At 39.5% G+C, this 144,179-nt stretch overlaps 4 protein-coding genes and 11 non-coding genes across 15 annotated transcripts; 4 read left to right on the top strand and 11 right to left on the bottom strand.

Moving 5' to 3' along the window:
• Positions 1 to 31,485: 31,485 nt before the first annotated feature.
• On the top strand, positions 31,486 to 32,885 carry LOC135703360 (pyrroline-5-carboxylate reductase 1, mitochondrial-like). Its single transcript, XM_065224554.1, has 4 exons — positions 31,486 to 31,742; positions 31,834 to 32,081; positions 32,135 to 32,552; positions 32,607 to 32,885. Exons 1-4 carry the CDS (start codon positions 31,652 to 31,654, stop codon positions 32,678 to 32,680), a joined length of 831 nt encoding a protein of 276 aa, XP_065080626.1. The 5' UTR covers positions 31,486 to 31,651; the 3' UTR covers positions 32,681 to 32,885.
• A 25,567-nt stretch (positions 32,886 to 58,452) lies between these two features.
• Positions 58,453 to 58,524, top strand: TRNAE-UUC (transfer RNA glutamic acid (anticodon UUC)). The gene has a single exon. It is a non-coding gene; the product is annotated as a tRNA-Glu (tRNA).
• A 5,846-nt stretch (positions 58,525 to 64,370) lies between these two features.
• On the bottom strand, positions 64,371 to 64,443 carry TRNAM-CAU (transfer RNA methionine (anticodon CAU)). Its single transcript has one exon. It is a non-coding gene; the product is annotated as a tRNA-Met (tRNA).
• An 89-nt stretch (positions 64,444 to 64,532) lies between these two features.
• Positions 64,533 to 64,604, bottom strand: TRNAM-CAU (transfer RNA methionine (anticodon CAU)). The gene has a single exon. It is a non-coding gene; the product is annotated as a tRNA-Met (tRNA).
• Positions 64,605 to 70,681: 6,077 nt separating this feature from the next.
• Positions 70,682 to 70,754, bottom strand: TRNAM-CAU (transfer RNA methionine (anticodon CAU)). Its single transcript has one exon. It is a non-coding gene; the product is annotated as a tRNA-Met (tRNA).
• Positions 70,755 to 70,839: 85 nt separating this feature from the next.
• On the bottom strand, positions 70,840 to 70,911 carry TRNAM-CAU (transfer RNA methionine (anticodon CAU)). Its single transcript has one exon. It is a non-coding gene; the product is annotated as a tRNA-Met (tRNA).
• Positions 70,912 to 72,039: 1,128 nt separating this feature from the next.
• On the bottom strand, positions 72,040 to 72,112 carry TRNAM-CAU (transfer RNA methionine (anticodon CAU)). The gene has a single exon. It is a non-coding gene; the product is annotated as a tRNA-Met (tRNA).
• A 638-nt stretch (positions 72,113 to 72,750) lies between these two features.
• TRNAM-CAU (transfer RNA methionine (anticodon CAU)) lies at positions 72,751 to 72,823 on the bottom strand. Its single transcript has one exon. It is a non-coding gene; the product is annotated as a tRNA-Met (tRNA).
• A 182-nt stretch (positions 72,824 to 73,005) lies between these two features.
• TRNAM-CAU (transfer RNA methionine (anticodon CAU)) lies at positions 73,006 to 73,078 on the bottom strand. The gene has a single exon. It is a non-coding gene; the product is annotated as a tRNA-Met (tRNA).
• Positions 73,079 to 76,909: 3,831 nt separating this feature from the next.
• LOC135703400 (uncharacterized) lies at positions 76,910 to 78,637 on the top strand. Its single transcript, XM_065224597.1, has 3 exons — positions 76,910 to 77,388; positions 77,536 to 77,929; positions 77,993 to 78,637. Exons 1-3 carry the CDS (start codon positions 76,910 to 76,912, stop codon positions 78,635 to 78,637), a joined length of 1,518 nt encoding a protein of 505 aa, XP_065080669.1.
• Positions 78,638 to 78,773: 136 nt separating this feature from the next.
• LOC135703463 (uncharacterized) lies at positions 78,774 to 79,940 on the bottom strand (the record flags this gene model as incomplete). Its single annotated transcript, XM_065224716.1, has 1 exon — positions 78,774 to 79,940. A coding segment is annotated over one exon (1,167 nt), but the record flags the coding sequence as incomplete, so codon positions are not given.
• Positions 79,941 to 79,949: 9 nt separating this feature from the next.
• LOC135703361 (uncharacterized) lies at positions 79,950 to 81,088 on the bottom strand. The gene is made up of 3 exons (XM_065224555.1): positions 80,906 to 81,088; positions 80,395 to 80,848; positions 79,950 to 80,321 (listed from the first exon to the last, which is right to left on the bottom strand). The coding sequence occupies exons 1-3, from the start codon at positions 81,003 to 81,005 to the stop codon at positions 79,955 to 79,957; spliced, it is 921 nt and encodes a 306-aa protein (XP_065080627.1). The 5' UTR covers positions 81,006 to 81,088; the 3' UTR covers positions 79,950 to 79,954.
• Positions 81,089 to 97,635: 16,547 nt separating this feature from the next.
• TRNAM-CAU (transfer RNA methionine (anticodon CAU)) lies at positions 97,636 to 97,707 on the bottom strand. The gene has a single exon. It is a non-coding gene; the product is annotated as a tRNA-Met (tRNA).
• Positions 97,708 to 128,553: 30,846 nt separating this feature from the next.
• Positions 128,554 to 128,694, top strand: TRNAL-CAA (transfer RNA leucine (anticodon CAA)). The gene is made up of 2 exons: positions 128,554 to 128,591; positions 128,650 to 128,694. It is a non-coding gene; the product is annotated as a tRNA-Leu (tRNA).
• Positions 128,695 to 128,995: 301 nt separating this feature from the next.
• TRNAK-UUU (transfer RNA lysine (anticodon UUU)) lies at positions 128,996 to 129,068 on the bottom strand. The gene has a single exon. It is a non-coding gene; the product is annotated as a tRNA-Lys (tRNA).
• Between the last annotated feature and the right edge of the window lie 15,111 nt (positions 129,069 to 144,179).

Genomic DNA, 144,179 nt, shown 5'->3' on the forward strand with positions numbered 1-144,179 from the left:
AAGCAAAAACGGTTGCTCTTAGATCACCGAGCCTCTCATATGACATTATAGCGTTACTCAAGTTTTTATAACTATTCACTTTTACAAAATACACGATAAACAAGCGATCTTACCATGCATTTTTAATATGAAAGGATCTGGGACCGCGTTTTTCTCCTCAGTAAGCAAGCCACTGCAACCGACGATCTTTGAAATCCTAAAACTAAAAGCTACGAAAGAGTACTTGGGCCTTTATTAAGATCCACTTTCACGCGACGTTCAATGTTTCGATTTTCTCTTTACGCATAGTTCAGACAATCATAACAAGCTATGAGCGACGTGACGATTGTTTAAGACCTGGTTAAACAAGCTATTCAAACGAAATTACGTTCTTGAATTCTACTTGGAAACAACAGAAATACGCGATAATTCATATTTTCAGCGGTTGATGTTTAATTTTAAATATACTAACGGTACTGCCTACGACTACGACGGCGATTACGACAGCGACTATGACGGTGCCTACGACAACGACAACAGAGAATTTGTAACTTGCCATTTGTCACCTTTGCCCGGCACCTCCACTGGTTCTTCATGTCCGCTATCTGTCACTGTTTGCAAAATATCTAATAGCAATTACCTTTGTTGTAATACTTCCTGTATTTCCATGGCCATCTGGGAGGAGGGTCGCATCTAGTGCTTTCCCCAGGAACCGTTCACGGCCACCAGCTACCACCCGTCCTGACTTGGGAATATCCAGCGAGACATCCTTCAGCTTACTCACAATCTCCGACACTCAATGCAAATCGCAGGCACACTTACGCTAGTTACAAAAAAAAAGACCCGTGCAAAGAAACGGATCCAATAAACGTCACTATTACGAAAGCACAAGCTCGTCGTCGTCGAACGGCAAAAAAAGGAATCGGTGGGCAATTTTGTGATACGGCTTTCCAAAATCAAACGGGAATGCACGAATTTAACCACACCCAACTGCGAAACACGTTCAGAAGCACTTATGGTACACTTTCGTTCAAAAATAGTTGCAAGTGAACCAACATCATCACCGCGTAAATAAACTAAAATTTAAATTATCACTCGCGATGCCACAAGTTTCTGGACCGGGAGAAAAAATCAAACAATGTAGATAGCGTTAAATCTTCTGTTGCTTGCAAACATGATGAATCATGTTTTCTTTCTCGATTCTAAAACTTCTCGGAAAGCGAGAAAACCACCACTCACACACGTATAACCGTCCGGGAGGCAGAGTGCCAGCGCTAATCCGGCAAATGCAGCCGAAAACTATGAAAACGAATGCACGCACAAAACAGAGAACAAACTTAATACACAACCGTATCCAAAGGCGTTCGAAACTCGACTCTCAACTAAAAATTCAAATATGAAGCGTTGAAAATTTCGCCTGTGTTTTGAAAGGCCTTTTGATTCGCCTGCTCACTCGCAGAAAGAGATGATTCGCAAACAATACAAATCACAACACAGCAGGAGACAGCAATCTCTGCGAATGTGGACAAGGTTACCAGGACGCTGATCACATCCTTTGGACTTGTGCGGAGTATCGTGGCCAACCTAATTGTCCAGTTCGGGATATTTTGGCTAGACGCGATCTGGAGTTTATGAAACTCATTTATGTTTACTTTAAGAATATTAACCTTCAATTGTAAGTTTGATTAACCTTGTGTTTAGTTTGTATTTTGTATGTGGGGTTTTTTTTTTCAATGTTTGTTTTCAAGATGAATAGAAATAATTTCATGTTTTAGGATTAATTAAATATTTGTATCGTTAACCACATTTCAAACCTCCTTCTCCCTTTTCGCATCGAAAAAAATGAAAATCTCCACTAACCTCGAGACAACCGCGAGTACTCGGTACAGTTCCTTTAACTTCAAATACAAGACAGTAATAATGTGTAACGAAAATGATAACTCGGCTCTGTAAAGTTAATTCGATTGAGCCTATACAAATAAAGTAATTATTGAAAAAAAAACACAGCTATTTTTTTTTTAAATCTACAATATTTCTGAAACTGATTCGGGCATATTTTCTTTCAAGCTTCAAGCAACTATCAGTAAGTTCAGGTTTGTTCAAGAGATTGATCTCTGGAAAACAAAAGAAATCAAACGACTGGGGGTATTTTTAAATAAGTTTTATGTATATTTGATGATTTGTTTCGTCTTTATTTTTTTTGACGTAGGACTACGTCTTTGATTTCTATATGGGGGTACACTTTGTGAAAACCAAAAATGGCACATGTAACAAATTAAGAAAGATTTTGAACGTTAATAACTCAGCTGCCCCTGGTCCAATTTCAATAATTTTATCACCAATCGATCAGAAATATGGCTACGCATCGATAACAATGTTTCCGAACGTTGATTTTCAACAAGAAACTATTGAAAAACTGGTAAATGTCCAGCATTGTCCAAAAGCGTCGAGTAAACTAACAAATCCACCAATTACCTACATGCATATGCTGCTTCCCCAGCACAGTCGTCAGAGAGTAGTAAGTAAACGAAATAAGTCGAAGTGGCATTCGCCTCCGATCCTCGGGCGCGTTCGAATAGGGAGGGTGGAATTGTGTAATATTTTGCACACTCATCGCCATATTCAGAACCAAACGCAAATTCTTCAAGATAACCACCATCCGTTGTCTGGCTCGCCATGGCGGTGTCTGACGTATCTCTGGTCTGATTTACGAGGTGTGCTGAAGGTGTTCCTGAAAAATGAGATCCGTGATGCTGTCACCTACACTATACACGCCAAGCGTAAGCGGCCATGTATGTCATCTACGTTTTGAAGTGACAGAGACGCACTCTGTTTGGTTTCGGAGGTTAAATCATCACCAACTTTGGCAACAAAACGGCTCTTTTGAGGGCCACCAAGCTTATAATAGTAAAGAGTAGGAATAGAATTCATCTGCCTATTTGTCCATATTCAGAACCAACGACCACTCAAAATGCTCATGTAATCAAACTGGAAGCAGGGATACAAATTGTTTTGATCAACCTTGATCAACTTTGAATCATCACGGCCGGATATTTTCGATGGAAGAAGCAACAATCTAGCATCTTAATCGACGAAGACGGCAGGAAACATTTGTGAAGCCGAGTTATTTACGAAAGAGAGTGTCGATGAAGAGAATCGATCAATGTAGAAAGGACCTATTGAAAAGTGACGCGAGATTTGTTTTCCATACTGAGGCAGCTCCCAGAGATGTTATGGCTTAGAACATGCCGGTGGCGCTGACTGAGATTGAACCCAGGCCTGCTGGGGTGAGAGGTAATCACGCCAACCACCGGTGCCGATATCTATCACGGCGAATGAGAACGACCCAAATTTGAGTTTAGTTATCTCAGAAATAAGAAATAAATTGCAGGAACTCAGCGATGAGTAAATTTGCCACGTGTTTTCCCAGGTTTTTCCTGAATTTTTCAGGGAAAAATTCCCAAATTTGAGAAAATTAAAGATTGGATTCACATTGGTACTACTCCGAGACTGAATAAAATTTTCGTCAATTTCCTCATTTTCTGGCTGATTTTTTAGGTTTTCCACAGGAAACCATGAGACACATTTACTCATCGCTGAGTTCCTGCACTTTTGGCGATTATGAGTGAACTAAATTCAAATATGGGTCGTTCTCATTAGCCGTGTACGCAAAAGGAAAAGAGCCAGTGTCGCTACTTGATAGCAAACTACTCATAATGGGAGGAGTCTTTGTAGCTGTTATACCACTTGGTTGCACATCATTCTGCTTTAACCTGAAAAGATATAAAGTAGCGCTGCTGTCTGGTATCAGCTCATTTTCACTTCGGACGGCGTGGTGAACAGCAATAGCAGCAGTAGGAAGGTGGTTAGTCTACTTTTCTATAACCCATCAAGCAACAATTGACTAGTCGTGGCAAAGGAGGTGCCAATCGTCATCGCAAATTCTTCGAGATAACCACCATCCGTCGTCTGGCTCGCCGTGGCGGTGTCTGACGTATCTCCGGTCTGATCTACGAGGTGTGCTGAAGGTGTTCCTGGAAAATGAGGTCCGTGATGCTGTCACCTACACTAAACACGCCAAGCGTAAGTAGCCATGGATGTCCTCTTCAATGAAACGGCCCTTTTCAGGGCCATCAAGCTTACATCAGTAAAGAGTTGGAATAGAATTTATCTGTGCTTGTTTGTCTATATTCAGAACCAAAAGCCCCCAACGACCACACAAACTTGGAAGCAGGGGTTCAAGTGATTTTGATTGATTCTCGTTATCAACTTTCTCTTTGAAAAAGATTACTGCAAATTTGGTACGCCTACAATTTAAAAACGGAAAGAGTTGAGATAATAGATAATTGATCAATTAAAAGAACTTAAATGCTCTTTACATTTATTCCGTCCACTAGCGGTCCTACGTCAAGCTTCCGTTCGTGCCCCTAGGCACAGACCCTTCTACTTTTTTCGTATTCGTGGAATCTCTAGAAACAGCAGTGCCTCTAGTGATCAAAATTGGAATGTTTTGACAGTGATTTATTTTGAAAGTACACGTGTTTCAGTGGTGAAAGTTTCTTCTCGATACGTGCAGTATTAAGTATTAAGTAGTAAGGAAAATAGTCCCAAAAGATAATATTCAAATAATTACGATGATACTAGGTCAATAACATAATTTGGTATGTAGAATTGTAAATCTACATTAACAAGTTGCAAATAACATTTTTTCTAGAAAAATTACAAAACTAGATTATAAATAATATTAGAACTAGTATTAGACGAAAGCCACCACTTAGCCAAATCAGTTACCCTTCCCGCGCTTAACCGAGCTCCATCACTTACAAATACTGGCACCACCATTGCTCATCTGTATGTATCAAACAACGCGAAATAAACTTCCACTGGTTACTTTGGGTATTAGTAAGTGATGTAAGCTCTCAAATTACATTGTCGATTCTATTGGACATTTATTAATCTTTAAATATCAGATAGATTCGTTATGGAAAATTTAGGGACATTTTTTCCTTTTAACACTCACGGTAACACGGTAACACAGTCAGTATTAGGCATAAAAAAATTGATGAATTTTCAAGTGACCTATTGTTAGTTGTTAGTCTAGTGCACCAGTTGTTAGTCGAGTACACCATGAAATCATCCATCAATTCTTCAAACAACCCCAAATTTAAAGGTATTGTTAAAAACCCAATTACGGGATAGTGACCACATACTATCAAGAGTAACTCAAGCATTTATCAGTCATTTTTTTTAAACGGTTTTGGAAAGCAAAAAGTCAGAGCTATTGAACTTTATGTATCCATTTATGGTGATTTTACTGAAATTCGAAGAGATTTCTTTTTTCAATTTTATTTGTGATTTAGATTTTTTAATTCAATTTTATTTGTGTTCGCATTTTTATAAATTCATACGCCATTAAGGTGAATAAAACATTTTCCTCTCCCCTCGCCATGATACCACTTGTTTTGTATGCAATCCTGAGGCTGAGTACAAAATTTAAGCTTAATCGGTAAACATTTACCAATTTGGAGTTATTTTTACCGAGTTGAAGCTTTGTGCAATGTTGGGGAATTTAATGATCAACAACTTTGTCCAAGACCGGAATACGATCCGAGTTGATCCTGAAAAGTTAATAGCATTTTATTGAAGCAATGTCTGACTGATTTATATTTGTATTCTTACATATTGCTTCAATCAAATGCTAATAACTTTTCAGTACCATCTCGGATCGTCTTCTTGTGTTAGACAAAGTTGATGAGAATATAATTTCCTATTAGGTTATTGAGTTAAGTGATGTTTGGGACGTTTGCAACGCCACCTACGTTAAAATAGGTTAATGTTGACCGATTTGACTCAAATGTTGAACAAAACCTCAAGATTGCAATTAAAACAAGTGGTATTATGGTGAGGGGGAGGGTCATGCTTTAGTCACCCTAATGGCGTCTAAAGTTAGAAAATTGTGATTTGTTTGCATAAAAATCATATATAATTAGAAAAATCTCAACGACTTCCACCATAAAAGTGTGTACATTTAGAAAGCTTTTTTTTTCAAAATTGATTAAATTCCAAAAATCGGTTGAAAAGTAATTGAGCTACTCATGCTAGCATGCGGTTACATACCCAAAATTTGTTTTTAAAACAGTAACATTTAATTTAGAGGGTGTAAGGAAAATTTCAAATGTGATTTCTTGGTTTACTCGAGTTGATTATCATCCGAAAATAGGTAGTTGAAAAGTGTTGTTGTCGTGTAACAGCGTTTAATTAGTATTGCTACAACTTCTAAGGTCAGAATTGATTTAAAAACCTTCGGCTCCGTAAAGTGTTTCGTAACAGTAGAGTCTTACCAAATGCAGAAATTGAAGAAGAAAAAAACTTGAAAGATCAGAAATTTGCTTTTCTGCAAAAATTGATTTTTTTGAGGATTCAGTTTTCTTCCCGCATTATTAAAAGATCGCAAACAGGAATTAAAACAGTAATTGAATCCAAAGCTAGTTTTGTGGAATAGAAATTCCAGCAACGGGGAGTTAGGAAATCTGCGAGGAGGAATGCTCCAGGAGTTCGTGAAAGTCCACATTTCCGGTAATTAGGTCGAGGATGAACAGTCGTTGCAATTTGATACGCCTTGCTGAGAGAGATTCCAAATCATGGATAACTAGGAAGAATGACCAGATCATTCCATGGGAGCTGACGTGAAGCAAAGCTCATGACACTTTTCTGAATCCATTCAATCGTAATATGCTATATGTAAAATGGAGACCACTGGGGAAGCATATTCTAAGAAACTACGAACTAGCGAGCAGAATAGTGTCTTGAGCAATGTTTGTTTTTATCATTTACCATCACTCGCCAGGAGTAGCGCTTTAACCTAGTGTAGATGAGTTGTGTTCGTTTTGAATATCTTCACTGTGAAGCACGAGTGAAACAAACAAATGAGTTCATTATACAGCAACGAATACGCGTTTGCTGATATTCACCACTGCTTGATTATCCAACCCAAAATTGTCAAAATCAGAAGTGATCCTCAAAAGCAAAACAATCAAATTCATTATGGGCAAAATGATTATTTTGAATATGAAAAAAAAATCATGATGCATTTGATCCTCAAAACCATCCAAACTAGGATGAAAATGAATAATGATATTGAAAACAACACAGACGATAATAAACATCCAGCCACGAACGAACAAAAACAAATGTTGACTTCGATACTCAGAGGTTGCCTTGATCAAAACCATGTGCATTGTCAAAATTAAAATTCATTCAGGTAGTTGGTTTATCTGTTAGGTTGTCTTCATTTTCAGCTAAGGTGTGTGTAGAAGGAGTGATTTTTATCAGCTTTGACTATGGATGCTTATGTGTTTGCAAAATGTTAACCTGGAATCGATCGTAACACCTAGATTGCAGACTAAGTTAACACGTTCGCAAACCTAAAACACAATCAGGTAGAGGAGAATTTCCCCTAGCTGTTCATTTTGTTGGTTTGCGTTGGTGGACTTCGGTTCGCGACAAAATAGCTTTACAAGGTTTGTTTACAAAACGGAGTTGAGGCCTTTTCAATTGTTGGTCTTGATATCTGAGATATGATACAAACAGACCTACGGAGTTGCATTTGCTGTAAAGATGATTCTTTGAAATGATTCGCGTTCAAATATGAACATTCAAACAACAAAGCATTTCTTGAATCCTCAGGGATGGAAAGATGCGTGGACAAACCGTACCAAACGTTCCGAGTTATATAAATGTAAGTCAATATATAATATGTCATGTAATAAATGGTATATAAAATGATAATAATAGAAAGGTCTCCCCATATGAATCCAATGTATTCCGTAATCCTGTCCAGTTAGTTGTAAGCTACTTCTTTGAAAAGTTGACGAATCATCACTTGGATTTCACCATATCATACACAGAACATCATTTACCGGTGCGAACACTTCCCACATATTATTCGGCCATTCCGCTCCAACAGGAAGAAATGCCTAACTTCCAATGGAATAAAAAAAAAACAACTGAAACTGATTCACAGATCCAACGAGTGGTATACCGGTCATAAATGCACTTGGAAATAACTTTCTTTCGGCCACAAAAACAAAAACTATTCTTCAAAAAACTTATCGATTTTCAAAACTGGCAAATCATCTTCATATAAAACCGCACTGAAAACATAATATAGGGGAAATGGATGTAATGTTGGCCTAAATGCCTCTGATTTTTTCCCATACATAAATTCAGCAATCGACTCAATTTTCAATAGCGACTTAAAATATCCATTAGTACCGTCCCAATGACGCGTTCATCTAGATAAATTTGATAAATAGCAGATTTTTAGCGATGGGCCCAATCTTAGACCCAAAGGCGAACATTACCCGAGCAGGAACGAATATCTCGATACCTTAAATTGGTATGGATGAGCCTGACATAAGAGGTAAAATACCAACCCGAGCAGGAAAAAATGACTTATTAATACCAAATTCAGGTATGAAAATAGCATAACTGGCAACCTAAATATGATATTAGGGAGGCTGACATAAAAGGTTAAATACCAAAAATAATACCTCAAAAATATTCTATGAACAACGAACTAATAAATAATCTAGTTATTACAATAACAAACGTCTAACCGACGCTTTTTTAGATGCAAGAATGCCATAGTTTGTTATTTTGAAGGTCTTCTAATACCAATTTAATAACTCTTTTAGGTGTTATTGTCTAAAAACTGAAAGATCACATTTTGTTATTTTGGTATTCATTTGATATTTTACAAAATATTTCGATAACTGAATAATATCAAAACAAGGTTTTATACAACAAGCATACCAGCATCTGGTATCATACCACATTAAGATATTCATTTGTTATCGATTAGCCATCGGTTCCTGCTCGGGAAAAAATGTTCCCACAATACCATTCCAATACCAAATTATGATAATGCAATACCTAAGCAATACTACACAGGTATTCTTTTGGTATCCACATATCAGTTTTTGGTATTTATGTAATTTTTTAGGAATTATTCTTTGATATTTTACCTTATGTCTTATGTATTCATTATTTATTTCCTCCTGCTCGGGTATAGAGCCATTTTCCCTACGAGAAATTTGACAGTAGATTTTTTCGCGTCAGTTTTGAAGCAGAGCAGTATGTTTGAAGAGAAACTAGGAAAAGGCTCTAATGTTGGCCTATGGATCTAAGATTAGGCCCATCGCTAAAAATCTGCTATTTATCAATTTTATCTAGATAAACGCGTCATTGGGACGGTACTCACAGATATTTTTGGTCGGTTTTTAAAATTTTTGTCGATTACTGAATTTATATATGGGCCCAAATTAGGGGCATTTAGGCCGACATTATATCCATTTCCCCTTTGTAGTTTTTTTTTCTGTTTCCCATACATTTTCCCACACAAACTGTGGAAGCCTGTTTCTGATTAATCTCATTATCACATCGAAATTTCTAATGTACATTACAGTTATCACTAAACATACAACAATGAAACTGCCCAAGTAACATTGTAGGTTTTATCTCGGTTTTATAGCATTCTACAAGTCTAAATCATGGTCTACAGAACCCTCATAAAACCGAAATTGTTACTTGGCTGGTACTCCATTTTCCCTGCAGTGCAGTAAACAGGGAGTAGCGCCAGAAAACTTGAAATGATAGGGCATATCAGTCATCACGACGTTCCATGTTTGGACTCTTCAAGGAATCACCTTAAAGTTCTCCCGCAAATCGCAACCAAATTCGTTCAAATATGGCACAACTGTTAATACAGATCGAAAGGACAGTAGAGGCAGGGGGTTGTGCTCGCTGATGATTGTTTCTACCAGATAAGATTACTAGACTTTAGTGCCTGCAGCTGTTCATTCCTATTCACATACTTATAATTAAAGAATTTTAAACAATTATCTTCTTATTATTATTATTATTTGGCTTTATTATGTTCGTACTGGGACTTTAGACCGGACCGGGAGTCGAACTTAGCCGCCTCCAGCATGGTCTTGCTTTCTAGCTGCACTTTTACCGACTTAACTAAGGGATTCCCCCAATACCTTTACCATAAATATTTAATTGAAATTCTTTTAGTCTGAATAGACAAAAAATGAACCGATTCATCCGACATCATATATGCTATATATTCCGACAGTTCCTGCGTCAAGATTTTCCCACTGTGTTAGTCCCCCCCTGCTTGTGCCACCCCATGGAACCGAGAACCGGCGCACTTCTCAGAATTCCATTCCCAATTGAAATCGTTTAGCGGCGCAACATTGTATCAGAAAGTAGCATTCGCAGATTCCCGTGTCCCTTGGGAAACAATTGGCAACTTCCAGTAGTTTTGGAGACGGGGGTGGGGAAGCACATTCTATCGTAATAAACTATTTGCCGTTGCTGCTGTCGTCGGTCGGTTATTAACAGCCATTTGTTATCTAACAATTGCCAACTTATTTGCGCTAGCACCACACGCGCCACTTGATGAGATAAACTCTCCAAGTTTGTTTACCGAGCAATAGTAAAAGTCCAACAACGGCGGAAGGGTCACTGGGGTTTATTGCCACCTGGTAACCGATAATTGCCGCTTTTGCGGGAGGCTCGTTGCCAGCCTCACTTTGTCACGTAACCGTTCGCTTGAGGCACTTGAAATGTATACACTATTGAGAATACATTGTAACCGTCACGTGCCCCGTCCCCTTTCATGTGTGATAAACTGTGACTGGTGTCATTTTTTTTTGCGAACAGCTTGTTCCATCAAAAGCTACGTTTGTTCCGCAATACGGTACATTATCCCGAGCAGGTGCGATTGAAAGGTTAATCTTTTGAATTGGAAGTCATGCAAGTCTTCAAGACTGTCTTCCTAAAACGAAAAGGCTTTTAATGACCACAAACAGTCATCATCGGATCAGTTCCCACAGTTGGCCCGCAGAGTACTCTCACATAATGAAAAGCCTCACCAAATATTCCCTGAAAGCTTTATGAGCGATAACACTAATGCGTAAATTTTAAGCCGAAATGCATGTCGAACATTTCAACACCCCCCTTTTTTCGGCTGCTGCATCTCGGACACACGCTCGCGCTCCCGACAACAACGGAAAAGCTTTTATCCGCAATCTATTTAATACGCCGCCGAACGGTGCGGTGCCGTTGGCGATCGGCGCTAAAAAGCCTTACCGACTTATGTTACGAAGACGGGCGGGACGGGACACCTTGGGCTACATTATAATTGGCGATTGGCATGCAGCCGCTATCGAAGGGGCCGCCTGCTCCGGCAAGGGATTTGTGTCACCCGAAAAAACCCAGCCCGGACATTAATTGAACCGAAATTATGGCGATTGCACTGTCAAACAATGGAACTGATAGCATTCGTAATGGGTTTAAGAATTTTCGGGGGATAATGGTTGAGTTGAGTTGAACATGAAGTTCCATATAGAAAATTTGCAACATTTTCTGGGATTGCATTCGGTCAAAAAAAAAGAAGTCAAATGTATCTCTGATTACCAAATAATTACCACTACAATTTCCTCGTGCAAAGTATTAAATTACAATGCCTTCTGGTTTTGAATGTTTTATCATCTCTCATTTAGGAGGGGTCTTTGTCGGATATTTTTCGCATCACGAAATCTTTCGCTATCATCATCATCGTTCGCTCGTTCTCCGACTGAGAGTTGAACCTTAGGGTAGAAGCGATGCGGTGTCGATGTACCCGGCTAATCCCTTTACATATTTAGCGCATTCATTCAAGTAAATTTATCGCCATCTTCAGCGACCAGTCGAGCGGCTTGAGTCAAGCGAGCTGTTATAAAAAATGATGATGTTTATAAATCAAAGTGCTTCAAATGACGATCTCTCCTTCTAGGAAAACTTGCGATTAGCTCAAGCTTTAGAATTTCTGGTCTTCGGATTAACCGAGAAATTTTGTATTAAGGCATAATGTGTAACGTTACATCACCTTAAAACTACCGGAAATGAGCTCTGAGACCAAGCCATTAAACTGGGTTTTAATTATACATACTAAATTCTGATGTGATATTGGTGTTAATCATGATTTAAAATGTTAAAGCGTAAGGTGGGGCAAGATGGGTCAGCTATCACATTTATTAATTTATTTGTTTGACAACATCAACAGGTTCTATGCAAACCCAATGATGGTTTGCTTTTAGAAATATTAAATTGATCCTGTGGATGTTTACAATAACACTATCAATAATTCAAGTAGATTACCCATCAGACTGATGCTAAATTTGAAATTTTCGCTCCACAGTGCTCAAATGGTTCCAAATTGGGCCCTGATTAGCCTCCCAAAAGTTGAACTTATTTAGTGAGAAACTGACTTGGCACAAACCTTTTGAAGTTTATATGGGAATTACTATGGAGAAACCATAATTTCGGTTCATATCTATCTCAAAATTCACCAGTTCACTCTACTTTACAAAATGATAACTGAACTTGTTGAAAATTTTCTCAGCTACAACTTTGTCCATGACCACTTTTCGATCAAATGTAAGGAACAAAAATTATTAATGATTCAAGTCACTGATGTCTTATGATTATGCTCCATCAACTGTTCAGCAGACAACATTGGTGTTTATGGCGCGTAGAATAGAGGACAAAAATCATGGCTACTATGTCACACAGCAGAATACAGTGTTGCCCACAATACAGTTGCTTAATCTTGCCATAAGATTATCAATCTCTTAAACAATTAATAACTATTTTATTTGACGTTTGGCTCAACAGCTATATTCTGCTAAGTTGTAGCTGAGAAAATTTTCCATAAGTACAGATTTTGAATTTTTTAACAGTGCAATATGGAAAAGGTAAGAAGACAATGAACAAAAAGTTTGGATTCCCCATAGTAATTTCCATATAAACTTTAAATGGTTTGTGCCAAGTCAGTTTCTTATCAAATGAGTTTAAACTTTCGGAGGCTAATCAGGACCCGATTTGAAACCGTTTGAACACTGTGGAGCGAAAATTTCAAATTTTGCATCAGTCTATTACCCATGTTTCCCCACCTTACCCTATATATAAATTACATTTCGGGGCTTACCGGAGATGTTTTTAAAAAGATTAAAAATCAACTGAACTGGTTGAAGACCAAACTAATAATGAATTTATTCCTGAAAGCAAATTACAGAGGCCTAACTCGGAGAAAAATGTTACCTAGCTAAAAGTAGCTCGTGCTGAAATTGGATCGCGCCGTCCGGTCACAGGTGCTGATACGGCGCGTTGTTGGTTGAAACTTGGTTGCTGTGGAATTTTACTCGTTGAACTTTGATGTGCAGAACTGCTGACGTGGATCTGATGATTGTGTCGGTTGGTCCAATGCTGTTAGTTGTCTGGATAATTCTTGTTGTTGTTGTTGTTGGAGGAGTTTGACTTGTTGTGTGAGGTTTGATGTGGGTCGGGATGTCGGTTCGATAACTACTCCCCCTCTAAGTGAGGAACGTCCCGTTCCGAAATCCGAGGGTTTGGGATCTGTCTTTACGGGTTGAAACCTCCTGCAAACGTAAATGATGATTGTTATGATGCAGAGGATTTGTATGAAGGAATATCCTCCAAAAATGCTCCAGAACTTGATGTTGATGTGGTTTTGCTTTAAGTACACGTGGTCCAATCTGTGTCTGTTTGTGATCGTCTCGTTATTAATCTTTTCCAGCTCGTAAATTTTGTGCCAGTTCCAATTTATTTTAAGGTTATGGAAAGCTCTTTGGATAACATGTGTTTCACTTATCAGTTCGTTGTTTTTGAAGATTTGGTTATTAAATTTGACTGTGCAATTAGCGAATGAGATAAGGAAATTGCCGTTCAAGGTTCTATTATCCGGTCCGCAGCTTGACTCTAACTTTTGATTTCTAGCGTTCGAAATCAGGATAGAGTTTTCTGTGATGAGTTTTTGAGTTGTGTTGTTTTGCTCAACGTAATTACATGTTGCTTGTCTTCCGTGGATCAATGGAACTAGACATTCATCGCTTAGTTCGCTCAGGAATGACGATTTCTGTAAGAAGTCTTCGGGTTTAATGGTGGTGTAGAGAATGTTGTTTCTTTTCACTAGGTGTGTTGGGTGCTGGCCCAGACAACCAGAATGCACGTATATTCAAAGTTGTTTTCGTGATATACAAACATATATACAAACAAACAAGTCGTATAGAATGCAAAGGCTTATACGTACAAAAGTGGAGGCCATATACGTGCATATTTTCGTTTAATTTTAAACGAGTTGATTTAACATCATATGCAATTTGATCTGTAATAACAAATCCATTTTGAAAAGTCTTACGATGTAATCCGATTAAATTTGTGATACAGTACGACGGAAAAATGAGTCATCGTATATAAGTCGGAAATTTGCATTCTTTACGATTTAACTTAAACATAATGCGAGGTACGGCATTATAATATGCGATTTTGACTTAAACTGTAGCAATTTACGATACTGTCTGTACATTGTTATACGACTTCTGGTTGTCTGGGGGTGTACGATACGGTTGTTGATCGCTAGAGGATAAATCCTCATGATGCTCGATGTTGAGTTTTCTAGTTGTGGAACGTTAAGCATGTAAAGGAGAATATCGTTTTTCAATGCCAACTTCGGGATGACAAATTGCAGAGCTTCGTCTGGGAAATTCACTTCTACTCCTTGATCTTGTAAAAGTGTTTTTATAGTATTCAATTCTCGTAGGGATAATATTTTGTTACTGACAAGTGAGCTTTTGGAAAGGGTGACAGCGTCTTGTATGCTGTCGAGGAGATGGTTGATATTGTCGATGTTCAGTATTGTTGTTATTGTCTCGATCTCGTTCAGGATGATTTTGTTTACGTAGGAATTCTCAACGATGTCATTGATAGTATTAGTAAGATGTGCGATTCTCTCATTTAACAGCATATTAGTTTTGAACTGCTCGTTGTTCTGGTCTATGAGTTCGTTCATGGTGAAATTAATTATCCTCAGATCCTGTGCGTCAGGTGTTCCGGCGATGAATTTAATAGCTGTGCCGATGGCGTCGTATCGTCTGCTTCGGTGTCTCCTGGGTCTTAGTCCATAGAATGTGGTGTAAAGTTGTTGAATTTTTACTTTTATCATACTTGTTAGTGGGTTAGTCTTTGCTATTTTTTGGTGTGAAATGCTAGTTAATGCTTCTATTGTGGTTTCGATTGATGTTATATTTATTGGATGGATGATTTTAATTGTGCCTACTTGTATTTTACATTCCCTTTCTTTAGTCAATAGTAGTGGATTTTCCTGCAAGTTTTCGATTACAAGGTGTTGTGCTACCGTCGAAGTTATCAGTAGAAGGTGGATAGGCAACATTATCACGAATCGGTTGGTATTCCACCAACGATGCTTGAAGCGGATGATGTCCGTCCACGTACAACATAGGTTCCTCCGGGGTTTAATCGCAATCCTTTAACTCTTGTCGTCGTTTCCTCCTGATCGTTGCACAGCACTGGTTTTAACAACACTCGCGGTACACTAACTCGATTTTCGGTTACGCGGCGAAGACGGGATCGTTCACTTTCCCCCGGGCTTAGACTGCGCCAATTACAGTTCAGGGCTTACCGGAGATGTTTTTAAAAAGATTAAAAATCAACTGAACTGGTTGAAGACCAAACTAATAATGAATTTATTCCTGAAAGCAAATTACAGAGGCCTAACTAGGAGAAAAATGTTACCTAGCTAAAAGTAGCTCGTGCTGAAATTGGATCGCGCCGTCCGGTCACAGGTGCTGATACGGCGCGTTGTTGGTTGAAACTTGGTTGCTGTGGAATTTTACTCGTTGAACTTTGATGTGCAGAACTGCTGACGTGGATCTGATGATTGTGTCGGTTGGTCCAATGCTTTTAGTTGTCTGGATAATTCTTGTTGTTGTTGGAGGAGTTCGACTTGTTGTGTGAGGTTTGAAGGGGGTTGGGATGTCGGTTCGATAACTTATATATATTACATATATCGTTACGTTTCGTAAAGCGATACCACTGCAAATATTGAGTTTTTTTAGTTTCAAAGAGTATAGCACGGTGTATGTGTTATAATTATTTTAAAAACAATAAACCGTCATTCACGAAACATTTACCATTCTAAATAGGATCCGTTCCGGCCGAATAGCAAAAATGAAAATGAATTTTACACTCGACTTTCTTCAATGTGCTCCAATTATTCTCATTTGTGCTAAAATTCACCATGCAATTCTTTTCTCAAAATGGCGTATTCGACATTTTTCAATAAATCGTAGCAAATTTCTAATCAAAATGACGTCTGAGGAAAAGTTGTCTAGTCTAGTCTACACATACACAGCCAGTACTTGAAAGAATCCTGGAAAATGATACATCTATCATTTTTCTTGTCATTATTAATGCCTGCTGCACATCAAGGATGTGAAACAAACAATAAAGCGGCCAGGCCTACTGTGTAGCGTTTAGTTAATTTTTGTGGACGTGAATGTTTACCATGTCTACTTAATAAGTATAGACAGTGGTTAACATTTAATCCACAGGTAATCAAAGAGCGGGGACATACCGTACCAACCGCTCCGTATGCAGGATTTGAAAATAGGCTATATAAATCGTTGGGAGTGACAGAGCTAAGAAAGTTAATGTACACTCCTTGGTTGTCCGATCTCCTGGGATGGAACACAGGTATTTACAAGCGTGGACGGCACCGCCCACCCACTGCCATCCCTCAATCGATCCAGCCGACCTCAGTCGAAGGACAACAGAGAGCGGTGTGCGGACGTAACCTATACGGAGGGAATGCTGTATTCGCCTAGGTTATAGCGCCCTTGCTCGCTACCATTTTCTTCTAGCGGTTGGGACCTGAGCACTAACTCTTGTCCTAGCCCTATATGGCATATGGTTATAGCGCCATTACTCGCTTTCTGAAAAGAGAAGAAGAGAAGGGAAGGAGAGGAAAAGGACTTGGGAAAAGGAAATGCGGAATTCCTTTCCTCATTAGTATTTGTATCGTCAACTTTTATGAAAACTATATAAATCATGTTTCCTTGGTCAGAGGTATTATTACGACATTTGAATAAGATTGTCTTATCATTTGTTATTCAAAATTTAATGTTGTAATGATCAACATAGTTTTGGATTATCCAATAAAAATCGGTAACACTGTCCTGCAACCGATGATTTTTCTAATCCGAAAACTAAAAGTTACGAAAAAGCACTTAGGCCTTCAATGTTTCGCGGTTTGCTATTTACGCATTGTTCAGGCTATCATAACAAGCTATGACCGTCGTGACGATTGCTTAAGCCCTGGTTAAACAAGTAAACAAGTTATTAAAATGAAATCACGTTCCCGAAAGCAGTCAACAATGTATCTTAAACCGGATCAAGCGTGCGCCCTATTTTTCTAAACATTCCGACGCGTTCCGCCCAATATCTATCAATTACGTTTTTCTACAATAGTAGCCTGGGATAAATCCTAATTCGACCGACACGTGTTTGTTGAAAAATTATATTCTGCCTAATATCAGTAGTCAGTAGCCATTAGGAAACCTGTTACTATATTACCACATATGTATCCTTCTTTCATGAATTTGTTTTACGAACATGATCTAACACAACCTTTTTCCATGACAAAACTATATTCTGATAAAATTGGATCATTGCCTAGACCAACTATTGAAACTAAAGAACAAAACAATTGGCCACGTGTCTGGAATAATATTAACTTAAAGAACCTGAACTCAAATGAAAAATCTATTCTTTATTTACTTTATAATAGGAAAATTGATCACAGAGCTCATTTGTATCGCATAGGTATTGCTGACAACCCTAATTGCTTATCATGCGGATTCCTCGAAGATCGTGAGCATATATTTTGTAAACGTTTTTCGGTCAATCAGTCATGGAACTATTTTATTAGACATTTACTAAACAGATTTGATCCTCGTTTAATGCGCTTCTTAACCTTTTCCAGTTTGATAGCTCCAACCTTAGAAGAGTTTAGCAGGGATGACAAAATTATGATTCTAAGAAAATTTGTTCAGTTTAGTCAATATATTTTGGAAACAGAACGACATCCTTGCCTAGCTTCAAATTCTTCTTAGAAATAAATGCCTGTATTTAGTTTAGAATAGCTTAGCTTGTAAGACATGTTTATATGTTAGGATTAGAATAAAGATTTTATAAAAAAAAAAAATTTCATTCGTTCATTTATTGTATGTACTGTATGTATCTACAATCACACTCCTGTCTGGCAGTGGTCTGGCAGTGGTATTATGCATAAAATCTACCTGTAACCATTTTTTTATGACTGCAAAATGTTTGAACTCTGGAGTTCGAAGGTGATAGCTCTACCGTATACCCATTAGCCCATTTCAAGATCGCATGCATCCGAAGATTTTGCTTACAATAAACCCCGCTCCGGTACAGTATCGATGCTGATAATGTACTGAAACTTTCTATAAAACAGTAGCGCAAAATTTGATTGACGCGTATTTAAAGATTTAAAAAAAATATTTACGATAGAATTACCACAAAAATTAAGGAACGAGCTCACCAAATTAGTATCCAGAAAAGAACGGCACGGCTTAACAGGGTTTAACCAATGGGAATCTTTTTTTTTCCATGCTGATTTCACGGTCTAAATCACTAACACTGGCACAACACGGTTACTGAATACGTAAAAACTGAACTGGACTATACATTTGGAAATAATTCAAACGAAAATTCTTCCGGATGGCATAGCGCCACCAGCCAAAACGCTGACAGAAGATTATCGCAAAAAATCCCGACAATAGAAAACAAACACGTTCAATCACGGCCAAGGCACACTTCGATCCAAATGACGTCTGAGGAAAAGTTGTAGAGAAAAACTAATCCATTCTAGAAAAAAATAAACATAGAACATTTTTATTTGTTAGCAGCAAAGTTTTGATTTTATCACAGTCAAATTTTTTTTTTCGCGTGGTTTATTTGAAACTCACTGGTTTTTCAATGAAAAATGCACACTTCAAATGCCAAATTTGTTTTGAAAACATGTAATAACAGCGAACACAGAACTGCCGACATCAAATTCACGATATTAACCAGCTGAGAAATAAACTCAAATACGCTGCCTCCACATCACGCATACAACGGGAAACGAGCGATCCCGAAACGAATATCAATTTACCCCAAACGTACGTTCCCGGAGGCCATAATCGCTGTGCTCGGTGTCATTAATGATAACTCACATTCCTGACCCACGGTTGATTGCAGCAGCCCGAGCACGAGCGGGAGCAATAATTCGAAAATTACCAGTGTCACCGTGCGAACTGGTTCTTTCTCTGACATCGATCTTGACACCATACACCGCGCGTACCTGTACCGGTACCGTATCATTGGTTGATCAGTAGCCCAAGTGCATGCCAAAGAGAGCCGGTGATCGATTTATCTTCATGGTACGACGCACATGACACGAGCGACCCCCGTCCTTCTGCAAAGCAACAGGTGCGAACGGTCCATTTGGATAGTGCGGCGGACCACGTATCGAGGAGTAACGGGAACCGAGTCACAGAAGCCCGTGTTCGAAGGTAGTCTCCCGTTCGTTATCTGCCGGTTGTCACACTTTCCGGACAGTAATTTATGTTTCGAATGTCCATCAGAATCAGGGAGCGGTAGCAGCTCGGAGAAAAGTGCTGGCTGCTGAATGTTAAAGCAGACGATTAAATCCCTTCGACATTTCATCAAAACGTTCCGTTTTCGGGTTTGAGCTGAGCTGCTGCCCGAAATGCTCTGGGGGTGATTATTTAAATAATCGAATCGTTTGATATTTTTGTTTTCGTTTCGACGCAACCAGCCGATCATGGGAACTCGGGACCAAGTGACTACAAAGAGGCTCATTAGTAGAAACGAAAATATCAGAATTATCATAAGACACGGACCGATCCGATGCGACGTCCAACGATGGGACCGATCTTAAGCGGAAAAGAGTAGCCCGTAATGGCACTTGGTATCTTGTTTAAGCCCCTGCAGATGGAGTAGCTCTGCGTTCGACTGTCTGTCTGTATGTCTGCCCGTCTACTTCAGTTGAATCCATTATGTGTTTAGGTTGCTAGACGATGAGACGATGATGATGATGGTGATGTGAATGGGTCATAATTTAGCGTAGCTAATTTGTTTATACATGTTCGATTGGTGATAGTGACGGCAGCCGCCTTCAACTTCAGACTATTTCCCCGGCTAATGAAAGTGTTGAACAGAAGGTAAACGCTGTCATTGGATACTTAGTCGGTTGTTGATATGCATAGCGTCGGTGACTTCACCAGGTGCAACTTAAGAGCTTTGGTGATATTTCTATGATTCCCATTGGATGATGGGACGATGATGTGATATGTTTGTGGATAAGGTATAGACAAATTAGCTCATTTAAAATTAAAACCTTTTCAATAGTAGAATTCGGTAAGTTATGGACTTGTATAGTTCCATTTATTCGGTGGGTTCACAGTGCACAGTGGTCCAGAATGGGAATTTAGCCGTAATAGTAGTTCTAGAGTATTTGCTGTAATATTTAGACGTTTGGTGTCTTTGGTGAAGTTTTGACGTAGGTCTACTTCTGTGTTTGCTATATAGGGGTACATATAGGGTGAGTACGAAAAATGAGCATGTAACGGTGGTCAGGTTTTGAATGATTATAACTTGGCTAATTCACGATACATTTTCAATATGTTTGCTTCAATCGATCGGAATTTTCTCTACGTATCGGTAAAACTATTGATCATTCTTGGATCACGCAGCGCAACGGCCTTAACCCACCCACAGGAGAGATTTTATTTCAACCTCGCATCCACCGTCTGCCGAGACTGTTGGTACTGGTGCCCCAGTCTAGTTGGCTGATTTTTACATAGGACCACGCGGGGAAGGATTCGTCTGAGCTTAACAACTCTGCAATCCCACCAAAGCTGCAACAAAAGAGGGAAAGGAGAAGTCTCGTTTCAACCTCGCTAGACAACAGTTCCCCGTCGATCGCATCCATCATGTGCTCAGGAAGGTCAACTACGCCGAGCCTGTTGGAACCGGTCCCCCAGTTTACTTGACTGCTGAAATATCTGAGATGGCAGGAAACGCCGGTTTTGATAACAAGAAGACAAACATTATCTCACGTCAAGTGCTGTTGCCTTTCCGTAACGACGATGAACTAACTAATCAATTCTGGCGTTCCCAACTTTTGCAACAATATTTTTAACAAAGAATATTTTTTTCAAAATTTTTTTTTTTTACTTTTGCCTGTAGATGCTTTTTCCGAGGATGTTTTTTGAAATAAGTTTTACTGGATTATTTTTTACGATTTAATTTTTAATTTTCTAGAATTTTTTTACGATACGATAAACGATGAATTTTTGGCTCAACCTTCTCCGATTTGCATGTAACGTTGCATAATTATGCATTATGGGAAATCATTCACATTTTTGGAAAAAATCGGCCATTTTGGATATCGAATTTTTTTTTTTCCAAAATGGCGTCTGCCAAAAATGGACCACTACTGGCGTCTCCAGCAAAGAGTCCAGCAATGTTAGTACCAGTGGAAGACTGAATACTTGCAGGAGCTGCAGAAGGAAAACCGACACATCACACCGAACACTAAAATCCAGCCCGGAAGATTGGTCATCGTCGTCAATGAGTTTCTCGCTCCCGTGAAGTGGCCACTAGCAAGAATCGTCAACACCATCCCCGGACCAGATGGGCTCATCCGAGTCGTCGATCTGCAAACCATGGGAATCATCCGTCGTCCGATTGGGAGGATTTTTACGCTGCCTTTCGAAGAAGCAACTGAAGAAGCTTAGAAAATTTTGATTGCGTGTTATTATTATGTGATTATTATGACAGGAGCTTAGAAAGAGTGAAATTCAGAAATTTTAGGTGGCGGCGATGGCAGTTCTCAAACTGATTGTTGTCCATAAAGGCAGGCAGTTCTGGCAGTTCTAGTACTGCACTGCAAATATTGTATGCCATTTTTTTAGATAAATTTTTTGTAAACTTAGGTTCAAATATACAATGTAAGGGAATAAAAATGACTTAGTAAAGTTCCAACCGCCAAGAAATAAAGATCATTTTTCAAATTAAATAACTAGTGGCGACTAGTGTCCTTGTGTCATCCCGAAATACCCCGCCGGAAAACCACGATCCTGCCCTAACATATTTTGGCCAGTAGTCAAAATTCAATAAATTGTAGCACTAAAACTTCACTTCTGATTGAAATATCGTCTGAGACAAAATTGTTTGAAAAAGTAAAGAAATTCTGAAAAAAATACACCTGTTTTTTTAAATTAATTTAATTAATTAATTAATTTTAAGAGGCAACTAACCATCACTCGATTTGCTTCTGCTTCTTCTTCATGTATTCCTAAAGCATCACTTTCTAAACGTATTTGTAAAATTCGTTGGTAGCGTGCGTCGCCGTACCAAACTGGTATGGTGAGCGAAATCTACCATCTCTTTTATTCTTTTACTTTTCATTACAACAGCAAATGCAAATGACGTCACACATGCACGTGTATAAGAATTTCATAGACAAAGCATTCACACTACCAGACTACGCTGTATGACATTTTGTTTACACCCCTGAACGGGAAAGCCAATAACAGACGATATGCAATGCTGCCATCTCCCTGTTTGTGTTTATTTAATTTTTTTTTTACCTTTGTAATTGGAACGTTCAAGTTCCAAAAAATGTCCTTTAAGTTTTATTTATTCAGTTTTTGATATTTATTCACCATTAAAAACAACCACTTATCTAAGTTATTGGCTCACTACTTGACTAGCCTATTGGTCCCAAGCAAATCGATTAACGTACCCCATTCTAGTCTAAATTCTAGTGCTACACAATGTTTGTTTTGAAAGTTTGACAGATAAAATGAGGGGTTAGTGGATTTTCCTATGTGCCGAGTGGTGAATCGATTAGCTTGGGACCGAAGATAGTACCAGAGCTGAGGCAACCTACTAGTCTTAGAGTTACCTCTATGGTATTTACATGCTTGAAAAAACTTATATTCACTGCTAGAGGTAATACATCTGGCAACGCATGTTCAATGATTCTTACAAAAAAGTGGAGTAGAAGTGATCTTCTTGGTGTTTTATTTTGTTCACTAGAGATTTGACCCCCAGTTTTTATTGATTTAGTGTATCCGATTACGTAAAATTGTGGAATATTAGGAAGAACACAAGTAAGTAAATGCAGTGATGGTGTTTTACCCAGAAAATATATGATGTAAATGAAATGAAATACTTGGTTTACATTTTCGGATTGCTTGTGTGTGAATATACGTGATTGAATATATATATGATTGAAGAATATTTCGAAAACAATAAGAATCTTAATTGATTGACTGTGTCTTGAACCTTAATAAAATTTTAAGAATTTTTACTCAAAATAACTAAAATACCATTTACAAAAAAGACTTTATTTATCTCTACAGCTTTGTTTCAGACGTCATTTTGATCAGAAGTGACGTTTGCGTGCTAAAATTTATTGAAAAATTACACACTTAGAATTTTTTACAGAAATCTGTAAAATTTTACCGAAATCTCAACAGCTGAACGTTCGGTAAACAGTTTTGCAGATTTCCTGTAATTTTTCACAAATATCTGTGAATTTTTCACAGATATCTGTAAATAATTACAGGAAAACTGTAAAATGGTTTACCGAACATTCAGCTGTTGAGATTTCGGTAAAATTTTACAGAAATCTGTAAAATAATCTTAGTGTGTATAAAGACGCCATTTTGGAAAAAAAATACAGCATCCGAAATAGCCAAATTTTTGTAAAACTGGGAATAATTGCCCATACCACACAATAATGCAAAGTTTTATGCAATTCGAAAAGGTCGAGTTTTTCCGATTCGTCATTTGGCGTGGCACTTTGCTGAATTGCATGATAATTCTATGGAGAGTTCAAGCGAATAAATAAAAAAGAAGCTTTAGTGAATTGTTAGAAGAAAAACACAACTCTTTTTTTCCTTGATTTGTTTTCCGTCGATCTTGTTTTCCATGCTGAACACCAATGCTACCGACGCCAGGGAGGCAGCTCCCACACTTGGAACCTACCTATCGACCCATCAACTCATGAACCGGGGACCAACGGCTGTACTTCCCTTCCGAAGGAAGGCGTGATCAGAGATGTTATGCCTCAGAACATCCCGGCGGCGCCGACCTGGATTGAACCCAGGCCTGCTGGGTTGATAGGCAATCACGCTTAAAGGGCGAACACGAAATTATTGCGACACATTCAACAGGGCATAACTTTTTTACCATTGGGTAAAAATTAACCAAATTTTGCACACTTTCTCATTGATGTGTATTGTGTACATGCTGTCAAACTCGAAGTCGTGTTTTTCGATTCAACGAAAATGGAGGTGAACCAACGCGAGTTGAGAGAACAAATTCTTTCCAAACACCTGGAATTTCCTGACCTGTCGCACCGGCAGTTGGGAAAAATGTTGAACATTCACCATTCAACCGTCTCTAGAGTGTTGAAGCGGTTCCAGGAGCGGTTGACGTTGGACCACGGCAAAGGAGCTGGAAGAAAACCGGGACCGGAGAACAAAAAGACGGAGGGAAAGGTGAAGCGGATGATTAAAGCAAATCCCAACGTCTCAAGCCGTGATTTGGCTAAAAAGATCGGCATGTCGCAGAGCTACGTCCAGAATGTAAAGAAGAGAGCTGGACTACATACATACAAGGTACAGAACTTCCCAAAACCGCGATGAGCGGCAACAATCGACGGCTAAAACTCGAGCACGGTAGCTCTACGAGAAGATGCTGACAAAATATGACTGCTGTGTGATGGACGACGAAACGTATATAAAAGCCGATTTTAAGCAAATTCCGGGGTTAGAGTTTTTCACCGGCAAGAGCAAGTTCGATGTGGACGACAAATTTAAGAAGAAGAAAATGTCGAAGTTCGCCTCCAAATATCTCATTTGGCAGGCCATCTGCTCTTGCGGACTGAGGAGTGAGCCTTTCGTGACAAAGGGCACAGTAAATGGCGAGATCTACAAATCTGAGTGCTTCGAGAAGCGCCTTTTGCCGTTCTTGCAGCAGCACGACGAAGCTCCGCTATTTTGGCCAGATTTGGCATCATGCCACTATTTTAAAAGTGTCCTGGAGTGGTATGAGGCCAATTCTGTCCATTTTGTTCCAAAGGACATGAATCCGCCAAACTGTCCGGAGCTGCGCCCGGTGGAGCAGTACTGGGAAATAATGAAGCGGGAACTTCGGAAGAGCAAGAAGACAGTCAAAGACGAGAAGGACATGTTAAGAAAATGGAAAAAAAAAACAAAACTGAGAAACTGGTACCGGATGTTCTGCAGAGAATTTCTGGAATTCTATGAATAAATTTCACGGGATTCCGAGAGAGAAACTCAAATTTATTTTAGAAGACTTCTGAAAAGAACTCTGTGAAGGGAAATGAGTCTAAGGGAAATGCCTTAGAACAATTCAATAAATTCCTGTTCAGAGTTTTGAGCGTGAAATATCGCACTTGAGACATGCACAAATTTTGAAAACTTCGAAAGCAGAACCAAATTTAAGATCCGAGAAAAATGCTGTCTTAGTGATTTATCCTAGTGGTCTCTTCGGATCAATCCCATTCGATTTTATGCTTAATTGAAATATATCGTACAACCAGTTCAGATTCGAACCTCTTCGGATACGGTTGTGTTATAAGTTTGTTTCTGTTTTGTGCGTGCGTTCGCTAATTTTGCCAGATTAGCGCTGGCACTCTGCCTCCCGGACGGTTATAGGGTAGAGCGCTACTTCGTCGTAAAAGCCCATTTCCGTTCTATCGATCAGAAAAGATCAATAATATCAATGATTTCACCGTGCACAAATCAATAATAGGTTTGTTCCGATGCGTTAGTTCATTAGCTACACTATAAGTCCTGTTAGAGCGCATTGTATGAAAATTTACGCTCATTGTTCTCAAAATAAAAGAAGCGCTCCTAGCGAATCCCCTTTTTCTATGTTTATCCGTAGGACGAAGAAAATCTAATGGCGTTTCAATGCGTTAGGACGGAATTGAATCTCGTAGAACGAATTTAGAATCAAGAAGCAGTGTTAGATTTTAGACAATATCTCAACAATTTGTGACTCTTTATCAAATCCAACGGTACGTATGGAAAGGTGAATAAATTTGCAAGTCATTTTTGATAGAAATATTCCATTTTTTGTTTAAACTCGTTCAGAAAAGAGAGGTAAAGCGCGGGTTGTGCTTAGTAGGACGGAAATTAGATCAAAAACCCTACGTGTGTGATTGGTGGTTTTCTCGCTTTCCGAGAAGTTTTGGAATCGAAAAAGAAAACGTGATGCATCATGTTTGCAGGCATCAGAAGAGATGTCGCTATCTTTTTTTTTATAATTACTTTATGTGTACGGGCTCAATCGAATAAACTTTACAGAGCCGAGTTATCCTTTGCGTTATACATTATTACTGTCTTAAATTTAAAGTTAAAGGAACTGGACCGAGTACTCGCGGTTGTCTCGAGGTTAGTGGAGATTTATAATTTTTTGGATGGGAAAAGGGAAGAAATGTGGTTTACGATACAACTATTTAATTAATCCTAAAGCATGAAATTATTTCTATTCATCTTGAAAACAAACATTGAAAAAAAACCCACACGTACAAAATACAAACTAAACACAAGGTTGATCAAACTTACAATCTAAGGTTAATATTCTTAAAGTAAACATATATGAGTTTCATAAACTCCAGATCGCGTCTAGCCAAAATATCCCAAACTGGAACATTAGGTTGTCTACCTCGAGCCCGAAGGGAATCATAAAAATGTGATCTGACTCCACGATACTCCGCACAAGACCAAAGGATGTGATCAGCGTCCTGGTAACCTTGTCCACATTCACAGAGATTGCTAGATGTCGCTATCTGCGTTGTTTGTTTTTTTTCTTCGCTTGTGCTCCCGGTATAGAAATTTGTGGCGTCGCAAGTGATAGTTTTTGATTTCAGCTTGTTTACGCGTTGTATGATTTCGTGAGCGGTCGCTTCGTGTTCGCGTCATGGAGCAATCGACTACATTCAACCAGAGGATTGATCCCCGTAGGGCGGGTCTATGACCGGAGCTACTACACCAAGCGTGACATAGCTGCTTGCAAGGGATTCAGTTGGACTGATTTGGTGAGATTGTTCCTTTTCCTACTTTTGTCTATTTAAACTTAATTTCTATGAATGCGTATCGTTTGGAATCATTTGATTCGGATGAAACTCTTAACTTTTATTTGTTTACATTGTGTTTCAATCGGTATTCTTAAGAACTTCACAAAATAAGGTCCCAATATTTAAAATGAGCAGCTCGACTAGCCTGGTGGCTGCCGCTTTTGCTTACTGAGTAGAAGACCGTGGGGAATCCACATTGTAAAGATTCCCTATTTTCAGCTTTTCTACAGGCTGGAGTTGTTGTTTGAACCATTTAGTTTATCAATTTAATTTTTCTGTATAACAATTATTCACAAGCATTCTTCCAGGTTAATTCAATTTGATGATGATAAATGTTCCTAATATTCACATTACAGTTATGACCCGATCCTGTCAACCTCTTCGCGCATCGGACTGTTATTTTTCAATAATTCCACATAATTGTAATTTCATACCTTCCTCTTTCAAGATGAATGTTTAAGATACACATACTTTGCTAGCTGACAAAATAAGGTCATTGCTGTATAATTATTCTCTTTTTGCAGCCTTCATTCAGACTGGATCTATTGATTTAAATTATTTGAGTTTTCTCTAGCTCTTTGATGACGGAACACCGATATAGATCTCTTACAGCTTTCACCCTGGTTTTGTCTGTTGATTTGATTTGTTTGAATTGGTTTTCAGCTCTTTGGTGTTGGCAGTCGGGGGCGATCAATTTTGCTCATGCTTTAAGTTTATTTTCAGCATTTCGATGATGGAACGTCTTCAGATTTATATTATAATGGGGCTTATTACGGATGTCACATCACGGTGAAAAGTTGTCACTTGTCGTCACGGTGAAGTGATTCCCATTTGATTCGTACGGTAATCACGGCTCTTATTCTGAGTATCACTTGCTTATCACCGTGTAGTGACACCCGTAATAAGGCCCAATGATACACCATTTGGTTTTGGCTTCGGGCAAATCCAAGTATAATGCATGATAACACTGATTCATTTAAAACCATGGTCGCATCACTTATCAAGGTGAATCCTGATCCAACGACCCCAACTTACTAACAAAATCTCCTTTCCTGTGCCTTTTGTTGGGGTGCAGAGGTAAACACGGCCCACAAACAACAAAGGTCACTCTAATATTCCTTCCCTACTACCACCTGATTGCAAGGACGTGGCCGGCGCCGTTATTGATCTACAAAATATAGAATCACTGAAACTTGTACAATGAGAATGGACGGTCACTCCCAGCCCCATTCAGTTGATTCATTGTACAATTTCACTGATTCTGATCAATCACGGAGTAGCAACCATTGATATGTGCAGTCAATCTAAGCTAAGCTAGCTATTGGTTATCTTATATGTATAGTGTTTATAGTACTACATATCTTTCATTATTGACTTTACATCATTTAATATTGTTATAAATTACATTTTATTATACTTAATTCTAAATATTAGCTATTATGAGCGGCTCCAGGGAAGCATAGTGCCAGCTTGAAAAGAAATCTGAATCGTTCATTATTTGGCCTATTCTGCGCGGCGTGTGAGGTGAGGTGACACACTGTCACCTGTGAAGTGACAATTGTCACCTCGGGTGAGGTGACTCTCCGTACAAATCAAATGGAGTCACCTCACCCGAGGTGACAATTGTCACTTCACCATCACTTCACTGTCACATCACCTCACACGCCGCGCAGAATAGGCCTATATTTGTTTTGTAAAAATCTTGTGTTTATTGTATCTTGTTACATGGCATTATAACGCATTTTCAATATTATATTACATTTAAATAAGTATTATTCCGGTAACACACATTTCAGGTCATCCAGGTCTTAAATAAGATGGGATCCGTTCCTTTTATCAACAGTTGTGATATTGCATCATATGCTGAAACTGGAAATTTCAGGGTCACATCTTCCTTATTGGGAGCTGAGGAGATATAGAGCTGCATCTTATTATATGTAAAATAATGATTATTTTCATTGCAGAATACCAGTTTTTTATCCATATAAATGTATTTTCATTATTACGTATTTTAATATTCTGATATATTTCATTTCTCCATTACATATGTTTACTATATATAAATAAATACTGGGTTGGGAGGGAGCATCAGGGTATCATTTGACCTGGAACTGGACGATTGGAGTGGTATGACAACCGGAGTCTAGGAGGGAATAAACACTATCATTTTCTTTATCCTACCGATTCGATTGTTATGGTGCGAATTCTACTCCAACAGTTTCATGGAGATTGACGTGCCCTTCTTAACAAACCATCCTGTAGGAAGCTTAATAAGTATTGCGAATTGCGTTATTCGATTTGTTGGATCGTATCGTTGGAAGGAGATTCTTAAATTCCCGTGGATTTCACGTAAGTACCTCTGCTTACGGGTCCACCCCACCGTTTTTGGCCCTTCATACAGCGATATTGTGAATTCAGATCGGTAGCTCAAATTGATCTTGCTATTAAGTGGAGCTGCATACAAGACAAGATCTTCGAAGGGATGGTGGCTAACTTACATACATACATACAATTGAAATATATCGTACAACCGGGAAAACTTCAAAAATTCCGGGAAAAAAACGGGGAATTGATAATCGGAATTTGCTGGTCACCATGAAAATAATATTTCTATTTTTCCCCCTTTGGGCTTACGTTTTTTCATCGGAAAATTTTTTTGTTCAAAAAAAGTTTTTCTCGGGAAATTTAATTTATTGATTTTTTCAACTTTTTCGATTATACCAAACCCGACCTTTTCAGGGCGACAATGATATTTTTACCTATTGAGTTAATTTTGATAAGTTATACTTATGATAAGTTAACCTAAATGTAAGGATAGTTTCACATGAACTGAAAAATAAAATAAATTAGAAATACAGTCAGCCCAGTATTATGGATCGCCCACAATTATGGGCCACTTCCACACAGAACTGACTAGGCTACTAGACTAGGCCCATAATACTGGAATGACTGTATATAAATTCTACACACCGATAGATATCAACGCTTATTTCATCTTGCAAGAAATAATGTTTTACTCAAAATAGAGCATTTTTAGCGTAGAATTGTTTTGCGAAAAAAATAAGGGTACCGGTAGAGTTGTTTGCAAATTTTCTCCCTCACACACACACACACACACTCACACACACACACACACACACACACACACACACACACACACACACACACACACACACACACACACACACACACACACACACACACACACACACACACACACGTCTCTTACTTATGATATGTGCTTACCTCGCAGTATCCTCTAACTTTCACATAAAACAATAAATATTGACTGTAAGCAGGGTTGCTTCCACTCACTTGCTATAAAAAAAATGATTTCCTGAATTTTGAAATCATTAGATGTTACAATGATATTTTGTACTTGTTAGATACAAGAAGAGGTTGAAAGGCAAGTGTTTGACTCATAAAATCAGTCAATTTCGCTACCAGAGTGTTACAATCAGCGATTTTATGATTCGTGAGCGTTCACTCAGAATGAGCGCTCGCGAGTCGTAAAATCGCTGATTGTGACTATCTGAAAGCAAATTTGACAAGTTTCATGTGTCAAACACTTGCCTTTCAACCTCTTCTTGTATCTAACAAGTACAAAATATGATTATAACATCTATTGATTTCAAAATTCAGAAAATCATGTTTTTATAGCAAGTGAGTGAAAGTAAGCCTGACTGTAAGGTCGTTAACTGTAATTAATAAGACTAATGTATTTGATGATAATTTATCATTTTGAACATTACAATTTACCAACATTTCTCAAACTTTGGCACAACACCTCTTTAACACCACAGACCACAGTTAAGTTCCAGTAGGGACATGAAAGCCAAGAAGAAGAAAAATGAAAATCTTAGTGTTTAATCAAACAGCAGCATTGACAATCAATGCACTAAATCTTCTTCTGCTTCTTTTTCTTCGCATTTCAAGCTTATTGCATATCGCATTGCGTGCTCTCAACTTAGTGGTCTAGATGCATTTGCACAGTTATTAATTGAGAGATTTCGATGCCTGTAACATTTTTGCATAATTGTGTGGCAAAGTCCAATCATACTTCTATGCCCAGGGAAGACGAGAAATTTTCCAACCCGAAAAATTCCTAGACCGGACCGGGAATTGAACCCAGCCACTTCCAGCATGGTCTTGCTTTGTAGCTGCGCCTTTACCGACTGAGCTAAGGGAGGCCCCATTTAGTAAATCTCCAACGTTCAAATCAAATTTCATTCGCTCCCGGATAGTAGTTAGAGAGGATAGACCCTCTCTAGAAGTAGTATTCTCAATTGTTCCTCCCATCCGATACACTCCATCAGCCGAACGAACACTCATGCGCTGTGAACATCCCGTATGAATTACACCAATGTAGCAACAAGTTGCATCAACCTCGTGACTGTCACGCGTGCCAGTTTTCTCGTGCAGCTTCGCATCCGTCACAGTCGAATTGAATCCAAGTGAACACAGATCAGTGTTTATTCTGGCATCAGCTGTGATTTTGACGGAAACATTTTTTGCAAAACATAAATCCAGATGCGAACCGTTTGCGGAAATCTGCTGAAAATGGGCTTCCTTGGCGGTGGGAAAACGGCACAGGCCATGGCCAAAGGATTCATATCGGCAGGTTGGTTGATAGTGATGAAATACTTTCATTTTATCTCAATTGATCGGTTCTTAAACGTGGTCAATGCATTCAATCGGTGTTATATTTATAGGATTAGTGAAGGGAGAAAACATCGCAGCCAGTTTCAGTGCGAACGACGAGACAAACTTGCAAGCATTCAAAGAACTTGGAGCCGGGACGTATCTCGATAGTGTACCGGTGGTGAAGCGATCCGAAGTGGTGTTCATTACACTGAAACCATGGGTGATACCAACGGTTCTGCAGCAAGTCAACACGTGCAGTAAGGACAAACTGTTCATTTCCGTTGCGATGGGCGTCAAGCTAAAGGAATTGGAAAAGGTGAGCTCTACAAGATTAGGGTTGTAAGAATCAAAGCACGCATTTAATTTCAGTCATTGCTGCCAACGGCTCGTATCATCCGGGTGATGCCAAACACGGCGACGTTGGTTCGATGTGGCGCATCGGTCTTCGTGCGAGGTAAAGCAGCAACCGAGGATGATTGTACGTTGACACAAGTTCTGCTAGAATCGGTTGGGACCTGCGACGAAGTAACGGAATCATTAATCGACCCCATCACCGCTCTGTCGGGAAGTGGTCCGGGGTATGTTTTCACCATGATTGAAGCGATGGCCGACGGGGCCGTCAAGATGGGACTGTCCCGGGATTTGGCGTACAAGTTGGCTGCCCAAACGGTTATGGGAGCCGGAAAGATGGTTCTGGAAACGGGAGCACATCCTGCACAGCTGAAAGACGATGTCGCAAGCCCCGGAGGGTCAACCATTACTGGGCTTTCGTTTTTGGAAAAGAATGGTAAATTATATATTGATGGTTTGTAGCAATAGAGCTAAAGTTTGTTCATTTTAGCATTTCGCTACATCGTCAGTGGTGCTATCGAAGCGGCTACCGAAAGGTGTCGCGAGGTTTCGGGAAAAGAATAAACCAATTGAAATGACGATTCTGAGTGCGGAAATATAATGTCAAATTAGATCACGTAACAAGAACATCATATTTTATGTATGTAAGGTAATCCAATTGCTTCCAATATAACGTGAAATCCAAAACAATAATCTTGCACAGTTGCATAGTTGTACTTTTAATTGCAATGTTCTTATATGTATGTGTCTTAAAACTACCTGGGTAAATGAATTTTTATTTGCGTGGCTCATTGATAAAATAAAGATATAGTTTATGGTTTATGATTTGACTGTTGTAAAAATTACTTAACCAGAAAATCCTGATTTGTCCACCCACCTTTTTCGGAAGAAAATATTAAAAATTATTTCATATTATGGTCATCGCAATATGCCGGAGTGTTCAGTTAGTGTTGTGGACCCTAATATGAAGTAAATTGAAGTTTATAGTGAGTGAAAACAACACATAAATAAGCACATTGGTAACATGTAAGCAAGTGACAACTACTTAAAGCTGTTTAACAAAAAAAAACCTTTATTGGTTTGAAAATCTATAAGCGTGACTTTAGACAAATTCAAGATAAGTCCATGATGTGCTGAAATAAAATACCTTGAGATGTTCCTAGAGATTCAGTACACCCCTTAAGTATTATCCATAAAATTAAGAGGACTTATGCTCCGATTTCAAATGTGTGAATAAACCTAGGAATATTGAGTGTATTTATTTTAAAATTCATCATTTTCTTTGGAATATCCTTAGTAAGAAAATTGTTGAATTTCTTGAGTCATGATAAGATTTCCTGAGACTTCCAGGTATTTTTGGGATAAATAAAATTCCGTGAGAATTCCCGTTTTTTTTTAGGGTTTCAAGGTAGCAGACACTTGGAGGTTTAGCCATAAACTTTCTATTGAATCTTTCGCTCTAAAGGTTCATATCGTACATATTTAAGTGTTTATGAGATCTAAAACATCAAATATTTATTTGGTATGCCATCAGAACGACTAATTTTCTACCCTTAGGTCACTTTTTTACAACTAAGTCACTATTTGGTCACTTATTTCTTCAACATGGTCACTAAAATCACTACTTTTGACAGCATTGATCGCTACCAGCCCTGCCCTGCAAGTACAAAATATCATCTTTTATCTTTTGATTTCATAATCCCATAAACCAACTTATGCTTACAGTTTTTACCACACAACAACATTTTTTTCATGCAGATTTACGACGATCACAGTGTATTTCATAGCATAATGTTATTATTTTGTGAATTCCAAGTACACTGTACAAGTGCAGTACACTCAACATAAATACAGAGTAGAAATGCATCGAGTAGTTAAATTCAGGAATTGGATGTTTGCATGCAATTTTAGCTGGTAGCTACCAACAGACTGACAAAACGTTCAAACTAGAATTTGCCCACCACAAGTGTAATATAAATGCTCATTTTATCAAATAATTGAAAGGAAAGCACCTTAAATAAAATGATCATAAATGCTCCTGAAAATCCCAGGAGATTATGTGAACACTGTTAGACAATTATAACCCCAATAACTTTTCGTAGTCCTGTCACATCCTATAGCTAAGCCGCTTAATACACATTAGTGTTTCCTCATTTGCATAAACTTTTTTTGCCACTTCAATAAGAGACTGTACTGCTGTCGCAATATAAAATCCCCCCAACAATCAAAACTCATCAAAAAGCATTACCAATTTGCTAAATGATGGAAAAATGGTGCTATAGCCCAAAAAACCAACCTAATAAACAGTGCCGAAGCCACTGCTCCTGTGGTGGTAATTTTTCAAATTAACTAATTGCGTAATTAAATCCAAAATACGTACGTCGGGTATCATAATTCCTAATTAGATCGATTCTTTTATCGGAGGTCGACAGCCGTATCCAAATTTTTCGAAGAAAAATAATCTAAAACTTGTCAGCTTAAAGTAATAATTTATTCACCCGAACACATTTTTACCATACAAAAGCCTAACCTGAATACATGTTACAAGCAAATTTTTCACATTTACCCAAATTTGCATCTTCAATATATATGATAATTAAGTAGGTGCCCTTTCGAATGTGCCATTGGAAAATCCAAGCCAAACGTGCGACACTGCCTCCCGAAGTCGTTTTTATGTCCGTACATACTTCGCCTCAGGCAGTGAGAGTTGCATAAAGCTGCAGCATGAATCAAAACTGGCAAAGGATCGCCTCATCTGCACCATAACCAGATCCCAACTACTAAGCCAGGACCGAACGGAGCAACAGCATCAGCTCCCAAAAGTGAATGTTGATCACTTTTAAATTGATCCTAATGAGATTGGGTCCATCCGTATCCGTGTGGTTAAAATGTTGCATCTTGTTGAAAACCTGTGCATATCAGAAAAAAAAATGATGCGACGATGGCGATAGTGATTGAAATTTCGAACTTTTGACGCCTCGAGGCAAAACAACCGGTATATACGAGTCCGTGCGGCCATGAGAGCCAAAATCGACAACGGCAACATTGTTGCAAATCTGTTTCCAATGATGTTTAATTAAAAGATAATTTTCAAATAATGACATCGTGTGTTTGTGTATCGTGATGGCGGGTCTGTCATACTTACTGCACGAATATTGCCAGCACGCATCCTGCCCAGAAAGGATTATCGGCAATCCCATGGCTGCTGTCGGTGCGAATGGGAATTAAACCTTGGACTGCAATCGGAATCGACAGTGCAATTGCCATTTTCGCGCCTTCTGGAAGTGTGTAACTGATGGTGCGGACGCTTTTAACCTTTGAATAGCAGTTAGTTTAAGGTACTGGTAAGTCAGGTGAGTAGGTATTAGTTCCAGTTCGAACGACAACTGCATAGAATTTTAAAAAAATGGGTTGAAAGTCAACCCCTCATAAAGCTCAACACCAGTTTACTTGAAGATTGAAGCAATTTGGTTTCTTCTGATTTTAATTCCTCTTTCCGAATTTTGAGACCCAACAGGAAATTTGTCCAAACAAAGCTAGCCGCCATCTTGAATCACAAAATGGCGGTAGACCTTGATTTTCAGCTTCTATAATGTCGTGCCCGATCCTTAGAATTTGGGGCCATCATCTAGGATTGAAAATCTCCAACTTAATTATAGGTCTGCCATCTTGGATTTCAGAATGTCACTGATTCCAAATACTACCATAACTGTTTCCACGAAGATATTCAAATTTATATTTTTGACGTAGGACTACGTCTTTGAATTCTATATGGGGGTACAATTTGTGAAAACCGAAAATGGAACATGTAACAAATTAAGAAAGATTTTGAACGTTAAAAACTTAGCTGCCCCTGGTCCAATTTCAATAATTTTATCATCGATCGATCAGAAATATGGCTACGCATCGATAACAATGCTTCCGAATGTTGATTTTCAACTGGTAAATGTCCAGCATTGTCCAAAAGCGACGAATTAACAAACAAATCCACCAATTACCTACATGCATATGCTGCTTCCCCAGCACAGTCGTCAGAGAGTAGTAAGTAAATGAAACAAGTCGAAGTGGCATTCGCCTCCGATCCTCGGGCGTGTGCGAATAGGGAGGATTGAGTTGCGTAATATTTTGCACACTCATCGCCATATTCAGAACCAAACGCAAATTCTTCAAGATAACCACCATCCGTCGTCTGGCTCGCCGTGGCGGTGTCTGACGTATCTCCGGTCTGATTTACGAGGTGTGCTGAAGGTGTTCCTGAAAAATGAGATCCGTGATACTGTCACCTACACTAAACACACCAAGCGTAAGCAGCCATGGATGTCGCAGCCATGGAGACGCACTCTGTTTGGTTTCGGAGGTTAAATCATCACCAACTTTGGCAACAAAACGCCTCTTTTCAGGGCTACCAAGCTTATTACAGTAAAGAGTAGGAATAGAATTCATCTGCCTGTTTGTCTATATTTAGAACCAACGACCACATAAAATGCTCATGTAATCAAACTGGAAGCAGGGGTACAAATTATTTTGATCAACCTTGATCAACTTTGAATCGCCACGGCCCGATATTTTTGATGGAAGAAGCAACAATCTAGCATCTAATTCGACGAAGACGGCAGGAAACATTTGTGAAGCCGAGTTATTTACGAAAGAGAGTGTCGATGAAGAGAATCGATCAATGTAGATAGGACCTATTAAAAAGTGACGCGAGATTTGTTTTCCGTACTGAGCTCCAATGCTACCGACACCAGGGAGGCAGCTCCCACACCTGCACCCTACCAATCGACCCATCAACTCAACCGGGGACCAACGGCTTTACTTCCCGAAGGAAGGTGGGATCAGAGATGTTATGCCTTAGAACATGCCGGTGGCGCCGACTGAGATTGGACCCAGGCCTGCTGGGGTGAGAGGTAATCACGCTAACCACCAGCGCCGATATCTTTCAAGGTGAGATCACGGCGAATGAGATCGACCCAAATTTGAGTTTAGTTATCTCAGAAATAAGAAATAAAGTGCAGGAACTCAGCGACAGTGATGGAAAAGTTCATCAAAGTTCCCTATGACTCGCGAACTTTTCCAACACTGCTCAGCGATGAGTAAATTTGCCTCATGTTTTCCCAGGTTTTTCCAGGATTTTCCAGGGAAAAATTCCCGAATTTGAGAAAAGTAAAGATTGGATTCACTCAGTCTATTGGTACTACTCCGAGACTGAATAAAATTTTCGTCAATTTACTCATTTTCTGTCAGATTTTTTATGTTTTCCACAGGAAACCATGAGACAAATTTACTCATCGCTGAGTTCCTGCACTTTTGGCGATTATGAGTGAACTAAACTCAAATTTGGGTCGTTCTCATTCGCCGTGTATGCAAAAGGAAAAGAGCCAGTGTCGCTACTTGATAGCAAACTACTCATAATGGGAGGAGTCTTTGTAGCTTTTAAACCACTTGGTTGCACATCATTCTGCTTTAACCTGAAAAGATATAAAAGAGCGCTGCTGTATGGCATTAGCTGCTCATTCGTTGCTAGACCGTCTAGCAGTATAGTTCGTTCGTTCGTTCGCTTCGCTATCGAGTTTTTTCTAGTTCGTTTTATTGCTACGTTCGCGTCGTGGAAGTGCCGTCATCGACAGGCGCATTGGCAAGTCTAATTGCACTTGCCAATAAACAAAGCATTGTACGCAAGCGTACTACTGCTCCTGCATCGGAGGGCCCTAGCAAGAAGGCCCAAACGGATCCCAGCGCTGCTTCGGATGACGCAACAAATCGGCTGCTACAGAGCAACCAATTCTCGGTGCTCGGAGTAGAAAATGGCGGTGGAGACGTCGCTGAATTTGCGAAAAAGGAGTGGATTCCCCCGATGAAGGACGTCGCCCAACTTAGGGATGAGCTGGCCAAACACAAATTGTTCCCGCGATTCAAAATCTGTAGCGTTGGAACAAAGATCATGTGCTCCAGCCTACAGCAGTACAAGTCGGTCGGTGACCTGCTGAAGAACAGCACAGTGGAGTTTTACACTCACGATTTGCCTTCGATGAAACCATTGAAGGTTGTTTTACGAGGTCTGCCATCGTACGAAGCGGCTACCGTAAAAGATGAGCTGGTGAGGCTCGGATTGAAACCAGAGGCAGTCCACCCAATGAATCGACGACCTATGCTCAATACCAACTATCGTGACCAACTGACACAACCCTTGCTGCGCTCAAGAGCAACATACGTGACCTGTTTCAGGTCATTATCGACTGGGAATACTACAAGCCGCAACACCGTCATGTGACCCAATGCACTAGTTGCCTCTCCTTCGGCCATGGCACGAAGAACTGTCATATGAAACCACGCTGCGACAAGTGTGCTATGGCCCACTCGACGGCGACCAGTGCTCAAGCTGATGACACCGACCCGAAGTGCGTGAATTGCGGCGGAACTCACCGTGCCACTACTCGGGACTGTCCCAAGCGAACGGAATTCATCACCATGAGGAAGAAGGTGGCTACTAGCAACCAGCCAGGTCGGCATCGAAATAAACGTGCACCACCAGCCATCACGGGCGAACAATACCCGGCAATCCATCCTCGTCGTCTGGTCCCAAATCTTCCACCGCTACCTCTCAACAACAGTCAACGAGCCGCCCCCTCAGCTCAGCATCACCTCACTGCTGCTGCAGCTCTGCCAAATCAAGCTTCTGCCTCGGCGCCTGGACTATCATATGCCTGTGTTGCCTCAGGTGACTCAGTTGACGAATCTCCGTTAACATCAGAGGAACTAGTAACGCTGGTTGCAGAGGTGATCGCCATTCTGCGCACCTGCAAGACTCGATCTGAACAGCTTCATGCTGCCTTGTCACTCGTCACCAAGTATGGACCGTGAAGCTATAAAAATTGCAAATTGGAACGCTTGCTCACTGACGAACAAGCATAGAGAGCTACTCGATTTCCTCAACACCAAGGAGGTTGTTATTTCTATCATCACCGAGACGCATCTGAAGCCCGAACTGAACGTATTCCTTCCGAACTTCCGGCTCGTCAGACTTGATCGCACCTGCTCTGGAGGTAGAGGAGTGGCCATCGCTGCAAGACGGAACATCAGTTGCCGGCTGCTACCAAACTTCCAGCTGAAAACAATTGAAGCCATCGGAGTCGAGGTGAGCACATCACTTGGCCCAATCACCATCATCGCGGCCTACTGCCCCAAGCAAACCAACATCAGGGACGGGTCGTCAGTGGCCCTCCGCAAAGACATCATCAAACTCACCCGGAGGAGCGGGAACTTTATCATCGCTGGCGATCTGAACGCAACACATCAAGCTTGGGGCAACGGTCGGAGCAATAGAAACGGCATCATCCTCAATGAAGACCTACAAGAGGGCCACTATACCATCTTGGCCCCGGACTCTCCCACCCGGTTGAGTCGGTTGGGGTCCATGCGACCATCGACATCTTCGTAAGCAACATGGGACACAACGTCTCGCAACCCTGTGGTGGCCGAAGTTGGATCTTCGGTTAACCGATTCGAAGCTTCCCGGCGCAACTACCATCGAGTCAACTGGGCGCAATATCAACACTGCGTCGACACAACCATCGACTACGATGTCCAACCGGGGACGTCCAAACATGTTGACCGGTGTCTACAAACCATCGAGGATGCGATTTCCCGGGCCAGGGAACAACACGTGCCAGTATCCAGACAGGTGAGTAACACTCTGAACCTTGACAGCCCTACCAAAGATCTCATTAGACTCCGTAACACCATTCGTAGGCAGTACCAGCGTACTGGCCTGCCTAACTTGAAGACCAATTATAATCGATTTACAAAGATCATTCAAGCCAGGATGGTGGATCTCCGAAATAACGATTTTGCTAGTAAGATCCGCTCTCTCCCAGATTGTGCTAAGCCCTTCTGGAAACTTACAAAAATTCTTAAAAACAAGCCTAGGCCCATTCCCCCACTGACCCCACTGGATCGTCCCGGCGACCCAGTGGTTCATCTGATAACTCCTGAAGAGAAGGCTGCCGCGATAGGTCAACACTTCGTCAGCTCCCATAATCTAGGATCGTCATAATCGTCAGCCCTCTAGAATCTGAGGTTGCTGAAAATGCAACCAATCTTCTTCAGATTCCGAGATTACGGCTGACGAACTGTTGGCCTATATCAAATCATCTAAAAACATGAAGGCCCCAGGTTTCGACAACATCCTGAATCTGAAACTCAAACACTTGAGTTCCAGATTCTACAACCATCTGGAACTGATTTTTAATCAGTGCCTCAGACTTGGCTACTTCCCCTCGTGTTGGAAGTCAGCTAAAGTCATACCCATCCGGAAACCTGGGAAGGATCCGTCCTCTCCTTCAAGTTATCGACCAATCAGCCTTCTCTCAGAGTTATCAAACCTGTTCGAAAGAGCACTGTACCACCGGCTCCTAACATCTGCCGATGAAAACAACTTGTTACTCGAGGAACAATTTGGTTTTCGGAAAGGTCGTTCGACCGTCCACCAGCTGACTTGAGTAACAAACATTCTCAGACGGAACAAGTCTGTTTCGAAAACATCTTCCATGGCGTTGTTGGACGTTGAAAAAGCGTTCGACAATGTCTGGCATGATGGCCTGGTGTTCAAATTGCAGCAGTACGGTCTTCCAATCTTCCTAGTTAAGATCATAAACAACTATCTTTCAGGCAGGACGTTCCGAGTCTCTCTGAATGGCATCACATCGGTTGCTTTCAACATCGGTGCCGGGGTTCCACAAGGAAGCATCCTTGGCCCCATCCTATTTAACCTGTTCACCTCCGATATGCCGGCTCTCCCTGATGGTGGATCGTTGTCTCTGTTCTCAGATGACACATCCATCGTCTACAAGGGTAGGGTCATCGGAGCTCTGACTGCCAAACTTCAGAGAGGCCTGGACGTCCTGTCTGAATATTTCAACAGCTGGAAGATCCGTATCAACGTGGCAAAGACCCAGGTCATTATCTTTCCACACTCTAAATCTCCTAGACTTGCTCCGTCGGAGAATAACAAGATCTGGTTAAGTTATACTCGTAGTTAGGTAGGTTATCACTTTTTTCCACATCCCAAAGGGATGTTCTGTAAACTAGTTGAAAAACGCAAATATTAAATTAGGATATCAAATTAAACAAAGATGAAGAGCCAAGTAGGCTAATCAATTGAAATTATAAATCAATGTACTACCATAATCAACAGAAATAAACATAATTTTACTACTACTATGGCATTAGCTCATGCACTGTAATCATGGATGGCACAAGGGTTGAGTGGTCCGCCGAAGTAACCTATCTCGGGATGTTGTTCGATGAAAAGCTCCTCTTCCGTTCGCATGTAGAGAAAACAGTAGTCAAGTGTTCTGCTTTGGTTAGGTGTCTGTATCCGCTGATTTGCCGCAGATCCCGTCTCTCAAGGGTGAACAAACTGGCTGTCTACAAACAAATCATAGCACCTGCGATCCTCTACGCAGCTCCGGTGTGGGAATCATGTGCACAGACTCACAGGAACAAAATTCAGGTCGCTCAGAATAGAGTGCTGAGGATGGTTCTTGATCGTCCTTTCGACACTAGAATAACAAATTTACACGAAGAGGCAGGAATTGCCCAAATAGATTCAAGAATTAACGAAATTAAGACTAAATTTGCAGAAAATGTAATTTATCAGAACATGCTTTGATAAGCAATTTGTATAAAGTAGGTAAGGTGTATATAGTAGTTGTAGGTTAGTTGTAGTTGTAAATAGTAGTTATAAGTAGTCTCCTTTTTCCAATTCAAATCAAACCAATCCCACCAAGGTGGTCATACTTTAAAATAGGCCTGAAAGGACTAGTAACTGTAAATAATAATTAAAATCTCAAATGTACTAAAGTTGAAAAGACGCATCTGTGTCACTTGAAAAATTCATAAATGTAAACCACACAAACACAAGAAATAAAGATCATTAAAAGTCAAGGCATTAGCTCATTTTCGCTTCGGACGGCGTAGTGAACAGCAATAGCAGCGGTAGGAAGGTGGTGGCTAGTCCACTCCTTCACACGTAACAAGCAACAATTGACTGGTCGTGGCAAAGGAGGAAAATGTCTGGTAAAGGAGGCGCCAAGCGTCATCGCAAAGTTCTTCGAGATAACCGCCATCGGTCGTCTGGCTCGCCGTTGTGGTGTCAAACGTATCTCCGGTCTGATCTACGAGGTATGCTGAAGGTGTTCCTGGAAAATGAGGTCCGTGATGCTGTCACCTACACTAAACACGCCAAGCGTAAGTGGCCATGGATGTCATCTTCAATAAAACGGCCCTTTTCAGGGCCATCAAGCTTACATCAGTAAAGAGTTGGAATAGAATTTATCTGTGCTTGTTTGTCCATATTCAGAACCACAAGCCCCCAACGACCACACAAAATGCTCTCCAGCAAGGTTGCAAATACTCATTTCAGCTAAAATAATATTTTTAGAAATAATAAAACCAAAAGATGGTATGATGACATGTTTTACTTGTAACATACAAGAAGAGGTTGCAAAGTATGCGTTTGAAACATAAAACCAGTAAATTTTGCTTTCTATGGGTCACAATCAGCGATTTGCTGATTGCTGAGTGAGTGAGTAAGTGTGTGAAAAATCGCTGATTGTGACTCTCATGAAGTGAAATAAACAGGTTTAATATGTCAAACACATTCTTTGCAACCTCTTCTTGTATCTTACCTATTCAAAATATGATCATAGCATCTAAATATTTTATAATAAAAATAAACATTGTTTTAGCTGAAATGAGCATTTGCAACCTTGTAAGAGAGAGTTATAATCTTGTAACCAAACTTGGAAGCAGGGGTGCAAGTGATTTTGATTCATTCTCTTAATCAAATTTGTCTTTGAAAAAAATACTACAAATTTGATACGCCTACAATTCAAAAACGGAAAGAGTTGAGACAATAGATAATTGATCAATTAAAAGAACTAAATGCTTTTCACATTTATTCCGTCCACTACACTAATAAAAATTCAATGATTATATTTATGTGTCCCACACATGATTTTTTGCAATATGATAAACAAATGATTTATATGTGTCGGACACATATGTTTTATGTGTATACATAAAATTCATGTGTAACCACACATACTATTCATTTGACTCATAAATTTCATGTGAGTGGATTCTGTTTATGTGTGGACACATGAAAATCATGTGGAATTTTACATGCAATTTCGTCAATTTTGTGTCGAATTTTATGAGTGTAGCGGTCCTACGTACAGACCTTTCTACTTTTTAGAGTTCATTTTGAATCATCCTTATATTTCATCATACTTCTTTTTTGGATTCCCCTAAACTAATTTTCATAATATCCAAACTTTTTCAGTAACATTTAAGAGTCCTTACCATTATCTCTTGTAATCTTGAAGTAATGAAATTGGTTTGTTAGTGAAATGCTAAATAAAACAGTAAAAAAGGTTATCTTCCACTTAATTAATTTTGGTATCCTACAATGTGCAGTCTTCATCGGTGTCATTCCCACTAAAGAACTTATCAAAATCTAACCCCCTTAAGTACTCATCCCTAGGTAAAAAAGTCAAGATCACAGGTATAAAAATGAAACTACAATGTGTTGAATCGGAACCTACCTAACTAATAAAAACCAAAGAGATAAGTAACTAAAGGAGAAAAATCTATTCAACTGTCTAATAAGGAAAATCCCAAAGGCTTGGTAGCCATCATAATGAAGTAATGAAATTGGGTTGTTAGCGGAATGCTTAAATAAAACCTAAAAAAAACGCTATCTTCCACTTAATTCCACTTAATTAATTTTGGTATCCATGACAGATACGTATTTCGACTACAATGTGCAGTCTTCATCAGTGTAATTCCCACTTATTCTTGTAATCTCTTATAAATCTCTCTCTGATTTCATAATTCCCTCAAACTGGTAATAATTTCCAAAAATTGGCATAATTTTGTCTCAGTTTTTTTTCTATGAAATTCCCTTATAATATTCTTCAAAATTTCCGTGGTACGCTCTTCAGAATTACCATAACATTCTTCTCAGGCTTATCCTTTGAACTGATTCGTAGGTAAGATCAGAATTGTTTTGTAATCCTCTTCAGTATTTCCTAAGTACTCAAGTACTTTGCCAAAACGGCCTCAAAAGTCTCCCAGAAATAGCCAGTTTTCTTAAAATTTGATAAAAATGAATCTCCATAGAAACATTGAACAGAATTCCATTGAAATTATTTTCACGATTCGTATCAGCATTCTCCTTAAGTTTCATCTTAAAAAATTTCTATGATTTCTCTTCCAATTTCTAACTATTTCCTTTCTTCAGAAAATCTCCATGAAATTGTCATCAGAGTTTGTAATAGACAATTGACACCGTCTTCAACCAGAGGTTGCACAGACTGCATACTTACACTTCACTGTAAACTATTTACAGAATTACCTTAAAATTCTTAAATCTAGGGCAATTCAGAATTCTTGTATTTTAAATAAAAATGCTAAAAACTATCAGATGCCTTTAAAATTCTCCTTAAAAATCTAATTAATTATCCACAAAAATATCACGAACATACTTCAAAGTTCTGGTGCTTGTCTAGATTCAAATGCCTTGCTAATTTTCCAAAGCTCAATTCATTGTTTTCAATCCTGAACAGTTTTCGATTTCTCTAAATTCTAAAATTAGGAAAAATCCTCCATATTAAGGTTTAGATTTGAATAAATCCAGGATTAAAAATAATTATAGCCAAAATCTAAACAAAAACTCCAAATTAAAAAAAAATCCTGTATCGATATTTTTAGAAATTTGAAGATTCGTTTCAGCCAATAGTCTTCAGAACATGTCTCAATTTTCATGATTCTGCAACCCATTGCAAACATGTTGTAACAATTCCATGCTGCAATAATGTAAAACGTTGGTGGCCTTTAATAATTAAAGTAGTAAGTTTGGCCTTTTATTTTTTGATTAGAGGGTCCATCAATTGCAGTGATATTTTTAAAGCAGCACGTTTAAAAAAATCTGGGAAAATCTTAAACATATTTAAAAATCTGGAAATAAACGTGATCTGTCAGTGTATCTGGCAAGACGACTGAAAATCTGGAAAATCCAGATAAACCTGGAATACTGGCAACGCTGCTTGCCATAGCTGGTGCTCCTACCCTAGTGAATGTCATAGGGCTTCCCTCGGTCTTGTCGGTGAAGGTGGTTTCGATTCCCGATCTAGCTAACAAATTTTCAAATTGTATTTAGCGTGAAATGAAAATAAAATACTGCAACTGCAATACTGAAAAGAACGTAATACTTAGTATAAAGCTTGACAAATGTCAAAATATAGAGATTTGTTTGAATGTAGATAAGTCAATCCTAAATCTATTGTTTGCTGCAAAGAAGCAAACAATACCTGAAGTATACATATTTTTACATCTTATGTTTATAATCATTCAGAGATTTTAAATCTGAGAGGATAGATAATATAAGTTAGTAAAGTTTATTAAAAAGTTTGAATTAAATTCATGTCAACTAAGATAGTATTAAATGCACAAAGCTGTTCTTTGTACTCCCTGTTAAAATGTGAGTAATATTAACAAAAGTCTATCGATCTTATTTCTGAATTCAATTAAAAATTACATGCTTCATATTAAAATTTTAAAACACTTTGATAAATTTTGATATTCCTTAGAAAGGCTGAAAGTCTCGTTAATAAAGAAAACTTAACTAAACTATTCCTTAGATATCGTTTCCGGAACTCTTGCGAGCTTCCATTTCCCTTCAAAGGTTACCTCGAGTGTGAACCAATCGAAAACTCATCTCCCAGTCATCATCATTAATTTGAAATTAATTCATACTGTTGCAAAATATGCATCCGAGATCGTGTGCAAGCCCCACCGACGACAGCTCTGCCCTGAGAGCTTTTTGCTGAAATTCATACAATGTCTCGACTGCCGATGCAACGACGATGACGTCGCGAAGACACTTCCTTCAAGAGTGAATTTCATCGTTGCAGTGATCATAAATTGTTTTCTTTTTTCTTTACGTCGAGTAAAGTTGTGGGAAAGTAAAAAGACGCGGGTACCATGTTTATGCTAATTGCAAACGGTGCCATTCACACTTTTATGGTTCTTCAGTATCAATTTTTCGCGTGTGATAAACGCCGGTGGCGGTGTGGTCGATCGCTGTGAGGATAGCGAACGCTTTGATGTTCTTTGTGGCTGATGATAAATTTGAGGCATTCCGTTCGCAATCATTAATCAATTAGGTAATTTATCACAAGCTTTTTTTTTCACTGTAAAGGTAATCGTACGGGTGGTGCAAAGAGAACAAAAACTTTGGCGCAAATTTTATTCCGCGATCTTATCGCCCGTTGACATTGTTCTGATCTGTCTGCTCGGGAAGAACTATACAAATGACGAAGACGTGCAGACCTGAGTCGCAGCACACCGGTATCAATCAACGTCCGGCTCGGGTGGCAAAGATCAAGATCGTTTCGTTGATCCTTCATCGTATCGATTGGTTCAAACGCAGGTGCAGGTGCTGGCTCTGGAACGACAGGATTAGCACGTCAGAATCTGTATCAATTGATGCGAGCGATGGAAAACCCTTAGGTTCTACTTCGCATCTGATATCGCAACGACTCGATACTAGTAATTATGCGCTAATTTATTACCATAATTTGCTGCTACTTTATGCCGCCGCCGCCAGAATAATCGATCAGTAATGATGATGATTGTCCTTATTTTCACACGTGTATTTTTTATCTTTTCGCTTACATAGGAAGAGCATGATAACCGTCCGAAAACATAGCTCTTCATCGGCGGTCAATCAAATACCGTTGGACTCACCCTTCAAGGTGGATAAGTGCATGCATTTTTTTTTTTCAAAAAGTCCAAAATTTCCGTTTCACGCGATCAATCAACTACATCTCTTGTATCAATTACTTAGCCTCTCAACCGAGTGGAGACCTGTGGCGGCAGTTGATGAGACCTATCCTCGTCTCCACTGCTATTATTGGAGATATCTCAAATGTGAAATCTCGAAATAATAATCACCTCGTCGTGGAGAGGTTGTACATCGATCGATACGGTGGAGACTTTCGCTGACGTGTTATTATTCACCGAAGCGGCTGCAGGAGAACTCATGGAATGACCTTAATCACTTGTTTCATTCCGTTCGCCTTCGTTCAGCGTACATACCTGATCCGGTCAATGAATTGGTAAAATGAGAAATTATGCGAAATTGGTGGGACAAACTTTGCCTTGGATTGAATAATCATAAGTTTGGTGAGTAGATCGAATGCATTGAACTGGAGCAGTTGATTAAATTATCTTCGCCTTTCGAAGACCTGAGAAAATGAAGCAGGTTGATCAACGCTGAAGCTTTCTACCTACCTTGTCGGTACAAGGAAGGCACTGGTCAACCCTCGTTCCTTTTCCCATAATAAGTAATAAGTAACTATAAGTAACGATTATGTTTCATAGTAAGTAGAAACATAATTTAAAATTACACATTAACCTATTCAATTGGCATTAAAATTAAATTATTACCAAGTGGCTAACAGTTCCACCCGAAAATCGTAAACGTCCAGAAGTGAGCCGTTCTCATTTGGATGAATATTGTTCTAGCAAAATTTGAAACTGGTGCAATTTCATAAGTAGCGGAATTTTGGCTAATGGGGCAATGTGGCCACCCAAATCAACTTAGTCAACATATTTTACAAACAATCTGATGTTGACTTAATGCCTGTAAAATTCGAAGAAAAATACTACTCATCATATTTTGGACACTCTGTTGGCTAACCTGAGCGGCCGTTTAGTTCTACTATCTCTTCATCTCTGTCGCATCTCGAGTCACTCTTTCCACTCTTCTTCAACTTCTGTTTGACAATTGCCCAATATTTCTCTCTTTTTCGAAGAAATCTACCCGTTGTCTCGATACTATCGACTGTTTGTTGTTTATGCAATCGATCAGTTCGTACCGAAGAAAACTCCAGTCATACCAACTCTCCCTCCATGGTCAAACCCTCGTTTGAAACGTCTTAAATCATCTAAACGAGCTGCCTTGAAAAAGTTTTGCAAACTGCGAACTGACGTGGCGAGAAAGAAATACATACACATTAACAAGCAGTACAAGCAACTCTACCTAAAACACCAACGTCAACTACAAAATAAGCTCAAAACTAATCCTACAAACTTCTGGAATCACGTGAAAGATCAACAAAAGGAATCGGACCTGCCCTCCACGATGTTCAACGGGGATCGAGAAATGTCTAATGTGGATGGTATCGCGAATCTATTCAGGTCACATGTCTGCAGTGTTTTCGTCAACTAGGAGCTCTCACGAACACGTTTCAGATGGAGCAAGTGAAGTTCCCATACGTTCAGCTGTTGAATCTCATCCACCTTTATCGAGAGATGACGTCCAAAGAGCAGGCTTTCGCTTAAAAATTCTTCCAATATTGGCCCTGATGGAATTTCATCTGTGGTGATTAATTTCGAACACCTGAACACCTCCTTAATCGCTATTAAGGCTATATTAAAGGAGATGAACGAATTTAAGGATTTGCTACACGCTATTACTAAACCACCCAAAATTTGAAAAGAATCCAGGAACTGACAAGATGACGAATGAATAACATCGTTCGGATTCAGGTTGATGTTGCCCGTTCGTCATCTTGTCAATCCCAAGTTTGTTTACTCAATATTAGAAAGCCCTACTTTTGACGGATATGAGTAGATCCTACTCAAATTTGGGCTGTTTAGAAGTAGCGTGCACCTCGCATTGCTTTTGTATGTATGTATGTATGTATGTATGTATGTATGTATGTAAAGGATACCACTCATTGTTGCAGGGCACAGCCATTAGACAATGATTTGTCCACCTCGTATGACTTGATCAAGTACGAAACCTAGTTATATTCAATTTACCATTGTATGAAGGGCCAAAAACGGAGGGTGGACCCGTAAGCAAAGAACCTGATCCACGGGAGTAAGAAGAACCTCCTTACAATTATAAAAAAGGTTCTAACCCGATACAGAACAAGCCATCATACGAGAGGATGTCCCAATGAGTGGGGAAAAGAACCCACTTTCCATTCAAGAAATGTTAACAACAGTGAGTTGGAAATTCTACTCTCCCCATCAAAATCGCTTCAATCAGACCCCTGATGGTCCCATCCCTAACCAATAAATGTATATGATAATATGAAAATATGTAAATGTATATGAAATTTATATGATAATATAAAATATGATGCGCGATAAATCTTATCGTTTCTGTAGTTGATGATTAATTTATTGTAAACACTACCGTCATCTTCCGTATACACTGTGATGAGCAATACACTCAACAAATGGCTGTAGTGTGTAAACGTCAAACGCAAGGGATTTGATTATGCACGCCACAAGTGGTGGTACTACCAACTAAGAAACATTTAAATTTACCGTTAAAAGTGATTTCTATGAACATTTTGAGAGCGCTCTGCCTGCCTGTTTGTGATCATATCTTCGCTATCGAGCAGTTCCACACAGATTCGCAATCGTTTCGGATCGACCTTTTACGATTATTATGAAACTTTGCACAGTTGTTTGTTATTGCCTAACATGCCATTTTATATATATGGTTCCCTAGTTTTGCACATGACTAACACTTGAAAAGGGCTTATGCAAAAATGATACGCATCAATAGAAAAAATATACATCTCGTGAACGATTTGTTTGATCAAGATGGTGTCTTGGAAGTAGTTGCGGACAAGTATTGTGCCTTCCAATAAAAATGATAAACTGTAAAAAAAAAATATTTTATCTACAAAAAAAATCAAAATTATCAAAAAAAAATTAAAACTACTCAAATTGCATATTATTATTTTTCTGACCAAAGCGCAGGGCGTTTACCTCGCACTGCTTTTGACCACAAACTGAGCAATTCCCATAACCCTGGTCCATACATCATCCTCATTCGTACAATCGCTATTAGAACAAACATGACTAAAACGTGGAAAAACTGAAATATAGGAAGGTCGAGCATGGATGATTCCCAAAATCTTGATAAACATTTCAAAAGGGCCTATCTACTTGGATCGATTCTCTTCATCGGCTTTCTCTTTTGATAAGCACTACTATGCAAACAGATTTCGTGCTACTTTCACCACATAGTTTGATAAAGGAGGTTCTTATCTAGCGTCCAAAACGTCAAATACAATGAGGAAAGGTTTTGCAGCTGAGTTTTATTAACGAAAGAGAGAGTCGATGTGTGTACTTTTATTTGTTATTGAAGTTTTAAACAACTTACTACAATAACTTTTGATTTTGTTAGTGTGTGAGCTGCGCACTCAGAGGAAGGAGTGGATCACCGATTAAACCTGGAGGAAGATCGAGGAGTGAAGAGAAGCAAAAGCCGCGATAGAGCGAGCAAGGACCCTAGGAGCCAAGAACGAGGCCCGTCAGCGGTATTCGGCTCTAGAGAGGGAAGTTAAGCGTTCCTGTATACGGGACAAGCGAGCGTGGGTGGACTCCCTGGCTGATGAAGGGGAGAAAGCCGCAGTAACTGGCGATATCCGCCTCCTCTATGATGTTTCACAACGCCAGAGCGGGGCAAGGATGAACCCAGGATGCCTGTGAAAGACGCGACTGGACAGTTGCTCACCGACCCCACTGACCAGTTGAAACGTTGGTTTGGGCACTTTGAACAACTTCTCGAAGTTTCAACGGTCCGCATAATCCACCAAGGGTGAGGCGCGTTACTCGCGTCAACACTGAAGCTCCATCATTGCAGGAGATAGAAGCAGCCATCCGAAGTATGAAGTCCAACAAAGCCCCGGGGGTCGATCGCATATCAGCAGAGATGCTCAAAGCTGACCCCATGCTATCCTCACAAATTTTGCATCAACTATTCGTCAATATCTGGGACACCGCGACTTTTCCGGCCGACTGGATGCAGGACGTCTTGGTAAAAGTCCCCAAGAAGGGGGATCCAACTGTATGCGACAACTGGCAAGGCATCATGTTACTGTGTATTGTTCGCAAGGTTCTGTGTAAAGTTATCCTCAATCGGATACAGGAGAAGATCGACGTGACTGTTCGACGACAACAGGCAGGATTCCGTGTTGGTTCATATTGTCACGCTCCGCATCATCTTGGAGCAGGTCAGTGAGTTCCAAGAGGCCCTATACTTGGTATTTATTGACTACGAAAAAGCTTTCGAGCGACTAAACCACGAAAACTTGTGGGGCGCTCTGAGACGCAAGGGAGTCCCTGATAAGATCGTCAACCTCATCGAAGCGCAGTACGAGGCTTTCTCATGCAGAGTGTTGCACAACGGAGCTTTGTCTGACCCGATTCGGGTAATCGCGGGTGTAAGGCAAGGATGTATATTATCACCGCTACTGTTCCTCATCGTAATCGACGAGATCATGGTTGGAGCAGTTGACCGTGTACCGAACCGTGGGCTGCTTTGGCAGCCTATCACCATGGAGCATCTCAACGACTTCGATTTGGCTGATGATGTTGCGTTATTAGCACAACGGTGCTCTGACATGCAGAGTAAGCTCGACGACCTTGTGGAACGCTCCTCTGAAGCAGGTCTAACCATCAACGTCAACAAGACCAAATCGTTGGATGTCGACACGGAAAACAGTTCCAATTTCACGGTAGCTAGACAGGCAGTGGAGAAAGTCGAAAGCTTCCAATATCTTGGCAGCCAGATAGCGTCGGACGACGGCACCAAGAGCGACATAGGTGCACGGATTAAGAAGGCGAGGGCTGCTTTTGCCAGTTTGCGAAATGTATGGAGAGCGAATCAGATCAGTCGACGCACCAAAATCCAAACTTTTAACTCGAACGTGAAGTCTGTGCTGTTATACGCCAGTGAAACATGGTGTGTACCAGCGGAGAACACTCAGAAGCTGCAGGTGTTTATCAACCGATGCCTGCGGTACATAATTCGTGCCTGGTGGCCCCACAATTGCAGCCTCTCGGGGTATGGTAATTCGAAGTATCTTTTTCCCCCGCAAGGATATCCACAAAGCCACCTGGAGATCACCTGACCAACACACAGAAAACCAAATCGATCACGTTCTAATCGACGGGAAATTATTCTCCGACATTTTCAACGTCCGCACGTACCGCAGTGCGAACATAGATTCGGACCACTACCTAGTTGCAGTATGCATGCGCTCAAAACTCTCGACGGTACATAACACCCGTCGAAGTCGAACGCCGCGAACCAACATTGAGCAACTACGGGACGCCGGAGTTGCCCAGGACTACGCGCAGCAGCTGAAAGTTGCACTACCCACGGAAGAGCAGCTTGGCGCAGCTTCTCTTGAAGATGGCTGGAAGGACATCCGTTCCGCCATAGGTAGTACTGCAGCGGCACTAGGTACTGCAATCCCGGACCGAAGAAATGACTGGTTTGACGGCGAATGCAAACTGTTAGTAGAGGAGAAGAATGCAGCACGGGCGAGAATGCTGCAACACCGCAAGAGATTGAATGTGGAGCGATACAGACAAGCGCGGAACAGACAAAACTCGGTTTTCGACTACGTTGGGCTGGGCACGTCGTAAGAATGCCGCACGACGACCCAGTGAAAATGGTTCTAGAAAGCGATCCAACAGGAACAAGAAGAAGAGGCGTGCAGCGGGCAAGGTGGATCGACCAAGTAGAAGGTGTCCTGCGGACCCTTCGCAGACTACGAGGCTGGCGAACTGTGGCCATGGATCGAGTAGAGTGGAGACGACTTCTTCGGACAGCAGAGGACAACAAGGCCTTAGCCTGATTGGTAAGGTAAGGTAAGGCCCCACAATTGGATCTCAAATTCCAAGCTTCATCGTTTGTGCCATCAGAAGCCGATAGAGACAGAAATTCGTGAACGGAAGTGGAGGTGGGTCGGCCTCACACTACGACGGAGCATAAACGAAATCTGCAAGCAAGCACTGGACTGGAATCCAGCAGGACATCGCAGCAAAGGCAGACCGTGGTGGCGGAGCCTAAATAGTGAAATTAAGAACGTTGACCGAAATTTGACTTGGGCATAGGTCAAGGCCAAAGCTAATAATCGCTCAGGATGGAAATCTTTCACAAAGGCCCTTTGCAGGTGGAGGTGCGCAGGATCGTTAAGTAAGTAAGTATTTTTTTTCTGAAAAGACAATCCAGTTTCCTACAACGTCGTCTCAGACGTTTTTTTTTGTTCAATTAGATGAGCCTTTTTTGTGTTATAATTTATTGAAGAATATCGAATACGCAGTTCAAAAAAAAATGAGCGTTATTCAAAATCGCCAAATTCCGACACAAACTTGATTCACCAGCGTCTGACTGAAAATCCTTAATAAAGACAACCAACCAATTTGATTCATTGGCTAGTGAACATTTCTGGAGTCCTTTTTGATTGGGTCGTATGTAACAAACGTAAACGAATTGACATTTTAATGCTACCAGACACCTACTCTGCTCATTTACTCTTCCTAGAGACAAAATTTTAATCCGCCACCTCATTTCAGTTTCATTTGCTCATCAAACAAATATTTGTCGTATGTGCCAACCGATCAAAAGCTCATGTTACATCCGTCACCTAAGTTCTATGGAGGTGTCAATCGTCGTATGTAATAAATTATGCAGAAGCGGTACAACAATAAAGGTGCAAATTTTGCAAAGCTCGGAGCGTGTTTTGCAATACACCTAATACATGGCCGGTCCCAACTTCTGAAACCCCTCTCCTCCCTCAACTACTACGTTATTTATGAATGTTCCCACTGAGCAACACTGAAAATCAGCAGCACACCATACAAAACGGGTTGGACAATTTCGGTATTTATTGCAATATTTCGCGATCAGAACATTTTAGCTTGAAATCCCTCCATTTAATTCTCCGTACATCTTTAATCCATTGATTGAATTAAGAAATTCTTGATATGGTTTTTTAAGATTTTTTGCGTTTTGTGAACGCACATTCATTATGTTGCATAAGAAAACGGGAACGGGGTGTTTCTGTGGTGATAAAAAGGATTTTCCCACACAGATTACAGTTTTCTGTACCAACCACTGAAATTATCAGACGGTTCCTCTATTTATGCTTTTAGATAAGCTATGAAAGTCCCTCTTACTTGGAAAATTATGCTTTAGAACGGTTTATACAACCCCAGTTTTTTTTTTTTGCTGATGGGGACGAGACATAGCCAGCCGTTCGATTGCATAATTAGTAGGAGGGACTTACAATGATTATCTCTTAGCAGTACCGTCGAGTTTTTTTTCAGTTCGAGGTACTGAAATTTGGTAGTGAGCGTTCAAAGGGGCCTACTTGTAATGTACGATTCTCTTCATCGATTTTCTGTTTACATTGCTACAGCTAAGCAAAACAATTCAATCTGAACATTGCATTAGGTCCTAAGTAACACTGACAAGATTCTCTTCGTCGACTTTCTCCTTGAATCCACTCGGCAGGTATTTTCACATATCGATAAAAGAAGTTTTTATCTCGCATATAATACAACAAACACAACAAGAACCGATTCTGTGCTCAAGTTATTAAGGCTGTGTTCCATTTGGTGAATGTTTACTTAAATTTGACAGATGGAAAATTTTCAAATAAACCTGCTTATCCAGCAGACTTATTGGCGTTGACGGCGACTCTGTAGCTCTTTACTCCTATGGTAAAATCCATAAGCAAACGTCAGACTGTGCGTGAAACATGGCGGATTTTGTACTAAAGGGTGATACGGTCAAAATTTGGTCAAGGGAAAACGCGTGTAAAACGGTGAAATCGTTTATTTAAAAAATCAAATTAAATTTCTTTTTCAAGTTCAATTAGTATAAAATTCAGGAAAAATATTCAGTTAGGCTTCCGCTTTTCCAAATCCAAATTGCCGGGCCTTACGCTTGACCCCTGCCATCAGATTTTGTACAGCCACCTTGTCCACCTTCTTCGCCGCAGAAAGCCAGTTTGCCTTGAACTGCTGCTCGCCCTTAGCAGTTTTTTTGGTCTTCTTTAGGTTCCGCTTGACAATAGCCCAGTATTTCTCAATTGGGCGGAGCTCTGGCGTGTTGGGAGGGTTCTTGTCCTTGGGAACCACCTGCACGTTGTTGGTGGCGTACCACTCCATGGCCTTTTTACCGTAATGGCAAGATGCCAAATCCGGCCAAAACAGTACGGAACAACCGTTTTTCTTCAGGAAAGGCAGCAAACGTTTATTCAAACACTCTTTCACGTAAATTTCTTGGTTGACAGTCCCAGAAGCTATGAAAATGCTGCTTTTCAAGCCACAGGTACAGATGGCTTGCCAAACCAGATATTTCTTTGCGAACTTTGACAGTTTCATGTGCTTGAAAACATCTGCTACCTTTCCCCTTCCTTTTGCCGTATAAAACTCCTGTCCCGGAAGCTGCTTGTAGTCGGCTTTGACGTAGGTTTCGTCGTCCATTACCACGCAGTCAAACTTCGTCAGCATCGTCGTGTACAGCCTCCGGGATCGCGCTTTGGCCGTCGTATTTTGTTTATCATCGCGATTTGGAGTCACTACCTTCTTGTAAGTCGATAGTCCGGCTCGTTTTTTGGCTCGATGCACGGTTGTAGACGATACACCCAGCTTATTTGCGACATCTCGGAGAGAGAGGTTAGGGTTTCGCTTGAAACTACCGGCAACTCTCTTTGTCGTCTCAGCGGCTTCCGGTTTTCGATTTCCCCCGATCCAGACTTCCTGGCTGTCGACAAACGTTCCCCAAACACTTTAATTACATTTGTAACGGTTGATTTGGCAACTTTTAGCGATTTTGCCAACTTTGCGTGCGAGTAGCTCGGATTTTCGCGATGCGCGAGCAAAATTTTGATACGCTGCTCTTCTTGCTTGGACGGCATTTTGACAACTGAAGAGTGAATTCCAAAATCAAAATAGGAGCAACATTCTACACACACACACCTTCAAAATGAGGGGTGTTCAGGTTTTTTAAATGCAAAATTGAAAGAAATATATATTGATATTGACCAAATTTTGACCGTATCACCCTTTATCCTTTCACTACACCGAAAAATCCCATATGAAACTATCAATCTTTTCTAGAAGAGACGAGTTTTCGACGGTGCCGTCAACGCCAATTTATGACAGACAAGGAATCAATTTTGACAGACGCTTTCTCGAAAATCAGCCGATCAACAACAGGGATTTTCGAACATCTTAATTTATTTTCAAAGTGTCAAATCTAAGTGAAAATTTTCCAAATGGAACACAGCCTTAGTATTTTTTTTTGTTCAATCGGTAGATAAAAGATGTACCGAGAACATATTGGAGGGATTCATGGCTAATTGATATCCCGACCAACTATGAAATGTTGCATAACATTGGTGCAAAATCGTGCACTCCGTTTAGCGTTATGAAGTTGAATCGCTGAGGAAACCTTATTTCTGATCAATCTCAAGGAGTATCAATTTCATGACCCAAGTAACATTTACAGTTTTATAGAGGTTTTATAGCATTCTACAAGCCTAAATCATGGTCTACAGAACCTTCATAAAACTAAAATTGTTACTTGGGGAGTGATGTCACAATCGTCCAAGATTTGTGTCCTAGAAATCTTGAAGTGCTAGGGAATATCAGCCATCATGACGGTCATTGTTGGACGCTTCAATTAATCACCTGAAGAAAGCCTTACTCATATATCATTGTTATTTAGGAACCAAATTTAATAGAATATGTATTCGCATTTTTATGAGGTCCTGAATTTGACTAAGTAGGAAATCCAAAATATGTACATAGGACCGAAATCATAGGTTACTTCTACTGTATGTTAAATCAATATCTAGAAAAACGCACGAGAATGTCACTACACTGCTTAACGTAGTCTACGTTAACCATGCGGTCGTGTCTTGTACACAACCCCACCATTTTTTTTTCACCAAAACAAAACACCTCGTTTCTCTAATTGACAAAAATATTACATACGACCCAATCAAAAAGGACTCCAGAAATATGCGGTGGTCCGTCGAATTCGAAGAAGGAAAAATAAAACCGATTTTAGAGTTGCCGTGAAACTACTCTATTCTATCATTAAAGCGTCCAAAGAAGCCCGCCTTGAAGGCATGGGACTGTTAAAAGAACAGTGTGTTTTTCTATTTCGCCGTGACAATACGTCTAAAATGGGAATTCCTTGATTTTTTCAATGCCCAGTATTCAATATATATGTCAGGATTACACTTGTTTTTTGTTAATTGTGTAAAACATTTACTCAGTAGAAAATCTGGAACATTGTTTCCTAATTTGGCGACGAATATTTGCAATTTTAAATAAATAGTAAAAATGTACAAAAAAGTATAACCGTACCGTGAGAAACAGGACATTCTTAAAATAATAGAAAACAGTGAACTACATTCTCATCAAAATATTCTTACTTAGCTCATAAATACCATAAATTCTGTATCACAAACGTTCCAAAACAGACTGGCGCACTTCAGCGCATCATTATCGTCCTAAATACCAAAAGCCCGAATAATAGATAATCGATACCGATAATACTGACTTTCATCCATGACGAGACAAAAAAACGCAGCCACGAGTATTTACATGTTAGTTATGTTGCGAAACAAAAGAATCAAAGCTAACAACAACAACAAATCACGCGTCAGGATCGCGCGCCGTGGCATCAAGTCAAATTCAGTCGGTGAAATACAAATATTACAATACCCGTACGTACATCCAATCTACACAACAGTGGTTCATCGGCTTCCGTTAATCACTGCCACCGAGAAGAATGGAAAAGAATAGAACCACAGAGTAACTTGAAATAGTCTCAATTTCACACATTGTTTACAACAATGGACATCTGACCAGCAGCAGCAGCAGAGCATCAGATTCGGAATTTCCAACCGAAATAGCTCTATTTTAAGGCCATCATCATACCACGCGAGAGTGCTCTCGTGATAAGCGAGTATTTAAGGAAATCAAATTCTGCGATGAATGGAGGCAAGCCAGAGAAAGAGCGACCTACTCGTGTCTATATGGCGTCGGACAAGATAGTAGTAGGCCATCATGCGAACGGGAGCGTGAGATGAGTTGGCATAAGATAGATCAGGGAGAGGCGGATCGGATGTACTGCAGACAATACCTTTATAGGAGCTTGTTTTTCGTTTTCGTGAATGAACCGATCGTCCATTACACAAGAGCCTTCTTTGTTGAGCCCTCAAGAGTGAAAAAAAATAGATAATTGATACCATCTAGCACACAAAGCACACTGTGTTGTTTGCTGTGATTTTATGGGCGCCAGCACCGGGTGCCAATGGAATTCGGAGCAATTTTATGTGAGTTAAGATATTAAGAATGCAATACAAATTGGGGCTGATTGGTCGATTAAGGATACAATGTGAGCCGAATACCCATTGCTCATGTGGTCCCATATGGTCTAGTGGCTAGGATATCTGGCTTTCACCCAGAAGGCCCGGGTTCGATTCCCGGTATGGGAAATTTTTAACACGTTAGTTGAAATTTTTTACTGAAATGTCAAATCTATTCGCAGATTACGGGACCATTAATAAGATTACCATACATAATTTTGAATATTTCTTAGAACATTGTTTTTATCGGGATCTTGGCTTGGCTTCTATATACTTCTGACTTACCTTTTGACTTACTTTTGACTTACCCGAGTGTAACTTGCACCAAACTTTCGAATGGTAATCACATTTTATGGCCCAACCTGGAAACAAACATATCGCCAGTTTTTCTTTTATTTTTGCATAAATGGAGTTCAGTATCATAACGATTCATATCAAAATATAAATATTTACAGCGCTCAATTGAAATAGCCAGTAACATATTTCCTCTGCACTGAAGATGACGAGAATCATTTGGCAAGATGAGTGTCGAGAAGTTGAAAACCAGTTGCATTCTGTATAGAGGGAGAGACTCAGAAATGCTGCTGTTTGATAAACTCTTCGCTTTTTCTCAGCATCAAAACCGGTAGGTGCGTGAGAAGGTGGAAACATTTAATCCTCTTAAGGAAATTATTTTTTTTATCAATATCTTATCTAAATATTTTCCTTTTGTGTACTTTCCGAGATGGGTGAGTGCGTCGAATAATATTTGCCGAAAGAAGTGGAACGAAGGGAGATGCTCGCCGGGGACTGAACTGTCCACTGGGAAGCTGCTCGTCGTGTCTTCCTGAGAGCGTGTTGATCGTGTCGTTTTTAGGCGACAGTAGCGGCGGCGTTTGCTCAATAATATTTGAACCGAAAAGCAAAATTCAAGAAGTGCATTAACAAGGACAAATCCACCAAACAGGCCCCAAGCGGACGAGCGAGAAATCAAATAATCGACAAATTGAAATTACTACGATAAAAACACGATAAGCAGCGGCTGTTAATTTGGGACTGGCAGGATGAGTTTTTGCTGTTAATATAGACTGTTTCGGAAAATATGAACACAGCTAACGATAGCTATAATTTCTCAAATTTTGCAATGGTACGCCCATACTAAGCGAATTATAACCGTTTGTTCTTTTCAAAACTATGTCTTACACACTTAGAAATTACAAACGACTTCGGTAATTTTTAACGCACATTCAACGACTGAACTGTTCGGTAAAACCAGGCCATTTAATTCGTTAGTTTTAAGACTTCAAAACAAGGAAATCTTCATCACAATGGCAATATATATACAAGGCTGACTGTTACAAAACTTTTCCGTAGTTCGGTTTTCCGCAACTCGACTGTAATTATATTTAGCTTTAGTTTTACATTCTGGCTTAACAATTATTAGACTTACAAATTAGTTTTCTAACAGTAACAATTCGGTTCGTGAGAATTCCAAGCCAATTATTTAGTTTTGAGGTTAGGTTATCTAATGATGATATGGGTCAAATTATTTATCAAGCATTTTAATAGTTGCAGTTAAGTACTCACGTTCGCGTACGATTCACTAAGTTTAAACTAATTCTATTGGTACTTCCATAGAAATACTTTATCTGTAATTGCACGCTTTATTATGTTTACATCGGTTCGCTATCGAAAAATATTCGACATTCGTCCGAGCTGAGTCGATGCTGAAGCGATCAAAAGGGCCTATCGTCCAAATTACGCAACACTGACAGTGTTTTGAAATTAAAATTAAATGAAACAGCCCTTGAAATTAGGGTCCAGCTGTTGACCAGCTGTTGAAAGTTCGGTAAAAAATTATCGAAGTCGATAATAATTTCTAAGTGTATATGGTGAATGTAATGTCACTTCTTACAAACGTCTTGATGAACTCCAGAGAACAATGCAGTATAGTCTAAATTAATATAAAAATAATTCATTACTCAGTCAACTAAGTTCTCACCAAACATTTGAAAGATGTTCCGTGGTAATAACATTGAAACCACGTTAAAGCGGTTTGGGGACAGAAGGTTGAATGTACAAAAGGTGGAAAGACTGAAGTTCGAAAAGCTGAAGTTCGAAAGACAAAGCACATAACATATGTGGAACTTCATGCAAAATAACTAACTAAAAGTTGACCCCTTTTGGTGTTGCCTCAGTAACTGGTATAGTTGGGCATCGATCTGTCAAAATAAAATTGTCATGATATCGTTCACAAAGGCCAATGTCGAAAACGTAAACAATGGCTTCTTTCGTAAATTTCTCGTAGTTCAAAGTCAATCTATGTAAGCCAGCAATACTATCAGATAGAGGGACTTTCCCTCTACATAATCATCGTGATTGTTTACTTGAGTGGTTTTTCATTCTCGAGAAATACACAGAAAAAGTCATTGTTTACTTTTGCGACATTGACTCTTATGAAAGAAAAGCAGATATATGGTTGCATGCTCAGTAAGCATTGAAGTTACGACGATTCTGTAACTCTTACTCTTATGGTAAAATCCCATAAGCATCTGACAATCTGCGCATGAAATCTAGCAAACTTTGTCTTATCTGTTCACTCCACCATGGTACCAGTAGACGCCGTCTCTTCACGCAAAGCTTGAGAGTATCAAATGGGATTTCTATAGGAGTGACAGGGTAAGGAAATGTCCACCATGTCTCATGTACAGACTGACGTTTGCTGTTGGGAATTTACCATAGGAGTAAAGAGTTGCAGAGTGGCCGAAAAGGCGATTTTTGTAAATTGTCAAGGTAATGCGGCCATTCATTTTTTTTTTCGACTAGCTCTACAGGGGGCTTATCAAAGGATTTTTTGACGAGTATTGTAATTGATTCTAATCAATTAGAAAAAAATTAACGAAAAAAAATGGTACATACATTTATGTTCTAAGTTTACAGATAAAAAATTTAAAAAATATACGCGCGCGAATTTAGCATTCAAAGAATTAAACAAGTCTTCGCGTGGAGTTTCCCCACTTTTTTGCGATAACTACAGAAAACAATACGTATCGCTTTCAAAATTGGGCTGTAAACAGTTAGCAAATAGTAGCTTACAATGAAACATCAGGATTCATCGTTGGGTGCCAGGTCATTGCATCAAATATCGGTGAATAATGTCTACTTTTTTAAATGCGACGTTAATATATGTTTTGCTGTGTAAAAAACGTGATGAATTTGTTAAATCCAGCTATATAGTTATAAATAGTTAACGATACAGAAAGGCATAAGTTCAGAAGTGCTAAGAAGTCATAGAATTATAAACCAGGTTATTATTATTTTATAACAATTGACTACCCCTTGATTCCCTTTCTCATTTTACAGCTGGTATAATCAATTTGACAGATCGATGTCTTTCTATACCACTTGAAATCACTGAAATGGGGTCGATTTTTGATGATCGAGTTCCATATATGTTATGCGGACAAAGACAAAGGGTCGAAAGACAAAAAAGTCGTAAGACAAAAGGTTGAAAGGGAAAAAGGTCGAAAGGACAAAAGGTCAAAATGACAAAAGTTCGAAAGGCCAAATGGTGATGTAAATATCGATATTATATTGAAAAATTTATGAGAAATCAAACTCTTATATTTTTGTTATTTATTTCGGAAAACTAATATGATATAGGGGAAATGGCTCTAATGTTGGCCTATGGATCTAAGATTGGGCCCATTGCTAAAAATCTGCTATTTATCAATTGTATCTAGATGAGCGCGTCATTGGGACGGTTCTAATGGATATTTTTGGTTGCTATTGAAAATTTAGTCGATTGCTGAATTTATGTATGGGTCCAAATTAGGGACACTTAGGCCGATATTACATACATTTCCTCTATTATAATCTTATAATTTTCACAGATTTTTTCTTCTTTAATGTGTGAGCAGTGCTTTAAAGTATAAAATATCAACACAATTTACTTTTCTTTAATTACACTTACTCTTAAAAAAAATCAGTTTTGGGATTTCAAGATTTCGTTCTTTCGTTTCCGCATATTGTCGTTTCGACCTTTTGTCTTTCGACAATTTGTCTTTGGACCATGTGTCTTTCGACCTTTTGTATCTAGACCATTTGTCTTTCGAACTTTTGTCTTAAGACCATTTCTCTTTCGACCATTTGTCGTTCGAACTGTTGTCATAGATTCTTGAGGAACAAATACAGATTTATACGAATGCGGAACAAAGAAAAGACAAAACGTCGAATGACAGAAGGTTGAAAGGACTAAAGATCAAAGGTACAATAGGTCGTATGGACAAAAGAATGAATGATGAGAAGGGGGACAAAAGGTTGAATTATGAGAAGGGGGACAAAAGATCGAATGATGAGAAGGAGAATAAAAGGTCGAATGAAAAAATGGTCTAATGGTTGAATGGACTAACTGTCGAATGGTTTAAAGAGGAATGAAAGGTCGAATGTCCCAATCAGTGATGGATCACTCCTTTGGGGCTGTTTCGTTACTTTTTATTATAGAATGCTAACGTAAAATCCAGTTGAATTTTCAGTTAACCCATCGTAAAAAAGATACTGTAATGCTATTAATCTTCCTATCAAACTTCGGTACCGTAGAGCCACATTCTTTGTTTTCACTGACGGTGCACTCGAGAGCGTGGTGTGGCTCTGCGGTACAGAAATTTTGAATTTTGATAGGGAGATTAATAGCACCAAACTATCTATTTTAGGATGGGTTAATTGAAAATTCAGTTAGATTTAACGTAAGAATTCTGTATTAAAAAGTAATGAAAATGTCCCAAAAGAGGAATTTTGAGTGTAGTAATGTGGATGATTCCTCACTTATATTTTTTGCATGTTTAGCATTTAACGATTGCATTCTGCTGAGTGAGCTGAATGAGAATTTAGCAGAAAGAATCACTTTTTATTTTCTAGTTTTAAACATTAATTCACACATTGCCCATATAGTATTAGAATGGACAACAGTATTATACTGTATCACATAAACGTGCGTTTTTACACATTCAATCCGGTTCTCCCTCGGTAGAGAAAATTTTTCGGCTGCATTTCAGTTTGTCCCATATTTCTTCTACTACAGTCAGTTGAAAGAACAAAAGACCGAAAGGCCAAAATCTGATGTAAATATTCTAAAACTGAAAAGTTTGAAGAGATACATGATTTTATGCTCGTTCTTTGAAATATGGTTATCTTTAACAAAAATTTTTTTAGGATTTCGACCTTTTATCGTTTTGACCTTTTGTCGCTTCGACCTTTTGCCCTTTCGATCTTTTGTTATTTTGACATTTTTTTCCATTAGAACATTTGTCCTTTCGACTTTTTTGTCTTTTCGAACTTTTGTCATTTCAACCTTTTGATTTTCGACCTCTTTTGTCGTAAATACTGCCTAAGCTTATACATCAAAAACCTCCTGATAGTCCTGATACAGTTAAAGTGTGAGTGAATAACAATTGTACGCACACGATCTTCAGATCTATATTCCTGTACCAACGGACGATATCAGAAAACTGATTACAACTATCAATCAAGATCTTAAGGTCATTGAGCTGTGGGCTAAGGGTAATGCTCTTTTCCTCACTTGACCAGGAGAAGACAGTTTTTAATTTTTTCAGAACACTATAGGGGAAATGGCTCTAATGTTGGCCTATGGATCTAAGATTGGGCCCATCGCTAAAAATCTGCTATGTATCAATCGTATCTAGATGAACGCGTCATTGGGACGGTACTAATGGATATTTTTGGACGCTATTGAAAATTTAGTCGATTGCTGAATTTATGTATGGGCCCAAATTAGAGGCATTTATGTAGGCCGACATTACATTCATTTCCCCTATTGGCTAGCTTTGTATTTGCTTTTCGTATCAAATTGCGAGAGTCTACGGTCCATCAAAATTTCAAAAACATATATGTACGAGTGCCTACCTACGCGTGGGGAGATGAGTGTCTGCGTAGCTTATGAACAGCCCCTTAGCGAACATAATCTCTACAAAACAATATGCCCCGAGTGAGGATCGAACTCACGACCTTAAGATTATGAGACTTACGCGCTACCTACTGCGCCATCGAGGCCCGGTACGTAGTTGAGTGATCAATTTTCATCAATTTCCCAGAGACTTACCGACAGCTGAATTACAATAAAAATTCAATTTTCTATAGATTAGCAGAGCGTAGTTTCGATCTACGGACCTCTGGGTTATGGGCCCAGCACGCTTCCACTGCGCCACTCTGCTTCTTAAACATTGTTAGAAGAGATTCATTGTGTATATTGTGAAATCCTAGAGCTCACCTAATTTTTCACATGACACCTCCTCCGAATTGCACAAGACCTTGCATAATTTTATGTTATGGGTAAAGGGTGTTACGATCAAAATTTGATCAAACAAGAATGTGTGTAAATTGATTAAAGTTTTTATTATAAAACAACGATTTTTGTTTTTCAAATTCAATGTATGTATGTAATGTATGTAAGGTAGCCACCATCCTTTCAAAACTTGTCTTGTATGCAGCTCCACTTAATAGCCAGATCAATTTGAGCTACCGATCTGAATTCACAATTTCGCTGTATGAAGGGTCAAAAACTGAAGGGCGGACCCGTAAGCAGAGACACTTACGCGAAATCCACGGGAATTTAAGAATATCCTTCCAACGATACGCTCCAACAAATCGAATAACACAATTCGCAATACTTATTAAGCTTCCTACTGGATGGTTTGTTAAGAAGGGCGCGTCAATCTCCCTGAAACTGTTGGAGTAGAATTCACATCACCACAATCGAATCGGTAGGATAAAGAAAATGATAGTGTTTATTCCCTCCTAGACTCCAGCTGTCAATCATACCATCGTCCAGTTTCAGTTTGAATGATACCCTGATGCTCCCTCCCAACCCAGTTATATAATGAAAATATATGCAATGGAGAAATGAAATATATTAGAACATTACAATATGACATAATGAAATACATTTATATGGATAATATAGTTGCTACTGCAATGAAGAAGTATTTTACATATAATAAGTTGCAGCTCTATACCTCCTCAGCTCACAATGGCGGGTGGATGCAACACTGAAATGTATAGGATATATAATGCAATTAAATATATTTGCTCGAATGATACTAACAATAATGCTAAAAATTGTGCTGAATAACTAACATGACGAGAAATAACCTGCTTAATAATTATATACATATAATATTATTTAATGTTGTTATTTCCTCTGCTTCATCAGCTTCATATTAATTTCGATGACTTGCTTGGGTTACTGAAATATTAAGGTAATAGTAATCATACAATGTAAAAAAAAACAAAAAAAATTAGTTTTGTTATTTATAAATCATTGATCGTTGGTAGCATCTAGTCTAAAAAGGGGACCTGCATAATAATTATATGCATATAATGTTGTATTATTGTTTTCATCTGCTTAATTTTGAAGTATATGAGTGATACAATACAATAAACTACATCAAGTGAACAATAAAATGGTGCCTTCCTTTTCTCATCCTGTAAATGCATTGTTATCAAGCAACGTTTAGATAAATCAACGCCTAGCGCTGGAACAATAAGACAACACGATGGCTTCCCACATGCGTAAGGTACAAGAAAAGATCCCAAAGCCCGCATTCGACACACAAAACCTGCAATTTCAGCTTTGACAGAGCTACAATGAGCGATTTTCTGATCGCCTCTTCGCGAAGAGTGAAGAGCAAAGAGTAAGTGAGATAATGACAAAATCGCTCATTGTGACTCTTATGCAGCAACATTGGCTGGCATTACGAGCATGCATTAGCATGATTGACCGCCCACGGTTGCTACTCTGTTATTGCCAGATCAGCTGTAATTACACAGAGAACCAATAGACGATGCTTGGGACTAGCAATCATCCTCAGTGTGTAAAAACTGGTGATCTCAAATTAGGCAATACCAGCGCCAGCCGCGCCTGAACGCAGGTCAAGAAAGGAATGGGTAGGAAAGTGTTGACGTGACACTTGTTTTTCAAATTCAATTAGTACAAAATAATTGCGACACTTTCAAATAAGACGCTTCATTATTGACAAAAATCTTAGTCCAACATCAAACGGATATTTTTTAGTAAAATTTGTTGACAGTTTTGCGCTAAAACCGTAACGCAGATATACAGCGGAGATTCGCTCGTGGGAGGCTCGTTAGTTGGGTGTTCACTAGTTGAGCCATGACCCAATTAAAAAGCGTCTGAATGTCAGATTCTCATTTCAAAATATATTTGACTATCAACCATAAATTCCTTCTAGTGGTAAGTATATGCGTTTTGAACAACGCATTCAATGTAATGAATGTAAACATATGGTATTTGTTTGAAACATGTGGAATGTCATTTGAAATTCCAGAAGAAAACAAAAGCACACATTAAGCGCATTAGTATTTTGCTTTTTCAAAAAAAAAAAGTCTAGAGTTGATAGTTCCGTTAGAGTACGGCAGTGTGAAAATTGTATATAGAGAATAAAAAGCGAGCAAGGACAGCTTTGAGGATTCGGTGGGATTTTTCTAAGGCATAAAAATCTCTGGTCACGTCTTCCTTCGGAAGGGAAGTAAAGCCGTTGGTCCCGGCCCATGTGTGTTGAATGGGTGCGATATCCTACGCAGGTGTGGAAGCTGCCTTCCTGCTCATTCGATTGCCGTCATCAATGGATGACAATCGATGTCCGTCGGCGATTGGCACTAGATTGCGGAACAGAGACCGACGTTAAATAAAGGAAAGAAACGCTTTGAGGAAGGTACGAATCGGGTTGATCATCTCTCTTTACCAAACTCCGCAGTTGGAGAGGGATGGTGAGGGGTATCTATTAACTCTATACTTTCATCTCCTCATGACCCCTTTAAGTCTGTTATTTGAAACTTAGCATGTATGTAAAATCGTTAACTTCACGCAGAAGTAATACAAACATAAATAGTTAAAGTATTTTTAATCTATTTTTTTAAATCCACTTTTCAAAAATCGGCTTTCGTCATGCACACGGGACCTGTTCAACGAGTCTTCACCCCAAAGATGAACCGATTTGGTCAAAGAAGTGATGAGATATCGTGGGACCCGTTTTTTTTTTCAAACCACTAACTTGAATAAGAATATCTCAGCAATTTTGACGTAGACATCTGTGATTTCTATATGGGGGTACACTTTGTGAAAACTGAAAATGGAAAATGTAACGAAATTATGAAAGATTTTGAACATTAATAACTCAGCTGCCCCTGGACAAATTTCAATAATTTTATCACCAATCGATCAGAAATATTTCTACGTATCGATAGTAATGCTTCCGACTGATGATTTACAACAAGAAACTAGTAATTACAAGAAACCAGGGAGGATGCAATTACGTAACATTTTGCACTCCCATCGCCACATTCAGAACCACACGCCCCCACTGACCACACAAAATGCTCTCCAGAGTTGTAATCTTGTAACTAAACTCGGAAGCAGGGGTGCAAGTGATTTTGATCGATTCTCTTCATCGACTTTCTGTTTCGTCGACTTTCAAGTTATTACGACGGCAAACACACTCATTGATAAGTTTGTTGTTCTGGATGATAGAAGATCATAGCAGAAATAGCGTGAAATAGGTTAGTGAAGCCATGGTCATCAAAAGAGAAAATCGATTGAGAGATTTGACTTTCACCCCTCTGCTTCTAAGGCCCTTAATTTAGTCATCGTCATAGCAATAAAAACTAGCATCGCACCGCTTTTAGTTCTTGGGTTACACTTGCTAGTTGAAATTCTGCTGTTCGACATTTTCGAATGACCACCAAAAAACAAAAAAAAATTACACTATTTTATACGGATGCCTAAAAGTCCAATTATTCGATTAACGATTAATCGTAAAGATTTGTCTAGCTATTCGATTAAATATTTATCGAATTGTCAATTATTCGAGTGCGTAACTGACATATTTTCTTATTTTGATTTAGCGCAGTAAAGAAAATAAATAAAAGTATAAATTTATCTGAACAGGCATAGAAAAGAACCATGACGTGTAACAGGATCATAAATTCCCCGAAAAAAATGTTATGCGTCGTTCTACTAAAGGCTAAGTTTTACCAACTTTTCAAAAGAAAGAGTTTAACGAGAAAAACTAAAAAGGGGAGGAGTCGCCGATACTCTTGCGAGTGCCCAATCATTGAACCGAAGAAGATGGAATTGTCCGGTCCGATTTGCTGATCCAGCTGCCTACACGGCATCATCACCTTCCGAAGGCTGTGCCTGCATTACCATCGGCCCTTTTCAGGGTCAACAAGATTTTTCAAAAGAGTTAATTTTCTTAACATGTCCAAACTAAAATTCATATCAAAAGGTTCTTTTCAGGGCAATCATAGTCATACTAAAGAGTATAAACAAAGAGAACCCTGCTTAAATTCCTATTCCTACACAAAATACAAGCTTCTGTTGCAGTTAACAAATAACATTTATTATATAAGAACACGGAGTCCTACGTCTCCATTGCGTACAACCCCACAGGGCTGTCCCTTGTAGTTTTGTTACCATATGTATTACATAAATGTATCCCTTAAAGTTATTTTGATATTATATGGTTACTTGGATACTCACATAAGTACCACAAGTTCAAAAACGTCCAACTATGGACAGCTTAATGCTTATCCCATTTACTCTTTGAATCAGCGAACACCAACATGATTATCTGCTAGGAAACACTAAAGAATACATAGAGATAAAGCCTAAAAATACAGTTTTAACTGATAATACTTTACAAACATCAAGCTGTCCCATATTGGACCCTGCCAACCCACGGTGCCTACACGGTTATGTGGGCCATCAGAATGGTTCATCGGTTGCGAAGTGAAGTACTTATCAAACAGAAGCGATACATTTCTCACTGTTTCAACTTTGTTCTAACGTAAACTTAATATTAACACCCATAAGCCCGTCAACATCCGAAACCCATCCCCCCAACAAAATCAAATAAAAAGTTTTCTATTTGGTCAGCACGCCCGAACATAAACGAGAATATGGATATACATTAGACTGAAGCAAAATTTGAAATTTTTGCTCCACAGTGCTCAAACGGTTTCAAATCAGGTCCTGATTAGCCTCCCAAAATTTAAACTCATTTGGTAAGAAACTGACTTGGCACAAACTATTCGAAGTTTATATGGAAATTACTATGGGAAAACCAAACTTTTTGTTATTTGTCTTCTATCTATTTTCCATATTGCTTTTTCAAAAATTTCTATAACTATTCTTACGGGAAATTTTCTAAGCTACAACTTTGCCCAATATTGTTTTTCAGCCAAATGTCAAATTAAATTGTTATTAATTGTTTAAGAGGTTGATAATCTTATGGCATGATCAAGCAGCTGTTCTGTAGGCAGCACTGTAGTCTGCAGTGTGACATAGTAGCCATGATATTTGTGCTCTATTCTTCGCACCAGAAACACCAGTGTTGCCTGCTGAACAGTTGAATGAGCATAATCATAAGACATCAGTGACTTGAATCATTAATAACTTGTGTTCCTTACATTTGAAAATTTCAAATTTTGCTTCAGTCTAATATACATCTTCCCAATCGCAACTACGGGTAATCATCGAAAGTACTTGCATTTTACTCAGGCACTTTTGAGCAATCTGCAATCACCCCCTCATACTCGAAATGTGCCACGACCACCCTGGGACAACGATGATACGCTCTCTGATCAAAGCGCAGGGATTACGAACTTTGAAATAAGACCAAAACCGGCAGCCTAAGTTTGCCAGATTTGCTTGTATAAAGGTTGTGTAAAAGTTGCCGTATATCGTATAGTGTTTCTGTTCAGTTTTAAGCTGTTAGTTGGAAGCTTGTTTCATCGATCTGTGTGCTGAAATTAGTTGGGAATGTCGAAAAAGAGAATTTTTCAATGTTACTTAGGACCTAATGCATTGTTCAGCTTGAATTTTGTTGTGTACAAAGTGAGCTGAAAAAAAAAATCAGCACATACCAAGACCAAGGACTATTTATCGAGGGGTCGAAGTTTCATCCAATGTGGACAGAGAGAGAGTAGAGTAGGCCGAATATTAAAATTGAATGTTCCTGACAAGTTTTCCATGTGATATTGGAATGTGTTTAGGGTACCTACACCTATACCCAATAATTGTTACGGAAGTCATAAGCGATGTGTAGCAGGTTTTGGACGTCTCTTCTTCAACAAAATCAGGTTTCAATTGTTTTGTTATAATTGAGGGCTTTGTGCGCTTTGACCTCGTCGTTAAGGAGGTTAGGGGTTAGGGACATATGTACAGGGGACCAAGTTGCATAGGGGATGCAGTTTCTCTCTAAAAGGGATATGCCCCGAGTGAGGATCGAACTCACGACCTTAAGATTATGAGACTTACGCGCTACCTACTGCGCCATCGAGGCTTGATACCTTCACGGTTTATCATTCTTCATAAGTTAAGAAACTTACCGACAGTTGATGTGTAATAAAAAGAATTTAACCTCTAGTTAGCAGAGCGTAGTTTCGATCTACGGACCTCTGGGTTATGGGCCCAGCACGCTTCCACTGCGCCACTCTGCTTCTTGGAGATAAAGGCTCACAGTATTTACTATAATTTATATTTGATTTAAAAGTATTGCTGTATTATATCAACAGTAAATATTGTTGATTTCAAAGCAGTTGAAGCAGATGATTCAGCTACATTGATTGAAAAGTAGGTTACATTTACTCTTTTTTCGAGTGAACAAATATTCATTACAATTCAATCAACCTTAGTTAAGGTTTTTCAATGTGAGATCCATATTCTCGTAACTACTTCGAAATTTTTAGTGCACGTATATCAGCTTCCACGATGCGTACCACAATGAAACTGTTGATGTACGTTTACTGAACTGCAGCATACATGGAGAAGCAATTTGAAATGAAACGGGGCACTAATTTCCGAGACTTGTGTAATTGAAAATTCGAAGTATAAGTGCATGCCTACGTGCTGGTCATTTGTGGACTCTACAAGGAATCACCTAAAGTATCGAGATAAAAATAAAACCTACAACAACACAAAGTTTTTAGAAATAGTCAAGCTTACCCTCAACAAATTGTTCTGATTGATATATTTAATTTCTCACTAAGGGAAATGGTTCTAATGTTGGCCTATGGATCTAAGATTGAGCCCATCGCTAAAAATCTGCTATGTATCAATTTTATCTAGATGAACGCGTCATTGGGACGGTACTTATGGATATTTTTGGTCGCTATTGATTATGTATGGGCCCAAATTAGGGGCATTTAGGCCGACATTACATCCATTTCCCCAATAATGATCCAAAAAAAGGATAAATATAACAACAACACAAAGAGTTTTAAGAAATAATCAAGCGTACCTTTACCTTAAAAAATCGTTTTGATTGATACATTTAAGGTGTTTTGATGTGAGATCCTTACTGTCGTAAATACTTCGATATATTAAGTTCACAAATATCAGCTTCCTCGAAACGTACCACATTGAAACTGTTACTTCACGTTTGCTGTACTGCAGCAAACATGAAGTAGCAATTTCAGGTGAAATGGACCATTAATTTCCGAGATTTGTGTAATTGAAAACTCGAAGTGGAAGTGCATGTATATGTATAGCCTACGTGGTGGCTATTTGTGGACTCTACAAGGAATCACCTTAACTAATAATTATTTAATTATCCAAAAAAAGTAATATGCCCCAAGTGAGGATCGAACTCACGACCTTAAGATTATGAGACTTACGCGCTGCCAACTGCGCCATCGAGGCTTGATACAGTTACTAGGATTTTTCCTCATCACTTTCTGAGAAATTTACCGACGAACAATGTGTAAAAACCTGCAACAACACAAAGAGCTTTTATGAATAATCAAAAGCAGGTTACTTCCATTCACTTGCTATAAAAAATTGTTTTTCCGAATTATGAAAACATTAGATGTTATAGTGATAATTAGTACTTGTAAGTTACAAGAAGGCATCGTGAAGAATTGTGTTTGATACATAAAACCTGTCAATATTGCTTTCAGTGCGTCACAATTAGCGATTGAACGATTCGTGAGCGCTCACTCTGAGTGAACGTTCGCGAATCATTAGATCGCTGGTTGTGACGCTCTGAAAGCGAAATTGACAGGTTTTATGAGTCAAACACATACTTCACGACTTCTTCTTATAAATTACAAGTACTAATTATCACTACAACATTTAATGTTTTCATAATTCGAAAAAAAACATTTTTTTTTATAGCAAGAGAGTGGAAGTAACCCTGATCAAAAGTACCCTTACCTTAACAAATCGTTTTGATTGATACATTTAATTAATAATTATTTAATTATCCAGAAAAAGGATATGCCCCAAGTGAGGATCGATACATTTAATTAATAATTATTTAATTATCCAAAAAAAGGATATGCCCCAAGTGAGGATCGAACTCACGACCTTAAGATTATGAGACTTACGCGCTGCCAACTGCGCCATCGAGGCTTATTACAAGTTCTTTGATTATTCCTCATCCGTTTCTCAGAAATTTACCGACAGACAATGTGTAAAAACCTACAACAACACAAAGAGCTTTTATGAATAATCAAGCATACGCTTACCTTAACAAATCGTTTTGATTGATACATTTAATTTATAATTATTTAATTATCAACCAAAAAAGGATATGCCCCAAGTGAGGATCGAACTCACGACCTTAAGATTATGAGACTTACGCGCTGCCAACTGCGCCATCGAGGCTTATTACACTTGCAGAGATTTTTCCTCATGCGTGTCTTAGAAATTTACCGACAGACAATGTATGTAATAAAAATACAATCATCTCTGATTAGCAGAGCGTAGTTTCGATCTACGGACCTCTGGGTTATGGGCCCAGCACACTTCCACTGCGCCACTCTGCTTCACATAAATTACCCTAAATGCCAAAGCAGTTTTGCTATTTTTAGCTCCCCATCGTTCAACGGTTTGTATTCTGATTCATGCCTGCCACAGTCGGTGGCGAGTTTGAGGTGAACAGAACGAAGGTAACGTGCGAAACGGGAAGCCATAGCGGCAGCAGAAATAGAAATAAAAATCTACCCGAAAAGCGTGACGCGGAAAGCAAACACACCGATAAGAATGAGCGTGCTTCGTTCGTCGAGGTGGGGCGAGGTAGAAGCGAGTCAACGAAGAGAGAAGGGTGGTCAGCAGCAGGGGCAGAACACACTCAAAAGCGCGCTAATAAACACGGCCGGCAATCAGATTCAGATAAGAGAGCGCATGTGGAACCCTCAGTCTGTGACTGATCAGCGGCAGCGGCGTCCTGCTGAAACAGAACATTATCTACTTTAAGCACAAGTTACACTCATCAATATGTTGATATAAGGAGGAGAAGTATTGTCAATATTGATGACATTTGAGATTTTTTTTTAAATTACTTTATTTGTACAAGCTCAATCGAATAAACTTTACAGAGCCGAGTTATCATTTTCGTTATACATATTTAAAGTTAAATGAGCTGGACCGGATATACATTTGAGATTGAGATTGATGAAATTGAAGGCAACATGGTTCATACGACGTAACGTGTAACTTCCGCTTAAAGCAGATTGAGATTGATGAAATTGAAGGCAACATGGTTCATACGACGTAACGTGTAACTTCCGCTTAAAGCAGTTTTATTTTTATAATGGTCATATCACGTTGCGAGCAAACTCGTCAGCACCCTAATTTGTCCATAGGAAGTCGATGAAAATTTTTTTTAGGAAATTTCACCGGGCAACAAGGTATGAAATTTACTTGTTAATATATTATATATAGTTGGAATTTATGACAATCTACTTTTCTTCCCATTGGAAGTGGCTTGTGTAGGATACGTCTTATAGAATCTTATCGGATTTTTTTTTTCGATTCTAGCGCGAGGAACACCGCATTTTGGCTGCTCGAAGTTCCCAAACACCCGAAAATTTAGGCCCCCATTCGTGGAACACTGTTTATCCATTAATTCTTTATCGTAATCTGGCACGCTCGGTCGGTCACTCGCTCGCTGAGGAAGCTGAGCATAAGATAAGCTGTTTCTGCGCGATGGACGGCTTCAAGAAAGGAAACGAAAACAAAAAGCGTCTTCTTGAGCAGCCCTCAAGCCGTCACGAGGAGTCGGAGAGGTTGTTGATCGTTGGCCTCTGACTCTACTAACGTGGCCCCTGTTGCCGAGCTGCTGAATCCTCGAGGTCAATAAATGACACTTGATCCGAACGGGGCAGAGGTTGGACGTGCCTCAGTCAGCTCAGTGTGAATGAGTACCAGCCCAAGAGCCGTGCAACAACAATCCGAAAAGCGTGGTAAGCACACGCTGATTCGCGCCTTGCTCCGGAGATTCCATCGGATATAAATTAGATAATAATATGAATAGCTCTATAAGGGATAGCGAATAGCTCAAGTTGGTCGCGAGGTATGCCCTGGGATTGCAACCGCGTGAGCAAAAGCTGTGGGAGGCTTAAACGATGCTCAACGCCTTCCAATCTAAAGAAGTAGGCATCATGCTGCTAGGCGACGGCAATCTGTTCGAGCACTTTGGGAAATCGGGGAGGGTTTTAGTGAGCATGGGAATCAATTTGGATGCCACACGGTACGTAGATAGGTAGGTACCTCCACAACATGCCACAAAATTCGAATTGGCATGGTGATCGTCTGCTGTGGTTGAACGGAGGAGCTGATCCTAACCATCGCATCGGTGTGCGGTTATGGAGCGAAGGTGTCGAAGTTTGATTTCATGGAAGGGTTTTGTAGCTCTTGCCGAGCACATTGGTTTGGATGGGTATGTTCCACAACTATTACTTTAAGCGATTGGTTGAAACAGTGTCTGGTGAAGGTACAAGTTATATTTTATTATTTATTATTTTATAATTTTATATGAATTTTCGATAAAAAAAAAACGTTCAACACATAAAACAAGATTTTATTTATCAAAACATCATATAAACTTCACAGTTAAAAATTCTGAATTTTAATAGTAATGTAAACATTCATTCACGTAAACTTGTATTTCATTTCACGCAACCGAGCAATTTGTAAACAATGTTGTTTACAACAATGGGCTTTTGTATACAATATTTGCTACATTGCACGAAATGTCTCAGAACTTTACATGATATATAATGTAAACTTATATGATATGTGACGCTCCATTTATGTGCATCATACTGAACAGAAATTTACACTACTTTTTCGAACTGTGTTACCCAAGAAACGCTTAAATGTATATATCTCCGATTTGATTATCGATGATCAATAGACTGCCCAAGTAACCAAAAGTTCGGATAACATGGCCTTTTATGGCTTAAGCAGCTAGGTTGAAGTCGATATATAGCATTCTAAGCAGCTTCATTTTTAAGTCGTTATATGAACTTGAAAGTTCCCGTTTCATCATCGCATAGCATTCTAAGCAGCTTCTGGCGGAACTTGTGCGGCACTTTTTGGAAAAAAAATGTGCCCTCTATTGCACAGATCAAATTCTCATATTCTTATCTTCTCATACTTATATGTTGCACTATTTATGAATGTTTTTGTAAATTTAGTGTATTATTTATGATCATGTTATATTATTAGAGCTGCTTGAAGAATTGAACCCAGTCCTCCTGCGTGAAAGCTTCAGCACGAACCGCTACGGCATCTGAAATATATAAAAATAGGCTGTGGTTTCAGCTACTGTTGAAGTGTTCAGGGCTTGTTACCATCAGGGATGCCATATTACCAGATTTATCTAAATGATTGTTAAATTCTTGTCATCAGTAAATAGTAAATGGCATTAGATTTCATTTATTTTTTATTTTTTAAAAGCATACCGTAGTAGATTCATAGCAAACAATTTGTATTATGATTAAAATGACACTGAAAATATCGCGTATTGTTACTGCCGTCATCGCTTGATAGAAAACAGAATTTCCTTGTTTGCAAATAAACTAATTTTTCTATTGTTAAAAATATTTGCTTGGTCATGCATCAACAAAATGTCAATTTCCATTTTTAAATTCATTGTTGACGATTGATATTAGGGAAACTCCATTAATTATGTCACGCAAATTTGGCCCATTTTCAACTCCCCTTCCCCCGTTTGTCACATTTTTTGTATGAATCTTAACTGTTTTTGTATGACTCGTCACAGTTTCCAACCCCCCCCCCCCCACTCCCCCCTAAAAGTGTGACATAATTGATTAACGATCCCTTATTATAACTGTTCTATGTTTATCTTTCTTTTTCTTCACAAAACACGAGATTATTCGTTTTTAATTTTCCAGACCTTTCTTTAAATTACCTAGCAACACTGGTTACCATGAAAACAAAGTGAATGTCACCAAAGGTTTCATGAAAAATAAACTTTACAAGTCGAACCGGATCCAGCAAATCACTGCAAAAGTTTTCGTTTCATATTGCTAAGTAATCAAAAGGTAACATGGAGTTGATTCCTGATTAACGTGGGCGTCTTAGTGGAATACCTGCATAAAGAAAGAGAGAAGTAGTTCTCTCTTTCTTTATAAAAGAATTCATTGTAAAAAAATTGGCAATAATATTAGTTGCTCTTTCCTAATAGGTATGTCATTTGCCATCGTTCAAACTCTCAGCGCAGGAGGGAGAAAGGAACTCTCGGCTGTTCCCGAAAAATGGCTGGATAAATCCATTCAAGGAGATATTTTGTTGTGGCCAAACGTCAAGTCCAGTACCGAACAGGCGACATTGCTACGTGATGAAAATTCTACACCAGGAAAATCCTGGTTAAAATTCAAATGCCGAATTAAACGCAAAAACATGCCATCATATGCTCAAGCTGCTCTGGTAATCGATGAGATGTCAGGTTGCTCTTCTTCGGATGTCAGCATGGTCCCTCGGAAAAGAAAAAAAAATAACAAAACAGCGCCGGCAAACTTTCAAAGTATGCTGAATTTGCCCTCAGTTGAGCCATCTCCACAAATCACAATCACACCATTCCACGATGTTCCACCCAACTCTACAAATGCACCACTATCTAATAATCAAAATGCGCCTATAATGAAAACAGCTGGGTCTCCTCCACGATTTCAATCCTGCCCGAAGAATACGTCCAAAAAAGTGCTTTTTGCGAACGTAACAACTCCTGCATCCCACCTTTCAAAACCGACAAGCCATAATCAAGATCAATATTCCGCATCACAACCTAACATGACCGCTACAGCTGATCCAACAACGCCTCTTCAGCCAATACTAGTACCAGTGACACCTAATTTCAATCAGCCCTACTTTGAATTTGATCAGAACAACAGAGATTTTCCTGAACCTGGCAATCCGCAATCGGCATCTGAAAACTCTATTGAACAATGTGTGGACTATTTGAAACAGCTCATTGACATGCAACGAAAATCCGACGCCATAATTGATGTTCGAATTTCATCTCTGGAAAAAAGATTGGCCCACCAGTCAACGCAAATGGAGTTTATTATGGATGCCATAAGATGTCGTAATGGTCAAGATGGATCAGCAGAAGCAGGCCTATCGTTTAACTTGGAACCTATTAATGATTACCGAAAATTTGAAGATTTTGAGAAAAGCCTTGAAAATGAGTCATATAGATCAAATCTGGTAAGTATTTGCATTGGTCGTTCTATTATCCTAGTTTAATTTTTTCAATTTTACTAATTGTAGATGAAATGGCTTCGCGTGAACGTAAGTGGCGATTGTGCTGATGACCGTATGATTTGTTTACTGGATTTGATAATGACCAAAGAGTTCCAGGTGCAGTGCACTTGGACTGGCTCAAGTCGTAAGGGTCCTAAAATTGCAGTAATGATTCATCGAAGATTTCTGAAGGTTTTTGTGGACATTGGAACTGATGAAACGGAAATTGTCACACAGCACAAATTGGCCAATTTTTTTAAGAAAAAGTTGAAAAATGCTACTAAAAGATTACAATCTGCTGGAATACGTCGGAGTTCACGCCATGTTGTCAAAAAAAGGAACACTAAACGAGGAAAAGCAGACTACAGGAGCGATGAACAAACCGTGGATAACATGAAAGGACAAGCTGCCAACCAAAACTCAGATGATACTCTTCAAGCGAACTGTATCCAAGATACGAATGAAATTCAAGTTCACCAACACATGACCACAGAAAACTCCGAACCCCATGAACCATCAACATTTATCGATGAAGCACCTTCCACTGAAAAGGATATGGACTCAGTATCATCAAGCGACATGTCCTCCACCAAGGACGTTTCTTCGTATGAAAGCATCGTTTTAGAAGAATATGACTTATCAGACGACAACATATCCGACGTATCTGATTGAAATTCCGATTTGAATGGAATACGCTGATTTCATACTGATATGCTGTACTGATTTTTGCTCAATATTTTAATATTCAATGAAACACAGTAAAAAAATGACATATGATTTATTGTTAACAAAACTTGTTCAATCTGTTCTATTTTAGAGTGTGTAGGAGAGGTATAAATACAAATTCATCGCCACTTTGAACTGCAACTAACTTGCACTTGATTTCGTCATAACTAAAAAGGAACTCATTCGCGGACAAATTATTGATATTACCACAGAATATGTGTAACACAGATGAGGTAAAAGGGTCTTGAAAAAAAATTCTGTTTCTTATCACAACTTTGCCGTAAATAATTAGGGTTGGAGTTTGAATTGCGTTGACAAACCGTACTACTTGATTGGTTTTAGTCAGAAACCAAGCATTCCTGTGAGACGTGCTTAGAACGAACCATTCCTCTAATTCAGCGCGGACAGATTCTCCGCAGATGGTAATAGAAGGATATTTTTTTGAAGATTGATGTGTCTTGTAATAATCATGTGAATTTAATTCCGATAGTCGATTTATTACTTGTTCCAAAGTCTTAGATCCACTGCGTATCAAATGCTTCAGCCGTTGTAAACCATTTTCAAAGGGATATGCTGCCATCGTACTTAATGAGCCGAACGCCTCTACCTCATCTACAATATGTTGAAGGTTATGAATGTTACTCGTGATATACTGTTGCCCGTAGATCGTCATGAAATCAATTATAAACTTTTCCAACATTTTTCTAGCTACGTGCCAGTTTGATTTGTATAAATCTGATGAGAGCATCGTTATGGAGCAATAAAATAAAAGGAAATGTTGATAAGCCTCCGAGGAAAGATGTTTTTTTAACACAACTATGCTGGCATAATGCAAGAAATTATTAAATTCAGTTCCTTTCCAGTGGGCAAGATAGTCCAAGCCTCTGAACTTGCGATGAATTTCAGATGGAAGCTGAATATTACAAAGCATGGCAGACATGTCATTAATTTGTAGAGACGATAATTTAGCTGCGAATCCAAGGCTGCCATCCCTCCATCCAATCAATAATCGTTTCATTACGCCCAAATCAATGAGATGAAGTCTATCAGCCACGATAATGTTTTGAATTAAATCCAGATTAGGGATATCAATCAGAGGCGTTGCAGTTTTTTGATGACGACTATAGGAATTCATTCGGAACTCTTGGTCAGTTCGTTTGGCGCAATTTAATGATGTAAATATTACAGTGCGAGATTCATAGGAATATTCGCCTTCACATACGCACTTTAGGCATCCGTTTTTTGAATTAAAGCCATATACTCCTAAAAAATGTTAAACATTTTTATTAGACATGACCATAATGAAATGATAACTTCTGATATACCTTTTATGAAGGCACGTGCAGGTGAATCACATATGAAGCATCTCATTCGAATACTAATTTTGTGACCATTCAAAATAACTCCATGGTTTAACACATATTTTAGCTCGTTAACAAATGGTCGCAAAAATTCGTCCAGGCTTTCAGGTTTTGAAGTTCCAAGGAATATGGCAATGGTCATTGGCTTAACTTCCGGGTGTTCAAATATGTTGAATAGTATTGGCCAAAACTGAGCTTTGCTGCTTTTGTAAATAGGAATTCCATCGATGTTCACGTTGATTGAAATGGTAATGGGGTGATCAATGTTGCTGGAAAAAATAATAAATAATAATGAAATTATCATAATAATCAAAATAATAACGAACATTTAATTTTACTTACCGAAAAAAATCTGCAAGGCATTTTTGAATCCCATAATACCAATATTGACCACCTCCAATGTCTACGATATTTGATGAAGCATTTCGTGCAGTTTTCAGCAATGATCGAGCGGAACGTGGCAATTGCTTCCCATCCGTCTTTTTCCGTATGATGTCCATAATCAAATTGATTGATTGATGGGATTGATTTGTTTTTAAAGCCCAAAAGCGGATGCTCTCTTCAAGACTCATTGAATCAAGTTCGTCTGTAGATAGGAGGTCACCATTTAGCCCAGAGATAGCTAAATCGACCTCTGCAATGTTCGTTGTGGGTTCATTTTTGTTGAAATTTTCATAGGGATCAGGTTCCTGTGTACCGGTACATTCAGTGTCTATAATTTCATCCACATCCCTACCTTCCGATGGAGTTATCTCCTTCACAGTAGACGATGGTTGTTGGTTGATGTTGCAAAGCTCTATAAAAACAATGGATATAGTTATCCTTTTCAAGATTTAACCTAGAGTTAACTTACCTGACTGAAATAATCGGTTTTCCTTGGTCCATCTCTCAAGAATCTTTTTACGACGGTAATAAAAAAGGCCGTTTTTTTTTATTTTCTTTGAAAAATCCATTTTATGTTGGAATCACAGATGCTTACTGAAAAATATAAGATCCGATGTTTTGATCGTGACAGGTATATCCTGAGTTGTTTTTGAAAAGGACGCATCTGTTATTGTAAACAAAAAAATAAATCGCACATTTCTCGTGAATAAAAGTTCACACTCGCAAACAAAATGTATCACTACCAGCTGATATTAATTTCCTTACCTGTTTGTCGTTTTAGGTTGGAACTGTAAGATTTTATTTGCGAGGAATTAGCGATCGTATTTATTGTTTACAAGCACAGTTACGCTTCTATCTTAAATCACTCCGGTTCTTACGTAACTTTAGATACTAGAGAGGGTCTAGTATAAGAGGGGAGGGGTCTGGCTGGTTGTGAGTCAAACGAACTGTCAAAACCAGAGCCAATCGAGCAGCGCCTATCTTGATTGCATTGACAGTGTTGCTAGAAATCCCCTAGGTATAGGTTGCCAAGGCAGTTTGTGTTGAATCCGCTTCTCTTTTATATTAGACCCTCTCTAATAGGTACCATCAGTGATGTCGGCTGACTGACTTGAGCATGCAACTCAACACCTCGATGAATTTCAAATTGGAGTTTTCTCGCTTCTTATTTCAAGACACTCGTGGCGCAGTGGTTAGCGCTCGTAGCTCGCACGCGAAATACATAGGTTCAAATACAAAAATTTCTCTATTAATTTTTTTTTATATTCGGATTGAATATTGATGCATTGCATAAATATAAGGAGAATGCTTTACTTGAACCTTTTAGAATTATGTACATAAAAAACTGTTACAAACAAAGGCTTGTGCGAATTGTTTCATGTGGGCTACCATGGAACTTCTTAGAAACTTTGATGCGGGAATGTTTGCAGCTTTGTCTAGAGATCTTAAGAAGTGATCTTAGGAATTTATTTTGAACTTCAAAATGCTAAAAGTATGAATGGGTACTTTTTGGACCCTGAAGCTGCTCCTGTGAATCCTTTAGATCCTTTCGCAGCAATAAAGTTCTGTTGGAACTTTATTTGAACTTTATGGGACTTGAAAGTTCTGTTGGAACTTTATTTGAACTTTATGAAACTTGAAAGTTCTGTCAGAACTTCACTCGAACTTTATGGAACTTGAAAGTTCTGTCGGAACTTTATTTGAACTTAATGGAACTTGAAAGTTCTGTTGGAACTTTATTTGAACTTTATGAAACTTGAAAGTTCTGTCAGAACTTTATTCGAACTTTATGGAACTTGAAGGTTCTGTCGGAACTTTATTTGAACTTTATGGAACTTGAAAGTGGGTTTTATCATGGAATGTCGAACTTTTGGTTGCTTGGGTGTTTCAAAATAGGTCAAATCTGGGATTTCAAACGCTACTCTCTGGAATGGTAGTTTTGGGGGTCAGAAACACCCTGCCAAAATTTGGTTCACGGGAACCCCTCGCTCAAACGGCTTGAAGTTTGTATGGGGAAAATCGACAAAATGTATGGGGGAGCGAGCCACTTTCACATTCGCGGCTCAAGGTGGCGCTGTAGTGGGTCGATTTTCTTCGTGTACAAAATGTAGCGCCTTTGAAGTATTGGGAACATCTTGGCTGAAGACCGGATGTGAATCCGAGTTACCTCCGAAAAGTTATTAGCGTTTCAAACGAACACCACCTGCTTCACTTCTGGGGAGGGCCTAACGCGCTTGTGCAGTTTTTATTTTTACGAACAGGTATACGAATAGCAATGTTTGCATAGGTATAACTTTTTTGTTTAACCATAAAATTGGTTGAAATTTTCACAGTGAGTAGAAAAATGTTCGAAATTTTGGTCTACTAAAAATTGGAACAGATTGGCCAAGTGGTTCCGGTTTTATTCCGGGTTTCCGAGAGGCCATCGGGGGGAGAAAAGGTACCAGTCGTCTACAACAAGGTGGTGCTGAAAATCCACAGCAACAGGCATCTATGGGTAGTGCTGATTAATATTTTAACAAAATCAACCCATAACCTGGTTCTAAATACTGAGCGTCCATCGGAAGGCCTTCCGATGACCTGGATCAACCTTAATCTGGATTATTATGTATTTTTGATCAAAGTAGGCCTTGATTATTCTCTACAACTATATGAATTGTAGTAAATTAATGATTTTAGATATATAAGCGTTTCAATGGCTCCAAGTGGTCACCAGATGATCCACCGGAAGATCCGAAACATCCGTAAAATTTAGTGCTACATAAATTCGATCAAAGTAGGCCTTGATTTTTCTCTGCAACAATGAGAAATGTTGTAAAATGGTGATTTTTGATATGTAAGCTGGTCATTGGCTCCAAATGGTCACCAGATGACCCACCGAAAGATCTGGAACATCCGTAAAATTGGTCGCTAAGTAAATTTCATCAAAGTATGCCTTGATTTTTCATTGCAACTGTATGAAATGTAGTAAAATTATGATTTTTTATATATTAGCTGGTCACTGGCTCCAAGTGGCTCGCCGAAAGATCCGGAACATCCGTAAAATGTATTGCTGCGTAAATTTGATTAAAGTGGGCCTTGATTTTGCTCTGCAACTACGTGAAATGTAGTAAAATGGTGATTTTTGTAATATTAGCGGTTCAATTGTTCCGAGTGGTCACGACATAACCCGCTGGAAGATCCGGAAAACCTGATAAATTTATTGCTGTGTAAATTTGATCAAAGTAAGCCTTGAGTTTACTCTGCAACTATGTGGAGTGTAGTAAAATGGTGATTTTAGATACATTAGCTGTTCAATGGCTCTGAGAAGTCACCAGATGGTCCGTGAGAAGATCCGGAACATCCGTAAAATTGATTTATGTGTAAATTTTATCAAAGCAGGCCTTGCTCGTTCCCTGCAACTAAATGGAATGTAGTAAAATAGTGATATTTTATATATTCGCTGGTCATTGGCTTCGAGTTATCACCAGGTGGTCCAGAAAATACGGAAAATCCGTAAAATTTATCGCTGCGTAAATTTGATCAAAGCAGGCCTTGATTTTGCTCTGCAACTATGTGAAATGAAATAAAATGATAATGATAGATACACTAGCTGTTCAATGGCTCTGAGTAGTCACCAGATAGTCCGCCATAAGATCTGGAACATTCGTAAAATTGATTTCTGTGTAAACTTGAACGAAGTAGGCTTTGATTTTTCTCTGCAACTATATGGAATGTGGTAAAATGGTGATTTTTTATATATTAGCTGTTCATTGTAACATCAGTAAAATTAATTGCTTCGTACGAGGACAGCTCCGGCGTAGTCGTTAGCAAGTGTGTAGGTGTGTAAGTCACACAAACATCGCATGTATTTAAATCGATTGGCAAACAGGTTGACACACATTTTCATCATCAAATAAAATATTTCAGGATAATAAAATAAAAATCAGTTTCTCTGAGCCACACATCCAACGAAGCCTTAAGTTATCCCCTTTCATTTCAGGGTAGTGTTCAAATGTAATTTCGGGGGAACATTTTGACACTACCCTTAAACTAAATGGGATAATCTAAGATTTTGTTTGGTTAGTGTTTCAGTGATACCGTAAGCGGAGGTGACATTGGGACAAAAAATCAAAAAAATTCGTTCCCTACCTAACAACGTTCACATTTTAGCAAGGAAAACAATGTTAAGCATGTGAATCATCATCAATGATATATTTACGACTGTCATGGAAATGGTTGATTGAAATTGAAAGCTCATTTTACTAAAATTAATTAAAAAATAGACCAATGTAAAACCTTTAGGGCGGCTGACATTGGGCCAACACATAAATTTAATTAAAATATCTTAACATATCTTAAAATATATAAATTTATCGTAGCTATTTTTTTTTTATAATAACTTTATTTGTACAGGCTCAATCGAATAAACTTTACAGAGCCGAGTTATCCTTTGCGTTATACATTATTACTGTCTTAAATTTAAAGTTAAAGGAACTGGACCGAGTACTCGCGGTTGTCTCGAGATTAGTGGAGATTTACAATTTTTTGGATGGGAAAAAGGGAAGAAGGAGGTTTGAAATGTGGTTTACGATACAACTATTTAATTAATCCTAAAGCATGAAATTATTTCTATTCATCTTGGTAACAAACATTGAAAAAAAAAAACCCCACAAGTACAAAATACAAACTAAACACAAGGTTAATCAAACTTACAATCTAAGGTTAATATCCTTAAAGTAAACATATATGAGTTTCATAAACTCCAGATCGCGTCTAGCCAAAATATCCCGAACTGGAACATTAGGTTGTCTACCTCGAGCCCGAAGGGAATCATAAAAATGTGATCTGACTCCACGATACTCCGCACAAGACCAAAGGATGTGATCAGCGTCCTGGTAACCTTGTCCACATTCACAGAGATTGCTGTCTCCCAACCCCACACGGAACAAGTGAGCGTTTAGACAATAGTGATTGGACATGAGACGAGACATCACGCGTATGAAGTCTCGACTCAAGTCCAACCCTTTGAACCATGCAAACTTCGACACCTTAGGGCTAATTGAATGTAGCCATCGTCCCAAGCTCCCTTCACTCCATTGATGTTGCCAGCTAACGAGCGACTGCTGACGATAAATAGAAAAAAATTCACTATAGGCGATCTGTCGATCATAAATGTCGCCTTCCATAGCGCCCACCTTCGCAAGTGAATCCGCCTTCTCATTGCCCAAAATTGAGCAATGCGAAGGGACCCACGCGAAGGTGATGATGAAAGAGCGCACGGATAAAGCACTAAGCAGTTCTTGTATTTTCAAGAGAAAATACGAGAAGTGCTTTACCGGCCTCATGGAACGGATAGCCTCGACAGAACTGAGACTATCCGTAAAAATAAAGTAGTGGTGTGGAAGAAGTGAAGCAATAGTTTCCAAAGTGTAGTGAATTGCTGCCAGTTCAGCCACATACACAGAACAAGGAGCTTCAAGTTTTCGAGAGGCGCTATGAAATTCATTAAATACACCAAAACCAGCGGACTCCTCTATTAGAGATCCATCTGTGAAAAACGTTCTTGTAGAATCAAAATGGCCAAACTTTGCAGCGTATAATGACGGAGCAATCATAGGACGATGATGCTCTGGAATTCCGCGGATTTCCTGCGTCATAGATAAATCAAAATTCACTGAATTGCCGAAATCGGAGAAGACTACACGATTGGGAATATTTCTTGAAGGGCTGACATCCTGTGTTAAATAAAGGTAGTACAAAGTCATAAAACATGTTTGAGGATTTAGCTCCAGAAGCTTCTCAAAGTTTTCGATCACCAGTGGGTTCATTACTTCGCAACGGGTGAGGAGCCTCAGAGATAACTCTGAAAAACGGACGGATAGTGGCAACATGCCCGCCAGCACTTCGAGACTCATAGTATGAGTCGAGTGCATGCATCCTAACGCGATACGAAGACAACGATACTGGATACGTTCCAGTTTGATGATGTGAGTTTTAGCCGCCGACTGGAAACAAAAACTACCGTATTCTAAAACCGATAAAATCGTTGTCCGGTACAACGTTAGAAGATCTTGCGGATGGGCTCCCCACCACGTTCCGGTAATTGTTCGGAGAAAATTGATCCTTTGTTGGCATTTTCGTCTCAGATACTCAATGTGGGATCTCCAGGTGCTTTTGGAATCGAACCAGACCCCAAGATATTTGAAAGACATGGAATGAGTGATCGGTTTACCCAAAAGTTGAAGCTTCGGTTGTGCTGGGCTATGCTTCCTAGAAAAAACGACCAACTCTGTTTTCTCCGTGGAGAATTCGATACCCAGCTGAATAGCCCAAGTAGACAAATTGTTCAAGGTATCCTGTAAGGGTCCTTGCAGGTCAACCTCTTTTGGCCCTGTGATAGACACTACGCCGTCATCTGCAAGTTGTCTCAACGTGCAATTGTCATTAAGACAATTGTCAATTTCTCTAACGTAGAAATTGTACAAAAGGGGGCTTAAACATGAGCCTTGGGGGAGACCCATGTAGCTAAATCGAAAAGCTGTAGAGTTTCCATGAGAAAAGCTCATATGTTTTTCTGACAGCAAATTGTACAAAAAATTATTCATTAATGGAGACAATCCACAAGCGTGGAGTTTCTCTGAAAGAACTTCAACGGATACTGAATCAAAAGCCCCCTTGATATCCAAGAACACAGAAGCCATTTGCTCTTTCTTAGCAAAAGCCAACTGAATTTCCGAGGAAAGCAACGCGAGACAGTCGTTCGTTCCCTTACCCCTACGGAAACCAAATTGAGTATCTGAAAGAAGGTGGTTCGTCTCAACCCATTTGTCGAGGCGAAAAAGGATCATTTTCTCCATCAATTTCCGAATACACGACAGCATCGCGATGGGCCGATACGAATTGTGATCCGACGCGGGTTTATCAGGCTTTTTAATGGCTATCACCCTCACTCGTCTCCAATCGTCGGGAACAATATTGAGGTCCAAGAGCTGATTGTACAAGTTCAACATGCGCCTCTTAGCGACGTCTGGGAGGTTTTTCAGCAAGTTGAACTTGATTCTATCAGATCCCGGGGCAGAATTGCCACACGAAAGGAGAGCGAGTGAAAGTTCGACCATTGAAAAAGGGTGACTGATTTCGTCTACCGAATTCGCGGTTTCGCGAGGAATCAACTGCGACGGCACGGAATCCGGACACACTTTTCGCGCGAATTTAAGAATCCATTGATCCGAGCATTCCTCGCTTTCGTTGTTAGTAGACCGGTTACGCATTCTTCGCGCCGTACTCCAAAGCGTTTCGCGCGACAATCCGTCTACAAACTGCCGCCAGTAACCCCGTTTTTTGGCCTTGATGAGGCTCTTGAGTTCGCGTTCAAGAGATGTGTATGCGTCGAAATGCTCGCGTGTTCCGCGTTTCCGAAAAAGTTTAAACGCGTCGGACTTTTTACGGTAAACCTCCGTGCATTGTTGATCCCACCAGAGCGATGGTGTTTTCTTACGAATAGACGATCGCGGCACCGGTCGTGTTTGAGCTTGAAGTGCGCTGTCGACGATAAGATTAGAGAGGAAATTATATTCCTCCAACGGCGGAAGCTCTTCCACTGACGATACTGTATCGTCTATCGCGGATTGGAACTTAGTCCAATCAATGTTACGGGTTAGATCATACGCGACGTTAACGGATTCTGACGAGTTGAACCCACTGGCAATCGAAATTTTGATCGGCAGATGATCACTACCGTGCGGATCCTGGATTACATGCCAAGTGCAATCCAACGATAGTGAATTAGAGCAAAAGGTGAGGTCTAATCTGCTACCATTCGAGGATGGACCAGCCAAACGTGTTACTTCTCCATTGTTAAGTATTGTCATGTTGAAGTTGTCGCAGAGATCATAAATCAAAGTAGAACGGTTATCATCGTACAGCTCCCCCCAGCCTGTACCGTGGGAGTTAAAATCTCCCATGATCAACCATGGAGCGGGAAGTACCGCACATATGTCGAAAAGTTGTTTGCGATTAACAGAGACTCTAGGAGCAATATATACAGAAGCAATACAAAGGCTCTTACCTTTAATGGTAGCCTGACATGCGACAACTTCAATACCGGGGAATTCAGGAAGATTTACTCTATAGAAGGAATGGCACTTTTTGATCCCCAAAAGTACCCCTCCTCCACGCGAATCCTCACGATCCAATCGAATAATGTTAAAATCGTAAAAAGGGAGATCAATTTCTGAAGAGAGCCATGTTTCACAGAGGGCAAATGCATCGCAATTATTGTTATGGACTAAATACTTGAACGAATCTAATTTCGGAATAAGACTTCGACAATTCCACTGTAGAACAGTGATCAAATCCCCGACCTCGTTTGCAAAATTATCCATCGAAGGAGATGATAGCTGCAAGAAGGGGCCATTTTGAAGTCAATTGCTTCAAGAAGGATTTCACAGTCGGAAGCAATGTGAGGACAATGCTTTTCAGAGGATCAGAAATGTTGAGGTATTTGAGAATACCGTCCACAATGTCATCAAATGAGAACAGCCCAGATGAAGAAGGGGTTTCTGTTCTTAAAATTGGGGCATCAGGGGTTTTTGATGTCCCCGGAAGAGGTGGAAAATCCTGGGTATAATCAGTTCTGCGGAATCCAGGAGGAGTAGAAATCTCCTTTTTTCCACCACTCCTTGATTTGGGCAAGCTGATTTGGGGTTCTTGATCTGCAACTTTCCGCGAACGGATGCGTTTTCGTTTCCGGGCAGAACCTTCCGGAAAACTGAAAGAAACTCCCTCCTCAGCCAAGTCAGAGCCAGACTCGTCATCCGACAAAAGAGCGAAGGGATTTGTTTCGTTGGTCGATGGCTTGGCTGTCTTAAGCATTTCTGCAAAAGACCGCCTGGAACGTTCCTTAAGGGAGCGTTTCATTTTGTCCCCGAGCTGTTTGTACGCCGGGCACGACGAGAGAGCATGAGGAGGAGTTCCATTGCAGTACACGCATTTTGGTGCAGTAGCTGCGCAGGAGCCATCCTCATGCTTCTCCCCGCATGTGGAGCAGCGTGCCTTGTTGCCGCAGTGGGAGGCCGTATGTCCCAACCGCTTACAATTCTGGCAGTTCATGACCCGAGGTACAAACAACCGCACAGGAAGACGAAGTTTTCCCAGCTCGATGTATTGAGGAAGGGCAGATCCAGAAAAGGTCACCCGAAACGAGTCTGTGGGGGTAAAACTCTTTTTACCCTCGCTGAGCGATACTGACTTCATTCTATGAACGGCCAGTATCTTTACCGGAGGAAGCAAGGGGTTCTTAAATCGGCCAACCGCTTGCTTCTCCAGTATCTCGGGGTTCAGGCTCGCCTCAGTGACCACGCCTTCGATCTCCACATCAGAGGCTGGAATGTACACCCTATATTCCAGTGTGAAAAACTGGGAAACAGCAATTTCATTGGCCTGTTTCAGGTTAGCGACGGTCACACGAAGTTTGTTGTGCCTAACCTTCGTTATTTCGGTCACGGCAGAGAATCGCTTTGTCAGATCATCAGATATCTGAACAACATTCAAGGGTTTGTTTTTGGGCTGAAAATAGACAACCCATGGGCCAGTCGAGTCATTCGGGTAGGACCGCAATCTGGAGCTTTTCTCAGCCTGCCCATTGTCAGACTGAGACGACGAACCATGGATGACATCATCATTTTTCTTAGATGAATGGTCATCCATGTCGTCTTCTGACAAAACATCCATTTTGTTCAACTAGTGGGAGCGCAAAACGCTCTCCCACTGAACGCACAGACACAATACACAGAAAACACTACAAACACAGAAATACAAAATGAAAATTTAACTAATGGGGGAGGAAAAGAAACAAGAAAAAAAACAAAAACTTATCTGATAATCCTATACTACTACCACCGAGCGTTATATGTGTAGGCGTTTACACAGATGGCTGGAAGAGACGCGCTGCGTGGATGACCTTCGTTGTGGTGCACTTGATCGAGGCTCGGTACTCAGCGCACACAGGCGCACGATGATTGATGAACGATGTAGATGTAGAAACGGGTGCTCACACTCGATGATGATGATACGTAAGCGGGTATGCGTAAGCGCGTATGCGTGACCACGCAACGATGATGCCCAAATTGGTTCGCGAATTTCCAATAGCACGGATTACTCGTTCCGAAAATGACACTTTCTACTAAAAAAAACTCACTTTTCGATCAATTTACCGGGAACTATGCCAGGAGTCACTTAGTGAGAAAAAAACTGATAATTTATATCAAGCGAATACCGAGAAAACTTCCAAAACAACGGAGCGCGAAACAAGTCGACCGTACTTCTTGCTAGGACGCAGTGAGATGCTCGTAGCTATTTGGAGTACACTTGTTATGATCACAACGTACTTCGTATGTGTGGTTAAAGATCGCTTGTAGCCTTCGTCTATTTTCATAAAAGAGTGTGCAAACATTTAAAAAAATCTACTACTATTTATGACATTTTACTTTACAGCACAAATTAAATAAAACAACTAGTTAATGTTATCTACACTTTACCTCAGAAGCTCAAGAAACATATACTAGACATCATTTTCTGTATATTGAAGATATTTGCATCAATAAACATTTTTCAATTTTGGCTCAATGTGACTTACTAGTTTCAATGTCACCCCGTCTTACGGTACTATTTATTTAATCAGTCAGAAGACCAAGGGAGCAAAATGCATGACGATGCTGCAACACTGCATGACTGTCCCGTTATTGAGAACCATGCTTGTTCACAGCTTCGTCACGCGCTTTGCATCCTTAGTACTCGGATTGCTAATTATGTTTCGAACAGAGATACCGTGTCCAAAACAAGTCACAAAATTGAGTTTTACAATCAGGTTGTAATGTGTATTAGTCCCACTAAGCATAATTTCCCAAGCAATACACTTCCGTCTCTAAAGGTTGAGGCAACTTGATTGTAACCGGAATAAATCACATAGGAGTTGCCGTTTGCGACAAGTGTGCTGCTAGGGCTACGTTTATTCAGGTAAATACATAAATGAGGGTAAGAGCTTCGCTAGTACATACGAGGAGGAGGGAATAAATGATCAAACTTATACCTAAGATTATGGATATTTCGTAGTCTGAATGGTGGTTATTGTGTGTGACTTAGCTTCTTTGGCTCATCCTACATAGGGTCGCGGATGGTTTGATGGGTGTAGTCCTTCAAGGAATGAAGACTCCAAGGGTTCCGTGTATGGGGTACCGACTCGATGAATTTTAGAGAGTGCCCACCGACGGAAACTAAACTCATCGGTTAGGGTTCCAATAAACGGTGGCAATCCCCCTGGACCTAACTGGGCCTTAACCTCAAAAACTTACTAACTAATAACTTCTGAACCAGTTAATCAGGATACTGGTTACACACTACACCAGTTTAGCAGGTACCTCGCATTGTGTTGATGCTGCTGCTTCGAACCTTCGTGTTCTCACGACCACAGTACTTGATAGCATAGTGAACTTACTGTTTACTTTCGGCGTTTTCCGTCCACCGTTTCTTTACCACTACTTGAGCTTCATGGTGTTTCTGCCCGAGCAGTGTATTTCGACGCTACTGCTACGGATTATTACTCTGGCTGCGGGAAGGATGCTGCCCGTGATGACAATGCTACTTAACCACTACCACTGCTTAATGGCGAATACTCCCATGTATGATTACTTTGACTCTGTCACTCCAGATTTGTAGTCCGTTCATCGAGAGAAATGCGTGACGACGAAAGAAATGGTCCTGTATAAGCATGGCGATTAGCTGTATGACTAAATTAAATCGGTTTGCTTACCTCATATAAGGGCCTTTTTCTGACTGGAATGCATCTAGGTGTCTGTCAGATTCACCCATCCCGATGGGAGCTACAAGACAAATTATAATTAGAACATTTTCTCCCAGCAAAATTATTCATATTTCTACCTTCGAAAATGTTTGTAGGACTCGTTGTGGAATTGTTCTCCAATTCGGCGGGGTAAGGGATGGTTTAGAACTGTGCTGAAAACAACACTCAATTAGTCAGGTTTCCATTAAGTGTGCTGGTGACATTACCTCTCCAGGCTTTGATTCTGGGGGCGGAGATCATTATCACTTCCGGATCTTCCAGCGGGTTATGTCGTGACCACTCGGAACAATTGAACCGCTAATATAACAAAAATCACCATTTTACTACATTTCACGTAGTTGCAGAGCAAAATCAAGGCCTACTTTAATCAAATTTACGCAGCAATACATTTTACGGATGTTCCGGATCTTTCGGCGAGCCACTTGGAGCCAGTGAACAGCTAATATATAAAAAATCATAATTTTACTACATTATATACAGTTGCAATGAAAAATCAAGACATACTTTGATGAAATTTACTTAGCGACCAATTTTACGGATGTTCCAGATCTTTCGGTGGGTCATCTGGTGACCATTTGGAGCCAATGACCAGCTAACATATCAAAAATTACCATTTTACAACATTTCTCATTGTTGCAGAGAAAAATCAAGGCCTACTTTGATCGAATTTATGTAGCACTAAATTTTACGGATGTTTCGGATCTTCCGGCGGATCATCTGGTGACCGCTTGGAGCCATTGAAACGCTTATATATCTAAAATCATTAATTTACTACACTTCATATAGTTGCAGAGAATAATCAAGGCCTACTTTGATCAAAAATACATAATAATCCAGATTAAGGTTGATCCAGGTCATCGGAAGGCCTTCCGATGGACGCTCAGTATTTAGAACCAGGTTATGGGTTGATTTTGTTAAAATATTAATCAGCACTACCCATAGATGCCTGTTGCTGTGGATTTTCAGCACCACCTTGTTGTAGACGACTGGTACCTTTTCTCCCCCCGATGGCCTCTCGGAAACCCGGAATAAAACCGGAACCACTTGGCCAATCTGTTCCAATTTTTAGTAGACCAAAATTTCGAACATTTTTCTACTCACTGTGAAAATTTCAACCAATTTTATGGTTAAACAAAAAAGTTATACCTATGCAAACATTGCTATTCGTATACCTGTTCGTAAAAATAAAAACTGCACAAGCGCGTTAGGCCCTCCCCAGAAGTGAAGCAGGTGGTGTTCGTTTGAAACGCTAATAACTTTTCGGAGGTAACTCGGATTCACATCCGGTCTTCAGCCAAGATGTTCCCAATACTTCAAAGGTGCTACATTTTGTACACGAAGAAAATCGACCCACTACAGCGCCACCTTGAGCCGCGAATGTGAAAGTGGCTCGCTCCCCCATACATTTTGTCGATTTTCCCCATACAAACTTCAAGCCGTTTGAGCGAGGGGTTCCCGTGAACCAAATGACTTCAAATTTTGGCAGGGTGTTTCTGACCCCCAAAACTACCATTCCAGAGGGTAGCGTTTGAAATTCCAGACTTTGACTTTTTTCCATATAACGCTGAAACACTCTAATGGACATCTATAAGGAAACAACCCGAGTAGCACACTTTCATCACAATAAGTTACTGCAACTTGTTTAAGACTGAAATAAGTCGCATATAAGTTTCTAGAATTGATTTGTGACAAGCGTGCTACTAGGGAATCGCTTTCCTTTACAACTACAGAAAACTGATCTTCGAGTCTCAAGTTGGAGCTACTAGAAGATGGAAACCATGGCAGGCGGCAACTATTCTAAATATGTACCAATTCTATTCTACGTTTGCAGCAGTACTTTCTATCTATTAGACACTTTTTTCATCATTGAGAACAATACTCCTTTCTGGTGAATTGAGTGAACAGTGATGTTTATTTACTTTGATCGTTTGGTTCAGCGTTTGACGGTTCGTTTGGTTCTTCTTACTTCAGACTGGGTCTCTATTCAACGTCTCTGGTCGCATCGTGCTTTGAAAAAATGTTGTATATACATCATTCTGAGACAGGAATATTTCACGGGTAAGGACAAGTTGGCTTTGTATGACCGCTTAAAATGGAAGAAGCTGTAGAAATTCGCTTCGATGTACCTGCTTTGGCATACCATATGCACTTGTGGCAAACGAAGTGAACTATTTGTGACCAAAGGCACCTTCACAGCCAGGTTCACAGTTCAGAAATATATTTTCTTTGCTTAGGTTTAAGCAAAAAAGACTAACAGCTCTGCAGATCAAGGATAACTTAAAACTGCTATCAGTTTCCCTATTCATGTCAGAAATTCCAAAAACATCGCATAAATACGATGGCTGACAGACTTTACATCATATGTACATACGCCAGGAGACGGCTTCAGTAAGTAACGATTTTTTAAAGCAAGTTGTGAGTGATGACCAACTGATCACTGTGGAATATTTTCGACGATGCATTTTATGGCAACTCTGGAAGAAATCAAATTTATCATATCGGTGGATATATTCTACGGAACGTTGCCATGACACCGTTTTTGAAGCTTGTTTTTATCAAGCAGTGCAATCTTAAAATCATACTCGAAGTTTACTATATTGAAAGATTATACTGGCGAAGCATTGCTGTATATAGCCGAGCATGTCTACGTTTTCTTCGTTGCTTTGAAAAGAATATTCCGCGACAATATATCCGATGATAACGTTGCTGCCAAATTGGGTGATCTTATGAAAACACTCAGCACAAATATTTTTGAAGATTGTCATGATATCAGTAAAAAAAAATATTGAGCTTTTCGTTATCATTAGGCTGAGAATCCACGAGCCGTACAAATTCGATCAAATAATGACAGTGTAACTTTTGTCATATTTTACTGTTTTGCTTGCAGCGCATTCAAACTAAATAAAACTTATAAATGTTGTATTTAATTGAATCAAGAATAAATAAATAAATAACAGATATCAAATATTCCGTGAAAATAATTAACACTTTTTTCATCATTGAGAACAATACTCCATTCTGGTGAATTGAGCGAACAGTAATGTTTATTTACTTTGATCGTTTGGTTCAGCGTTTGACGGTTCGTTTGGTTCTTCTTGCTTCAGTCTATGCGTGTCTCTATTCAACGTCTCTGGTCGCATCGTGCTTTGAAAAAATATTGAATATACATCATTCTGAGACAGGAATATTTCACGGGTAAGGACAAGTTGGTTTTGTATGACCGTTTAAAATGGAAGAAGCTGCCGAATCAAAAACCGTTGATTTGGCCCGATTTGGCTTCATGCCACTAATCCAAAACCATGAAGGAGTGGTATGCGGCTAATTCTGTGGATTTTGTGCCGAAATACATGAACCCACCAAACTGTCCTGAGTTCCGTTCGATCGAAAACTATTGGGCCATGATGAAGCGCGAACTTCTGAAGACCAAAAGAGAGGCGAAGGACGAAAAGGAAATGATGAGGAGGTGGGAAAAACTGAGAAAAACGTACTGGAAACGACTGTACAGGCTCCGACGGAGGGCGTCCATCGCAAATGTCGAGCATTTTATTCAAACTCATCCTAAAATCAGACCGACGTATGTAAGCTGAAATAAATACATATACTAAACAACACACTTGGAAATAACTACTTTTACAGAAGACGCAATCCATATTGGATGTAAATCATGGAACGTAAACAAACAACATTAAGTGTTTTCAAATCGAAACATAAGCAACTCGACGAAGAGAACACAGAGAAAAAAAATACCCTAAATTTAAGTTCTTTCTACTTCATTTTGGGTAATTTTGAGTTTTGTATCCCACTCCCAGTTTTTGTTGTTGTCAAAAACGGAACGAGAGATTTGACTTTCTCATGAATATCGTTCAATAAGCTACTAGCAACAATCAATACGAAACTAACGATTTTAAATTGGCTCACCACTTTAGTAGCCTATTGGTCCCAAGCAAACGATTAACGTACCCTATTCTAGTTGAAATTCTATTACTACACTATGTTTGTTTTGATTCGCTATGAAAGTTTGACAGATAACATCAGGGGTGTGTGGATTCATGCAGAACATGCAGGGGTGAGTGAAATAGCTTGGGACTGCTTGGGACCGTTGTTCTGGTACTGAGTGAGCCGAAAATAATAATGATTTTCTTCGGGACCCAGTGGTCTTAGAGTTACCTCTATGCTACTAGTGAGCATATGAGATATTCTCAAATTTGAGTCAATTGAACTTAATTTTGGGTAGAAAATACAAACGAGTAAGTAATTATGTTTTCCCGTAGCCAAATGCAAACTACTATAAGCGGTTTACTGAAAATTAGCTTATTGAACGGAACATGGGAGATGAGTGAAAAGAACTTAATTTTGGGTAATTTTTCGGTTCCGTGAACGTTTGATTGAATTGATTTTCTCGTTTCTTTCAACTGATTCTATCAAAAGGGCCGCTTACATGTGTCGGTCTCAGTAAACCGAAATTTACATGACTTTTTCGTAGTGTGCACCTTTTATAAGCTCTAATGCACTATTGATGTAATTCACTGTAGCTTTTAAAACACTCAAGAGAAGTCCTAATCTCTGAAAAGGGGAAAGTTAGCACCTTCATTTGGCATAGCCAAAATGTATAGCTGGATTTGTCCACCAAAATGGATTTCTATAATAAAATGCTATTTAATAAGCCACACATATGATTTTTCCAACCAATTTTTTATTGTCTATTTGCATGAACAAATCGGATTGCTCCATGGATTGGAACTGTATCTTATAAGATAAAATCTCAGCTTTTTAAAGTCGTGTTTATTCTCAAAATCGGTGAGAGGTAAACTCATGAAACAAGCATTTTTAAGAATAAATTCTATTCGGTGGCCAAATTCTATATGGCAGTCAAATTTTATACAGCCGCCAATATTTTTGAACATGTCAAATGAAAGCTATACCTTTCCCCTTTACTATGTTGTGTAAAGATTAAGGGTTTTCGTGAGAATTTTTAAAGATATAGTTATTTGAATGAACTAAGAATACGCAAAAAATGAACACTTTTGAAAACTGTAGGAGCCTCTACCCAACAATCAATTTGAGCTGGTTAAGATCTGAATATGCTACTTTTTAGCTGAAGAAGCACATTTTTGCGTGAATAAGCTCTTATTTATGTTCCAATGTTTGTTGGGTAGTTACCGAGGGGTCAATCGATTTGACATACGTGCCGATCGATTTCTTTAGTTTCATAACTAGAACTTCTGAATGAGTACAAAAAAGTGGATTTTGCGAACTTCGTGCAAAAAGTGAATTGGTTTCAGCGAGAATCGCTCGGTGGGATTTCGTAGAGACTTACCGACAGTTGACGTGTAATAAAAAGTAAGACATCTCTCACCTAGCAGAGCGTAGTTTCGATCTACGGACCTCTGGGTTATGGGCCCAGCACGCTTCCACTGCGCCACTCTGCTTCGTAAACGACATTGAATGGATTTCATGTCATAATCGCGAAAATTTCGACCCGAAAATTGAACACTAATGATTTATAATTTTTGGCAACATTATAGCACAGACAAACAGACGTAACTCTTTGAAATAGTTTTTCTTGAAAACATAGTATCTCAAAACATAGGACCTCTGTAACGACACCTCTCGCCCTTCTCGCAGAAAAAAAGCTTGCCTGCTAACTCGCAAACAATATTGCTTCTATAGAATGTATAGAAACGTCAAAGTGATCCGATGCCAGCGCCGCGGCGAGTAGTTCGCGGAACTTATAATATTCAAATAAACCGTTAAATGTGTGAACGAAGATACACAATGAAGTGTTACGTCTGTTTGTCTGTGATTATAGTGTCCTATTTGAATCTTTCGCAAAAATAACTATTCTAAACAAACTTTTCTATGAAAAATATCAATAGATCAGACGTGGAACTGCTCGGGAAACAAGATGTAAAATCGGCCTGTTTTATAGTTTTAAATCGTTTTCTGCATTAATCAAAATTTTAATTAACTAAAAAGTTGACTGCTGAAATAAAATTGCAATTTATAAACAATTTTTGGCTAAAAACATCTTAAAAATAAGAGTAAGTATTTTCATCGCATTGAACAAACTCCTGTTCTGCCTTCCGCACAATACACAACAACAAGTTCAACAAGTTTCATGTTCCCTCAACGCCAAAACAAAAACAAGAAAAATTCCCAACGTCCTCTAATGAACTGGCTATTGAATTCAATAAACTTTCCGCTTGATATAGATCATAAATTATGACAACCATCGGCAGATGAAGCCAAGCCTTCATCCCCGAGCAAGTTCCCGAGATTTGGCTTGATCCATTGTTTTCACCCGAAACTGGAATTCCGCCGCGTTTGATGTCGCACCGCTGCCGTACAACGCGATCGGTTTCCATAATTTATCAATGTTCTGACCGTTTGAGAATTTGCGATCTTTCAGCTCAAAACAACCCGTCGTCGATCCATTGTCGAACTCTTAACAGCACTGTGGTAAAAAAAAACATGATCACGCTCCGGCAGGTGAGACCCAACTTCGGTCAAAGCGTAGATCGGAGTTTATTTGAAGATTCAATTACCGGTCTCTGCTGGAGACTGCGGTAAATCAATTTTCCAAAAGTCTGGGAATGTTTGGCTACAAGCTGATACCCTTGAGCTGATCACGGTGATCCATCCAACTAATTTGATTCAAATGATTTTACAATGCCACGCGCAGCCACATTATCTTCACGGGAATGCTGACGTAAATCCTTTAAAAGCCTTTTTCCGGGCCGGGTGACACAAATACTCACTTTCAGCATGATCCGGATCACTTAAAATGTCGAGTTCCAGTGTTAATTCCCCAATTCCGAGGCACCTGAAAATATCACAATGTTTTCCTTATCCACCAAAAAAAATAACCAAGACCGCAGTCGAACGGAGCGACCGGATCCCATCGTATTGATGGTGACTAATCGGCTTAAGTCAGTGACGATTGCGCGAATCAATCGCAACCAGGGGAGATGATTTGTTGTGGTTCGTGTCGTGACTGAAGGATTTATTAGACACGCCAAACAGCCACGGAACCGAGATAAATGTAGAAGTCAATATCCGGCAGTCGCCGCTCGGGGTGATTTTTTCACAATCCCACAAGTGGTCATTCAAATGAAGACATCATTTCGGTGGAGGAGCTATGCGAAATGGATGAAATGGATTTCGTCGAACCAGTCCCGTCCTAGCCATGTGATGGAACGAACGATAAGCCTTAAGTAGCCCATATATACTTCCCCGCGAACTTCCAATGAACCAGACAGTGTTTATTCTCATATTTCATGTTATTGACAGCTCAATAACATCCAATTAGACCCCCTTCCGAGAGAGAAAGAGCGACAACATACACACACACATATATATACGACCGGGATGGCTAGACAAATTCACACCCTCGCACGTCGCGCCGCTGGGCGCGCGTTTATATGGTCTGACGGGGACGACGGACGACGCCGGCTTGCACGCGACCTCCGTTGCGGTCCTCCGTTCGAAGAGTGCATTCAAGCATGCAACAAATCGGTCAGCCAGAGACAGCGGCACAGATGCATGCACTCGGTGATGAGGGCCCACGTGCTTATATGGCTATTCCCAAATAAGTAAGGCATGACCGCGCCGACGACGACAACGACAACGACGTCGCATGGTCAACTATATTCGAAGGGTGCTGGTTGCAGTGATGGCGATGATCCAATCTCTCTGTTGTCGTGGTCGTCGTCGTCACCATCAATGGGTTGGCAATGATGGGTGTAATTCGATTTAAACAAATGAATAAACAATTCAGAGACGGGACGGTTCGTGCATCCGCCGGTTGGTGCCCATCGTGCAGTGTAGATATTGGCACCGAAAGAAATGGTTTTTCGAGAAAATGGCAAATAATTGTTATTAGAGTATTGAGGGAAAGTGACGGCCTCGGCACTTTTTGACGTAGGACTACGTCTGTGATTTCTATATGGGGGTACACTTTGTGAAAAACGAAAATGAGACATGTAACGAAATTATGAAAGATTTTGATCGTTCATAACTCAACTGCCCCTGGACCAATTTTAATAATTTTATCACCAATCGATCAGAAATATTTCTATGCATCAATTGTGCATTGTTAATGCTTTCGAATTAAGCACATGCATATGCTGCATCCCCAAAACTGTCATCAGAGAGTCGTTAGTAGACGAAACAATTCGAAGTGGCATTTGCCTTCGATCTTCGGGCATGTGCGAATAGGGAGGATGGAATTGCGTAACATTTTGCACACTCATCGCCATATTCGCCAGACCACACAAAAAGCTCTCCAGAGTTGTAATCTTGTAACCAAAGTTGAAAGCAGGGGTGCAATTGATTTTGATCGATTCTGTTCATCGACTTTCTGATTCGTTAATAATTTGACGGCAAACACATTCATTGATACGTTTGTTGTTCTGGATGATAGAGGAGCATATCAGAAATAGTGCGAAATGGGTTAGTGAAGCCATGGTCATCAAAAGAGAAAATCGATGAAGAGAATTGACTTTCACCTCTCTGCTTCTAAGCCCCTTAATTCAGTCGTCGTCATAGCAATGAAAACTAACATCGCACCGCTTTTGTTTCTTGGATTACACTTGCTGGTTGAAATTCGGCTGTTCAACATTTTCGAAGGACCCTAAAAAAATGAAATTACGCTATTTTCCATGGATGCTAAAAGTCCAATTATTCAATTAACGATTAATCGTAACGATTTTTCCAGCTATTCGATCAAATGTTTATCGAATTTTCAATTATTCGAGCGCGTAACCGACATCCCTTCTTATTTCTACTCGTTTGATTTAGCGCAGTAGAGAAGAACCATGACGTGAAACAGGATCATAAATTCGCCGAAAAAAGAGTTAAGCGTCTTTCTGCTAAAGGCTAAGATTTCATCATCATTTTCCAAAGGCTTTAAGCCTGTACTACCACCGGCCCTTTTCAGGGCCACCAAGATATTCCAAAAGAGTTAAATTTCTGAACATGTCCCAACTAAAATTCATATCAAAAAGTTCTTTTCAGGGCAATCATAGTCATACTAAAGAGAGAACCCCGCTCAAATTCCTATTCTCACACAAAACACAAGCTCCTGCTGCAGTTAACAAATAACATTTATTATAAAAAAAAACCACGTAGTCCAACGTCTCCATTGCGTACAACCCCATAGGGCTGTCCCTTGTAAAGGGTGATACGGTCAAAATTTGGTCAATATCAACTTGACGTATTTCTTTCAATTTTGCATTTAAAAAACCTGAACACCCCTCATTTTGAAGGTGTGTGTGTGTAGAATGTTGCTCCTATTTTGATTTTGGAATTCACTCTTCAGTTGTCCGTCCAAGCAAGAAGAGCAGCGTATCAAAATTTTGCTCGCGCATCGCGAAAATCCGAGCTACTCGCACGCAAAGTTGCCAAAATCGCTAAAAGTTGCCAAATCAACCGTTACAAATGTAATTAAAGTGTTTGGGGAACGTTTGTCGACAGCCAGGAAGTCTGGATCGGGGGGAAATCGAAAACCGGAAGCCGCTGAGACGACAAAGAGAGTTGCCGGTAGTTTCAAGCGAAACCCTAACCTCTCTCTCCGAGATGCCGCAAATAAGCTGGGTGTATCGTCTACAACCGTGCATCGAGCCAAAAAACGAGCCGGACTATCGACTTACAAGAAGGTAGTGACTCCAAATCGCGATGATAAACAAAATACGACGGCCAAAGCGCGATCCCGGAGGCTGTACACGACGATGCTGACGAAGTTTGACTGCGTGGTAATGGACGACGAAACCTACGTCAAAGCCGACTACAAGCAGCTTCCGGGACAGGATTTTTATACGGCAAAAGGAAGGGGAAAGGTAGCAGATGTTTTCAAGCACATGAAACTGTCAAAGTTCGCAAAGAAATATCTGGTTTGGCAAGCCATCTGTACCTGTGGCTTGAAAAGCAGCATTTTCATAGCTTCCGGGACTGTCAACCAAGAAATTTACGCGAAAGAGTGTTTGAATAAACGTCTGCTGCCTTTCCTGAAGAAACACGGTTGTTCCGTACTGTTTTGGCCGGATTTGGCATCTTGCCATTACGGTAAAAAGGCCATGGAGTGGTACGCCGCCAACAACGTGCAGGTGGTTCCCAAGGACAAGAACCCTCCCAACACGCCAGAGCTCCGCCCAATTGAGAAATACTGGGCTATTGTCAAGCGGAACCTAAAGAAGACCAAAAAAACTGCTAAGGGCGAGCAGCAGTTCAAGGCAAACTGGCTTTCTGCGGCGAAGAAGGTGGACAAGGTGGCTGTACAAAATCTGATGGCAGGGGTCAAGCGTAAGGCCCGGCAATTCGGATTTGGAAAAGCGGAAGCCTAACTGAATATTTTTCCTGAATTTTATACTAATTGAACTTGAAAAAGAAATTTAATTTGATTTTTTAAATAAACGATTTCACCGATTTACACGCGTTTTCCCTTGACCAAATTTTGACCGTATCACCCTTTAGTTTTTTTTCGCAAGGGGGGCAAATGAAGCCTTATAGCGAATTCGTTTATTATACAGTTCCAACCTGGATAGGGTATCTAGATTGAGTCTGCTTGTTTTCTGAAAAACGTCAGTTTGATCGTTTTTTTTAAACCTACCTCAGGTTGAGGTTTTCACTGACAAAAAGTTCGATTTCGCACCCCGATAATAAACGAATTCGCTATTTGAGTGTTAATTTTTTGCAAAACAATGCTCTGGAATATGATGCTCCTTCATGCCAAAAATCAACGACCTTCACTTGCTCCCTTGGCGAAAATAGTTAAAGTAGTGCCGAGGCCGTCATTTCTCTAAATATAGATTTGTTTTGAAGAAAGAACCAAACTTTTGCACTTTCCTCTCCTATTTGTATGACACTTTTTACCCGGCTTTGAAACAGAGGGGGCAACATTTGTGTTAGGCACGCCCTAATTAACAATTTTGGATTTATTGTAGTTTTGTATACTTTGATAAGCTCTTGAAGAATACTCTAACTATAGTAATATGTCATATATAAAAATAGGATTGGATTTGTTAATTTATTTATTTTTTGCACACCGTCTTCGACTACGTTGTACAGACTGATTACTTAAAACTAAAACTTGTTTATTCTAAACCTCTTATTCTATTACTAAACACATTTTTGGACATGGTAAAATCATACTCATTACAAACATCATTAAAGGAACGCAAACATGAATTAAAACATATATTGAATCCAAAGTTAGTTCTTTTTTTTTTAATAATTACTTTATTTGTACAGGCTCGATCGAATGAACTTTACTGAGCCGATTTATCATTTCCGTTATACATTATTACTGTCTTATATTTAAAGTTATAGGAACTGGACCGAGTACTCGCGGTTGTCTCGAGGTTATAGGAGATTTACAATTTTTTGGATGGGAAAAGGGAAGAAGGAGGTTTGAAATGTGGTTTACGATACAAATATTTAATTAATCCTGAAACATGAAATTATCTTGAAAACAAACATTGAAAAAAAACCCACACGTACAAAATACAAACTAAACACAAGGTTAATCAAACTTACAATCTATGGTTAATATTCTTAAAGTAAACATATATGAGTTTCATAAACTCCAGATCGCGTCTAGCCAAAATATCCCGAACTGGAACATTAGGTTGTCTACCTCGAGCCCGAAGGGAATCATAAAAATGTGATCTGATTCCACGATACTCCGCACAAGACCAAAGGATGTGATCAGCGTCCTGGTAACCTTGTCCACATTCACAGAGATTGCTGTCTCCCAACCCCACATGGAACAAGTGAGCGTTTAAACAATAGTGATTGGACATGAGACGAGACATCACGCGTATGAAGTCTCGACTTAAGTCCAAAAAGTTAGTTCTGTGGAATAGAATTTCCAGTAATGGGGAGTTACGAAATCTGCAAGGATGAATTTACCATGGAATCCGTTCCAGAAGTTCAAGACAGTTCACATTGCCAGTGATTATGTCGAAGATGAATAGTCGTTGCAATTTTATACGCCTGGCTGAGAGAGATTCCAAATTAATCAGCATGCATCGGTCTGAATAACTGGGAAGAATGGATCATTCCATGGGAGCTGACGTAAAGCAAACCTTATGATATTTTTCTGAATCCGTTCAGTCGTAAGAATATGTGTAGTGTAAAATTGAGACCACACTGGGGAAGCATATTCTAAGATACTACGAACCAACGAGCAGAATAGTGTCTTGAGGCAATAAACGTAGGTGAAACCAGAAGCATGACGACGAATGAAACCAAGCACAGTGTATGCTTTGGCAGATACAATGCTTATGTGTTCGCAAAACGTTAACCTGGAATCGATCGTAGCGCCTATTGATCGCAGATTGAGTTTACACGTTCTAGTGAATCCGGTCCTATGCAGTATGGATGAAGAGTAACGCTATTGCTGCGGGTGAAGGATATAACTTTGCATTTTTTGCTATTGACTCGCATGCCGTTGTCACCGCACCAGAATAGCAAACGATTTATATCTTCTTGTACTGCAACACAGTCAGCAGGAGACAGTTTGGACGATTAGAGCAGCTCACACAAGTCATTCACATAGATGATAAAAATAAGAGGACCGAGAACACTGCCTTGTGGTACGCCAGATGGAGTGTCGAAGGTCCTGGAGTGAACAGGTACGAGTTGAGCCAATCCGTGATCCAGGTGGGGAATCCAATATGATTAATTTTGCTATTTAATGATGAGGTTGTGCGAAACTGTATCGAAAGCTTTCGCAAAATCGACGTAAACCGAATCCACTTGCTGTTTTGATGCTATATCACGTGATATCGCTGACACGTAACACATTAGGTTTGATGTCGTTGAGCGGAGATTCATAAAACCGTGCTGGCTGTTGGAGATGATCGGGGAAGTAACTCTGCAGAGAGCTGTGTGGATCAGTTTCTCCAACATCTTAGAGAGAGTGCAAAGTATGGATATACCACGATAATTGGTGACACATTTTTTATTTCCAGACTTGTGGATTGGTACTATCCCAAGTAACATTGCAAGTTTTATGGAAGTTTAAAAGCATGCTACAAGTCTAAATCATGGTCTACAGAACCCTTATAAAACCGAAATTGTTACTTGGGATGGATGCCGTTTTCCATGCATTTGGGAACGTTCTGTCTTGGAGCGAACGGTTGAAAATAGCAGCGATGGGCGACGCAAGCGTAGCGGTACAGTTTTTCAACAACACAGGAGGCAGGCTGTCCGTTCCGGGTCCTTCGTTGAATCGAGATTTTCGAGGGTTTTCTGAAAATTGCCTGGAGAAAACTGGATGAATTGTAGATTTATGTTATGAGACGGAATCTGCTCGAAGCCTGCTTGACGTTGAACGGGTGATGCTTTACTAAATACGCTCTCAAAGAAATCAGCAAAGAAATTAGCTATCTCCGAGCATGAGCGAGAAGTGGTTCCTTCGAAGTTGACCGATCCAGGGATGCCGTAGTCAGCTTTGCGTTTCTTAATGAAATCCCCAAAGCGCGAAGGATTTTCCTTGACGGTTGTCTGTATCCTGCACAGTTTTCGTGTGTTGTAGAAAGGGTGGCTTTGTACTCCAACTCAAGCTCAACGAGTCTAGCTTTATCGGACTCATGTTTCGTTTGGAAAAACCTGTTGTGCAGTTTTCGAAGCTTGTTACGAAGCATACGTAACTCTGCAGTCCACCACGGTTTGTTGAAAGCAGAAATCGGTGCTTGTCTCTTTCGAGGTACATGATGATTTATAACTTCAGAGAGAGATTCGTAGAAAACTGATAACATCTGGTCTACTGAAGCATAACTTGAAAATTGTTCCCACACAATATTCATAAAAATAGAATTCAACAAGTCAAAGTCTCATGCCAAATAGTCAAATTTGAAACATTTGTCCTTGCTACTTGACGTCATCCGTACAACACACTCGTCAAGTAGTAAGATGATTGGTGTGTGATGATTATCAACAGTTAACAGCGATGCAGGTGCGGCAATCAGGTCAAGATACTCCGGGAGTTTGGTGAACGCCAGGTCAAGGAGTCTTTCGTTCGTGATGACAATGTTATTAATCTGCCTGAAGCCATTGGAAAACATAGCTTCTGTAAAGTTTCTCTCAGTATCAGTCAAAGCGTTTGAAGGAATAAAGCCATTAATGTCCTCGTCAAGATGCCATCGCATATTAGGAAGATTAAAATCACCGATCGATAGGATTATGTCAGTCTCCCATAAACGATCTGCCACTTGTTGAACGGCCCTTGTATGAGCAATATATAGCTCGGAACTCGAGTTAGGTGGAAGATAGATAGCCACTACATAAAGCGAATGAGATTGCGATTTTATGCAAACTGCAATTTGCTCAAGATTTTCACAGTTGGCTATCGAAATAGATTAACACTCCAGGTAGTTTTTGGCTGTAATCAGTACTCCACCACCCCGCAAATGAGGACTGGTTAACTCATTGCGATCACAGCGGAAGCAAACATAATCCGATGAAATTTCACGGATCAGCACGGAGTCATGTTTCCGTAAAAACAAGTACTTCATAGTCACAGCTGGACAAAAGCAGACGGAGCTGAGCATTTTTTGTGCGCAAACCTCTGACATGGACACAGAAAACATGCGATCGGTGGATTGGATTGCGTTGGATTGGATTTATTTATTTGGGAGATTGTAAGCCCAGGCCTGGTTCATCTCCGGTATAAATATTGTAAATTATCGTCCATTGTTCCCCGAAACAGATTCCGGAAGCCCCGGGGCATTGAAGTGTTAATCTCTAATTTTAAAATTCAACACATTTCCATTTTTTCAGAGTTTTATGTACAAGCCAATCCAACTTACCAGAGTGACAATAACAACCCTATGATCCTAGAATGAGGTCTGGAAGCCACGGGGGAAGTTACCAACCTGAGATGAACTAACCAACTGGCTAAAAATTTCAATAATAACAACATGCAACAGAAACTGGTCCTGCGAACCATGAAAACTTGTAGAAAGAACTTTATGGGCTATTCATCGGAGACCATACCAACCCGTTACAGGATTCAGATACTCCAGTTAAAATTATCCGGATAGAAAAGTTTCAAAATTAGGGTAGAGCACTACTCGTCGTAATCGCCCATTTCCATTCTATCGATTAGAAAAGATCAATAATATCAATGATTTCACCGTGCAAAAATCAATAATAGGTTTGTCTTGATGCGTTAGTTCATTTGCTACAACATAAATCCCGTTAGAGCGCATTGTATGAATATTCACGCTCATTATTCTCAAAACAAATAAAGCGTTCCTAGTAAATCCCCTTTTCTACGTTTATCCGTAGGACGAAGAAAATCTAAAGGCGTTTCAATGCGTTAGGACGGAATTGAAACTCGTAAAACGAATTTAGAATCAAGAAGCAGTATTAGATTTTAAACAATATCTCAACAATTTGTGGCTCTTTATCAAATCCAACGGTATGTATGGAAAGGTGAATAAATTAGAAAGTCCCAAGTTGACAGAAATTTTCCATTTTTTTTTTCAACTTGTTCAGAAAAGAGACGTGAAGCGTGAATTGTGCTTAGTATGACGGAAATTAGATCAAAAACCCTATCCGAATTGAAAAATAAGTGGATTAAGGATATCCATTGATTTTCTATCCGGATAGTAATCGGAGTACTCCGAACAGTTTGTTTTATCACTGCGACCATTTTTCTGATCTATTGTGATATATTCCCCATTTTTTTTTTTTTCTTTAGCTATATCAATATGCCGTATCACTATTATTAGGAGTGATCGCCATCGTTTGACTAATAGCATTATCCCAGCACGGCATTATACTTCGAATAAAGTTCACTGCCATACTGGGAGTTGTTCTCCAAATGTCAAAGGGTTTTATCAGCCCCTTGTCAAAGAACTTACGCCTTTTATTGAAAATGTCCGGACAGTGGCATAGCAAATGTTCCGAGTCTTCCTTTTCTATGCCACAGAAGCGACATACATCATCTTGAAGTTTTCCAATCAGCTTCAAGTGATAACGGCTCGGACAATGACCTGTTGTAAGACCTGCATATATACTAAGATCTTTTTTAGAAAGTTCCAGGATTTTGTGGGTCACAGAAATGTTTGGATTAATGAATCGCTTCAACTGCCTAGCAATAGAAGTGTTCTTCCAGAGTTTATGTTTAGAATAGGGATGTTTAATATCAAATATGTACCTATCAATATGGGAATTCTTGGAATTGGGGTGATGTCTACAGTTCAGAAATTGATATCCGACGCCATTATGAAATCCAATTTGGTGGCTTCCGGTTTCATGAAAAGTGGGAAATACTGTAAAATACCCATCAATATGAGTATTTTTGAAATCGGGGTGATGTCTAGAATCTGGAAGTTGATATCCGACGCCATGTTTAAATCCAAGATGTTTGATAAAAAAATGGAAAATACTGTCAAACACCCATAAATACCATAAATATGGCGGCTTCCGGTTTCATGAGAAGTGTGAAATACTGTCAAATACCCATAAATATAGGTGTTTTTGGATTCGCGGTGATGTCTAGCGTTCGGAAATTGATACCCGGAACCATTTTGAAATCCAAGATGGTGGCTTCCAGTTTCATAAAAAGTGGAAAATACCATTGGCGTATCTAGAAAATTTGGCTGGAGAGGGCCTAGGTATTTTTATTTTCTTTATTTTGTTGAACTACGGTTAAATAGAAACTCTGGAACTGCCATTCAATCAAAATGCGTCAAGCCTATTTGTTATTTTATTATCCTGTAGGATACATTTCCGCTTCGTCCAATAAAACGAGCTATTATGGCGAAGCTTACTACTATTTTAATGGTGAATCATTAAATTGTATTGTATTTATTTCACAACATACAGTTCAAGCTTTTTGTAATGAAATTACTTATTGTCCGTTTCTCATAAGGATTTAAGGATCTCAAACTTTAGAAACTTCTCATGTTATATAATTCTCAAGGTTAGATAGTTCCAAGGAATTTTGGAACAAGAATTTTCTAAGATCATCTATTTATTTAAACATCAATAAAATCTCAGATAACACCACTAACTTCTAGAACTTTTAATTTAAAATTTTCATATTTTCTGGTTATGAAATATGGCAATATGCACATGTAATAAATACATTGAGGACAAGTTCAAAATATGTGTCAAAGAACAATTCTTAAAATTCGGAAAGCTAATATAAAAATTGTTTTGAGATACCAAAAACATATGTTTTTAAGATTTTTTTAACTAGAAGAATGATAAAATATCAGATTATAATTTAAATTTCTTCAGATTTTTATAAGGCATTTATATAGAATTTTATTTTTCCGGTACCTTAGACTAACTTACATATCGCGGAGATATACAATCCAGATTAAAGTCCAAAATTTAACTTTAATTCCTATCGAAAGGAATAAGATCCAAACTTATGTGATTGTGCCCCTGTTTGAAACTAGATACAATTTGAATTCCTTTCCACAAAAGCTTTTTGGTTTATTTTATTTTTTCATTGAAATGGAGTTAGTTTTGGTCTAACCAATTCGGTGCCAATTTATTATTTACTCTTACTTTATACGCATAATAGCTTTTTCGGTATTTTGTTTTTATTTTATGAAAAAACACATACATAATAGAACAGAAATTGTATTTAATGTTCTAAACCATCCACACTATCTTGGAGTGTAAATACTTGAAAAACTAGCTAAATCACCAGTCTTCCTTATAGAAAATGTGCAAAAATCTCGATTCATCATTCAAGATTCTATCAGTTTCTATTAGCTGGAGTACTTTTGAATACTATTTAATCAACCTGCAGTATTGAAATAATATATGACAGACTTCATTTGAATTTAAAACAGTTGGAGATCTTCAGAACATGAAATATCCAAAGAACTTGACTAATATCTTCGTCTATTCATCTGGAGATCTTTTGAGTAATACCTGCTGTTTAGGAAGGATGTCTGAAAAGATATCCTGTAACCTATGCAACGTTCCCTCAACATCTATTCAACTCCCTTAAGTTTTACAAAATTTCCTCAACTTCTACGATGTTCGCTGAATTAATTCCAAATTCCATATTTTTTCATCCCTCCATCCCCTATTCTGCGATTACTTCTGGAAAGACCCCCATCATCTACAAATATTCTTGAACATCTGGAAATTTCGTTGAAATTTAACAAAGTTTCCAACATTTCCAAGCAGTTCATTGAGCTTTTTCTTTTAACCGAGGATCTCTGAAGATCTCAGAAGTTTGCTGTATTATTTTTAAATCTTCTACAACATTCCCTGCACTTATATGAAGTTTTATGCAGCTTCTCAAAATGCTACAAAATTTCCAAAACTTCTACCAAGTTTGCTACACTTCTTCGTTTCTCATTGATTTTCTGTAAAGTTCCACGAGAGCTTCAAAAAAGTATCCTTACATTATACGAAGATCCCCAAACAATAGTCAGGTTTCCCAAAATTAAATAATGTTTAACTTCTACGAAGATCCCAAAACATAAATAGAGTTCCTAATTCTACGCAGTTTTCTGAACTATTCCAAAGCTCCCTGAGTTTCTAAGAATTATTCTGAAGCTCTATGAAGTTTACAGAATTTCGACAAAGTTTCGTTCATTTCTACGATGATCCCTGAACTTCTTAGAATTCCTCGAAGTTTTACGATGTTCCCTGACGTTAACGAAAAATCAAATGGCTCAAATGTTGGCCTATAGATCTAAGATTGGGCCCATTGCTAAAAATCTGCTATTTATCAATATTATCTAGATGAACGCGTCATTGTGACGGTATTAATAGATATTTTTGGTCGCAATTGAAAATTTAGTCGATTGCTGGATTTATGTATGGGACCAAATTAGGGGCATTTAGGCCGATATTACATCCATTTCCCTTACTATATATTCTCGACATTCTTTCTTCTAGTCAAGAACAATAATAAAAGTAGACATTCATGAAGATTAATAAAAATAAAAAGTAACCTCACCCGAAACTGCTTGACAAAATACCGGTGTATAAAAAAAAAAATCCTGGAGGGGGCCTGGCGCAACGCCAATGGAAAATACTGTCTAATACCCATCAATATGAGTATTTCTGAAAACGGGGTGATGTGTTGAGTACGGAAATTGATATCCATTTTGAAAATGACATTTTGAAGCACCACCCGTGTAAAAATTATGTGTAAGCAGATGGGGAGATATTCCAATCTGTTAGCAAAACGAGATAATCTTTTCTTCCAGTGCTTTCATAACGAAAAAAAAATGCAACTTTCCAACTAAACCATCGCCGGTGATCTCAGCATGCAATTACCACTTTAGGACACGCCGCCTCTTGCAAACAACAGTAGCTCGGCAGCTACATTGAACACAGATACAGGATCCGATTCAGGTGACTTCCTGCACCAGCCTCGGCAATATTGCAGCTCAGCAATGCCGGCGAGACAATCGTACGTAATTCCAGAAGATGTCCCCACACACTCCGATGGAGGGAATAAATCGATTTGCGGTCGAAAGTCAATCCGAAGGCAGCAAACCTGGCCGGCTCGACAAGAAGATTGAATAATATTGATTGCCTCCTTTATTGGACGCAACATTCCACCTCCATCTTTGGATTTGAACGTGGGGCGAGAGAGAGAGAGAGAGAGAGAGAAAATTAAAGAAACGAAAAACGACGAATCCTCGCTATTCGATGCGATCTGGCCATGGAATGATTGCAGCTCTCGAGCAACCGCAAAACCGCAGTCAGAGTAGTTCGTGAATGCAAAACGTGAGACCGTGCGCGTGTGCATTCTTCTGGACCGACCGAGTGCCACTCAGCGCTGCTCAGTGCAGCATGGTGTCAGTCAAAAAGTCAGAACCTGCAAGAATGCACTTACTCATTCACTTATCTTGACCGTGGGGTGGGTTTTTAGGCGTTCTGCCAGCCAGCACACAAAGCCCGGAGTCCGGTTGATTGACAGTATGCAATCCATTTCGAATGGATCTCTGATATGTGCAGCTCGCGGGAGCGTTGTTGTAGCATAAGGGTAATAAAAAGGGATACGTGTGTGCATCTTCCATCTGCGCGCATTAAACAGTAGTGTGGCATCACAGAAAGGGCCACCGTTTTGCCTAATTTGGTGTTTCGCGCCCGATTTGGAGTTGCTTCCTGGCTGGTGCAGTCGGTAGGTCGATCGTTGTGTGTTGATGACGTTTGATGGGTTGATAAGAAGGATTCGAAATTTTGCTTGTTTTTTTCTGGAGAACGTGACTCACGGTCGAATTGGCGGAGCAACTTCTTCTTCAATTGACTTCAGTGTGCTGAACTTTCCTTAGAAATCAGCACTTTGTTCTAAGAGTGTATCTAAAGAATGTTATAGGCGCGTTGTGTTTGAATGTAGCCAATCGTATTCTAGACGGTGAGCTTTATTATTGTCGATGCTAGACATCGACCCTGAATTAATTGACAATCACATAAACCAACGTCACAATCTCATTAATTGTTTCGTCACCATGTTATTAGAAGTGCTAACATTTTAAGTTAACGTCCCCGGAACCAAATGTCCGATCGGGATGAATTCAAATAGAGTTCTATAAAAGTTGGGAAAAGCATGGTTCATTTAAAATCATTATCCATCAAAGTTGATGATGAGTGTTCTTTTTACTATCGATGTGTATCAAGCGATCGTCTGTAAACTCGGCAGCAATCATTGTGTGGTGTTCATTGTTCATCATCTGCAGTTTGCTCGGATCCATTCGACCTTTTTTTTCCTTCGTTTGTTGTCCGTCGATCTTGTTTTCCGTGCTGAGCATGAATGCTACCGGCACCAGGGAGGCAGCTCCACACCTGGACTTTACCTATCGACCCATCAACTCATGAGCCGGGGACCAACGGCTTTACTTCCCGAAGGAGGGCGTGATCAGAGATGTCATGCCTAAGAACATCCCGGCGGCGTCTACTGGGATTGAGCCTAGACCTGCTGGGGTGAGAAGTAATAACGCTTACCACTACGCCACCGACACCACAAACATTTTGTGATAAGTGTGTCACGATTTGCGTCTATTTCGGTAAGGGAAGCGCTCTGCCCGTCTTTGGCGATATTGTATAATCTGGAAACCAGTGAATCCTGTTCCAATGGAAGAAGCTTATTGGATGGCGGAAAATAAAGTGTGTTAAAATAAATTAATAAATTAAAAACAAAAAGATGATGATCAACAACAGCAATGGCCACAAAGAAGCTAGTTGCGTCAAAAAAGTTATCAACATTTAAATCATCAGACCAATGATGTTCCTCATGGAGTCAGACACATTCAATAATTCGAGAATGCTATCCACAATTCCAGGAATCGTGAACAAGGCTGTGAACCTTGCAGTAATCTGAAAGTCACGGAAAGTCTCTGTCAAAAACAAATGACTTGCAATCCAGTGGAAAGGCTTACGGAATTTCGAGAGGATTTCCGAGGATGTGGTGCGACATTCTTGAATTGGACAAAAAATTGTCGATATTTTTAAAAAAATATCGAAAATAAAAATGACACATAGAAATAAATACTCAAATTGGCGCATATTTTGTATGAAAAATTACCTCTGATGAAATATTTCATTGCAGCAGTTCCATTTCAAATGACGAATTTTTTTTAAATTTTTTGATCGACCTTCTTGAATTTTTCCAACGCTGCCCTTGGACTTGTACTTACATTTGAGTTCTAAGAATTTATTTAAAAATATGTATCGGAGACATATATTTATGTTTAGTTTCAAAAATCTGGGATAATTTTTTTTTCTGAATATCAGGTTCTTGAAGAATTTGTATGTTGCCAGGTCAGAAAATTAAAATGAAATTCCAAGTCAAAGATTTTTCAATATTTTCTTAGTCTGATATCTGATAACTTTTGTTAGTTCAAGATCTTTAAGTTTATGGGATCCAACAACTTAGTATTTTCATTAAAAAATACCTTTAATATTAATGGGTCCCGATCTAATAAAACTTCTAGAGGTGGATGAGATTGAGATTGATTGAGAAACGACAGCTTTACAGTATTTTGAAATTAAGGTTTGTTGGCTCATTTTTATTCAAGACCTTAACAAAAATAGACGTTAGGCTCTCGAATTAATCAAAAGTTCTTGAACTCTCAGACAGTTTCACAAATTCAGGCACAACGGACGGAAAAAATCGATCTTTTCTGATTTGCATGACACTTTGTTTGTTATGGTCAATGATGCACATTTTTGTAAAAAAATCGCAATTTTACATCTTGCTGAATTTTCAAAATGGCGTCCATGGAATTTCTCGAAAATTGAAACGCGGAAACAGATTTGTATAATGTTATTCTGGAAAAAAATATACAATTTTGTTTTGTATTTTAAGATAAAATTCATACAAATTGTCATAAACTTAAAAGTCTCATAATGTCCTGGCCGTTTTTTTTAAAGCTCATGAAAAATGAAAAAAAAAAGTTTATTTTTAAACTCATAGACACTTGAAACTTTTCAAAAAATGCATAACATAACATTTTTGAACTTATTTTTTAACCTTTTTTCATGTAATTTATATTCAGAAAAAAATGTTTTGCTGTCTTTGAAATTATGTTCGTATGTCGTGAGACTGCTGCTACACTACCAGTGTGACACCGAAGCTCGTTCGGTTGCTATCACGTTCGTGATGCCCATTGCAAAATTTTCATCCGATATTTTTTTTTAAACGCGCGGTCTTGAGTCGATCAGATATTCTGACATTCCGGGGAAAAATATAAGCCTACCCGACACCAACCTAACTTCTACCAAACCCCAACCCGATATTGGCCCAACATTGACCCAAAATAAACACAGAATTGATCTGACATCGACTCGACATTTGTCCGACGTCGATCATATATTTACCTTACATTGATCCGACATTGGGCCGACATGTCTGATCGGGATCATTTTTCTGGGTTTCTTCCATACTCCACTGCCGTCGACGACATCCCTCAGCTTACCCAAGTGGCTGTCACGAAAAGGCTGTCACGAGACATTATATACAATCACAAACGAAGTGACAGACGGAGCGGCTCGAAAACTTTGGTGATTAACCTGCTATTACCATTTTTCAGTGTACCACATGGCAACACTTCTACCATAGAGGTAACTCAAAGACTAGTAGGTCCCGAAGAAACGTGCTCAATTTTTTGGCTCAGCTCTGGTACTATCTTCGGTCCCAAGCTAATCGATGCACCCCTGGAAACATAGGAAAATCCACGAACCACTCATTTTGTCTGTCAAACTTTCATAGCGAATCAAAACAAACATAGTGTAGTACAAGAATTTCGACTAGAATGGGGTACGCTAATCGATTTACTTGGGACCAACAGGCTAGTCAAGTAGTGAGCCAAATTTAAATTCATTGGCAGGTTTTATGTGTCAAACACAAATTTTGCAATCTTTTCTTGTTACTTACTTACTTACTCATCATAATATCTTATTATTCCATAAAACTTTTTTTTAGCCGAAATGACTGGAAAGCACCCTGAAATGATGATGAACATTTTGGAACATCTGTGTTAGGGATCGATTTAGATCTGTTTCAAAAATGCAGACCAAAGCTAAAGTATCAACTACTCTTTTCGATCTATTGTCTCTATCTATCGAATATATCTATCGAATTTTTATCGCTTTCAATCTTTTATCGATCCCCTTCGACGTCAAACTCATGCTCTAATGAGCAAACTGCAACCAAAAATTGCAACAAGCAATATCAACCCTCGTGCCGTGGCTTTAACATGCCAATTTTCCGAAAATCATTTTGAATTCCACGCAGCAGATTAAGTCAGCGCAGCACCAGTCTGGGACCGAATCCAAAGTATCGTTATCCCTCCCCGAGTATCATCCAATCCCGAGCAAAATAATCAAATCCCGATTAAGGATTCACATAAAAATTAGGAAAGTTGCAGCTGCAGCCACAGTCCTTCACCTCTAACATTTATCCGCTTGTACCATAAAATCTGATTTTAATTACCATCTGGCGGATCAGATCAGAAACATGCCGAGAATCGATATGCAACCATGGAAAGCAAAATTTTACGAACCATTGGGTTGTTTGTTCTTCAAATAACCTTCTTTTTCTGCGGTCTCCAACACGCTCGCCTGCGTTCGGCTCGTTCCGTCGTCCCGCGGAATCCGAATCGCAGCGTGCTCTCGATCCGTGACCGATAATCATCATAAAATCCCCGATTCCGAAACAGCTAAACTTTCATAAATCATCAAACACCCAATCGAATCGCGCACGCTAATCGCCCAAGTTCCTTAGAAATATGAATGAGTCTATTTGCGTGAGCCTGAAAAGGGGGGACGCTGCAGCAGACCCCTTTGGATGCAATTAAGTCCCTGCGCGTCATCGTCGTCGTTTCTGCAGAAATTCGCGTGTGCCGCACCTCATGCACCAGCCAGCGGCCGTGAGGATGTTCGCACGAGACGTGTCGAGTCGAGACTTGATTCGTCTCGGCTTAGTCATAAAACCAGATCCTCGCCCGTCTTTGTAACTTCCCGGAGAAACTGCGAAGCTGAAACTGGTCCGCAGAAGGGTCGAGTTTCAGATTAAATCATTAGGATCAGGACCCAACACCGATTACGGCTCTGTTCCTATGCATGCAAGGCAAGCATGCTGGGGCTGAAAATGATTTGGATGACTAAATTTACGGTTCTGCACTAAATTGCAACTGCACGCGGTGCTGGTGGCGGCCGAGGCAGACGGCCGACCGACGACGCTCGAACTGATGGCCACATGCATGCGCTCTAGAAACCTGATTCTGAGAAGATACCGAAAACTCCTAATGATTTTGTTTGCAGCTGAAAGTGGGTCGGGGTATATTTTTGGAAAATCACACACGTAAATCCTTGTGGCGAGTTTCGGAAAGCAATTAAAACAACATTTGGACCGGGAACATAAATCTTGCCAATTTCCAAGGCTGCTAATTAGAGGGAAACCGACTCGCTGAAAGAGGTTTGAATTTTGCCGATTCTTGAGGTCTGAATACTGAAGTAAAAATCCTTGGTTGCATGGAGAAGTTGGCCACGTGTGGTCCCTTTCTTATAATATGATCTTTGTGCGTTGTTTTGGATTAGTTGTTTATTCCACAAAAAGTGCCAGCCCTAGGACTTCTAGCGCCCCTGGATTGATTCATGACATTCTTTATGATCGATTTAATAAAAATCATTAGTTAAGAACACAATCTAGTAGTGAAGTAAAGTGGAAACATTCCGATTAAATTTTCTAATCACTTATATTTTTTAAATTAGGCTGAGCGCAGCTAGATGTTGCTCATTCATAGTTAATCCAAAAGACCATTTTAAAAAAATGATCATAAGAATTACAGACATTAGAAATCATTGTATGAAGTTATCTCTTATCTCCAATGTTCAAAAGAATATTCAAGTAGTTTAAAGAAATTACTCGAGCAGTGTATTAGATAATTCAATGGTGAAGGCGTGATTTTTGAAAACTATGCAAAATAAGTCAACAAACACGAAACTGAATGATTGAATGGAAAGTATTTAACAATGTATTCTGCAGTACTAAGTATGGTTTGCCCTACTTTTGTATATTTAGAGGGAGTTTTTTCTGTGTCTCAAAATTCGTTCTCGCATGTGACAATACGTTGAAGGAAAAATAATAACTGCATCTTTTTTTAAGAAAAGTTCTCTAGGTCTTTGAAAAATTCTCAATTATTGTGTAGCCACTCAGGTTGACTTCCCTACCCGTGTTTTCATAGTTAGAAAAGCGTAGCGATGTACAAGTTACTTTCAAACACCCACCCGTGAGCACCCAAATGACTGTCATCCAAATAAAGGATGAAATTTATTTTAAAATTGGCTATAAAACATAAAGCACTCTATTTTAGTGTAGGATGTCTTGCAAATGCTTTGAATTAGATTTGCAATTTTGAATAGCTACGAAGTACCATTCATGAATACAAAAATCATTTGTTGGGAGAGGAAACTGCCTCCACCACGAATTAGGAAATCTTCCGTTTCCACGCTTTACCAATGTTCGTACCACCTCTGATAGCGATGACTATGTTTCCATTTTGTTTGTCAGCTCAGATCAGCAAATTACGTTCGATAGAATTATTTACATCATGGTTTTGGATGATTTGCGTTAAGGGGCTGACCAATACCACATGTATTTCAATTTGGGATGACAACCATTCTACAGAGAGCATTACTTATTTCAACTGAGGACCTCAAGGAGATGAGCAAGCCAGTTGGCGATTTCGATGTTTCGATTTGAATGGTCTGACGTTTCATTCGAACAGAGGATGATGTTTTGGTAAAGTGTACGACGGGCACAACCCACACTTAAAAAATTCCACACGTCATCATCATGTGTCTCACACTTAATTTTGCGCTTATTGTGAAACACATCCATTTCATGTGTGAATCTTAGGCTATGAATCATGCCTGAACACTATGGATTTGAATTGTGACACATTTGGATTATATGTGCCTCATATGGTGATATCAATAGCTTTACACATCATAGTTCAATATTCTACAATATTCTACTTTATCGACTTCTACTTTTCCGACTCTAAAATTAATCGAAAAATACATAAACAAAACTTCCAGAGGCCAGAGCTTTCACATATATTTTTAATGCATAGGTCTGATTTGGGATTCGATCATGGACTGTTGGGGTGTGCTGCTGCTGGAGTCTTCATTCGATCTCACTGTGCCACGGTTTTTCTCATATATGAGACGGGTTGATAGGATAAAGTCACAACTCTTGTTTTCGATGTTTACCTTTCTGAGCAAGCAATTCACATCGTATTGAAATGCAAAACACTTTAAATCCATCTGTTTTGAACAGTAGCGTGATTCAATGTGCAATACACTTGAATAGATAGTGAAAGATTTTCAATATTTCAAAGTTTGAAACACTAGAAATTAACGTGTATAACACATTGAACCAAGGTGAAATACACTTAAAGTAAATGTGATTGTGCATTTAAAAAATCAAGTGTTTAAACACTTCAATCAAACGTGTGGAATTTTTTGAGTGCAGGGATGCCAAATATACAGACGAGTCTGTATTTATACACACATTTGATCATGCATACAGACCTCATAGGGTTTTTGATCTATTTTCCGTCCTACTAAGCACAATCCGTGCTTTAACTCTCTTTTCTGAACCAGTTTAAACAAAAAATTGAACATTTCTGTTAAAAATGACATCAAAATTTATTCAACTTTCCATACGTACCGTTAGATTTGATAAAGAGTCACAAATTGTTGAGATATTGTTTAAAATCTAATACTGCTTCTTTATTCTAAATTCGTTCTACGAGTTTCAATTCCGTTCTAACGCATTAAAACGCCATTAGATTTTCTTCGTCCTACGGATAAACGTAGAAAAAGGGGATTCGCAAGGAGCGCTTCTTTTGTTTTGAGAACAATAAGCGTAAATATTCATACAATGCGATCTTACAAGTTTTATGTTGTAGCTAATGAACTAACGCATCGGAAAAAAAACCTATTATTGATTTGTGCACGGTGAAATCATTGATATTATTGATCTTTTCTGATCGATAGAACGGAAATGGGCGATTACGACGAAGTAGCGCTCTACCCTACATAGTACAAACATTGAGAAAATAGAAATAGATTTATACAAGTTTTCTAGAGCACAAATCTCCAAAATTGTAGCTCATAAAATTGGAACTCTGAAGCATACGTGTAATTCGAGTTTCATTGTTGTATGTTTTGTGGGGCCTGATAATTCTGCTCTTAACATTTCGAGGTGAAAATAATATCCATCAGAAATTAGGTTTCCACATCGATTCACCTTAAAGGTAAATGCGGAAGAAAGGTTTGTTTATTTGCTGGAATTTCTATGCGTTGCTTCCACCTTTTTGTCAAGCACAACTTTAGTGTACACTGAGCAGTAGACTGATGCAAAATTTGAAATTTTCGCTCCACAGTGCTCAAACGGTTCCAAATTGGGCCCTGATTAGCCTCCCAAAATTTGAACTCATTTAGTGAGAAACTGCCTTGGCACAAACAATTTGAAGTTTATATGGAAATTACTATGGAGAAACCATAATTTTGGCTCATATCTAACTCAAAATTCACCAGTTTACTCTTCTTTAGAAAATGATAACTGAGCTTGTTGAAAAATTGTTCAGCTACAACTTTGTTGAAGACCACTTTTCGATCAAATGTAAGGAACAAAAATTATTAAGGATTCAAGTCACTGATGTCTTATGATTATGCTCAATCAACTGTTCAGCAGGCAACATTGGTGTTTATGGCGCGTAGAAAAGAGGACAAAAATCATGGCTACTATGTCACACTGCAGAATACAGTGTTGCCCACAATATATTTGCTTAATCTTGCCATAAGATTATCAATCTCTTAAACAATTAATAACTATTTCATTTGACGTTTGGCTGAAAATCGATTTTCTACAAAGTTGTAGCTGATAAAAATTCCCTTAAGAATAACAATAGAATTTACAACGGCGCCGGTGGTGTAGTGGTAAGCGTGATTACCTCTCACCCCAGAAGGCCTGGGTTCAATCCCAGTCGGCACCGCCGGGATGTTCTGAGGCATAACATCTCTGATCACGCCTTCCTTCGGATGGGAAGTAAAGCCGTTGGTCCCCGGTTCATGAGTTGATGGGTCGATAGGTAGGGTCCAAGTGTGGGAGCTGCCTTCCTGGCACGTCGGTAGCATTGGTGCTCAGCATGGAAAACAAGATCGACGGAAAAAACAAACCAAAGGAAAAAAAAAAAAAACAATAGAATTTGTTAACAGTACAATACGTAAAAAAGCTAGAAGACAATTAACAACAAGTTTTGTTTTCCCATAGTAATTTCCATATAAACTTCAAATGGTTTGTGCCAAGTTAGTTTCTCACTAAATGAGTTCAAGTTTTGGGATGCTAATCAGGACCCAATTTGAAACCGTTTGAGCACTGTGGAGCAAAAAATTTAAATTTTGCATCAGTCTACTGAGCAGTGCTGTATATTCTAAAAATCAATTGGACATTTGTGATGAAAATGAGAAAATCAGCTATCCGCTATCAAAGGGGACCTCCTTCGAATGGGTGATATCAGTTGCTTAGTCATTTGACGAAGACATGGATCATTCTCATTTGATAAACGCTTGATATCATTCAATTGAGTGTAACCTACACATAAACGGCGGAAAAGCTAAGCCAACCCGAAACCAACTTGACTTCTAACAAACCCCAACCAGACATTGACCCGACATAAACCCAAAATTGACCCAACAACAACACGGCATTACGCCGACATCGACCTTAAATCTGCCTTACATTGATCCGACATCGGGTCGACTTATCTGTTCGGGACCATTTTTCTGGGTTTCTTCCATACCCACTGTCGTAAATCAAATGATTGTGAGTGACTCAATTAACAGTGACGAAGAGCTTCGAATGAGTAAGGGGCTCTTCAAAATATGGTTATGGGAGAATTCGTTTTCACATAATTGATTGAATGGTTCCGCTATGTCTGAAGGTACTTTTTTTGCAACATTCATGTACCTCCTATTTTTCTTCACAAGATGTTAACATTGATCCTAACAATCAAATCTGTGATGGTTTTAAAATATTTCATCTTGGGTTTTTAGAGAAAAAGTGTTAAAGTGCTATTGATGATACAAAACTGTTACGGATCGAAACAAATTCAGCTGAAAATGATTCAAAATGGGACTAAAGTTGTCAAAATGCCGTTACAGTAAGATTCCCTCTTCGGTACCGTAAAATATCGTAGCTTTGTCATGATCTCATAATGTTTAAATTAATCAAATAATTAAACAATGGTTTAGTCCCTAAATTTACTATTATTCATTGCAAAACGATATAGTGGTTCTCAGATTTTTTTTATTTTGTGTCATCAGGTTGACCATTTCATCGTTAGAGAAGTCCAAAAAATCGTTTTTTTTTTTTATGCCTCTTTTTTAAATTTATAACTTTTGTGCCACTGGGCTGATTTCAAAGATCAAAATGTTAAATGAAAGGTAATTAAAAATTCGTGTAAATAATGTTGTTGAAAAACTGGGATTTATATTGAAAAATATTAATTTTATTCGTTTATTTAAGTTTCACGGTTTGTAGATAGAGGTCTCAATATGTTTTTATATTTTTCCTCAAAAGATTAGGCCAAACAACATATCAAAAAATCAGCGTTGTGTTGTTTTCCGTTAGCTGATGTTAAAAATTTCATGCTTGAAAAACTGCACGATTATCAGGCAATGGCGTTTATCAAGCACCTACAATGGCGACCAGCGAATCAAAATTGCGTATGCCGAGTCGGCAGCTACCCAATTCCTCATAGCTGATTTGAGGCCGGGCTGGATTGTTTGACAGCCGGTATATCTCATACGTTTAGCCTATTTTTAGTGTCTGTAATATAACAAAGGTATAGTGTAAAGTTATGTTACAAGTTATGTTAGATAACTGTTACACACTGACCCTACTAGCACTCAAATTAAGATCTTTCTTAAAGCTGAGTAAATCTTCGTGAGGAATCTTAGAATTTTTTCCCGACTGTTTCAAATTTAAACCCAATGGTCTTCCTGCGACGTTTACAAAAATAACCTCGGCTAGTTTTTTGTCTGTTTTTGGCGACAAAGTGGTTTTCACTACATGCATGACGCTTCCTAGGAGAAACCTGCGTCAGACATAATTTGCAAATTTTTATAATTTTTTTTTTCCGTGGAGTTTTTTTCTAACAAATATCTACAAACCTGCACTGACTGTCGAGTTTTGAACTTCTTGTTAACATCTTGCTTCTGGATATTTGTGAACCTCAATTTTTATAAACTGCTCCCTTTTATACCGGTAAACGGCAATGTAACATGCGTGAGTCGACCTCACGATATTTTTTTAGGTGGTGAACTCTCATTTTTACCCTGCTCATGTGCAGCGTAAAAGCGAAAGAGATATCACAAGCAATTCTTTCTACTATACCTGTTTTCTAAGACAAAGAGTGGGAGTTGTTCCACCAACGACCCGATGAAACAGCTTATAGAAGTTACATCCAAATTCAAAGCCCTGTTTTTCCTTGATTTGAACTTCGATGGAATTCTTCAAACTTTCTTGATGTTATTTGAACGTCTCTGAGTTTGACATTTTTTACCTGAAACTCTCAGATATTTCTTAAACTTCACAGTACTTTCCTAATGTTATTAAATTTTCCCTGTGGTTCACATAACATCCTAAAGTTTGCCAACATGTCTTGACGTTTAAAGAACTTTTTGCAGAACATCATTGAAATTCATATAATGTTGCTACCTATAGTTCGCAGAATTTCTAGCTCTAGCAACTCTGTAGTAATTCAAGGTGAGGGCTACCTAAACTCACTGGACAAGAGTAACTAACCTCATGTGAGTTTCATTCCTGTATTATCGAGTCAAACATTTCTATTTATTTTAAAAAATCCAAGCAAATTTTCCGCCCCTCAGGATGATTTAGTGGTAAATACCACCTTAATTTTAATAATTTTTATTCACAGCACGAAAATTCGAAATTGAATTTCCCGAATCGCGGGATGGTAGAAACCACCAGGAAATAGAAGCTCTGTATAGAAGGTTTCTGTCTTCGACAAATGTTAAGGACTTTTGCTTCGTGGACAACAATTCAGAATTTATCACTACGCTAGTGTTCAAGTGAATTTCCTGTATATGCTTTATCTTAATATTCTGGCCATCTAGAAAGTTGTTGTCTTTGGAAATGTTGTTTGGGATGCGTGAGACCGTGTGGAACAAGCATGGGTTGCCGTTGCATTGAGTGATCGCACACTGTACTTATGTGCGGTGTACATTGCTCCCGACCGTGTTCGTGACAACGAACTTATCGAAACCCATTGTCGGTCCGTTTTCGCCGTAATGGAAACTGCAACTCCAGTTGATGAGATAATTGTTCTGGGTGACTTCAATCTAGCTGGTGTTTCGTGGAAACCATCTCACAGTGGCTTTCTCTATCCAGAGTTATAGTGCAGCAACGATCAATGACGTAGTTAACGAGAGCAATCGAAGCTTAGACCTCTGTTTCGTTAGCGCTCAGGACACTGCTCCAGTTATCTAAACGGCACTTTCTCCACTAGTAAAGCAAGGTCCTCATCATCCTCCTTTGGTTGTCCACTGTCCAAGATAGTCACGTTCGGGATTTTGAAGACATTTCCACAAACGTGTCATACGATTTTCGGAAAGCTGATCATAGTAGTATCATCGACGTGCTGTCTAGCATAGACTGGGGAAGCGTCCTGGATAACGTTGAAACCACTGCGCAAACTTTTCCACATGTCTTGGCGTATGTCATTGACAGACACGTTCCAAAGAGAGTTCACCGAAAAGGGTCACACCTTCCTTGGTAGACGAGCCAATTGCGAAAGTTGAAATCGACCCAGCGAGCGGCACTAAGGAAATTCACCAAGTATCGTACGCTGTCGCTGAAACCTCATTACGTTAGGCTCAATCATGAGTTCACTTACCTTACCAATCAGGCTAAGGCCTTGTTGTCCTCTGCTGTCCGAAGAAGTCGTCTCCACTCTACTCGATCCATGGCCACAGTTCGCCAGCCTCGTAGTCTGCGAAGGGTCCGCAGGAGATTAACCTATCGCAACCCGGGAAGCCGAGCGATTTGCAGTTCCATGTTCCGAGTTTCCAATCGTAGTCCTACACGTCGCGTAGGTCAGACACCGTTTTGTGCCGCACCTCCATGATGAACAGACGCTCAGGTTTGGTGAAGCATTTCCTCTATCACCGTACTATGGTTATCGCGCCAGTGTTCGCGTCGCACCTCTTCACTTTGCTATTGCCGGACTGGCAACATTGCCCAGGCTACGCCACCCAGCTGTGTCCATGTTTCAGCTGGTAGTCTTTTGTTATCATATGACTCGAGGAGGCGTGAAGTAGGAACTTGTGAGGACCAGGGCTAGGTATTCCGCTCCTTCCAGGTTGTCAACTCACCATTTTGTAGCCCCAATCATGAGTTCAAGCGAGTTAGTTATCGATGCTATTCGCGATATCAACGTGGGATTAAGAGTAAACTCAAGTCACACCCGAAGACTGCCTGGAATTACGTTAACGAGCAGCGCATAGAATCTGGCCTACCATCATCAATGATGTTCAATGGAGAAGTTGCTTCCACCTCTCAGGAGATCTGTCGCTTGTTTTCAGACAAGTTTGCCAGCGTATTCTCTGATGAGATATTAACCGACGACCACGTTACCCTAGCAGCTAGTAATGTACCACTCTCCGTCAAGCGTTGGGTGCAATTGACATCGACGTCGAGATGATTTCCACTACCGTACAACAACTTAAGCCGTCCTTCAACCCAGGACCCGATGGTGTCCCATCAGTATTTCTGAAGAAGCATATCGCCAGCTTGCTGACACCGTTGCAGCATCTATTCCGCATGTCCATCTCGAGCGGTATATTTCCATCTTGTTGGAAATTTGCACATAAAAAGGGAAACAAACGGGACGTGGATAATTACCGTGGAATCACATCGTTGAGCTCAGTTTCGAAGTTATTCGAGTTAGTCATCATGGAGCCCCTGCTCTCTCATTATAAGCAGTATCTAAGTAGTGATCAACGAGGCTTCGTTTCCGGTCGTTCTACTACCACTAATCTACTTTGTCTGACATCGTATGTCACGGAAAGCATGACAGAACGGGCTCAAACGGACGTAATTTTCACCGACTTGTCGGCTGCATTCGATAAACTCAACCATGCAATTGCGATTGCTAAGTTAGATAGACTCGGGGTAAATGGCAACCTTTTGCGATGGTTTCGCTCTTATCTCAGTGATCGCCAGCTGATGGTAACCGTTGATGAATGTCAATCTGCTACTTACCCAGCCACGTCAGGAATACCTCAAGGAAGTCACCTAGGCCCGTTGATTTTCCTGTTGTACTTTAACGACGTGAATCTGGTCCTCGAAGGCCCTCGTATATCGTACACAGTTCCAAAAAATAGTGGAAATTTCTGTTGCACATAAATGGAGCGTCACAAATCATATACGTTTACATTAAATAACATGTAAAGTTCTGACACATTTCATGCAATGTAGCAAATATTGTATACAAAAGCCCATATTTGTAAACAACATTGTTTGCAAGTTGCTCGGTTGCGTGAAATGAAATACAAGTCTACGTGAATGAATGTTTACATCACAATTAAAATTCAGAATTTTTATCTGTGTATGCAGATGATCTTAAAATCTATATCCGGATCCGTTCTATCGATGACTGTCACTTCCTTCAATGCCAGCTCGAAGCGTTTGCTAACTGGTGCAACTTGAACCGAGTGGAGTTGACCCCGCGAAGTGTTCAGTTATCACCTTCCCTTGCAAGAAGGAACCGATCATGTTCAATTAAGTACTTCAGGAAACAACTATCGGCCGTGTCAACCACGTTAAAGACCTGGGAGTTATTCTGGATTCCCAGTTAACGTATAAGCAATAGATCACGTTCATTGTCGACAAGGCGTCATTTTCAGGATTGCAAAGAATTTTTCCGATATATATTGTCTCAAATCGCTATACTGTTCCCTGGTGCGGTCCACCCTGGAATATTGCTCTGCAGTATGGAACCCAAACTATAAAAATGGGGCTGAAAGAATTGAGTCCGTTCGGCGTCGATTTCTTCGATTTGCTCTGAGGAAGCTGCCTTGGAGAAACCCTTTTCGTCTACCCAGTTATGAAAGTCGATGTCAACTCGGAGAGACACTTCGCGGGCCCTGCTCATCGCGGATATTTTACAGGGTATAATTGATTGTTCTACAATCCTGGAGAAGATCAACGTGAACGTCCAACCCCGAGCGCTGCGAAATAACGCTATATTAAGATTGCCTCAGCATCGCACTAACTATAGCATGAACGGTGCTATAGACGGCATTCAATGTGTTTTCAATCGAATTTCTTCAGTGTTCGATTTCAACCTGACATGACGCCGGCGCTTTTCCCTTATTTTCTCTGACGCAGTAAACCGTTGAATGACCATGTAGTTTACTGTATTGTGTATTTTAGTAATCTGGACTATGTACACTGGAGTCGCTTTTTACGCGGGTGATACGTCCCGCGTAAAAAAAAACCGCGTAAATTCCGGAATCCGCGTAAAAAAAAACCGGGTAAATTCCGAAATCCGCGTAAAAAAACCGCGTAAAAAAAGACCGTGTAAGAAAAAACCGCGTAAAAAGCGATATACCGCGTCAATTTTGAAACCCGCGTAAAAAAACCAAAATCCGCGTAAAAAAAAACCGCGTAAATTCCAGAATCCGCGTAAAAAAAACCGTGTAAATTCCGAAATCCGCGTAAAAAAAAACCGCGTAAAAAAAACCGTGTTAAAAAAACCGCGTAAAAAGCGATTCCAGTGTATTTTAATGTTATTCACTTAAACATCATTGAGGCTACACTCAGCCTGTTGATGTAAATTAATAGGAGACCGAACCATTTCGTTTGGCTAATAAAGGAGTACAACATTTCCTTACTAAGTAGCACTAAATCTTGATATCCAGGCCATCTAAATAGAAAGTTTCTGTATTCAGTTCAGAAAATTATGCATATGGACAAATCTAGTGAACGTTTTATACAAAAATTTGCATTCTGGAAAAACTTGCTTGCTTGTACGCTGCAGTTCATTGCAGGAACTGCTATTGCTATTACGTTTGTTGTATGAAACATATGCAGAGGATGTAGTGAATCCAACCTTATATTGGATCAATGGAGAGATCTGTTTTGCGTGAAGTATTAAAATTAATAAAATTGCGACTAAAACATTAAAGGGCAGATAATTTTCCCTCACCCTATATGCTGATCACAGCCTTCCAGATGGTAAACAAATTAGTTCATTAATTATCTCACTACACGTCGCTAGTATATGCAAGTGAGTTTCCAGTATAACCTACATCTTTATATCCTCACCGCTTTGGAAGCTGTTGTATACGGGAGATTTATGCAGGCGACCTCCCGGATGCTGGATTTTCAGAAAATTCACTTGCACGCTAGAGCCGCATTGTATAAGTTTCTATATGACCAGGATCCCAAGATATCGCATATTCATGAAATTCACTTGCACACTAGCGCCACGTTGTGAGAAAACTCTGCATTGCTTTCCACCAACCGAAAGGCCTTGACCAACTGAACAATTTTACCGAAGACAGTAACCTTCTACATATATGGTCAGAAACACGAGATATTCCGAGGAGGAACGGGAAACCCACATGTGTTGTACAAAATACAACGTGCGAGTGTTACAAAAGTTGGTGCGAGTACTGAAAGCATCGAATGTTAAGCACCGCCGATTCTGATTGGGTATTGATCAACTGCACCTTAACAAGTCAGGATGGCCGAGCGGTCTAAGGCGCCAGACTCAAGAGCAATCTTGCCCACCACCCGAGGGTGGGTTCAAGTCCCGCATCTGAAGGGAAGAGCGTTCTGGTCCTCTCTGAGGGCGTGGGTTCGAATCCCACTTCTGACAAGAGCTTTTTTTATTGCAAACCCATAGCACGGTTACCAGGCACTCAGAATTGGCAAACAGGTTGAAAAAAGAATATCGAACCGGAAATGGTGGATATGGTGGTTACTAATAACGAATTCGTTTTCTATCGAGATTGAAACCAGTTGCAACCCAGTGTGAAACCGAACTTTTTGTCAGTACCTGGGGAAGGTTTAAAAAAACGAGCAAACTGAAGTTTGTCATAAAACAAGCAAACCCAATCCAGGTTGGAACTGAATAATAAACGAATTCGCTATAGGGTTGCAGTTGCAAAAAGAATCTGCGCCCGAATAGGGACTTGAACCCTAGACCGTTGGATTAAAAGTCCAACGCTCTACCGACTGAGCTACCCGGGCTGTGCGCTAATGATACTGTGAAGCTATACTGTGTTTAAGGATCGAATCGAATTGACTGGAGAAGTGTTAATTTATTAAAATACCACACATTTTATCACTGCCGATATCAAAAGATGTCTCGATGGTAAATTAGGATATGGTTTTCGTTGAAGAGGCGAAAACGCTAGTTTATTATCACTGACTTACCGTCGTGTCGGCACCTTGAAATAGCAGTAAACCAAGTTTGACATTTTTGGTTTATAAGGTATCAAAGTAATTCTCATGTGTAGGTCGTCTCGGGAAGTTGACAAAAAATATTGCATTGTCTCTATTTTTCGATGGCTTCATGCCGGATAAAATAGATTGGTTCTGACCACTGAAAAAATGATTCTCGTGTCACAGCAGATGCAACTGAAATAATATTTATAAAGTATTAGATTATACAATTTCTTAAATCATCGTTACACTAACTCTAAATCACGCGGCTGTTGTACTACGAAACAAAGTTATAAATAGCACATTTAACTAAACCCCTACTATCGATAATTTTTTTCAGAAAGATTTTTTTTTCAAAACCTTGTACCTCTTGTTATGAACGCAAACTTATTTTAGTTTAGATCATAAAAGTCGAATTATTTGGAAAATTAAGACATTTTTATTGATTTATCTTGTTTGGAAAAAAAAAACCAGGATAAAATAAACTGTACAAGGTAGTTCAATAAATAGCTTATTTTTCATACCTCTACGTGCACAAACTCACCCACACTAATTTAATTACAATCTGGTAAATTGACAATCTTTATAAGTTGTCCATGCAACCAAAACGTGTTGGATGAGAAAAGAAAAATCTGCCATATTTCCTGACCACTCACGTTCACAGTAATTACCCAGCCCATCAGAAACCACCTCGCATGTTTATGCCCAATATGGGAACCACGTTTGAAACAATGTATCAACTCTGATGTGGAATCACTTGTTCATCACCACACACTACCGATGCGCACCGGTGAGGTCGACTTCGTGCAATAATTTAACAATCATCTGTCAGCATCGAGTGGGGCTGCTGTTGAAACATTCATCGCAACGCACGCCACCAGACTCGCTGGAGACTTCCCGAGAAGCGCGCCTGTCAATGGCGATTGAATCTCCTAATACCACTCGAAAATGTCTTGCTCCCCACTTGAGTGCGAGAGAGAGAGAGAGAGAGATAGAGCGAGGGGGCAGCTGGGCGCTAAAAGTCGTGCCTTCGTGATTTCGTCTTTCAAACTGACGACGACGCGACGACAGGGTTCTTGAAAACCTAATGACGCCCACACCTCAACTACCCAGGCGATTAAGGCCGTGCTATGCATGCCATGGTGGTGCCACCACTCACCACCGGCAGGATGTGTAACTGTGCGATATCGCAAGTTGATCTTTCTGCGAAAACCGAAAAATAAAACCAAACACATCTCACATTCAAAAACCTATAAGGGAGGGAGCTCACACGACCCAACCTCCAGCTCGATTGTTGGACTCGATTGCTAGTGGTGCATAATAACCTTTTAATTTTTACCCAATTCTGCTGCCACGGGGAACGTGATATTTTAAATCACATGCTCCTTCTCGATCGTTCGCAAACACACAGACAAACACACACACACACACACACACACACTTGTCATGGCTTTATCTGCAATCATTAGGCGTCGTTAACGAGGTGATTTATTACGATCTCGTCCACATCGCCCCTAGAAATGTAGCCCTATATGTAAATATATAGCCAGCGTACGGTGCGCGATGGTGGCTCGTAGGTAAAAGCCGTGCACCCCCCCCGACCAGCACGCTTCGAAGACTCCGTATAAGTGCGGATAAGATTTCAGAAGCAGCGTGCAATCGGTGGGTGGACTCCCTGCTGAAAGAGGAGCAGGGTTGTATTCCGTGGTGATGGTGGTTTAGTTTGAATTATATTATTATATAGGATCGTGCCGATTGACTGTACTTGGTGGAATCAGGAATTTAATGTTTGGGCGCTTTATTTTGACCACTAGTTGATGCCTGATAGGAAAACAAGTCCTAATGGGTGGTGGTCATTTCAGCGCAAAATTTGGAGCCACAATTGAAAAGCGCCTATCAACATTGGTAAGCAACTCGGTCTAAAGCCCTTTCCTCATCAAGCGAAAGTCCCCCACGCAATCCAACAGCATCATCGGGTAGGGCGGAAGTTTCCTCATCAGTTGCACTCTCATTGAGATCTCGACTAGATGGAAGATTACTGTCTGTTCTGTTCAGGTTCACAAACTCTGTTTTGGAAATATGATACCGGAATCCCCCGAATAGCACGGTATGTGGTGCAGTCGACCCATCTCTATTTCTTGGTTGCTCTCCAACCAACTCTCCAACTCCAATATGTACACATTCAAGTATGGCTACAATTTCCGCTTGAAACACTGTTGGAAAATGTCCCATCGCAACTGAAATTTTTGTCCCGGGGCCAAAGATTCCTGCACCTGTTCTTATTCCAATTTTTGAGCCATCTGTGAAAAATATGATTGAGCCTTGACGAACGTTAGGGCCACCAGTTTCTCAATCCGAACGTGCCGGTTTCATAGTTGTCCTCTGGTTTCATCCAGTCTTCATTCATACTCATCACTGGTCCTCTTTGGAAGTATTGTAAGATGCTTAGATGACCAACAAGATCACCTAGCATGACTTTTTTAGATTGTTTGAGCCTTAGAGCACTTCTTTCTGATGCTAGTTGCACATGTTCATTCAAGGGCAGCAGATTGAGGATTGCTTCTAATGATGTCGATGGGGTGCTACGCACCTCACCCATTATTGCAAAGCATGTTAAACGTTGAAGTTTTGCTAGTTTCCTCTGTGCAGTAGCCTCTTTTGATTTTGGCCACCACACACTAACGAAGCAGACGCTACTTTTGGACGGATTATTGATGTGTAAATCCACACTGTCATTTTAGGTTTCAAACCCCACTTTCTTCCAATAGTTTTTTTTAGCATGCCCACAGGGCACTGGTTGCTTTGAAAATCACAGAATCAAGCTGAGCATTCCAATTCAACTTGGCGTCCAAGATAACTCCTAGGTATTTGACCTGTTCACTAAGATGGATTTGCTCTCCCCCAAGATTGAATTTCTTCTCTTTCTAGTAAAGGGGATGATTGCGAGTTTTGATGGATTAATACTTAGGCCCTCTTTAATGCACAAAAACTGGGTCAACTTTAGGGCCTCTTGCATTCTTTCAGAAATGATAACGTGAAACTTTCCTCTTACTACAATGACTATGCCATCCGTCGTTTAAGGAATGCGTGAGTATGAACTCTGTTGACTTTTCGATTATTGATTCAATACGCCTCAAATACCCTAATGTAGTCTCCGATTATAATTCTCCCATTCGCGATTTTAATGCCGAGATCGTCATTGAAAGCAAGGTGACTCCTATTTTCCATGCCGCTTATTCTCCACCTTTTCAGCAGCGTCCAGCTATTGAAGCGGAGCTGAATCGTCTATGCAAAGAGAACATTTTGAAGAGAGTTTCGCACAGTAAGTGGGCCTCTCCTATTGTTGTTGTGCCTAAGGCAAACGGCAAGTTGAGGTTATGCATTGATTGCAAGGTTACAATCAATCCGTTGTTGCGTTCTGAGCATTATCCGTTGCCCAGAATAGATGATATATTTTCGCAGTTAGCGAACTGCAAGGTGTTTTGGGTGATCGACCTTCGTGGTGCGTATCAACAACTCAGCGTTTCGGAGAAACTCTCAGCAGTACTTGACAATAAACACTCATGTGGGTTTATTTCAGTATTTGCGATTGCCTTTTGGAGTGGCGAGTTCGCCATCAATTTTTCAGAGCATAATTGACCAAATCTTGGGATATATTGAAGGTTGTGGATGTTATTTGGATGACGTCCTTATTGGAGCCGGTACGTTTGAAAAGTGCAGGGAAATTTTAGATACCGTATTAGGTCGTTTAAATCACTATAATGTGAAGATCAACGTGGATAAGAGTTTTTTGAAACGTCGGTTGATTATTTTGGCCATACAATTTCCAAAGACGGCTTGAAACCAAATCAGAGCAAAGTCGACGCGATCGTCAACGCCCCCGCGCCAAAGAACGTGACTGAGTTGCAGTCCTATCTCGGGTTATTGAACTATTATGCGAAATTTACACCAAACGTTTCCGCGGAGCTGAGAGTTTTGTATCGCTTGCTTAGGAAAGATGAAAATTTCTGTTGGACCCGAGAATATGAAGAATGTTTTTCGAGAAGTAAACAGTAGATATTAGATAACAACGTGTTACAGTTGTACGATCCACAGAAGCCGATTGTCGTGGCGGCAGATGCTAGCCCATATGGAGTGGGTGCAGTCTTGTCGCATTTCATAGAAGGCGAAGAAAAGCCAGTTCTATTTGCGTTGTGTACTTTGTCTCCAGCGGAAAAAAAAACTATTCGCAGCTTCACCGGGAAGCTTTAGCGATTATTTTCGCGGTGAAACGGTTTCACAAATACATGTACGGTCACAAGTTTAAGCTAGTTTCAGATTGTGAAGCGTTAAAAGAGGTTTACCATCCGCGTAAAGGTACGACGATTGTAGCGACATCGAGACTTCAGAGATGGGCAGTTATTTTATCAATGTATGAATACGAATTCGAGTATAGACCAAATCGGAGTTTGGCTAATGCAGACGCATTATCGAGATTACCGATACCGGGAAATACAGAAATCGAGGAATTGTCAATCAACAGACTAGAGGACTTTCCGGATCTACCTTTGAAAACGCGTGACGTGGCCGATTTCACTGCTAAAGACGAGGTTCTTTCACAGGTGTATGAGTTCGTAATGTTAGGGTGGCCCCAGAATGTCCCAGAACAATTTAAATACTATTTCAATCTTCGGAATTCCTTGAATTCCCAAGATGGATGTTTGTTTTACGGTAATCGAGTAGTAATACCAGCCGGTGCCGGTGGTGTAGTGGTAAGCGTGACTGCTTTTTAACACCCCAATGGGTCTGGGTTCAATCCCAGCCGAGGTCGGTGGGATTTTTCTGAGGCATAAAAATCTCTGGTCACGTCTTCCTTCGGAAGGGAAGTAAAGCGTTGGTCCCGGCCCATGTGTGTTGAATGGGTGCGATATCCTACGCAGGTGTGGAAGCTGCCTTCCTGCACATTCGATTGCCGTCAATGGATGGCAATCGATGTCCGTCGGTGATTGGCACTAGATTGCGGAACAGAGACCGACGTTAAATAAAGGAAAGAAAAAAGAGTAGTAATACCGAGTAGGCTACAGTCAATCGTATTGAAGATGTTACACGCGAATCATGACGGGATCGTGCGTGGAAAGATGTTAGCTAGAAGTATGTTCTGGTGGAGAAACATGCAGAGTGACATTGAGGATTTTTTCAAGAATTGCGCGGTTTGTGATCAAAGGAAAAATGTACCGGTTGAGAAAGTTACATCAAAGTGGCCTCGTACAATGTTGACTGCCCTTAATCCAAAATTTCATTCTACGGTTGAACAATCTATTCAAAACACTAAAAAGGTAAGATTTGATGATTCAAAAAATGAGAGAATTGTATACGATAGTAGTGTGGGTCGTAGTAAGAAAATCGAGAAACCCCTTCCCAAGCAAATATTAAAAAAAGGGGAAAAGGTCATGTATAGGAATCACTTGAAAGAAGTTATAAGGTGGATTCCAGCAGAAGTTTTAGATAGAATTGGAAGTTTTTTGTACAAAATAAGATTTTTGGAAAATGGAAACATAAGAAATGTTAATGTAAACCAGTTAAGACATCCGAGCTCATTTGTTAAAGATTATTCAATAAAAATTCCAGAAAAAAATGAACAACAATCAAGACATAAACGTAGGAGAAGCGAATCAGAAAGCGAAGTACAAGTTTCAACCCCAAAGTATTTGAAAAGAAGAAGTGTGTCGATGAGTGATGATATTAATTATACTACGTAGATCAGCTAGAGAAAGTAGACCTCCAATTAGATTCAGATTTGAAGAATTTTGATTTTGTAAATTAGTGGTAGATAATCAAAAAAGGGGAAAATGTTGCATATCTAGATATAATAATAACGATCATATCGTTTATACCGAATCCCTACTGATGGGCTTGGCAAAGGACAAAGCTGACAATCCCCTACACATGTAAAACAGTGCACCATATAAGAGCTCCCCACTATTGTTAAACCCTCTTTTATGTTCAACATGTTAATGATAGCTCGATATCAACATATGTAAATAATTTTAAATAAAGTATAAACCTAACCTCTGTGTTAATTGAGTGCCCACGCAATCCGAAAACCATAACAATCCGCAAAGCCCACAACATCGAAACCTTTTGCTTCCAGGCTTCTTAGAAGATCATCTACAACTAAAGACCACAGCAGTGGTGAGAGAACAACCTCTCGTTGCCTTTACTGTTATAGATGAGCTACCCAGCCTAGAAGTGATTTCCCTTTTTGCAAGCATAGTCTGAATCCAGTTGACCATGCGCCTATCGAAGTTCCTTGCCTTCATGGCGTAAACGCAAACTGAAAATTAGATAATGGAATGGAACACCTTTTCTATAGTCTTTAACATAATTGATGAAAGACTGATGGGCCTGAATGATTTTGGTTGCGTTTTGTCGCACATCCCATTTTTTGGTATGAATATAACTCTTACCAATCTCCATTTTGATGGAATATAATTCAACCTTATACTTGCCATAAAAATCTTAGTTTGAAGTAGCGCCGAGAATATTTCGTACACACCTGCAGATTTGAAGGGCTGAAAAGATCTCACCGCATTTTCTACTTTGGCCTCAGTGAAGATTTCATCAGCTATATCTAGTGTGGTGTCTCCTGTTCTTTGAGACTCCGAAGAGGTCTCAGTAGAACATCTTTCATCAACAAAATCAAAGTTAGTCGATTCTTCACACAAGACTGATCCTGGAAAATGTGTTGCCATCATTAGATCTAAAGTTTCAGAAGGATATTTGGTGAAACCTCCATCAAGACATTTAAGATTACCAAGTTCTGTCGTACGATCTTTCGAAAAAGTTTTTTGTAACCTTTGCCACTTCCGGAATACTGTTGATGGCATGTACCAAGTTTAATCATAGAGGAAAAGGAGGAGCTGTCAAATGAGCACTAGAGCACCAGATAAATTTGGCTTTACTCGAGTTGTTCGCAAATGACAGGCGTTGCAGTCCTGTGCAAATCACATGAGAATTCGTTAAAAAACTAATGGCAGTAATATCGAGTTAGACCAAATGTTCCTAAACACTAGACCTGTTCATTTTAAACGAAATGTTCGGAATGTAACGGGTCAACCGTGATTACTGTTCGTCATATTAATTTGTACTTCTGTGTAAATTTTCAGCAAAATCGGTGATGATTTTGAGGTGCTTCAAGTTAATTTTATGTTTTTAAGGTAATTTACGGCTTACAATATTTGTATCTCGAGACTGAAATAACGAAAACTGCTGTAACAACTTTCATAGCAAAGTTTAATGTGTCATGTATCAACTTTGTGACCAAAGGTTGACTATTAGAAGTGATTTTATTGAAGTTTGACTTAGTTTCATGCTCGAAGATATCTTAAAATGTGAAGAATTTTAAAGTATTTGTTCTACGAATTTTCCACCCGTATGATATAAAATTGTGTAGTGTACGGCATAATGTTCCTCATATTGTTCTAGAAGTTTCATTCCAACATAGTTTTCGTGTTTATTTCATAGATTGAGAGATAAAAATCAGAAAAGAGGCCGTTTTAGCTAAAATTCACAAGACAACAGAACCAATAAAAGTCAATTAGATTGACAGAACATAGTTGCATTGCTTTTCAATGACGACCGATGACTGTTTCATTGATATATGATTTTTTCATAAATATGAATCCTCAGTAGACGTGTTTTTTATCAAAGGCAAGTGTCACTCGAACCATAACAGCAATTTATAAAATAACGAATATTTTTTTTTTTTGATTACCTCTCACCCCAGCAGGCCTGGGTTCAATTCCAGTCGGCGCCGCCGGGATGTTCTGAGGCATAACATATCTGATCACGCCTTACTTTGGAAGGTAAATAAAGCCGTTGGTCCCCGGTTCATGAGTTTGATGGGTCGATATATAGGAGTGTACCCCATTAAGCATAAATACGTTAGGCATACGGACGTTAGGCATTCGGACGTTAGGCATAATGGACGTTAGGCTTAAAGCCATAAGGCATAATGCACGTTAGGCATAATATACGTTAGGCATAAAATACCTTGCTGCTGTGCAACTATATAAACCTGTTTGGAGTATGGTAAACAATGCTTAAATTAGGCTAAGCATTGAATTAAAGATGTTATACAAACATAGTTTATTTAATAAGCACAGTTTGGAATCCATTATTTATCATATCATAAGTGGCGTAGCTACATATTTACTTAGATCCAAGATTAGTAGCGATACCGATTAAGTAATCTGGCAATAAAAACTCAGCATAGGTTTGAACAATATCTTGAAATCAATCGCATCCAGAAATAAAAAAAAAGTCACACATTTGTAGTAATATATTCTTACACACATATTGCAATTGTCAAAGAAGAAAAGGTTTTCCTCAAAGAACAGCTCATGAAATAAAGAATGGTGAATTCTGTGATTTTTCATTCAATAACAAAAAAACAGCTAAGATTGAATAAAATATTATGTCAAAGAACAGTTCATGAAATGAAGAATGGTGAATTCTGAGGTTTTTCATTCAATAACAAAAACATACCTGCTGCTTCCAGGATAACCTGCCATACTTTTCGATACAACGACTCCGTTTTTGTTGTCATTAGAATGAATACTAGCGGAACCGTCTGCTAATGTGAGGGAGCGATACTTCCATGAACAGTGACGGGTTGCCGAAACAAACAAGGAACTGTGGCAAACGTACCATCTGCAACCCAATACTTTGCATGTCCAAGACGTCGCAAGTTTTCATGAGTCCCAAACATTAAGGCTCTTTCATTATTGTCACCGATGTAAGCAATCAATAGACGGTCCCCATTATCATCCTTCTGGAATTCATCGGGTAGATTATGCCTAACGTCCATTATGCCTAACGTCCATTATGCCTATCGTACATTGTGCCTATCGTGCATTATACCTAACGACCGTATGCCTAACGTCGTGTACCCGATATGTAGGATCCAGGTGTGGTAGCTGCCTCCCTGGCGTCGATAGCATTGGTGCTCAGCACGGAAAACAAGATCGACGGAAAACAAATCAAGGAAAAAAGACATAATTTTCCTTCTTTTTCTCACTGGCTTTGTCAATTCTTACGCAAGAGTTTTGCCTACTCTCTACTTATGTAGTGTTCTTCAAGCACTTCTACTCTATGTTCATTCAAGTCGAGAAAATTTCAAATCCGTAAGATTTTCTAGACCGGGCTGTTAATCGAACCTAACACCGGTTTGTTGATACCGCCATAACTGACCAATCTTCATCTTCTTTTTTTTTCTTTTTTTTAAGAGAGTTTCAGCCATCGGTTGGTTCATCTCTTTACCTGACTTGGCTATTTAATTCACACAGTTTTAAAAGTAGTGCAAATTTTTATTTAATATGATGTACATAAATGGAGACGTCATATATGATAGAAGATAACACTATAGATCATGTAAAGGTATGACTTATGAGAGATTTAATTAAATATTACATTTAACTATATGTGTTGTATTACTTCTGTGTGAAGTCAACGATTTACATAGTTGAAGATGCTAATTTCAAATAACAGACTAAAGTGGTAATTTTTATACGATAGATGAGGAGATGAAAGTATAGAGTTGATAGTTCAGGTAGAGTACGGCAATGTGAAAATTGCATATAGAGAGTAGAAAGCGAGCAAGGACAACTTTAGGAAGGTACAAATCGGCTTGATCATCTCTCTTTACCAAACTCCCCCGTTGGAGAGGGATGGTGAGGGGTATTCCCTCACCCCAGCCCCCCCCCCGCCACAACTGGCAAAAAGAGATGATCACCGACTCGCTCACGTACCGACGATGTGTTTGAAACAGTTCTATCGATTCAACCACACTCAAGTTGTTATCTCGCCCCTCATTAGTGAATTCATATCTTTCGATGGATAATTTGTCGAGTGAGGATCAAGATATGATCACTGTATTACAATGGAACTGTCGTAGTTTAATACCTAAATAAGACTCGTTCAAATATTTTTGATTCACAATTCTGATTGTGCTGCATTTGCACTCTGTGAAACATGGCTTTCTTCTGAAGATGAACTAAACCTCCACGATTTTAACATTATCCGCTTGGATCGAGATGATTCATATGGTGGCATTGAAATTGTCGCTTGCCAAAAAATGTGAAGAACAAAGATCTTTGCATAGCTTCTGTATATGTCCCTCCAAGGACTTCCATAAACCGTCGTCAGCTTTGGAGTACAGTTACTATTCTACCATCTTCAGTTCTAATACTGGGCGATATGAACTCACACGGTACTGGCTGGGGCGAATCATACGATGACAATAGAGCGGGTATTTTCTATGATCTGTGCGACGATTTAAACTTGGCTATCTTAAACACTGGTGAAGCAACACGTATAGCAAAACCTCTTGCTCGAGAGAGGCGTCTTGACATATCTTTGTGCTCTAACTTACTATCATTAGATTGTCTGTGGAAGGTTATCAATGATCCCCATGGTAGTGATCACTTACCAATTATTATTTCAATCAAAAGTGGTTGTCTAAAATCATATCAGTCAATTCAAGTTCCTTTTGACCTCACGAGGAACATTGATTGGCAAAAGTTTGTATCGGCGGTAACTCTTGGTATTGATTCTACCGATCCTCTGCCATTATTGGAAGAGTAAAGTTTCTTTAAAAACGCGTTCCAAGTGCATCCTTCATAAGAAGACCCGCCACCCCTGGATGGGATGACGAATGTACAAAGTTATATCTAGAGAAATCCGATGCCTTTGAAGATTATCATAGACATGAAAGATCTGAGCTTTTTGAATAGTATCTGAAGCTTGAAAAAAAGCTTAAAAACTTACTAAAAGGAAAGAAACGCAATTACTGGCGTACTTGTATCGAGGGACTTACTAGAGAAACTTTGATGACAACGCTATGGAAAAAGGCTCGCTATATGCGAAACCGCTCATCCTCCAAGGAGAGTGAAGAATACTCCTCTCAATGGATATTCGACTTCACTAAAAAGGTTTGTCCAGACTCTGTCCGAGCACAACCGACTTTACGGGATACAGCCCGATGTAACGGTTCCCTGGATGAACCATTCGAAATGCTGGAGTTTTCAATGGCGCTTCTTTCATCGAATAACTCTGCTCCTGGATTAAATTCGACCTTCTGAAAAACCTCCCCGATATCGCTAAAAGTCGATTACTTGACCTGTGTAATTCCTTTATGGAACTCAATATAATTCCACCAGCATAGAGACAGGTTAAAGTAATAGCTATTCAAAAGCCTGGGAAACCAACGTCTGATCACAATTCTTACCGTCCGATCTCTATGTTATCATGCCTATCATGATCCTATCAAGACTTGACAATTGGGTTGAATCAAACGACTTGCTTTCAAATACGCAATTTGGTTTCCGAAAGAGTAAAGGAACAAACGATTGTCTAGCGTTGCTTTCATCTGATATTCAACTGGCCTTCGCGCAAAAGGAGCAATTGGCTTCAGTCTTTCTGGATATTAAGGGCGCATTTGATTCAGTTTCCATAGACATACTGTCAGACAGTCATCACAGTAGTGGATCGACCGGTATTTTAAATAATTTCTTGTATAATTTGCTGTCAGAAAAACAAATGATCTTCAATCTAGGTCAACTGACAACTTCTAGAATCAGCTACATGGGCTAATTTTCATGTTTAAGTCCCTTACATTATAATTTCAATGTCAAAAATATTGATAACTGCTTAGATAATCGATGCACGCTTAGACAGCTTGCGGATGATGTCGTGGTTTCCCTGAGAGGTCCACGTGCGAAAATCTTGCAAAGACCATTGCAAAATTCCCTAGATAATCTGTCCTTCTCCAGAAATTTGGAGTTCGAGTTTTCACCGCAAAAAACTGAATTGGTAGTGTTTACAAGGAAGCGGTTTCTAGCCCAACTGCGTCTAAATCTTTGTACAGAGACATTACCCAATCTTTAGCCTTCAAATACCTTAGAGTTTGGTTTGATTCAAAATGCACTTGGGGTACCCACATTACGTATTTGGAGCAATAGTGTCAACAAAGGATCAACTTTCTACGATCAATTTCAGGGACATGGTGAGGTGCTCACCCGGAAGACCTCATTAAATTTTATAAAACGACTTTTCTTTCAGTTCTTGAGTATGGCTCTTTTTGCTGCCTCTCGAGAAGAAAAAGCCACCTAATTAAATTGGAACGGCCATTTCCTGGCCATTTTTGGCTACTCAGGAATCAAGAAGTATTTTTATCCTGAGACCAGATAGGTAATAAGATTTATTATCGATGATAATACATAAGAATGATCTTTTTGTAACTTCTGTTGAACGACCGACTAATGAGGCAGAAAATAGTTCTAACCACCTAGGGGCTGTTCATAAACCACGTAGACACTGGGGAGGGAGGCTGTTGTTAAATGTAAACGGTCCATATACATTTCCTAAACAATGTACCTATGAACGATTGTCTACGTAAGGGGGGGGGGAGAGTCTGAAATTTCTTCAAAACTGTATACGTAGCATATGACTAGCCCCTTAAGTGTAATTCTCTCCACGGAAGTTTCTTGCGATACCTCCCAGAGGTTTATTCGACATTCGGGAAATTTTTTCTAACTGCAATTTCGAGAGAGAAGTCTTCCACCTTCTCCCGAAAATGTTATCCATCTTTCTCTGGAACTGTCTTCCAAAATTACCTCAGTATTTCCTGAGAATTTGTTCCAACTTTCTTTTTAAGTTTTCGTTCCCCTCGAAAGTTTAATCCAGAAGTCCTACTGACATCAGACTTCCCAGGATGTTTCCCTTGGAAAATTATTCCGACTATCTCCGGAAATTTCTTCTAACATAGACCTGAAGTTTTTTTTTTCATTACCATTTCCCCACAAATTTATCACCCAGAAGTTTTTGTTTTTTTTTTTTTTTAATTTCCCCAGAAAATTATTTCCATCATTTCCAGAGTTTTCTCCAACTTGAATCTCTTGCCAAGATGCTCTGAATCGCATTCTGGGGTGCTCTAAAGCTTATGCAAAGATTTTCCGAGTTCAATGTTGAGATTTTCTGAATCATTTTCCGTTTTTCTCTCAATCCAATTCCGTTATTCATTGAATCACAAGTCGGAAAACGATGAGAAAGATAAACGTTCAATTAAACCGTCTACATTCGTCTGTTTCAACCCTGCTCTTAGACCAATCGCCCAGTCAGTACCACCTTCCCCCCAACAAACACACACGGTCACATAAATTGGCCGTTACTATTTGTTCCCACAGAAAGACCTACCAGCACGAGGATGCAACGGAGGGGACGAGTAGCCTTTGCCCGAGTAGCTCGTTCGTATGTACGACATAGCTTCGGACTCGCAGTGTACGACATGCATGTAGCATAAGAAATTGAATAAATTACTATCAAATCGTTTAATCTATTAGCCGGACTTAATGATGAAGTGAGACGTCAGGCCGAGTGTGGATACGTGCTGCTATGTGCCTTCCCATGTGCCGAATGGGATGGTGGCAGTGAGTGTGACAACGATGGAAGAATACAGTTCACGACGTGCTCGGCGGAAAATATCGATCTAGGAGCAATGCGGACTCCTTCTAACAGTAGAACTTAGAGCCTGAGTCGACGGAGAATTCTGAACATTTTAGTCGAAGACGAATAGAACGCCCCAAGCTGGATCCCAACATTCCATCGGTGCTGCATCGCTCAGTCAGTGCAGGTGTTTTTCCGCATGCTCCTTCAATCACCAGATCCAGTCAAAATTTCCCTCCGGAGCAGTTTTAAATACCTGCATATTTTGAATAATGACATGCATTTGAGAACTCGTCTCCTTCGTCCATGTTACATTGCTGAAACGAGAAACGGGTACGAGATAGAACAGCTCCTCAGCATCGTCAAAATCCATCCCCGAATGAATACTAATTCCGATGCTGTCGGCTACCTTCTTCGTCTATATCAAACTAGACGATCGTACCGTCCAGAAGACCAGACCCGAGACGTCATCCGACCATCTTAGTCCGTCTCGGCAGCCCTTCGGGGGTTACTTGGCTCGGACGCACGGACTCTAACCTGATCATTATCTTCGTCTACACACGTTTCTCTCCTGGTCGCAGCTCCAACGGGCCGGACACTTTATTTGGAGTGTAATTATCAAATTTACATACGCGAGCTTACGCGAGCGGCATGTTTTGAATAAAGAAATAAAGTCCGATTTGTTTGACTCGCTAAGCTAGCCGTGTAGTAGTAGAAGAGGACGACGACGGGGACGGTCCAACCGCAGCCGAATTATCAAATTTTCGTCTGCCTAGTCCTGGGGCGCACTAGGCATCGGTGGGAGGTTCCGAACGACGCGTTTTGAATTTTCCCTCTTCGTTGATTCTGTGGCTGCTTTGAAGAGCGCGCGTTTCTCACTCTCTCTCTCTCTCGTAGGTATAGCTTTGAATATTTAATGGCTTTTAGATGGTGTATAATTTACTTCATTAGATTGAATACACTTCGCGCCTCGGTAATTTTTATTTCTGGTCGATTTTCGGAGGGGCTCTTTCAAAAATGGAAATTTCATTCCAAATTCCATCTTTATTCTGGACTCTAAATAGAAGATCATTTGAACGACGGACGCCATGATGACCCATGCTGAGTGCGACCAGAGAGTTTAATGGTTCGCTCGAAATTGAGACATCGCATCACCTGAAAGGTATAATTTTGTCACTTTAGGTTAGTTAGAAGGGAAATTAACATACACTGTCAATTGGTCGTCATCAAAATACCTAATGGCAGAATGCTCCTACGGCGGCGACGTTTAAATTAAAGAAATCAGATATCATGTGAAACCGCTGGGCGTTGAAAGTCAGTAGCCACATGAGTGTAATTATGGAATTATAAACGTAGAGGCAAATATCTGATGACTTCATCAAATTATGCAAATTCGTGCTCTAATATTTGATAATGAACAGTAGCATCATTAAA

The sequence above is a fragment of the Ochlerotatus camptorhynchus genome, unplaced genomic scaffold (genome assembly GCF_037179485.1).
Source record: "Ochlerotatus camptorhynchus isolate MF236.1 unplaced genomic scaffold, CSIRO-AGI_Acam_v1.1 ptg000213l, whole genome shotgun sequence".
Classification (NCBI taxonomy): domain Eukaryota; kingdom Metazoa; phylum Arthropoda; class Insecta; order Diptera; family Culicidae; genus Ochlerotatus; species Ochlerotatus camptorhynchus.

What these genes read in the sequence shown, in the direction of transcription:
- LOC135703400 (XM_065224597.1), top strand. Translation starts at nt 76,910, where the DNA reads ATGTCATTTGCCATCGTTCAAACTCTCAGCGCAGGAGGGAGAAAGGAA. An exon ending in ACAGCTGGGTCTCCTCCACG is followed by an intron (nt 77,389 to 77,535) that starts ATTTCAATCCTG and finishes AGCTGATCCAAC; the next exon opens with AACGCCTCTTCAGCCAATAC. An exon ending in AGTCATATAGATCAAATCTG is followed by an intron (nt 77,930 to 77,992) that starts GTAAGTATTTGC and finishes TACTAATTGTAG; the next exon opens with ATGAAATGGCTTCGCGTGAA.
- LOC135703361 (XM_065224555.1), bottom strand. Translation starts at nt 81,005, where the DNA reads ATGGATTTTTCAAAGAAAATAAAAAAAAACGGCCTTTTTTATTACCGT. An exon ending in AAACCGATTATTTCAGTCAG is followed by an intron (nt 80,849 to 80,905) that starts GTAAGTTAACTC and finishes TTGTTTTTATAG; the next exon opens with AGCTTTGCAACATCAACCAA. An exon ending in TGCCTTGCAGATTTTTTTCG is followed by an intron (nt 80,322 to 80,394) that starts GTAAGTAAAATT and finishes TATTTTTTCCAG; the next exon opens with CAACATTGATCACCCCATTA.
- LOC135703360 (XM_065224554.1), top strand. Translation starts at nt 31,652, where the DNA reads ATGCGAACCGTTTGCGGAAATCTGCTGAAAATGGGCTTCCTTGGCGGT. An exon ending in AGCTAAAGGAATTGGAAAAG is followed by an intron (nt 32,082 to 32,134) that starts GTGAGCTCTACA and finishes ATTTAATTTCAG; the next exon opens with TCATTGCTGCCAACGGCTCG. An exon ending in TTCGTTTTTGGAAAAGAATG is followed by an intron (nt 32,553 to 32,606) that starts GTAAATTATATA and finishes TGTTCATTTTAG; the next exon opens with CATTTCGCTACATCGTCAGT.